The sequence below is a fragment of the Elephas maximus genome, chromosome 3 (genome assembly GCF_024166365.1).
Source record: "Elephas maximus indicus isolate mEleMax1 chromosome 3, mEleMax1 primary haplotype, whole genome shotgun sequence".
Taxonomy (NCBI): Eukaryota; Metazoa; Chordata; class Mammalia; order Proboscidea; family Elephantidae; genus Elephas; species Elephas maximus.
Window position 1 is genome coordinate 92,999,436 of NC_064821.1, and position 144,179 is coordinate 93,143,614.

The 144,179-nt window shown below is 41.3% G+C and overlaps 1 protein-coding gene across 1 annotated transcript; it reads left to right on the forward strand.

The window, feature by feature from the left end:
• Nucleotides 1–7,065: 7,065 nt before the first annotated feature.
• Nucleotides 7,066–103,300, forward strand: ELAVL4 (ELAV like RNA binding protein 4). Its single transcript, XM_049875189.1, has 7 exons — nt 7,066–7,168; nt 49,314–49,554; nt 77,902–78,005; nt 96,007–96,160; nt 97,809–98,034; nt 99,884–99,922; nt 102,891–103,300. The coding sequence occupies exons 1-7, from the start codon at nt 7,145–7,147 to the stop codon at nt 103,216–103,218; spliced, it is 1,116 nt and encodes a 371-aa protein (XP_049731146.1). The 5' UTR covers nt 7,066–7,144; the 3' UTR covers nt 103,219–103,300.
• The last annotated feature ends 40,879 nt before the right edge of the window (nt 103,301–144,179 follow it).

Here is a 144,179-nt window from a genome sequence, read left to right on the forward strand (position 1 = left end):
GGGATCTTCAGAAATCCCTGTGTGTTTTCACATTGACCCTGCTGAGTTTTCTTGGGCTGTGGGGTAGACTATATCAGTGAAAACTCCAGTAGTGACTCCACGTAAATTAGATTGCTTAGATAAATGTGCATTTACCTGTTTTAGAATTTTGTAAGTAAGGCAGTTTTCCTGTGCTTTTAATTTTCTTTCTTAGAAAGACACATTGGTGCTTTAAAAGTATGGTCACAGACATATTTGGAAAAAAAAGTATGTTGATTCTGGAAGGAAACCCAGCTGCTTTTCTAGCCTAAGGCTTAAGAGTATGGAAAGAAAATGGGAAGACCAAGTGTAAACCTACCCTTAGGTCAGTTTACCTGCACAGGTGAGCTCAGTGATTTAACTGGACTAGACATCCATTTATCACATTTTCCCCTCTACAGTAGCATTCTTCTAGCTCTTTCCCTCAATCTGTGTTACATGAAACTGCGGAAGGAGAAAGGCATCATGCAGTTGGGTCATATATCTCAAAGAGAACATCAGCAGTGAATTTCTGATCCTTCTGGTAGACTCCTTCATATCTGTCTGGTGTATCTTTCTTGTCTCTGTGGTATGTTTGCATTTTCCTGTAAAATATAATTTAATGTTTCTTTTAAAAAAAGAAAGACAAAAATCGACATAGTAATACAATAAAAGAAAATAAAACTTTACATTTTATCAAACACCTTTAAATATAAATAGACCATTGTCTGGGTGGGCTGATTGTATTTTCTCTTAAAGAAGAAATGCCAGCAGTTTATTTTTCAAGGGACAAGCGAGAGGATAAAAAGAAATTGAACCACGGGAAAATGTCAGGTCCTACTCACTGATGACGCTACTTAAATGGTGTGCCATAATCATATTAGGGCAAAGCACAAGGAATTCCTGATTTCTGCATGACAGTGAAGAAGGGCCAGCAATTATCTATGTATGTGTGTGTGGATATGTGAGTATCTTCTCACTCTACCTTTCCACCCCATTTTGCTAATTCAATTGAGGGGCGAGAAGAGGTAATCCAGACGCCCGAGATAGGAGAAAAAGGTCTGCAGCTGTGCTCGGAGGAACCGATGTAGAGAGAGAGGCTCAGTCTGACTTGGAGTTTTGTGCTGTTGCACATGAATGCTCTGGAACTGCCCTAATCGACTGAAAATGAGCCGGCTACGGTCATATGGAACAGGTCTGTTTAGCCACATCGCTGGGTAGCATGGCAGATGGTAGACCGTCAATAGGAGGTATTGATTGGCTGGATTTGCCTTAGGGTAACAAGACTATGGGTCCTTAAAACGCTCTTTTCTTGTTTTCCTTTGTGCAGCTACCTACAGCAGTAGTTTCCTCTTCTCACTGCCCCTGTCCCCCAGTATCTCTTTTTTCCCTTTTCAAATCAAAAGTCTCCCTTGGTAATCAAAATAGAGAGGTTACCTTGAGATAAACACTCTTTAAATTATCGCCAAGGCAAGAAAAAGCAAAAATATTTTATTTACTAGGCCGATTACATTTTAATGTTTGAAGAAAGTGACATTTTTTAATTAGTGTTTAAGACATATGGTGAGTGTACAAATTAGCTTATTTCTTACAACCAGAATTTGATGAGAGCAACTCCTCCTTCTCACTCCCCAGTTAGAAATTGTCACTTGAAACTTAATATATGCGAGGAGGTTAAATGGCATTAAGTGATGCAGCCTTGACTTAAAGATGAAGGAGACGGTCTCTGTTGTCTGTGGCTAAGTGTTGCCTAGATGAGCTGGAAAAATAACTCGCATCGACATCAGTGTTTGCGAGAGGATGTGGAAGTTCCAGGGCTTTGATTCTGTCCAGCCAAGGGAACAAAATCCAGGGTATCTGTGTGGGCTGGTTTCTGTTTTAGACACACGAGAACATAGAATGGTGCATGCATGCTTTGTAAGTAATAAGACTCTCCTTAAAATCAGGCCATACGGCAATATAAGTGATATATTTTATTTTTGTCCACGTGGTTCTATATCCTTTTAACACTGTCCCCACCACCCCCCCAATCATTTTCAACCTGGGGCATCTTATTTATTCCTGGCAGAGTTGCAGATTAATTGGAATAGAGTGGTACAAAGGAGACACCAAGTTAACTACACATCCCAAGTAGTATAAGAAATGTTCTGTGTCAGGGCAGGTCGTAGGGAAAAGAATAGCACTGAGTAGAGATATGTGATTGTTTGCTCTTGTGGTTGTTTATAACTATTCATATAATTGTGTTTTTTTTAAAAAAAGATGCTTAAGATTTTTTTTTAGTATTTTTACTTTAAGCTTTTTAGTTATTTCCTTCTCATGAAAGACACCAAATTAACCTAATGTTTTGCTCAGAAAAAAAAAGTTGTACTCTTAAACTCTTGCCTCCATCTTGTATATGTTACATCCATATGTGCACTTCTGAATTGGGTTTTCATCACATGTGTGTGATTATTTTTGTCTTTTTGCTAAAGGAAACCTTTTCCATGGAGTTTTTGGTTTTCCTCCTTGCACTGTGTTGATTGGATTTTCCTGTTCGTCATTCGCTGAATGAAACAAAACTTGTTTGTGTTTTATTCTTCACAGTTCTTATTAGAATTGGTTGTGGTGTTTTGTTTCCTTGCTATAAGACAGGAGGAGGAATTTTATTTATTTATTTTGACAAGCTACAGTGAGAGACAATCTTGTCTGTGAGGATGCTGGCGTTTCTCATGTCACATCCTACACCCAAAAGCAATTCCAAGGGGCTAAAAAAAAACAATCTTTTAAGATAGTACATTTGAATCTGTGCACTCTGCCCACCTGGTGGTTATGTAGTGAACTGTTACTTTAAAGAGTAGTTTAAACACCAGCCATGTTTGGGGCAGGCGGCTCTTGCGAAGAGAGCAGTGCATATAACAGGAGTCTACTGTGTGTGAGATAAGGGGAAAATTCAGCTCACTGACTAGAGGTTTTAATGTGTGAACTCTAGGGAAATAATATATTGACTGTTCTGTGGCGCGCAAGAAAATTGAAGAACCCTTTGCAGACGGAGTGCTTTGCAAAGGATTCTTTCTGTTTCTCTTAAAACAAAATCTGTGGCAAGATGTTTGAAATCAGCAGGACGCTTAATGCTGCTTTGTTAAATAATGAGGTAATATTTTGTCACTTTTTTCTGGGCAGCATCTGTTTTGTCCCCCCCCCCCTTCATTTTTTTTTCCATGTTTATGAAGGATTCATTTTTTTCCTCATGGAAGTCAAAGAAATACAGTTCACGCTTCCATTTCTGTTCTTTCCTTTCAGTGTTTTGGACAATTTGGTTGTCTCTTTTATTTGCAGTTTCAGCCGGCTGCTGTTTCTTAGCCCATTGTGCCACGTAAGGCTTCTTCCACTGCGCGGAGTAGGTAGTTATTAACGCTGAATTGGCTTCTGGTACAGTCCATCTGGACTCTGTATGGGAAAGCTGGCTGCCGGCGACTGATGCTGAGATATCTGCAACCTTTGGGATGCATGCATGGTGGCGAGGGGCTGACTGATATGAGATTACTTCTTTTAAGGGAAATTGTTATTAATGAGTCAAGAAACTGCTCATTTATGGTAAGAGGAATACAGTGGCGCTGGCAGCCCCACAGCTCTGGGATATCATTTTTAGGTTGCCTTAGCTGCTTGAGTGAAACAAGTTTCTTTCTGTGGTGGTGGAGGATTGTGGTGGAAAAAAAAAAGAAAAAAAATCATGTGTGACTGGGAGACTCGCCTGCCTGATTCTTGAGATCATATATTGAGAATCTGTTGCTTTACAAATGTCACACCGCTGATGTAGCGGTCAGCCCCTCACTCTGAAAGATGAATGGTACTATTGGAAATGCGATAATAAGGTTGACTTTTCCCAACAATAGGATTCTGCCTTTGTCTTTAGAGAAAAGGCCTCTGAGGACATTTGTGTGTTTGTTTGAGGATCCCGTTAAAAGACTTTAGAGTGGAGGTTTTTGGAGAAGTGATCAATATACTAAGTACATGGATTTTTTAGCCTAGCAAAAAACAGCTAATTATTTATACTGTAATATACAATTACTATTTCGGAAAAGGGGCCAGAATATCTTTTCATGTATCTAATGTTAATTTACAGCTCACTAAGTGTGCTGAGGTTAGGAAGGATGGAAGGAAAAAAAGGATTTTTTTTTAATTATATCTTTTATTTTTACCAACCTCCGGAGAAATACAGAGTAAACATTTTGTTCCAAGTGAGCTGTTTTATTTGTGTGTTTGTCAGCATTGTGTTAATACTTACTTTTCACAATATTTTGATATTGGTGAGATTGCACTCAAGAGTTTCTGTTGTTGACTTGGGGCACATGTACTTGCCTTGTGTACATATGTTGAGCCATTTACAACACTTAACCTGTGAATTCATCCTTAGTACACAGCACAACAGATCTATAGAACTACTGACTTATAGGACTCTGTACATTTGTTAAAAAGAAAATTATTTTAAAAGTTTACTTAATTCAGTAATGTTCCCCTTTGAAGCGGTTATATTTTTAACATTTCTACTTTTCTATTACATGTATTTTCATTTATAATAGCTGGACTTATTTTTATTGAGGTCTAATAGTTCATGCAGTGTACCCAGCACATTTCATGGTGTATCTGTATATTTTTAAGTGTGTGTATATGTGTGTGTACGTGTGTGTTCATGGAATAGTAGGTTGGAGAAAAAACAGATTTAATTTTTTTTAATTTAAAGGTTATTTTCTTTTCTAATAATTTTTCAGACCCATTTATTCTTGAACCTTGAAGCCCAGAAGTGTAGCATATTTTTCAGCCTGTATTTATTTCTACTTTACCTAATCCTGTCTCACTGCCAATTTCAGCCGAAGAGCAAATATTATATTGAATTGTGTCTTTAGTAATATTTGTTACCTCTGTATATTTTGGGAAACAAATTGATTAAACTATGAACTAAATAAATAGAGATAAGTTGTGGCCTTTTGGGTAGTTGTAAAGCATCAACTCCTTAGGTAAGCCACTTTTTAAACCCAAACCAGAACAAAACATGTCCTGTGAAGGCTTGGTAGCATAAGAGGTTATGAAATGTATAACATAGGCAGACAAACTGTATATCATCATACACTTAATAATTATGTCTTTTTGAAAGTTTTTTAAGAGGCCAAAGGGGAGGAAAAGGCATCCTTTGAAGGAGAGAAGCAGAATCACTCAGACAGTTAAGCAAGGCGAACCTTCTGTTCAGATTATGAGGCTGTTGTCAAAGTGTGCTTTACCTTTCTCTGTAGCAGTAGGATAAGTAAAGGGAAATGTATTTTAGTGGATTTTTTAAACAATCAAATCATGTCCCTATCCAAGGTGAGAAATAATTTCATTTAAATAAATCATTCATCATTCTCTGTTTTGAAAAACTAAGACAAAAGACAGAAAGGTAGAGGCTGACAGCTGACCCCCACAGCCCTACCTCCACTTTTTTTCCTTTTTGTTTACTAGGAAATAGTTTTCCAAAGCCAACTTCTGTGAATCTAGTTCACAGAGCAATTGCAAATCTCAAACTTACTTCTTTTTGAAACATTGGCTAATGTTAGCTGCAGGAGGAGCATTACTTACTAAAACCCAGCAATATTGGGAAATAAAGTTAAAATGTAGATGTATTAGAGCTTTAAAGTGCTTTTGTTGTATCTTTAAGCCTAGAGGCAGATCATTAAATATGCATTTCGCTAGAAAGCAACTGTCGAGAAAGATAAGGTGGCTGAAAATATTCTATGCTGGGAAAAGCCCTCCATCTGAGGGGTGGGATGGTGCAGCCCTCAGGACGTGGGAAAGAGAGGACACTCCCACCATTGAGGTTTGCCAGCCGCCAGTGACCTGCAGTTGTTACAGTACTTTTGAGCTGGGAAGAGGGAAAGGTAAAAATACAAGTATGGCTGTTGTTGCTTCAGCCGGGCCTTAATTACCAGACACAAGAAGCAGTTCAGAAATCTGGTCTCTGTTGTTGTAGAGGTCACCAAATCATTAACATCGTCAATCTGGCAGTAGCTAATTTAAATAGCACCTGATGTTGCAACGCCTCCCTTCGTTTTCCCAGCCAATCAGATCCTGGCTTTGGCTGACAGATGGTCCCATAAATGGATGTAAAAAGGAGAAGCTTCGAGCCAATTTCAGCAAGGCTCTGTTCAGTTGTTCTTATCTACATCCTAGAATCAGGGGTTTCAGCTCACTGCTCCTTTTCTTTCCTTTTTTTTTTTTTTCCTCTCTCCCCCGCTCCCCAAAATAATTGATTTACTTTACAATCATCCACACGGTGTTTTGTGGATCTTTAAAAATATATAACAATAGTAGTCATTTAAAAATATATTCTGAAACCTTTGCAAATTTTAAGAGAAGAGTCGAAGCTCTGCAAGACCCAATATTTGCCAATAAGAATGGTTATGGTAGGTATGACTAGATTTATAATCCGTTGTTTGTGTTGCTGGAGGGAAGAAAAGCATCTACACCTTGACCAGTCTCATGCTTGCACAAGAGTTTAGTTCTCTGCTGCTCTGTGGTTCCTACATTTACTATCTCTTTTGTGTAGAGAGTGCGGGTAGGTCCTTTTATTGAAAAGCAGTGGGGAGAGAGACTGTCATTTTTAAAAGGTCGTTGTCAATTTTCCCTTCTAAATAAAGGCAAAGGGGGGTGGGCTGAAATAATTGCTGGTTTGTTGAAAGAGGTTCTATTACATGAAACCAAAATGGCAAAAGAAGGCTTTTCTTTTTGGAAGGGAGAGGAGGTTTGTCTACGTGCCTGGGTTTTGTGGGGCTGGGGATGGATGCAGCAGGGTTAGGAATCTCTCCATTTACATGCTGGAAATTTAAACCTCAAGAGGCAGCTCCTGGATACTGAGCGTTGAGATGGGCAGTTGTGTTTCGGGGACTGCGCAGTCAAAACGGCAAAGAGAGTGATTTATTTGGGCTTCAGTAAATGCTGCATCTTGTATTTCAAAGAGTTTCCTGTCATGACCTCATAAAAAAGAGGAGGCGGCTTGTATGTGTAGCGGTGCCTGGCGTGTTGAGTTGTTGCTTCCTTCTCTGGGCAGCAGCTCTGTAAGAAGGAATGTCAGCTTTTACATAACGTTCCTTTCCGCTTTTGACACACTGTGTGAGGGTCCATCTTCTTCTAATCACAGATGGAGTGGAATGGCTTGAAGATGGTAAGTGAAAAGAGGAAGGCAGCTTGGAGGCTCCAGCCGTGGGTGGGTGGGTGGGTGTGTGTGTCTGTCTGTAAGGATGGTGGACTGTGCATCGTAAATCATTGTGCAGATCGTTTGTGTGTGTGTTTATTAGTATTTCTCTTTTCTGAAAACCAAATACATCTCCAAGTGTAATGGCACTGCATGCACACACAACATACACGCTGCCTCTTCCATCGAGCACACATTTTATCCAAGCAAGGTTGGTGTCTTTTTTGACAATCACAATGTCACCGTCACTGTTGGCTGCCGTGTCCACCGCCTCTGTGAGCCTTGAAGTGAATTACACGACTGTTAAAGTTAAAGGCACGTTTCTTTTTCAGTCTCATACTAGGAGTGATGGGGAAGGCTGGAATGAGGGGTGGAGGAGGTGAGATTCGGTACCAACAGATGCAATTGTGAAACAAGACTTTTGCATGTGGAAGGGGAAGTGGAAAACCTTTCTGACAAAGTAGTAAATCTATTTTTAGCATCATCTTTTTCTGAATAAAGAAGCAGGGAAACTCCTTGAGTACCGCTCCTGTCGCCTGATGTTGACCCTGAAGATATGGCACAAAATGGCACAATCAGATGCCATGAGTGCCCACTTTGACTTTGAATTTTCACCAGGCAATAGCTTTCACGGGGTTTCAGAGCTGGGTTATGGGGGTAGGCTGTAAATTCATATCCATCTCGCTCGTTTGTGGCTAGAAAAGCCAGGGGAGGACTTTTTGCTCTGCATAGATGTTATAACAAAGCTGTGGTCTTTTCCCCATTCTTAGAGGATTGCCTTTGTCTGGCTGCTTGTTTTGATGGGTGTAAAACAAATAAGATTAGACCGAGCAGCCCAACTGAAAGCGATAGCTGGGAGGAAAACCCAATGAAAGGTTGCCGGGGAAACGAACAGAGGAGAAGCCGAGTAGGGAGCAGGTGGCTATCATGAGAACACACTGCAAACAGTGTAAAAAAAAAAAAGGGGGGGGGGGAACAGGACCTCAATTATCTTTGCCGTTCTTTGTGGCTGGCCCAACTTTAATTATTCTTCATAAATAGGTGTTAATTACATTTCTGACTCTGGTTTACAGTGATTTTTAGAAATCCATTTTTAAGCATCTGTCTTGTCTCTCCCCTCCCCCCCAACCTTTTTTTTTTTTTTTTAGGTTTAAAAAACTGAGAGAAGGAGAGGGGGAAGGGAGGGTAGGGAATCTCGCTTTTTTTTTCTTTCCCCCTTTTCCCCGCTGTGAAATTGTACGTGGGAAAAATCGCAAGGAATCCTGTAAGGCCATCTGAAAAAAATGTAAATTATATTGAATGAAGTTGACGGAAGCATAATAGTGAACTCCCACAGCTGATAGGTTCTGCAAATCATTTCTTAGACCTTTCCAGCAAATATCCGTAGGAGAAATATAGGTAGAATAAATTTACTCTAAGCAATGATTTTGTGTTAGGTGATACTGGTATTTTTACTAAATCAGATGTTGATACTACAGTTCTGGGGAGTTCATTCTAGCCCTCATTTTATATCCAGAGTAGACATTACTTTAAGAAATAATAAATGAAGAGCTGTACTCTTGCCTTTTGCTTCACTTTCCTCCTCCCCATGCCTCCAGACACAGGATCCATCAGGATGCACCCTCGCAACCACTGCCTTCTATTCGGCACTTGGTCCTGGTTCTGATCTGGCCATACACTGAGTGAAAAGCTGGGTTTTTTTTTCCTAGTGTGCCTCAACGTCTGGAACCCATGCATTCACTGGGTGAAAGGCATCTCTCTCTTTTTCTCTGAGTGTGCTTTACTAGTAATCTCTTTTTCCCATGATGGTGGGTACCAGAAGGTCTGAAAGGTATAGTAGTACTCCGGCAAATAGGAGATAGCGTAAAAACAACTGAAACGGTGATCTGTTATGGTTTCTTCCTGGGAGACAAAATAGATGCACAATCATTTAGCTAATTTTAAGCCCCAAAATGAGAGATTTTAAAATAATATTGAAATACGTTAAAAGGAAGTATAATAGGTTTTATTGAAAGTAGTCTTAATTTTTACTGTGCCCTTTGCAACTCTCCACCCCGCTGCCCCCCCCCCCCCGCCCATTCAGTTTTCTTTGTAGATGCTTCTTTTTGCTTCGTCTTCTTATTAGGGGAATTTTTTTATTTGTTTTGATTCTTGAGATACAAATAAATAAACTTGTCTATTTTTGCTATACATTTGAACCTCGATCTCATATTTTGAATGTGAGAACGTATGTCGCCTTTGAAAATAGAACACTTTCTTTGACTAACTCTAATATAGTTTTTTTGCTTTTTTTTTTTTTTTTAATTTCCTGAGAATTTTTTTTGTAATTTTAGTTAGGGGAAAATAATTTCCAAAAGAACTGTCATTTTGGCTTGGGTTGTGAAAAAAGACACGTGGTTCTGCTGCTGACCTTTCTTGCTTCTTTGTTTTAAAAATATTAATGCCTGGTACCTGCATGTGGAGGTGTGCCTTTATGGAAGCACAAGGCTGAGCGTGCATTTATTAAGAAATGAAAATCTGATTGAAAATATTCCTGCAAAAAACAACCTGATTGATTACATCTCAGTTTTAATGACTAGAATGTCCGTATAGCGTTCAGTAATACAATGGCTGAATAATTTAATATTTAAATTTTTGAAAGTGTAAAATGAACATAGGTGGTGAAAATTGCTTTGAGAATCAGTTATTTACAAGTGCAATTTTATTATCACATTAAAAAGAAAACAAAAACCTAACAACTTAACCATTCATTTGTGATCTCAGTCCCATTCATTCCTAACTGCCATTCATTCAAGTTACTCTCCTGGCCAGGTGTAGACGGGCTTGCTTCTGATAGATAGTTTGTGCAAAGCTTTAAAACTTTTTTTCTCCCCCTATAGCCCTTCCTTGGTCCTTTGAATATTCAAGGATTTTGTTAGGAGAGGCATTGCTGTGAGGTAATAACAATCAAATACTTTAAAAAAGAGAAAATGAGGTATGGGTTGTGTTGTGGTTCTAAACTGTCTTGAAATAGGGTTTGGGACACATTAGACTTCAGATATTTTAAACTTAGCATTTCTATTGGGGATAATGTACTTGAGATTTCAAGTCTAGAAGTCATTGCCTGAATGGTGCTTTGTGTGTGTGTATAGTATCTCGAAAAGAATTGAGGATAAATTGAAGTATTTTCCCAACTTAGGGTTACTATGAACAATGAAAGTGTTTCCTTAGGGTGTTCTTTCCTTTGGGTTGATTTCCACCCTTTATACTTACCTACTTTTGTGGGTGGAATTTCCAGGTTTTCTTCCTGTATGTGGACCCAATACTGTTCCTTCCGTGAGAAGATATGCTGATTCAATCAACCCTTGGCATTTTAATGCCTTATTTAATTAAAAAAAAAAAAAAAAACGAAACAAATTATCAGTGTATACCGCAAGTAAGGAATGGAGGTCTTGATAGAGGTCATTGTAGATGGACAGGGGTACTTGGGCCTTGACAAATGTCTTCATCAGTTCCAATGATCTGTGGGCACAAGGCATTTCATTTATATGCCTGGACACTTAATATGTACATTTCTGGGTGAGCTGGCCAGCGGGTATTAGACACACGACTATGCACTGGCAAATGCTGCAATGCAGTATTTTTTTGTTTTTTCCCAATGTCATTGGGAATTTTGAGGGTAGGAAGAGACATGAACATTCTCAAGCTTTTATCTTATGATTTTCTTGTCTATGGGCCATGTTGCACGGAATTGACCAGTTCGCCTTTTGAAAGCAAAAAAAACAAAGTCAACCTTTTATTGCCCACTATGCATTTGATGCATTCCCCCATTCATTTGATAAACATATGGAAAGTTGTGTGTGTGTGTGTGTGTGTGAGAGAGAGAGAGAGAGACAAGGAGAGGGGGAGAGAAGGAGAGAGTGTGTGTAGGAGTTTAAGCGTGTTTCTGGATTTCGGCACCTGTCTTAGGCTTTCCTTACTTGGTATTACCGAATGTATATATACGCTTACTTGCAAGTGTATATGCATATACAAATGGAAAGAAAATCAAAATGGGCTGACTTTTCCATAAGAAGTCGCTTCTCTTCCTCGTGAACTCCACGAGTTCTTTTATTATTAGAAAAATATAAAACTTCAAGCATTGAGGCCGAAAAAAATATATATATATATATCCAAACCTTGCAGACTTCCATTAGAGCCAAACACTTTTCCGTTGAGAAGCTGTAATTGTTGTGCAAACCCATAACAATATTTGTGAGCCAGAAGTTGTCCTTTCAATCAGATGGTTGAATTCAAATTAAAATGTGCGTTTTTTCTTTGGGGGCATTTGAACCTACTCTTTAACCATTGGTAAAAACAAGGAGGAAGTAGGGTGGTTGTGTTAACATTATGGGCTTTGTTTTTTGAGTTTTTATGTGTGTGTTTTAGGAACATTTTTTAAATCTCGGCATATTTTAGAAATTGAAGGACTTTATAGGCCAGTGGTTTGAGGTTATCTGTGGGTGGGTGGGATTTGTCACAAGCAGTAATTGTCTTAATTTAGCTATCTAGAAATAGTAAGAAAAAAAGCTGGAGGATAAGAGTGGTGAGGGGTCCCAATATGTGGATCTCTTCCTTGTCGATATAGGAGATAAATGAGTGACAAATTTGAACTGGTGCAGTGCGGGATGCCTGATAATTTCTCAGAACCTTGACTTTGCAGGTTCATTACTTCCTTGCTTGCTTGTTCACACCTCTAATTATATCCAGTTTGGGATTCTAGCTGGGAGCACCAGAGATGATCCATTTTGTTTGTTATTTACCTCATTAAGTATTCAGGCAGTGGGTTCACAATAGCTTTGGAGCATCAGTTTTGGAAAGCAAACACTTTGGAAATGGAATTGTTACAAAAGAACAAAAAATAAGAAAGCAGTCAGCCAGCTAGCTGGCTTTGGATGTTCACATCCACTCTGTTTAATGGTTATATTTATGCTGCTTCTTGTATATTCATAAAGAAATAACTTCTGCAGTGTCAGTGCTCCTAATAGGCTGGTGCTGCATCTCTCTCTCTCTTCCTGTCTCTCTCTCTCTATCTGCTGTGAGATTCTACCTTTGTCCGGATCATTTTAACACCGATCATTTTTGCTTTGGGGAGACTTGATATTCAGATCCTTATTGCATCTAACACTAGAGATATTTCCCCCTTTCAATAAGGAAGGTAATCTGCAAGGATCAAGAAATTCCAAGAGCCATAAAGGAATCCTTTAAATAAATTTTGTTTGAGAAAGCAATGAAAATGTTGAAGAAATAAGGTCAGTGTAATTGTTGTGTTTGCAGTTTTTTTTTCAAAGCTTTATTTTTAACCACAACAGTAAAACGCAAAACTAGCATATGTGACTTAAAAGAAAAAAATTAAAAGTCATTGGTCTGTTCTGAAAATAACTTACCTTGAACTCTTAGTTTGAAAAATAGCATTTAAACTTGAGTTTAATTTTTAAAGTATTCGTTTAAAACTATAAAAATGTAATTCATAATTTTTTTTTTTTTTCTATAAGAAGTTTAGTTATTCTTGCAGGATATGGGGAAGCAGAGAAACAATTCCAGCCAAGATGGCGAATTCTGAAAAACACACCACAGGATGGTGAGAAGGAGGTTTCCTCTTGTTTTGCGCTTTGTGGCACTGAATCTTCTCCTGTTCGCTCTGTAAATCAGTTACCTTCTATTGTTGCCTACCCTCTTGTAATTACCACCCTTCGAAGTTGTTTTGCCAACTGTGTTCGTAGTAGAGGGTAGCCCATCATCTGTTTTGGATAAAGATGTATTCATTGAGGACTTACTATGTGCGTTTCTTTGGAACACGGAATTCAAGGTCACCTTTTCTTTTTCTTCTGCTGCTGATCAAAAACATAGAGGATAAGTCCCCATGATTGGGGATACAGTAGGGGTGAGGGATTTTAAGGTTGGGTGTTATACAATGAAGTTTGTTTTAAATTTTGAGAAAACATTTGCTGGAACATTCAAGTGCACAGAAATTTTTCCTTTTATATTTGTAAGAGTCTAGGTATGACTCCAAAAGATAGAAATAGACTATCTTCTGGACATTTTAGTCTATAAGGTTCCATGTATCTATGTATTTTCTCTTAGGAAGAAGTAAAATTTGGACAATTGTTAGGAACTTGTCTTTTCATCAGCTGCTTGTGGAACTTGGCTGGAACCTGTTAATTTCACAAAAATACAAATGCCTTGCTTCTGACGGAGATGACTGCTTGAATATCTTTTCCTGCGTTACCTTCCAGAGAGCACCTGAGCAGTTAGTGACCCTCTTGGCATGCCCCCGTGCAAACTGGAAGTTTGCTAGTAGAGCAGAAATCATAGAGTTGCTTTGTCATACACACCTAGATATTGCATGCAGTGTGTGCTTGTGCACTCGCTTGTGTGTGTGTGTGTGTGTGTGTACGCAAGCACGCATGCACACATATGGTATACCTAGCTATCACCCCAGGTGTGGCTGGGATGTGCCAATAATGACTTGTCAAATTGCCTTTTCATAAGCTGCCAGTTACAACACTTTAGAGCTTTGTTTTCTAATTTCTACACGGAAAAGTAACAGGCTGAGTTGAACTTTTTTCCCAAAGTGCCCCCTTTGAAGATGCAGCAGTGGTAAATACGGCTCTAATGATAAACTTTAGCTCCAAGTGCTATTTAAAGGTCTGTAGTTTTAGTGGAAGGGATGAGAACTTGGAATCTTTAGTAATGAAACTTTCCTTAGGAGAGAGCTTACTGAAAATGAAGTTAATGACTAAGTCCCTGCAATTTGTGATTTTGACTAGATTTAACTCATCCCTTCTTACGTTACTTTTTGTAATGCAGCCAACCTCATTTAAAATTCTGGATATTGTACCATGTCTTCAATATTAATTATCTCCGTTGATGCACTGGGTACAGGCAGTACAATTCCCACAAGTCCAGATTCTTACTGTAACACCAAAACAAAAGTGGTATTTATGAATAATATTGGGAAAGTTGTCCTCATAGTAACCGTTCCCCAAAGGAAGCTTTACATAAATGTGCATTTATTATTCAGGATATTAAAAGGGAATCTTTAGCTTTTACTTTTTAATTTGGGCTAAAATATGTAAATTGGTTTTATTTTGGAGTTGCTCTGTTTTAGGTGGCTTTGGGGGAGGATAACTTTCTGGCTTGATTATATTTTAATAGCTTCTGTAGTGGAAAAGGTTCCAGTCCTGATATCAACCTGGTTATTGTGATTAGGATCCAGAGGGCCAGTGTGCAGATGGAGCTAAAAACATATTACATTGACTTGTACATGTATAGGAAAATTAGATTCGTTGCTACGCAGATAGCAGTGTTATCACGTCTGTTGGAGAAGCCATCTCAGAAACTATGGAACTGCTAGTCTGCCTCGGGCCTCCGAGGACGGTCATGGTGTGCCTCTGCAGGGATGGATCACCCAGTAGGCAAGGCGCTTACTAATCTGTAGTACACATGAAACCCCTGTGAAATTGTGCACTGTAGACTAGTAAATAAGCACGAGTAAGCCCATGCTTACCTTGCTTACTGGGTGATCTGCCCCTGTCAGGGATCATAAATTGGAAGAGGCTTTGATCCTGTAGGATGGCGCTGTGGGTTTGGGAGAGAGACAGACACCAGCCATACCTAGAAGCAGAATCGTTAATGTGGTAAAAAAAAAAAAAAAAAAGGGAAATTGTTCCCTGCAGATAATATGGTAATCAAGGAATCAGGTAGACCTGGGTTAGTGTCCTGACTTTTCCAGTTAATAGTTGGGTCATTCTGGATGGCTCAACTTTCTGATCCTCAATTCCCTCATCTTTAAAAAGGGAATGGTAAAAATGCCCAGGTCACAGGGCTTCTGTGAGGATCAGATGACAAACAGTATTTGAAGGTATCAGACATACACAGGACCTGAAAACTGAGGGTACTTAGAGGACTTTAGGTTTCTTTTAGTTAGTCTTTCTGTCCCTTGGCAAAGGTCCTTCCGCAGAAGGAGGCCCATTCCCCAGATGTCCTGCGGGAGAAGTGCACTGCATGGTGCCCTCGTGGTTTCCATCGTCTCCTCGGCAATCAAATGAGGTGACACAGGGTTGTGTTGTGTTCTGTTTAACATGTACAAGCCCTTGGTTCTTCCTTGTAATTGTGTGGCTTTATTAGGTTTTCTTCGTCCGCCTGGGGTTTTGCGAGGTACATCCAGGATCTCCTTTGGAATTGTAATGAACGTGGGATTTAGTAGTTAAAAAAAGAAAAAAGTGAACATAACATTAATTTTAACTGGTGCTATTTTTTAATTTTATGAAAAGCCTTTAGGAACTTCTGAAGTGAACCAGAAAAAAAAAAATTAAATTGGCTTGAGGTTAATTGATATGGTTTCACCTTTGCTATCTGATGTATATACTGTAACCTATGTGTTATTTGATTTTTGCCCCCAAAGCAACTTATATTGTAGCTATATATTCCCCTTTACCGTGTCAGCTTTTTTGTTCTCTATTCCCAATAGACTGAATTCTGAAGTTCTATTTCTCAAGGAATAGTGAAGAGGTTAAGGCAAAAAGTGGCTTAATGAGATTTTTCTAACTTGCCATCAGTTTTCCTCCTCCTGCTTGGTGAGGCAGGATGATGGATGGCTTTGGCAGTGCAAACAGCTCTAGAAGTGATCAGATTGACTGAAGAGGTGTGCAAGATGTGAACAGAATTCTGGCCCTTAATTTATTACCCTCCGCCTTGAAGTCAGCAATGACCACAGGGAAAAAACAGGAGAGAAAGAAATTCACCATGAGGGCCTCGATGTAGTTGTTGTGGACCGCACACACTTGGGAAGGGGTAGTGGGTGGTGTCAGGACTGGTGTTAGGTTAAGCCTAATTTTATACCTTTATTCCAAGGCTCTGAAGGAGGGAATAAATAGGTACATGAAATAAATTCACAAATTGTTTTATACTGGGACCTGTTGCTGTCATCAGTGAGGACAGAGAAATAATACAAGTAGTCTCTGAAGGGGTTCAGGACTTGAACTGAATATGAAATCTTAGGACTTTTTTTTAATGACATGGGTTTTAATTCCACTTCATATGATCATGGAAAGGTTGTGAGGGGAGTCATTTTCTTTCTTTCAGTTTGATCTTTAAAACTCAGGACCAAAAACCAAAAAACAAAACCCATTGCTGTCGAGTCAATTCTGACTCATACTGACCCTATAGGACAAAGTAGAACTGCCCTGTAGAGTTTCCAAGGAGCTCCTGGTGGACTCAAACTGCTGACCTTCTGGTTTTTTAGAAGGGGCACAGTGGTTAAAGTGCTGAGCTGCTAATGAAAGGGTCAGAGGTTCGAGCCTACGAGCTGCTCCTTGGGAGAAAGATGTGGCAGTCCACTTCCGTAAAGATTACAACCTTGGACACCCTATATGGCAGTTCTCTTCTGTCCTATAGGGTCACTATCAGTTGCAATTGACTTCACAGCAATGAGTTTCGGTTTGTTTGTTTGTTTTTATACTTTAAAAAAATAATACCCTTTACTTTGCAATAGACAGAAGAACTTTTCTTTCCCATGTGAATCTATTTCAAGGCTTCTCCAAGAATTTTCTAAGGATTTTGTACACAGCTTTGTCTGTAATGTGCAAGCTTTCTGGGCAGAAATATATCTATGGAAAAAAGGGGCTTGAATTTGGAGAAAGGGTGGCGGAGAAGACACTTCTCCAATTTTAAGCCTAGAAAAATCCCTATTAACAAAGGACCAAAAAGAGATGTTTGAGTGAGTGATTTGAGCAGGGAAGGGGACATGTGGGATTTTCCTCGGACCTTCTTGCTAGATAGGTGTTTGTATTATTTAATAATTGAAAATTCATCCATAATTAAGCCAGTTCTTACTACTTTATGCATCTGGTTTAAGGTTTTCCACATGAAGAAAAAAGACTTTGAGCTTAGAAGAACTTTAGTAAAAACTCTTAAACAAGTCTCCAGTTAGTGAATTTTGGAGACTTGAGCTCACAGTTGGCATAATGTTAACAGCACTCTTCCTGAACTATCAGTTTGTGTCAGTTTTCCAAGAATAGAGAAGGAAGTTTGCATTTTAGAGTTTCAGCTGTTCCCAGCACATCTGTGACCATGGAGATCATCTCTCATATTCACTTAGCTTTGTGTAATTTTTGGCCTATGGTCTCAGTTTGATCCTTTTAATGTAGTTAGGGCAGGCACTGCTAAGAGCGCCCCCATCCCTTTTTATTGTGCTTTAGGTGGAAGTATACAGAGCAAATTAGTTTTTCATTTAACAGTTTATACACAAATTGTTTTCTGACATTGGTTGCAATCCCTATGACGTGTCAACTCTCTCCCCTTCACTCCGGTTCCCATTTCCACCCATTCATTTTTCCTGTCCCTTCCTGCCTTCTCATCATTCGCTTGCCTAAGGTTACATATCTAGCAATATCAGAAATTCTAGCTCCAGAGTGTTTGGGGATATTTTCAGCTTGGTCAACGTTTACTTCTCTAGAAAAAAAAAGATAATTCCTTTTCTTGATCAGGTTTTTCAGTGTGGAATCAGCAAATATATATTTCCTGTCTGTTGCACATAAACTGCATTCTAGGTGCCTCTGGGAATATTGCAATATCTTAAACATTCTAATATAGTGAGTAAGGACAGTGACCGACAAAATGTGAAAAGTGTCTCGGCAGAAGAGATAAGATGCACAGAAGAGGGAGGCATAAGTTCCTGTTGGGGGAACAAGACAAGGCGTCATGGAAGAAACCATTTGAGTGGATAGGCAGTAAAACTAGGAGAAGACGGAGTCTCACGTGGAGGGAATCACGTGAGTAGAGGCATGGAGATGGGAACTTACAGGGCTTGCTTATGGAGTGTTCAGTAGCCTTGTGTGAATGCAGCACAGAATGTGTAAAGATCAAGCTAGAGAGACAGGTAAAAGCTATAGTTTAGGAAGGATTTTAACGGCTCAGGTAAGATGTTTTGAAATTTATTTGAATTGATAGCCATGGAATGTCTTAGATCATCAGTTTGCATAGAATCAGTTTGTTGATTGTTTTGCAGGGTCTAAGACCTGTCTTTATTGAGTCATTTCTCAGAAGTTGAAATCACCCTAAAGATGCTTCTAAATTAGGTATTGGTTATTTAGTGGGAATCAGCATGAGAGCACTCTTCTGGTCATAATGCCATGTTTTGATGATGATGCTCATTGGTGAAGTCATATTGCAGACTGCCTTTAGGGTTCAAAGAAAAAAAAATACCAAACTCACTGCCATTAAGTCAATTCTGACTGATAGCAACTCTATAGGACAGAGTAGAACTGCCCCCATAAGGCTTTCAAGGCTGTAAATCTTTACAGAAGCAAACCACCACATCTTTCTCCCACAGAACAGCTGGTAGATTCAAACCACGGACCTTTCAGTTACCAGCTGAGTGTTTAACCACTGCACCACCAAACTCCTTGCCTTTAGGGTTACAGTACCAAAAAGCAGTAGAAGGAAAAATATCAACTTTCTCCTAAGTGTGCCATTAGAGGAGTATGCATTCTTATACTGACAGGTACTAGTGTTCATTTTGTGCATTGTGTGGTGGGAGAGAAAGTGGAGTGCTGGGGAAAAAGTTTATTTCCTCCAGTACAGAAAATTACCTGCTTCAGACTTCCAAGTGCATGTACCAAGCCATACTTGTCTGCCCTGGTAGTCTGTGAGCCTTGAGGGCAGAGATCATGTCAGATGCTCTCTTATCTAAAACATAGTAGGTACTTAATAAATGCTTATTGAATTGAATTTATCATACTGTGGTTTTTTTTTTTTTTTCTTTTAAGAGTGTGAATTATGGAGTTAGAAGACTGTGAGTCTTGGATATGTCCCAAATTTGTAGGAGCTTACTGAGTTTTTTTTTTCTACTGAGTCCAAGTCATGTAACCTTTCTGAGCCTCACTTTCTTAATATACAAATAAAGTTTATACAGTTTCATGGCTTAATAGGAGGATCAGTTGGACTATATCCTTGATACATTCTAACAGACAGGATCACAATGCTAGTAAAATACTAGGTTCTAGTCTTGCCCACGATTACTTTTACTGAGTCTTGACCATCGTTTAAAATAAATAAATAAATACAGCAATGGAATAATAGAATGGAATGAAATAGGAAAGAAATTATCAATGGATGGTACTTAGTAAGTTCATCAAACTTTCGTTTCAGTTACACATGTTCTCAGTTGTGATATGAACTCATTGTGTTAAATGTATTTCTTATTGTGGATCATGGTCGGAAAATTTGAGAAACACAATTCTAAATGATAGTGAGCTCTGGATTATCCAAAGGAAAAATAATGTGTCCCCCCGGCCCCGATCTATATAATGTAAGATCCCTAGTAGCTTCTAAATTATGAAAGAAAAGATGCCCTGAGAATTTTAGATTTAATGTGGAGCTTTGTATCCTAAATTTTTGAAAATTAATGGTGTCTGCATGGTATGTGTTCGGACTCTGTACTGATCAAAATATTTATTAACTAGTAAACCTCATTCCTTTGCTGTGCTACCTAGGAGAAACTGCAAAGTAATAATAATAACGACAAGTACTAGAGGTGACCTACCGATGGGACTAGAAATAATACAAGTAGGTTACACTTCTAGATCTCGTACTATGAGTCAGCCACTGTGCCTTATAAACATTATCTCTTTTAATAATTATTATATTATTATAATATTACATAATAATTATTATTACTGTTATCCTGTTATCTTAGAACAACTTTAAAAGTTAAATGTTAATTTTCCTAATTTTTGGATGAGCTCACCAAGATTTAAAGAGGTAGATTAAGGTTACACAACCAGGATTTGAATCCAGATCTGTCTGATTCCAGAACAAAATTTAGAAGATTTACTCAATTCCATGAAAACGCATTAAAATGTCTATTATGTATTAGCACTGTACTCAGCTCTGCTTCATGCTACAAAAATAAATGTTAGTCCGTCTCTTTACTACACATGAAGGTAAGACTTGATGTAATCGCAACAGGAGATACGACAGAGGTAGGGTTTTAAACTGTGTATTTTATTTTGAAAGTACTGAGAGTAGTGCCTGGTACATAGATAGTACACATTCCAATAAAGATTTATTGAATTGAAATGAGGCTGGATTAATTCCCACCTGGTGGCTGGGGAGGGAGAGTATTGGGAAACCTTTGTACTAGAGAACACTATAGATTTTTTGTTCTGTGTCTAGCTGCCTGGGTGTCTTTACTTGCGATATGGGCAAATCTATTCGTCCTAAAACTGTTCAATGTGTTTGAAGCACCTAAAACTGGCAGCAGAGAAAAGCCAACCAGAGCTCAAGAACTCAAATTGTAAACTTCGAGTCTCATTCAGTCAAAGAGAACCTTTTCCATCCTAGTAAGAAAAGAGCATCCTGCAGCAGAGACATCTAGAGAATGATAAATGGAGAGTGGCTTCCTTGCAATGGAAAGTAATAATAATTGTTATTATTGTTGTTACCTTGTTATTTTTGCTATCCCACTTACTAGCCTTATCACCTCAAGCAAGTCACTTCACCTCTCTGAACCTCAGTTTCCGTATTTGTAAAATGATTAATGCCTCTCAGGGTTATTGTGAGGATTAAATACGTAGACTCATTTAATAAGTACTTACTGAGTACTTCCTATTTGGTGATCGCTGAGGATTTAGTAGTAAAGGAGATGTAGCCGCCTGTCCTCAAGGAGCTGAGTGTCTGGCGAAAGTGCTGCCAGAAGTGGGATTCAGACTCCCACTGACTTGCAAAGGCCACTTCCTGAAAGATGTAACCTCCTACAGTCTGCTTTAGATATGTATATTATTGTCATGTACATGTCTCATTTGCATCTTTAGAATCTCAGATCGGTTCTGCTGCCAAGGGTGCTGTGATATTCATCTTTTTATCACTTTCTCCTACATCTGGGCCTCAGCCTTGCCTAATGGCACAATGTCATGTTAATAGTAGTTGCTCAGTGAATTCAGTCCAGTTCAACAAATGTATATCAAGTCATTCAAGGTACTGTGCTGGGGAAAGGAGAGTAGTATTTGCTGAACAGAGTTTAAAATGACTTTAGAGCAGAAAAGGGGAACAGTATCATGAGGTGGTGATAAACTATACCAGTACTAAAAATACCTGTGATCTATTTAGGGAAAGAAAAGGGCCCCAAAGAAAGTTCAGCAGCGAGCCTAAAATAAATAATGTATTCTTTTTCTCTCTCAGTATTGTTCTGTTTGTATTTCATGGGGAAATAGTGTATTTGCTACAGGCACAGAGTTAAGATGAGATCTCAGAGAAGGTATTTAATTGATTTGCAGCTCACAACCAAGCCCAGCTGCCATTCCAAGGCCCAGGAGACCCTCTGTGGCAGCCCCCTGGCCACCTCTTCAGCCTCTCATCCTGCAGCTCTCTGCTTCCATCCCTGCTCCGCTCTGGAACTGCACTTGCTGTTCCCCACATTTGCTGAAGCAGATCCCTTAGCCTCCAACACTTTTTGCTTTTTTTTCTTTCACCAGGCTTCTTGAGACAAATAGGACTAACTCACCCAGGAAGCCTTCCCTGACTCCCCAGGCTGATTTGGAGCCCCCTCTGTTCATACTGCCAGCCTTCTTCCATCTTTGGTGTATCAACTGTTGATTTGGTGTAATCCACACTGTGTAATCAGTTGTTGATTTGTCCATGTTTCATCACCTCTTCGACAATCTGGATCTTGGCTTGTCTCTGTGCCTGGCACCTAATAGGTACTCAGTAATTAACTGTTAACTATTGAGTAGTTGGATGTTGGTCAGATTGTCATAAAATGGGTTCCCGTCATATGCCCTGTTAACATCTAGCCTATGAGAGAGATGTTGAACCCAAAGCTCCTTGTCATGAAGACTGATTATGATACATATTTTTTTGTTTTTATTGCTCACCAAACACTGCTCTGTAACTTGGAGCTAAAGATCTTGAGAATGTCTATTTACATGGAAGTTTTCCTGATCACCATGACTCACCTATAATTCCTCAGTAATTTTTCTTTCTTCTAGACTCCTTTATGGCACTCGCTGTCTGTACCACACAATTAACAATGATACATCACAGTGATAGCAACCCTTTATGTAGGAGCCCTGGTGGTACAGTGGCTACACTCTTGGCTACTAACCAAAAGGTCGGTTATTCAAACCCACTGGTAGCTCTGAGGGAGAAAGATGTCGCAATCTGCTTCGGTCAAGGATTTGTTGTTGTTGTTAGGTGCCATCGAGTCAGTTCTGACTCATAGTGACCCTGTGCACAACAGGACGAAACACTGTCAAGGACTGTGCCATCCTCACAATTGTTGCTAAGCTTGAGCCCATTATTGCAGCCACTGTAAAAGATTTACAGCCTTGGAAACCCTGTGGGCCAGTTCTACTCTGTCCAATAGGGTCACTATGAGTCAGAATCAACTTGATGGCAATGAGTTTTATGGTGTATGTGTCAGGCTTTGCAAAAAGAGTTTTACTTAGGTTATCTCACTAATCCTCACAACAACCCAAAGAAGTGTGTATTTTTTATTCCTGTTTTGAAGCAAGAGCACTGTGTAGCTTAAGTAACTTGCTCAAGGTCATGTGGCTAGTAAATGTCAGACTTGGGATTCAAAGCCTAGTCCTTTTGATTCAAAAGCCCATGTTTATCTCCCATTTTGTATTACTCACCTCTTAAAAAGAGAAGGTAGGAACTAAAGAGAGGCATTAAGCCTACTGGTTATTAACAGGGAGTCTGGATCCAGATTGTCTGAGTTGGACCCTGGCTTTACCAGTTGTGATCTTGGGCAAATTACCCACCCTTCCTATGTCTTGATTTATCTGTAAACTAGGGTTGTTGTGGTGGACTATTGTAAATAAAACACTTAAAGTACTGCTTGCCATATAAAGTGATCATCATCATCATCAGTGTTACTACCATATGATACTAATTTGTGTCCCATTCTTCAAATATTTGTTGAGTCCCTGCTACGTGTCAGGCACTGTTCTGCGTGCTAGGGATACAGTAGTGACTAAAACAAGTCCCTGCCCTCCTGGAGCTTTCGTTCTAAAGGTGGAAGACAGACAAATAGAGTAAGTAAATACATAGATATTACATATTGTGTGATATTTTATAATTTCACATAGTGAAAAGTGCTATTTTAAAAATCCAGTGAGATAATGGATTGGAGAGGAGCGCTAACAAGGATTTGTTTGTGGACATGCAGTGAGACCACAATGGTTCAACCAATGTCTTGCTTCCGCTCGGCTGGAAGTCAACACCCTGCCCTGAAAAGTGGGCTTCATGTGTTAAGCTGCTAACTTTTAGGGTGATGGGCTTGCCTGACCTCCACTTGAAGTGGAATGATCATCCCTGGAGTAGCTGGGAATTGAACTATTGGGTTGAATTGTTCTGGGCCTAAGGAAAACCCAACATAGAGAATTCAGAAATAGGCCAGGGGGTCCTCAGCCTATGAGGGACAGGCACCACTCTCTTTCCTTTTGGTTGAGTCTGTGCAAATGGTATAAATGTCCCAAGAAGGACTGGAAGAGTGTTTGGCCAATTGTCCCACTGAAGACAGGGCATAGAGCATTTTTTGGCACCCCTGTCATGTAAGGCTGCAAAATCTCCTGATGGCTGCCTGTGGGAACCTGGACCTAGAAGGTGGGGTAGACATCGGCATTATCATAGGATTCTTCATTTCCGTAAGAGCAGTGGTTAAGAGCATGGGCTTTGGAGTCAAAGAAATCAGGGTTTTTTCCCCTTCTTGATTGACTTGTGGTAGGGTCTTAGTAAAGTCACTAATTTGTCTGAGCCTCAGTTTCCTTATCTATAAAATGGGACTAATAATACCTACCTTATATGCTTGTTTAGAGGAGTAAGATAACATATGTAAAAATCTGAACTCAGGGCCTCGCACATTTAGTGGCACAACAGGCATTTAATAAAGAAGAATTTTAAAAAATAGTTCAATCCTTCTAGAGTGTCCGTTTTAGATATTAGTCATTTATTGTGGAACTAATAGGGAGAGAAGCTTCAGACTGAAATATCAGAGCTACGTTCCACTGCATAATCTTCAAAAAGGAGAACAGCTGATTTCAAAACAGAATATATATTGTGAATACCGGAAGAAAACAAGATTTAATTTGCCCGAAATCGATATGATAGAGACTGGAACAGGCAGTCTCTGTCACAAAGCTGGGTTGGCTGCATCCTCCCAGACTCATAGGCCCTTAGAGGCCTAAAGTTCTGTGAAGAGAGACACTTGGTAAAAGGGCTTTGAAGTCTGACATCCTGAGTTTGATTCCTGAGTCTGGTTATAAACTAGAGTATTTACTTTTAAGTTGAAGGGAGAGATATGATATAATTATTTTCATAGGTCAAAAGTATTCAGTCAAGGGCTTGTCTACTCCCTGGAGTTGTAAATAAACCTTATTTGATGTTCCAGTGTGAGGCACTGGAAAGCATTAATTTTAGAATATAGAAACAAACCTTTACTTATTTTTACCTCCTCTCTCCATTGTGTATGTTGTTGTTGTTGCTAAGTGCAATCAAGTCAATTTCAACTCATAGTGACCCTATGTCACAGAGTAGAACTACCCCATAGGGTTTTCTTGGCTCTAATCTCTACGGGAACAGATCTCCAGGTCTTTCTCTTGTGGAGCCCTGGGTGGGTTTGAACCAGCAGCCTTTCAGTTAGCAGCTGAACACTTAACTGTCGCACCATCAGGGCACCTTCTCCATTCTGTATACTCTTACATAAAATTGCATTAAAATCTTAAGGAAGACTAAAAGTGAGAAAAAGGTATAGTTTATTCTCATCCCAAGCCTCATTTGTTTTCTTTAGCAATGTGCAGACTTAAAATTGCTTTTAAAAAAAATTTCCATCAAACCCTTTTAAGAGTAGCAATACAATTGTTTAAGCATTTGGCAGCACACGTTTTGTGCAGAACACTGAATGAAGCCCTGAATGTTTTCTTTCTCTTGTGGCCTGTGGCATGTTGGTATTGCGATTCTCCCAGAATTTTTTTGACCCTCTTGGCCACTAGTTCACATTGTTTTGGTCTTGATGCCTGCACTCATCTAAAATAATTTAAAAAATAAATAAATAAAATAATTAGAGCAGGAAAAATGAAGAAAGGCTTAAGAAAAGGATGAAAATATAGAGTCCCACGTTCTTGTGTTTTCTCAGCACACTGCCGAGCCTGGTGGATTGGGAAAAAAAGGAAGGCTCCTCCAATGTTCCTGCCCTTCAAATTCTCCTAGCTGCCTGCCTCTGGTCACTAATTCATTCACCAGGCACTGATTGAATTTCTTTTGTGTTCTAAAACAAAAAGCCTGTTACTGTAGAGTGATTCCAACTCACACCAATCTCATGGGACAGAGTAGAGCTGCTGCATAGGGCTTCCAAGGAACGGCTGGTGGATTAACTGCTGACCTTTTGGTTAGCAACTGTAGCTCTTAACCACTGTGCCACCAGGGCTCTGTGGTCTGCGTGCTGGAGGCAAAAACACAAAACCAAACCAAACTCACTGCTGTTGAGTCAATTCCAACTCATAGTGATGCTGTAGGATAGAGTAGAACTGCCATATAGGGTTTCCAAGGCTGTAAATCTTTATGGAAGCAGGCTGCCATGTCTTTTTCCCTCGGAGCAGCTGGTGGTTTGGACCACTGACCTCTTGGTTAGCAGCCGAGCACCGTTAACCACTGCGCCATCAGGGCTGGGGACAAAAAGTCAACCAAAATTCTGGCCCTTCTCTAAAGGAGCTTCCAGTCACAAGGGAGACAGGCAGGCTAATGGTAACTGAGTGAGAGCGGTGAGTGCCACCACGGAGGAGAGAGAGGAGGTGCCCAACACTGTGTAGGTCAGGAAGGCAGACTCTAGTTTTGCAAAGTGGCAGAGTTGCTTAGATGGTGGTGGAAGAAGCATTTCAGCAGAGGAGTGGCATATACAAAGACATGAAAAGGATGTGCTACAGGAGGCATTTGGTTAGGCACTTGCCTCACTGCTTTTTGGAACTTTGTTTATACTTTAGTCCACTGACCCCTTCCCCAAGACTGAATTCCTATAGGACAGGGATCAAGCGCCATGGAAGTGAGTAACCCAACAATAACCATACATTTAATCTTTGCTACATTCTGTGAGCCCCTAGTGATGCAACAGTTAAGTGCTCAGCTTCAACCAAAAGTTTGGTGGTTCAAACCTACCCAGCAGCTCTGCAGTAGAAAGACCTGGCAATCTGCTCGCATAAAGATCACAGCCTAGAAAACCGTATGGAGCAGTTCTACTTTATCACATGGGGTCATTATGAGTGGCACTTAGCAACAATAATAGCTTGAACCCTGTCGACATTACCCTATCTCTATGCCCCATGTTACACTTGAGAAAACTGACACATAAAGAAGCTAAGACACTTCTTAAATGCTAACAAGTGGCCATCTAAGATGCATCAATTGGTCTCAACCCACCTGGATCAAAGGAGAATGAAAAACACCAAGGTCACACAATAACTATGAGCCCAAGAGACAGAAAGGGCCACATGAACCAGAGACTTACATCGTCCTGAGGCTAGAAGAACTAGTTGGTGCCCGGCCACAACCGATGACTGCCCTGACAGGGAGCACAACAGAGAACCCCTGAGGGAGCAGGAGATCAGTGGGATGCAGACCCCAAATTCTCATAAAAAGACCAGACTTAATGGTCTGACTGAGACTAGAGGAATCCCAGCGGTCATGGTCCCCAAACCTTCTGTTGGCCCAGGACAGGAACCATTCCCGAAGACAACTCATCAGACATGGAAGGGACTGGACAACGGGTTTGAGAGAGATGCTGATGAAGAGTGGGCTACTTGTATCAGGTGGACACTTGAGACTGTGTTGGCATCTCCTGTCTGTAGGGGAGATGGGAGGGTAGAGAGGGTTAGAAACTGGCAAAATTGTCATGAGAGACTGGAAGGGCTGACTCATTAGGGGGAGATTAAGTGGGAGTATGGAGTAAGGTGTATATAAGCTTATATGTGACAGACTGACTTGATTTGTAAACGTTCACTTAAAGCTCAATAAAAATTATTTTAAAAAAAAAGCGGGGGGCGGGGGGCAGATGGGCCAGAATGGTGCTTAGGAAAAATCCTTCCCCTTGGAAACCAGGGGTAAGAAAATGGTGTTCCTGTATAACAGAACACAAGGGAAGTTTTCTTGAGCTTGCCTGGGCAGTGAGGTAGTTTTTTTAGAGTCATAGATAGACATCAACTTTGAGTCTGAGGCAATGAGAAAGAAGTCATTTCTTTTATTAGTTGCGACTACTTTTTTTTACGTAATATTGTATTCCTTGGGAGCAATTAATCAAATCATTCAATGTTAAGAGACAACCAGATTAGGGACTGTGTGTAGATGAGTGACTATAGTTGAAAATAAATGGATGTTTTTGTAATATGAATACATTCAAGACGTGAAGTTGTGGATAGTAGAAAAGACCAATATGTAAATCCTCCCCCTCACCAAAAAACATAACAAATTTCTCTAAAAAAAAAAAATGATTCTTTTAGGAAGAAAAGCCAGTGTCTTCCAGGGTAGATCTAAACAAAGGAATCAGAACTAAATTGGCGGGGGGGAGGGAGGCGGGGGCAGGACTTTAGTCATTCTGCTGAGTCTGTTCAGCCTATAATGAATATCCTTTAATAACTAATCAATAAGCTGTTTTTCCTATTTCTTAAACAAGAGTTGAAACATACAGAAAGGAAGAAAAGTAAATGTTTTCTAACTCTCCAGAAGAGTAAAGCCCACTTCCGATTAGTTCTGCTGCCTTCAAAAATGACGCGTCTCTTACCGGGGTAGAAGGAAGGGAAATAGGAGAGTTACTGCTTGGGGCGCACTGAGTTTCTGTTAAGGGTGATGGAAAAATGTGGAAACGGATAGTGGTGATGGGTGTACAGTATGATGAACATAACCTCACTGAGTTGTAAATGTAAAACACGTTGAAATGGCAATGTTTTGTTATATGTATATACTACTAGTACAATAAAAAAAAGCACACATCTCAGCAAAACAATTTGCTGTGAGTCAAAAAAAAAAAAGAAGAAGAAGCTAAGACACTTGCCCAAGGTCACATAGCTGAGCCAGGATTTCAACCTGGTCAGTCAGACCCTTATGCCTATTTTCTTAACTATTACGCTATGCAATCGATACTTAATAAGTGTTTGTATTGATTTGAATTGAGTGGATGTGGAAGTAATTATACAATCATTTATTCATTCATTTGTTTAAAAAAATAATAGCATACCAGGCGTGCCCAGGTCTAAGAGTTGTTGCAGCAAAACATTAGAACCCACATTGGCTTTGGTGTGTGGGTCTTTGACAAACAGAAACTCTCACAGGAGGAAATGTTCTGTAGGACCCAATCTCAAGATGATAATACAGACTTCAGCCAGAGTCAGCCCTAATGTGAAAATAAAATATAAGTTTAGGGCTAAAACAGAGATTAGAGGTGAAAGGAATGTGGGGTTGCAGGAACAGAGGCCAGAAAACACAGCCTTATCCAGAAAGTGGAAGACCCCTGGCTTTGAAAATACAGTCTTTTGGGGGCAGCTTAGAAGAAGCTGAGGGAGACAATGAGGGCAATATAGCTTAAGAAGATGAAAATGCTCCTATTTTTAGATGGATTTTGAAGAGGAGAGATGTGAGAGAGGTTTATGGTGGGAGCAGAATGGTGGGGAACAGAATGGTGAGAGCAGATTTGGCTGTGGAAAGCAGGTGAGGACCTAGAGAGTCATCCATCCAATCATTTATTCTACTAGCAAAAACTGGAACTCGGCACTGGTCCCTGGGATTACGCATATATCAAACAGTCCCTGTCCTCCAGGACCTCACAGTCCAGTGACAGGGTCAGACACGAAGCTGGAGAGTTCTGATGCTGTGCAGTAAATGTCCGAAGTGATTGGGGGATTGGGAAAAGGGTATGTTTGACTTGATGGCAGACAGAGACGAGGGCTTTCCAGGCCAAGGGGAGTACTAGTGCTGAGTATGGCACCAAGGGAGAACATGGTGTATCCTGATTTGTCATTGCTGGCTGCAGAAGGATGCTTCCCAGAATGTGCCTTCTGGGGCTTATGGAGTAAAGGTGGGTAAAGGAAGAAGATGGGAGTCAGTGACAGGAGACCACCGTTCAGCTCTGCACCATGTGAACAGAAGTTAGTCACTTCACACTTCTGTTTGCTCCTTACCCCTTAGTTTTCTCAGCTGTAAAATCCAGTTGACTGGAGGGGGAAAACCCACCCATCTCTCAGGGTCTTCATGCAGATTAAATGAGGTAATAGGTGTGACTGTTCTTACACAATGCCCCAAGTCTAACGTGATCTCATGAATTGATATGTGTTAGTCTCACTTCTTTGGAGGGACGGCACTTGCGCTGTTATCTCTGCACTCTCCACCACACCGCTCTGACTGTGCCCTGGAAAATTCTTTTGAAGCTCCTTCTGTCAGTGTAATATTCCTTGGGCTTCATGGGAAGGGGGGTGCAGTCCAAATGCTGGAGAGTGAACCAAGAACAACCCCTGCTCTTCCTGAACAGATCCATGTGGAAAGCCAGAAATGCCCTCTGCTACCAGTATACAGGAGTCCCTGGGTAGTGCAAATGGTTAAATGCTCAGCTGCTAACTGAAAGGTTGCAGGTTTGAGTCCACTCAGAGGCACCTTGAAAGAAAGGCCTGGTGATCCACTTCCGAAAAACAATGCATTGACAAGCCTGTGGAGCACAGTGCTACTCTGACACACACGAGATTGCTGTGAGTCAAAATCCACTTAGCTGCAACTGGTGTTTGGTGTTTTATCAGTATACAGAGTGCACCGTGGCAGTTTTTGAAATTTCACATAAAAACATCAGGGTTTTCCTCGAGAGGAATCAGAAACCCTAATGGCTGTGCTTATTATATTTGAAGTGTCTAACTTTAACCCATTAACAGTGGAGGATTTTTTGAAAGGGCACGGCACATCAGAAATTGTGTTTGTGTTAAAAATGATGCTTTCATTATTCATATTTAGAGTTCTTTTAACCCCTCCCACTTTGCCAGGTATTTTCCTGACTGGCATTGTTGTGAGAACTTATTAGTTAATGTTTGTGAAGCATTTTGAAGATGAAGAAAATAGCTATTGCCATAGATGATGAGTAGTAATGCTTTAAAGTGGTCTTTTCTATTTCAGAAATTAAATTCCAAGGATAAATCTTATCAGCTCTTAAAATAATCAACTTTGCCACCTGCGGCACATTTTAACGGGCACATATTTTCAAAATGTTACATTTTAGACAAGGGGAATGAACGTGTATTGAGTACTTACTGTGTGCCAGGCTCTGAGCCAAATGCCTGAAATTTGCTATCCCCACAACAACCTGCGAAGCGAATGGAATTGTTCACATTTTTCAGATGAGTAAATTTAAATTGCAGCTCTCTAAGTGGCTTAACCCAAGGTCAAGGCTGGAGCTGGTTTTTCAAATCCAGGTCATTTCAACTCCAAAACGCATAGAAGTTCCATTATACCATGTAGAATTTTGAATTAAGATCCTTCTTGTAACATCCACTTATTTGGCAGTATTCACCAAGTACTAGACAACAGATATACAGCCTGGCATGTTTTGTGTGTGTGTGTGCTTTAGGTGAAAGTTTACAGAGCAAATCAGTTTCCCATTCGATAGTTTATACATACAGCCTTCCATGATGTTGGTTGCATTCCCCTCAGTGTGTCAGCACTCTCCCCATTTCCACCCTGGGATCCCCGTTTCCTTTCATCTGGATTTTTTACCCCTTCCTGAGATGAGGCTCTTGCCTTTGGGCAAATGTTGTCCTTCTGATTTTGTATAATTGGTTATTCTAAGGAACACAGTCCTCTCTGGTGTTATTGTTTATTTTATGGGCCTATCTATCGTTTGGCTGAAACGTGGTCTCTGGGAATAGCTTCAGTTCCAGGTCAGAAGGGCTAGAATGGTTTTAATCAAATTGGATCATTTACTTTCCTTAAAACTACTGGATTTCGTTTTGTGGTGATAAGAACTCTTGCCTCAGACTTGGAGGTTTAGGAAAAGACACAGAGCCTCTGTTTTTTCTGGGGATGGAGGGGAATAAGAATACCCACTTCGTAAAGATGTGGGAGAATTAAGTGAAGTAATGTACATGAAGGCCTGTATCACCATTTATTATGCACTTACTATCATTAGTATTTGGAATCCTTGGGTGCCGCAGATGGTTAACACACTTGGCTGTTGACCAAAAGGTTGGAAGCTCCAGTCCACCTAGAGGTGCCCTGGAAGAAAGGCATGGCAATCTACTTCTGAAAAAATCAGTCATCGAAAACTCTGTGGAGCACAGTTCTACTCTGACACACATGGGGTCGCGATGGGTCAGAATCGACTTGATGGCAACTGGTACTGGTGTTATCGTTAATATTGGAAGGAGCTAATAATAATTACTTGAACTAAACATTTTTCCTGTATAACCAAAAGCACATTTTAATCATCATTATAACAGAATCTCCATTTATTGAGTCTTTGCCACAATCTGAGCAGGTAGGTATTTTTCTAGGCACTTTGTATGTACTTTTCCATTACCACATTTATGACATTATCTAGTAATTACTTATTTACTTACTTACTTAATTCCTTGAGGGCAATGACTTTGTTCTCTCCTTCATATCCCCTGCATGTAACATAATGGTTTCTGGCCCTTCGTAGGAACTCATTAATGTTACAGAACTTAGCGTGGCTTTTGTTCCCTTGCACAGCTTTTTTCTTCTTTTAAGAGCTAGCTTCAATTGGGGGGAGGTTTTATTCAAATGAAGCACTATATTTTAAAATTGTGGCTCATAACTTGCTTTAAAATATTTCCAGAACTAAAGAAATTTTGAATATTGCTAGCCTTTCACTTTCATAAAAGGTATATTTCTGGGATAAAAAGAATGTATCAAGAATGGGAAGAGTTTGCCACACAAACTTACTTTGTGATTTCAAAGGACAGGGTTATCCTCCTCAAAGAATGTGAATTCTTTTCAAATACCTTAGTGTATATACATGTATCATATCCACATTATTCTTAGAATTAACATATTAAATTCATTCCTCAAGTTCCTTGTCTGAGAGTTATAAATTATGCAGTTTGAATTATAAGTGTAATAATGTTGAAACTTCATCTTGTTTTTTAAAAAGTCTTCTGATTTCTGAATTTTATCTGTTTACGGTGATGGAAAATTTGGCAACGGATATTGGTGATGGTTACACAGCATAATTGACATAATTGATCTCACTGCATTGTACAAGTGAAAAATGTTGAATTGGCAAATCAACAAAAAAAGAAAAAACAACCAAAAAAAAGAAAATTAATTTTTTTCTTTTTGACCAATAATGGTGAGGTAATGAGATTTCAAAAGCATGTTTTGCAAAGGGCAAAAGATTGTTTGTAAGAACAGAAATTTGAATTTATTTATTCCCTGTTTCAATCCAAATTCTATTTTTAAGAGGCAGCAAGATTTTTTCAAAATAGAGCAATGAGGAAACTAAAATGAAGGAAAATTAAGAAAATAAAAAAGTGCAATAAGTTCAGAGATAAGGTTCATGTTCTTTAAAAAAAGTTTGCAATGGGGTCCCGTGCTCTTGCACATAGCAGGCTGCAGATTTAAGGCTCATTTTTCCTCGCAGCGTTTACGAAGAGGGACCCCAGTGAATTACAAGATTCAGTGTTCACAAAACAAAAGCAAACCCATCACACAGAGGACAGAGAATATAAGGTAGTGGTTCATTGTCATAATACAGCATTTGCCTCAAAGCAGTCAGAAATATTCTGATAATGGGTATTTGTGATTTTCATTTTTCCCTCTCCTTTTGCTGCTTTTTCATGATATTTTTAATAAATATGTATTAGGAGGATCTCCGTATGTAGGAGAGAGAGAAGCTTAAAAAACACAGTGCGGAATGCTGCTTGACAGTGTCATACATTCACAAGATGTCCTTGAAGATGGAGCACAGAACAGAGATCAGGGAAATTTTGGCAGCTGCAGTTGGGGAAATAAATGGCTGTTGTGTGATTGGGCAGATCCTGAAAGCAGGCTCCTGCTCAAACCATGTAATTAAGAAAAGTGGGAGCTTTTGTCCAAGTGCAGAATGTTCATAATATCAGAGTTTGTCAGCAGGAGCTTTTAGAACGGATCAGTACTTTTCACTCCCTGATCCAGGGAGCGGTTTTCTTATAAATCATCTTCTCTCCTTGCTGTCCTCGTGAAGGTTGCTGCCAGGCGATAAGGCAGACTGAGATTGTAACCTTGCTAATTCAAAGTGATTTAGGTGACGGGGAGACGGAACCAGAGACTGTTTCAAGAGATGTGATTTTTATTCCTTTGGGCTCCCTTGTGCCCTCGAATGTAGGAACAAACAGAGTGTGGCCACGGACAGGCCCTGCAGAGTGGCTCTGGGGAGGGGATGGAATCATTTTTAATACTGTGGCTCCAAACTGGTTTGAAGTATGGACATTTTCTTTCTTTTTAAAAAATAACTGCATTTCAGATTTTAAAAGTGCTATATTCTTATTGAAAAAAAACTTGGAAAATAAAGATGTGGACAAGTATAACAATCACCTATAATCCTACATCTGCTGTTAGCATTTTGGTTCTTCCCTCCTACTCTGCGTATGTTTGTATATAATTTAGAAACTCCATTTCTTATTTCACCTGTTTTCTATGATGATCATACACATTTTCCCGTTTTATAAAAACCCATTATAAACATGATTTTAACAACTGCAGAATCCTTACTGTAAAACTATATAATAATTTAACCATTTCCCTTCTTGGGTCCTTAGGTTGTTTCTTTTTATTCATTCTTCTAGATACACTCTTCCTGATATACTTCATTGTGCATATTTTTAACTGGAAAATTTTGAATTGGTTTCTGAGTTTCAGAATTGGAGTCATCGGGTCAAATGATTTGAATGTAAGGTACAGAAAGGTTGTGCCAATTTGTACTTCCACCAACAAGACTATTTCACTACACCTTCAAGCTTGATAGTGGCTAACCTTGAAATCCTATTTTTCTTTGTAAACATGTTGCCCACAAGTAATTCAGAGACAGACTTCTCCCAGTCCTTGTCCGAATTCTCACCAGTACTGATTTGGTAGAGTCCAGTTTGACTTCTAACAATTCTGATTTCGCAGAGAGTGTCCAGGGGGATTATATTGCCCAACTAGCTCTCTGAAATAGTTTGAAGGATAAAATTCTCTTATCAGGTCAAAAATATTTTTTCTAATGTTTCTCTCCCATTAAAAAAAAAAATGAAAGGCAAGGATGGGGAAAATTAACAATAAAATTTGAAGTGTGATAAAGTAATTTTCAAATTTGAAGCTACCCTATCAGAATGACATTTAAAATCTTTTCACTAATGAACACGTAATGCACATATAATATAAACGAGGCTGTGTGAATTATCTATGAGTATAATTTACCATTTAATCTGTATGCTGAACAAATAATACGAGAAGCTGGACTATACGAAGAAGAACAGGGCATCAGGATTGGAGGAAGACTCATTAACAACCTGCATTATGCAGATGACACAACCTTGCTTGCTGAAAGTGAAGAGGACTGGAAGCACTTACTGATGAAGATCAAAGACCACAGCCTTCAGTTTGGATTACACCTCAACATAAAGAAAACAAAAATCCTCACAACTGGACCAATGAGCAACATCATGATAAACGGAGAAAAGATTGAAGTTGTCAAGGATTTCATTTTACTTGGATCCACAATCAACCGCCATGGAAGCAGCAGTCAAGAAATCAAAAGACACATTGCATTGGGCAAATCTGCTGCAAAGGACCTCTTCAAAGTGTTGAAGAGCAAAGATGTCACCCTGAAGACTAAGGTGCACCTGAACCAAGCCATGGTATTTTCAATCACATCATATGCATGTGAAAGCTGGACAATGAATAAGGAAGACTGAAGAAGAGCTGACGCTTTTGAATTGTGGTGTTTGCAAAGAATATTGAATATACCACGGACTGCCAAAAGAACGAACAAATCTGTCTTGGAAGAAGTGCGGACAGAATGCTCCTTAGAGGCTAGGATGGCGAAACAAAGTCTTATATACTTTGGACATGTTGTCAGCAGGGATCAGTCCCTGGAGAAGGACATCATGCTTGGCAGAGTACAGGGTCAACGGAAAAGAGGAAGACCCTCAACGAGGTGGATTGACAGTAGCTGCAACAATGAGCTCAAGCATTACAACGATTGTAAGGATGGCGTAGGACCAGGCAGTGTTTCGTTCTGTAGTGCGTAGGGTCGCTATGAGTCGGAACCGACTCGACGGCACCTAACAACAACGACAACATAATTTACCATAGCCACTCATACATACATTGAAATGCTGAGAACCAGTTTAACTTACTCAGTACCTTTAGCTTCAGAATGCCCACAGATAATCTCTCTCCTTTGAATTGCACAATTGGAAGAGCTGTTAGCATTATATGATTCCTTTTAACAAAGAGAAGGTTGCTCTACACAGATTTTTCTAAATTTCACCCTCTCTACTCCCCTTCACTCTCCTCCCTATCCCCAACCCCAGCTTTGTTAAGAAAACAAGTATTTATTTTTCAAAATAAAATATATTTCTGTAAAGAATTTAATCTGAGTGTGCATAAAACTTAAATTGAGAGACCGAACCTAATCCTTTAGATCACAGTATACATGTAGAATAGCACATTTCTTCTTACAGCTAAGTCTCAATCTATTTCCCCACACTCTGAGCCACTAGCCAGGCATTTTATAAATATACAATACTTATGTTTACATGAATTGTGCCATTGGCTATTGTTTATGCATTTCATCAGAAGGTAAGTTGACTTAATCAGTCTGTGGGCAGTTTTTCAAATGTTTCATTAACTGTTGTTTGTATGGGAGATGAAGATAATATATTTTCCATTACAACTGGTTCCCACCTCAACACGTACCCATAGCTTAGGCATTTGGTTATTTTATCCACATTAAATATTCGGAGTTCAGAAGGGCTCAGAGGTGGGATGGGAAAGAAATTGTTTTCCAGTTGATTTTTTATTAGAGCTGCTATTTTTTGCAGGAAACCTGAGCTTGCCCATGAAGTTGTTAAGGATTTATATTAAAATGAAGTATTTGTCTTTTTCAAATATGACTGTAAAAAAAAAACAGATTATTGAAACTTAAAGATTGTATTATTTGCCAGTTTGGAAAACAGGACTGAATGGAGGGGGGTAATGAAGGGAAGATTCCATCGTCTTTATAATAGCTCACGGTGCTGGAGAGTTTGCTTAAAAAGTCTATTATAACCAAATACAAAGAGGCTTTACCAAGACTGTGTGCTGTCCAGTGGATTCTGACTCATAGTGACCCTATGTACAACAGAATGAAAATCTACCCGGTCTATACCGTCCTCACAATCGTTGCTATGCTTGAGCCCATTGTTGCAGCCACTGTGTCAATCCATCTTGTTAAGGGTCTTCCTCTTTTTCTCTGACCCTCTACCAGCATGATGTCCTTCTCCCGGGACAAGTCCCTCCTAATAACAGGTCCAAAGTATTTAAGATGAAGTCTGGCAGTCCTTGGTGTATTCAATATTCTTCACAAACACTGTAATTCAAAGGCATTGATTCTTCTTCAGTCTTCCATATTCATGGTCCAGTTTTCACATGCATAGGAGGTGATTGAAAATACCATGGCTTAGGTCACACCTTATTCCTCAAAGTGACATCTTTGCTTTTCAGCACTTTAAAGGGGTCTTTTGTAGCATACTTTCCCAATGCAGTACATTGTTGGATTTCTTGACTGCTGCTTCCATGGGCATAGATTGTGGATCCAAGTAAAATGAAATCCTTGACAACACTAATATTTTCTCCATTCATCATGATGTTGCTTATTGGTTCAGCTGTGAGGATTTTTGTTTTCTTTATGTGGAAGAGTCATCCACACCAAAGGCTGTGGTCTTTGATCTTTGCCAGAATGTGCTTCAAGTGCTCTTCATTTTCAGCTAGCAAGATTGTGCCATCTACATATCACAGGTTGTTAATGAGTCTTCCTCCAAACCTGATGCCACATTCTTCTGCCTATAGTCCAGCTTCTCAGATTATTTGCTCAGCATACAAATTGATAAGTACAGTGAAAGGATACAACCATGACGATACCTTTCCTAATTTTAAACCACACAATATCCCCTTGTTTTGTCAAACGACTGCCTCTTGATCTATGTACAGGTTCCACATGAGCACAATTAAGTGCTCTGGAATTCCTGTTCTTTGCAATGTGATCCATAATTTGTTATGATCCACACAGTCTAATGCCTTTGCATAGTCAGTAAATCAGAGGTAAACATCTTTCCGGTATTCTCTGCTTTCAGCCAAAATCCATCTGACATCAGCCATGATATCCCTGGCTCCACCTCCTCTTCTGGATTATCTTCAGTAAAATTTTAATTGTATGTGATACTAATGGTATTGTTTGATAATTTCCACATTCTGTTGGTTTTCCTTTCTTTGCAGTGGGCACAAATATGGATGGCTCTCTTTCAGTTGGTTGGCCAGGTAGCTGTCCTCTAAATTTCTTGGCATAGGCGAGTGAGTGCTTCCAGCGTTGCATCCATTTTTTGGCACATCTCAACTGGTATTCCATCAATTCCTGGAGCCTTGTTTTTTGCCAGTACCTTCTTGTTTTTTGCCAGTACCTTCAGTACAGTTTGGACCTCTTCCTTCAGTACCATTGATTCTTGATCATATGCTACTTCCTGAAATGGTTGAACATAGACCAATTCTTTTGGTACAGTGTCTCTGTGTATTCCTTCCCTCTTCTTTTGATGCTTACTTACATTCAATTTTTTGCCCATAGAATCCTTTAGTTTTGCAACTCGAGGCATGAAATTTTCCTCAGTTCTTTCAGCTTAAAAAATGCCAAGCACGTTCTTGCCTTTGGTTTTCTAACTCCAGGTCTTTGTACATTTCATTATAATACTTTACGTTTTCTCCTTGGGCTGCCCTTGATATCTTCTTTTCAGCTCTTTTACTCCATCATTTCTTCCATTCACTTTTAGCTACTCTACGTTCAAGAGCAAGTTTCTGAGTCTTTTCTGACATCTACTTTGGTCTTCTCTTTCTTTTCGTATTTTTAATGGCCTTTTGCAAGCTTCATGTATGATGTTCTTGATGTCATCTCACGACTCGCCTGGTCTTTGGTCATTAGTGTTCAATGTGTCAAATCTATAATTGAAATGGTTTCTAAATTCAGGCTGGATACACTCATGGTTGTATTTTGGCTGTGGTGGACTTGTTTTAATTTTCTTCAACTTTGACTTGAACTTGCATATGAGCAATTGGTGTCCTGTTCTGCAGTTGGCCCCAGCCTTATTCTGACTGATGATATCAAGCTTCTCCATTGTCTCCACCGATGTAGTCGATTTGCATTGTAGTCAATAATGCCTAAACCAAACCAAACCAAACACAGTGTGGGCGAGTCGATTCCGACTCATAGCAACCCTATAGGACAGAGTAGAACTGCCCCATAGAGTTTCCAAGGCGCACCTGGCGGATATGAACTGCCGACCCTTTGGTTAGCAGCTGTAGCATTTAACCACTACGCTACCAGGGTTTCCTCGATAATGCCTAGGAAAAATGAAGTTTCGATTATGCTTTTCATATTCGTGTTGGCTCTGGTATTTTAAGTATTAATGTCTCTTTTTCTCTCCAGTGGCTGCTGATTTTTTAAAAGCCCTACCTACCAGCACTGAGAATACTCTTGGTATCTCCAGTGAAGAAGATGCTGTTTCAGAGGGGGGATGCCTCAAGCCTACCTTATTGTTACAAACAGTCATTTGCTTAGGCCATAGGCATTTAGGCTGGAAGCAGGACTGTCAGTTCAATATCAAAATGGCATACGGTTACCAATACTGGCTGCCGTAGAATCGATGTCGACTCATGGCAACCCCATTTCTGACAGAGTGAAACTGTGCTCCATGGGCTTTCAATGGCTGATTTTTCAGAAGTAGCTCTCTAGGCCTTTCTTCGGAGACACCTCTGGGTGGATTCGAACTGCCAACCTTTCAATTAGCAGCCAAGCTAGTTAGCCATTTACACCACCCAGTGACTCATGGGTAGGGTTTGTCTTTGTATACAGGCAGTCTGACTTAGGGACAATTTGGACAACTCATACTTGCCCTTTAACGTTATGTGAATTTTCCCTCACTCTTAAAGGATTGAACCAACCCCTACTTGCAACAAATTCTTCATCATAACCACCTTCACTTGCTGCACACACAACTTTTAAATCATTGAAAATGCTTCGTGTCTTTTTTGCACTAAAGTAAGGCTAAATAAAAACTGTATGCACCTGTTCCAACTTACCTACAAATTTGACTTAAAGACACAGTTAAGAATGGATCTTGCTCGTAAGTGGGGAGGAAGGGGGAGACACCCTGTATTTAATTTATGTTCTTTTGGTGAGGAGGGAGTTGTTAGAGAAACTCTGGAGGGCATAATTTAAAAGAAAGGGGTATATGCAATTGATTTTATTTATTTGTTTACATACAACCTTCTTCCATCCCCCCAGCTTAAACCCTGTAAGGGCCGGGACCAAATAATCTTTGTTTCCCCAGCTCCTAAAACATCGCCTTGGTCTATAATAGCACTCAATAAACTTGTGGTGAATTGAATACACTTGTTTTAAGGATATGCTGAGAATTTTTTACCACATAACTTCCTAGAGTAAATAGGTCTTTCAGGTTATTTGTGTATCTGCCCAGAGGTATTATTAAGCTGTCAGCATGTTTTCCCCAGTTGGCATTAAGTATTTTTTCTAGAGTTTTCTAGTTAGTTTCCAGCAGATTGTGCAGAAACTTTGTATAAATGATTTTGGGGACATGAGTGCAGTCTTCAGCCAGAATCCCCTGGTCCAATGGTCTTTGTGAGTTGTTACCTATAATTTGGGTGTGTATGGTAGAGCATAAGGGGTATTTTTCCAAGTTTCCTTTTCATAGAGTGATCAGATCATCGATCTCAGCCGCTCCTCTTGGGCCGAGTTAGTATGTGGCTCCTTTGAGGCTGAATCATAACCAGGAAAGAGTAGCATTTAGAAAAAAAAAGATGAACCTAAAGGGACTTGAGTGAATTAAAGCCTCTTGGAAAGAAGGAAAGGAGGGTGTGGATTTCATGAGTTGGAGGAAGAAACTTTAAAGAAATATTAAATTGGGGGGTTGTAAGGACATTTTTAGGAGCCCTGATGGCATAGTGGTTAAAACACTAGGCTGCTAACCCAAAGGTCAACAGTTCAAACCCACCAGCCACTCCACAGGAGAAAGACGTGGTAGTCAGTTCTTGTAGAGGTTTATAGCCTTGGGAACTCTATGGGGCAGTTCTACTCTGTCCTATAGGATGGCTATGAGTTGGAATTGACTCGACGGCAGTGGGTTTGGAAGGACATTTTTAGTATCTTTCAAAGAGGAAGAAAAGAAGTGAGGAATTATTCCTAAAAATGTCTGTCTTCAGGAACACAAAGCCCGCTGTGTAGTTTTCTAACTTTGGGGATTTGTTTTTCGAATTTTTGAAAAGTGGGTGAGATGCAATAGTCTGGGCTGTTCCACCAGAGTCTAACATACTGTGTGTCAGAATTTTATAAGGGTTAAGTGGGAAATGCCTACAAAGAGAATTAGGACTTTTATTTTTGTTCTCAAGAATAATTTAAATCTATTTCTTTAATGGTTTGATTCAGTGACTGCCCTTGGTAAACATTATTCTTCATGCTCTTAGGAGGGCTTGTTCTGTTACATAAGGGTTAGCTTTTATACATAAATTTTCAAAAGTCCCTCCACCATGGTAAAACACCTTTAAATACTCATTAAAATATTTAATAAAATACACGTGTGTGTCTCAGATTATACACTTGAGACACGTTTGCCATCGGTGCCCTCATTCAGCATCTTACTCACTTCGCATGCTGGCGTTTAGGGAGGCTGAAAGCAGAGGGGGAGTACTTGGAAAAGAAACATCATATTTCTGTGCTCTTCCTTGGTTCTTTCCTCTTGACCCCTTTGCATGAATTGAGCAACGAGGCCAGACCTCCCCCAGAAAGCCAGGAGTTGAGAGCATCATGATGGGTGCCTGTCCGCCCGGCACTGGGCTCTTGGATGATGAATGTCAGCAGTGAGGAGTTCTACATCAGGGCAGCTTCCTGTAATGTAAAGCTGTAAACTTTTATTGCCTCGTGAAGTAAATCCTGAAAGTGTAAACTAGGTTAAGATACATAAATGCAAGGCTCAATATAGTTTATTGTCAGACTGAACTTTTATGGAAAATATTAGGGCAAGAACATGATACGGTGTGGCTGAGAGGATTAGTGAGAGGGCCATGGTGGCACTTCTGACGTGGCGCTCCAGGGCCCAGGGGCAATTACTGAGTCCTCAGTCATCTGGAGGAAGACCAGTCCTGTAACTGTAGCCTGACTTTGCCAAACTTGAACAAATTAAAGCATTGTTAAGAGCAGGAGATGAAAGGAGGTGTAAAGATTTCATGAGTTGATTAAACAAATATTACAGGGGGCTTTAAGTACACTTTTTTTTTTTTTTTGAGTCCCTGGGTGGTGCATACAGTTTACAAGCTCGGCTGCTAACCAAGAGGTTGGCGGTTCAAGTCTATCCAGAGGCACCTCAGAAGAAAGTCCTAGTGATCTACTTCTGAAAAATCAGCCACTGAAAACTCTACGGGGCACAGCCCTACTCTGACACACACGAGGTCGCCATGAGTTGGAGCCAACTTGATGGCAACTGGTCAAGTACATTTTTAGAATTTTAGAGTGGTCTTGCTTAATATACTTCAAAGACTTGACTGGCTACAGTACTTGCACTCTCTGACATATGGGCCCTTCAGCAATAAATATTTGTTTAATTAATGAATGAATATGTTCTGAAAACAAGAAATTACATGAAAAGACTGAAGGAAGGAAAGTGTCCACTGTTTGATTATATTGCTACTCTTAGCTTTTCTAACTCCCAGCCTAGATACTTAGGTGCTGGCATTTATCTTTCTCCCTGTTGTAAAAATATTCACAGTCCTAGCTAGCATTTGTGGGGGGATTACCATGTCCGGCGCACTACCGGGGGCTTCGCGTACATTATCTCCTTCAGTCTTTCAGGACAATTTGGTGAGGGCGGGTACCATTAGTATTCCATTTTGATACTAACAAGATCACAGGGAGGAGCCCTAGTGGTTCAGTGGTTAAAGCGCTAGGCTGCTAGCCAAAATGTTGGTGGTTCAAACCCACCAGCTGCTCCATGGGAGAACAATGTGGCAGTCTGCTTCCATAAAGATTTACAATCTTGGAAACCCTATGGGACAATTCTCCTCTGTTCCATAGGATCACTAGGAGTCGGAATCGACTTGATGACAGTGGGTTTTGGCTTAAGACCATAGGATGCTCTGAACCACCAGGCTCAGCACTCTCCCTCTGAGTGATAGTTAAATGGGGCTGAGATGAGTGTATGCAGAGGCCTGGTTAGAACAGGGGACGCTATATGCTGTCAGCCAGCATGCTCAACTAACTGGTGGTGGGTGAGTGTATATGTGTGTGTGGTGGTAGGAGAGATTCTAAACTTTCCTATCAAGAAGTAAAAAGATGGTTAGTCTACACAGAGGTAGAAATGCACCAGATGTGTCTCAGGCTTGTGTGGGAAAGATCATTTTGGGGCTCTCGATCCATAGACAATGGACTGATTTTAGTGTACATCAAATGTGTGCATGTACATTTTTCTGGGCAGAAAGGGCCAAGACATTCAACAGGTGTTCTGAGGGGTCCATGCCAGCCAAAGTCTCAACCCTCCTGCTTGAATGAATGCTTCTTAAAGCCTGGACTTCAAATAATTATCTAAATGAATGCCTAGCATATAATTGGTGCTCAATGAGTGACTGTAACAAATGAATACTGGGGGACCTTCCTTAGACTGCTTACCTGCTCTGTCCTCTTTTTTTTATCTGTAAAATGAGGGTGATGTTAATATCTGATTGCTTGGGATTCATAGGGTTGTTGGAGGGATCCATTGAGGTACTGGGCATGCAAGGACTGTCATTCATTCAACAGTCCTTCATGCAGAACCTACCACGCACCAGACCCTGTTCTACATGCAGAAGCTACCATGACACACAAAGTAGTTGTGGTTTCTGTGCCATGGAACCCAAAGTTCAGGTTGCCATTCTTTTTAAACTGTAAAGTCCTTTGTACACAGAAAGGTATGGAGATAGACACTTCTCCACACCTGTATGCAGGTACACTTCTATGGTATGGCCACACTTCCCACTCGCTCCCCCCCCACCCCCCCGCCCCGAAAAGGAGAAGTAAGTCACAAAGTATTCAAGTGTGGTAGTCTGTAGACCTGGTATCCTGACCTATCTCTGCCACTAACTAGCAGTAACCTTGGGTGGGCCATTTCTCCTTCCTGGTCCTCAGTTTCATCATCATTAAAATTAAGGGGTTGGGCTCTGTGGTCCCTGACGCTCTTTGGTATCAGTCATGCAGCCACACTGTCAAGTCTATGAGGGCTGGCTCTTTGTCTTTGCTGTCTCTGTGTCCCCGGGGCCTAGTACCCTGCCTGGCACACGGGGGCTCTATTGTTATTGATCTGACTTACCCAGATCTGGCCATAGTGGAAATAAGCTCTTTTTATATGCATATGACCTGGCATGTCCAGGAAGTAGTGAAAGGTAACAGGTATCTTGGGTGGGCAATGGCAAGAGATGTGAATGAACAGATAATTAAAGCCATTGAGAAGGACTTGATATTGTGGCAAGGGAGATGCCGTGAGGGGTAAAGAGGGCCGGCTTTTTGTTTCAGAAGCACCCTGAGAAAGAGGCTGATGCCATCCTCTGCTCCTTACTTCCTGTCTGCGGGGATAAACGACCCTGAGCCGTGATCTGTCAGCTGCATGCCTGAGGTCTTCCCTCTTGCTTTTGTTGTGTATTTTGCAGAAAAGAGTGGTGGGAGGGGTGAGGTTAATGCATTGAATGTGAGTAATTAGTCATTCAAACCATCGACAGTTACAATGACAGGATTTGAGTGCCTCTGTTATTGTGCACTGCTCTAACAGTTTATCCCTGAAATTTTCTGCCTGTATAATGTTTCTTAAAATATATCACGGGAACATAAAAGATTTAATGCGGTGCTTTGTACAACCATTAGAGTTTGAAGTCAACTGAACCTCCTCGGTGCTCTCTCTTGGATGCTGACTGTAATTCGCTTCTTAATTGCCATTCAGACAAGGAATGGGGGCAAGTCAGAGGTTTGGAACATGGTCAGCTGCAAAGTTGACTGTGAGACCCACACAGAATGTTTCATTAAAGTATCTAGGCACACTTGGTAACTGATAAATTTATTTGCAACAAAAATTGTGCTGTTAGAATATCAGAGGCCTTAGCCTGAGAAAGCAAATCTTCTGATTTTGCCTAACCAGCCTGTGTGCTTGGAGGATGTGTTTCCCACCAACATACATCTCCTCCACTTGTCCGTTTCCTGAGAAGAGAGTACAGGTGTTCTGTCCTCAAGATCTATCACGTGGCCTCACAATGCCATAGTTTTATGTTCATGGGTTCAGTATCTTTACATCTTGGCAGCTTCTCTTATTTTCCAGGTAGTGTTTTAAAATCCTCTTGGTTTACTCGTGTCAGATTTGATCCTGCCATTTTTAATTTGTGACTCTTTTTTTAAGCCTGTTGTTGCATTCTGGGAGACCCCAGTAAGACTAGTGAGGGGTCTTATTAAATGATGTGTATTAACACATTTACAAATGTTTCTCAGCTTTCAGACTGTACATTGTTACTGAGATAGCTCTGTGTGTATGTGCACATGTATGTATTTTCATCAGTTCCTTCTGAATACACAAAAGGGTAACTGTAAACATGTGTGCAGAGCAAAAAGAACTCCATCTCCTTCAGATGAAAATGATGTGACCTAATTTATAGGTGTGGTCAGTTGGAGTTGCTCAGTAGTAAGTGTTATATCTAATGGCTCCTTTTCAAAGTGGGGCCCAGTAAGGTTTTCTAATCTACAGATAGGGCTCAACTCCAGGAGTCAAAACAAATTAGGAAATCCACATAGGATGAAAGGATATCCAGAAAACTGATTGGGAAACTGAAATTACTTTTCTTCCAACTTGATACGTCCTAGCCCTTTCTTGAGCTGGGAGATCCATGAGATGTTCATGTGGGCAAGTGCATGTACCTCTGAAGCTGGCATCCAGTGAATGAAAGAGGAACACTGCTGTCAGGGTTCTCACTGGAGGTGACCTTTAACGGTCTTAGTCCCACAGAATCTCACCATGCTTAGATATGACTTACATTCCTTTACGTATTCCATCGTTAACACCCAAAAATCTGCCTTGGTTTTTCTAGGTGTTTGTGGAGAAGCCCTAAGAAGGGTAATTGAGACAACCTGAGAAAGGTGGAGAGCAGGGCAGGTGTTCTGTAGATTGGAGGAAGGATTTTTTTTTTCTGCCATTAAATGGAAATGTAGTAGTTAGGAAGCTCTGCGGTTCTGCTAGCCAGACCTCCTGAATTGGATAAATTCTGTTTTTTGAGTTTCTTATCAAGTTGGCAGTGCTCCGTGTGTTTGTTGCCTGGACGCCTGGCTTAGTGAAGCAGTCAGATGATACAGCAAATGGAGGCACCACACAGACCCAGGAGGCCAGCCAGCTTGGCAGAGCGGAAACCTGCCTCCCAGCCAGCAGTTGTGCTGTTGCTGTACAACGTCATCTCCCTTAGCATGTCCCCCTTCCACTGGGCACTTCTCTCTGGTCTTTTCCTAGACTCTCATCTCAAGGGCAGAGCAGGTGAATCAGCTTTTCTGGGTGCCGTTTCAGAACTTAAGGTTCTTCTCAAAAGTTCTTCTGCTTTCACCTTGTTGTCTCGGCCAGCCTTCCAGAACCCCATTGTTGACCTCAAACCAAGAAGAAAGTTCTGGGAATGTGATAGGTGGAGCCACTTAAATTACTTACATGATGGTAAAGAATCTTAGAAGCTCCCCACCTTCTTTAGTCTGCATTATTGCCCTGGCTCCTCTTGAGACTTCCTTTTTGTTGTTGTTGTTTAGTTTCCCGTTTGTGGTCATCAAAAGAGGAAACAGAGTAACACCTCACCTTTGTGGAACATGGGAAGGAACAATATTTATGGTGCCTTTGCCATTTGTGTTCTAGGCACTTACTAGATAGGATCTGTAATCCTGAAAGTTACTTTGCGCGGTAGGTTTTATGCTAGTTTTACAGAAGAGGAAACTGAGGTTCAGAGAATTGAAGTTATCTGCCTAAGATCACATAGCTAATAAGTGGTAAAGCCAGAATTTCAAGTCAGCTTATTGTCGGAATCGACTTGACTGCAATGGGTTTGTTTTGTTTTGTTGTCTATAAAATCATTCCTTTTTACTATATCAGTCTGAGAGGGTAAGCCAAAAAAAAAAAATTTTTGAATGTTGGTAAAGATGCGGAGCAACTAGAACTTTCATACTCTGCTGGTGGAAGTGTAATTGGTACAACCACTTTGGAAAATGTTGGCAATATCTACTAAAGCTGAACATAAATATACCCTATGGCCCAACAATATTATTCCTAGGAGTGTATCCAGCAGAATTTTGTGCACGTGTGTACCAAAAGACATGTACGTAATGTTCATAGCATCATTATTTATAGCAGTTCAAAAGTAGAAACAACCCAAATATCCATCAGCACTAGAACAGATAAATAAATTATGATATTTTCAAGTAATGGAATTCTGTACAGCAGTAGAGAACAACCTACTGCTAGGTATTTCAACATGGATGACTCTCCAGACACAATGTGTGAAAAAGACAAAAGAGTCTGTATTGTGTTGTATGTATAAAACCAAAAACTGTACACATTGCTGTCGAGTCTATTCCAACTCATAGCAACCCTGTAGGACAGAGTAGAACCCCCATAGGGTTTCCAAGGAGTGGCTGGTGGATTCAAACTACCAACCTTTTAGTTAACAGCTGTAGCTCTTAACCACTGCGCCACCAGGGCTCCATATTGTACGTATATGAAGTTCAAAAACAGATCAAACTGGTCTATAGATTTATCTGTTACCTTTGGGGTAAGGGCATGAGGAAGGCTTCTGGGATGTTAGTCACGTTCTGTACTGTGATCTGAAAGGTGATTATCCAGATATGGGTGGTGTTCACTTTGTGAAAATTAATTGAGTTGTGTCCTTAAGATTTTTACACTTTACTACATGTACGTTATATTCAACGAAAGTGTTTACTCCCCCCCCAAAAAAATTCTCTGGGCAGCCAAATAATGATAATAATGGAAGATTCAAGTTATCAAATGTTTGCTAAGCCTCAGTCTCCTCATCTATAAAATGTATAGAATATTAGATTCTACCTCCTTGCCTTCTTGTGCTGAATCAGTGAGGGAATTCTTGTCAGATGATTGGCAGAGTGAGCCAATAAACATGAATGATCATGGTCATGTTCCTATCACTGTTTCATTGCTTTACATAAATTATCTCATTGGATCCGTCTCACCAATTTGCAAGGCATGTGGCATTGTTCCCAATTTTCAACTGAGGAAAGCTAAGGCTGTAGTGGTTTAAGTTCCTTGTCCACAGTCACACAGTTACTGAATGCCAGAGCATAATGCTGTTTCCAATGAGCTGATGATCCAGCTGCAGGAATACAGATCAGTTTCAGAGGAGAAGGCAGCAATGCCATGATGAGTGGATAAAGGATGGCCATAGGCTAGAATGGAAGGGTGGAACTGATGGGCTGCGTTTGGGGCCAGGAAACCTGCGTGCAGGCCCAGACTCTACCCTGCTCTTGTGAAATGACAGAGCAGTCACCAGATGCCTCTGGACTCCGTCTCAAACATGAAAGTATTGACCTACATTTTATTCCTTTAAATGTCTTCCGAAGACGCAATTTTGTAATTGTCCGTGTTTGTCATCCTATACAGGGTATCTTCATGACCTGGCTCCTCGAGCTTAAACCCGTTTTCCATCAAAAATTCTTTTTTAGCATCATCTTGTTAGTCCCCCTAACCTATCCAAACAAACAAGCAAACAAACCCATTGCCATTGAATCAATTCTGACTCATAGCAACTCTATAGGACAGAGTAGAACTGCCCCATAGGATTTCCAACGTGCAGACAGTAAATTTGAACTGCTGGTCTTTTGATTAGCAGCCAAGCTCTTAACCACTGTGCCACAGTGCAGGTAATTGCTCTACTACATGTCGGTTGTCCTATCCTGAGCTGTTTATCTGTCCGTGTCATCTATACTGTAAGCTCCTTGACGGTATGGACTAAATCTTAGTCATCTCTTTATTTCCATGCATGCTACCTGGAACATTTCGCTCATCTGGGGAAATCTTTACATAAATATTTAAATCCAGAGAAAGTCCTTCTTGAGTGATGGTCGAGACATCAGCCTCAGGCTGTGCTGGACCTAAGGCAGAGACCTTGAGCGAACTTTCTTTCATATTTTTATTTTATTAGAGATCCAGGAGACACAGTAATGGAGTGACTGGGTAGAAAAATTATTAGATAACTTTGCAACTCCCCAGCATGTGTTTATGAAATCTGAAGTTGGATAAGTAATTAAGCATCAGTGAAAATCTAAGCCCTTCCCGTATGGAATGGCCCCACTTAATTTAATGTCATTTTATTTTATGAGATAGTTAATAAACAGGTACTGTATTTGATCTTGTGAGTGTAGCCCTCTATATTTAGCTTTTTCAGCTTTAATGGAACTATAATTTTAATCATGATTATTACTTTACATTTTAATTATAATTTGGTGTGGCTTAAGTATACATTTCTGAGAGTGATTGTATAATGAAAACAGGAATTAGCTTTTCATTAACAAAATAATGGGAGAGTTCCCACTGCATTCTAGTCTGTGTTCAGAATCTATGGGCTGGCTTAAAAATAGCAAGGGGAGTTTAACATTTTGGTTAAAAACATGCTTCTAAATCGGCTGTGTGCACAACCCGGTCTCTTTTGCTCCATCTTGCTTTATCCTGTTCTTTTGCCTTTCAAAAATAAAATAAAATCTTAAAAGGAAATTCACTTGTGTCTTTGAGATTTCAGAAGGCTTATTTTTATTGTTTTTATTTTTATTTAGATAATTAGCACCATGGAGCCTCAGGTGTCAAATGGCCCAACATCCAATACAAGCAATGGACCCTCCAGCAACAATAGAAACTGTCCTTCTCCCATGCAGACAGGGGCGGCCACAGATGACAGCAAAACCAACCTCATAGTCAACTATTTACCCCAAAATATGACCCAAGAGGAATTCAGGAGTCTCTTTGGGAGCATTGGTGAAATAGAATCCTGCAAACTCGTGAGAGACAAAATTACAGGTATGCTCTTCAGTATTCCAGGCTCGGGACTCACAGATACGTTGTTCTGTAAGATGTGCAGACCTTAGCAGAAATGCACACACACGATGATGCATCTGAGTGTCTGCATTGTGTATCCTGCTTGCCAGGGTGGTGTGGATACACAATCATAAACTCACACATGGGTGTACACGTGCATAAAGCCATATTGCGGATTGGTAGGACTGTGAAGCAGATGAAGATTTTGGAACTTCCTCAACTTTACAATGAAATGCTCCTTTGGTGTTACCCCTTTTTATCCTTAATCAGTGCCCCCTTCCCTTTGTTCTTTAGTTCTCATTTCTGTCCTCTGTCCTCCCTATACTCCACCCCAGTTTTTAATCCGTCTAGTCCTCTCCTCTCAGATTTGGTGCGTGTTCAATGTTCTTCCATGTGCCTGAGGCAAGTGTTTCAAAGTGGCCCTTGTGGCCTTGTGGAAGGGTGATACAGCTCCCATTGTCTCTGGGGCGAAATAGGCCCTACTGATAGCAGATTATTGTGGTATCAGCTACTCTGCAGTAGGAGGGAAGATGTTTATCAAAGATCTGCATATGAGGTATTTTCTTACTCTATTTGTTTGCTTTGAAGGTACTCTTAGAGAAGTTAGCCACTTTTTACTTGAAAGTAAAATAATACCCTGTATAATTTCAATACTTGACTTTTTAGGTACTGATGTTTTTTCCGAATCAACAACTGTTCATCAAGGACCTACTGTTTGCCAGACACTGACTCTATGATAGTGGGGAGGGTGAGGAGGGATGTCTCTGTAATCTTATTGGAAGTGAGAATATATTCTTGGAAAAATACTAGGCTATATAGTGATGGCAGTGAAGCTGCTGCTCTCTGATAATCCTGAAATCATTCACACTGAACTTGAAGCGTTTATCATTTTTGAGTGTTGGCCTTTGTTTCCCGTTCTCTGGAAAGTTTAATTGATGAGCAATTCATTGATATAAGAAAAGGAAATTCTGTGATTAAAACAGAGGATAGATCATCTTGGTCTTCAATCAGAGAATACAGTGTATATGTGAGCATGTAGGTATAAGTATTCTCTTATTCTTCCAGTTCTCACTTAAATCCCCACCCCCCCCACCTTATAAATTAAATGAGAATCCCTGGTGGCACAGTGTTTAAGCACTGGGCTGCTAACCAAAAGGTCAGCAGTTCAAACCTACTAGCTGCTCTGTGGGAGAAAGATATGCAGTCCTCTTCCATGAAGACTTAAAGCCTTGGAAACCTATGGGGAAGTTCTACTCTGTCCTATAGGGTCACTATGAGTCGGAATCAACTTGACAACAATGTGTTATATGGGTATAAATTCAATACTTTGCAATATCATAAAACTTAAAATAACTATACGACTTTCTAAAATATGTCACATAACCCTCCAAACGTAATTTCCTCACGTGTAAAATTGGAAAATAATGCTTATCACAAAGGGCTTATTGTGAGGATTAAACAAGAAACTGGATATATAGCAGTTAGCACAATGCCTATTACATAGTGGTCCCTCAATAAATGGGGACTTTTAACTTCTAAAAAATAATCAGCCATTGAAAACCCTATGGAGCACAACCCCATCAGTTGGAATTGACTTGATGGCAAGTGGTATACTGGTATATATTATTATAGGTACAGTTAGTATGTTTCTAGGACTGTCACTATGAGTCAGAATCCACCTGATAGCAATGAGGGGGAGGGAGAACCAGAACAGAGAAATTATATCCAGGGCTCCAAACAGGGCCAGGGTTTTAATGACCTTATCCTAGAGTGCTGGTTGTTCCATCCTTTAGTAGAATTGCCCATATTTTCAGGAAGCCAATGTTTAGATTTCTGAATAATCTTTATATAATAGGATGATAATTCAAACCAAATTAAAGCTAGTTAACCATATGATTTTTCCTCCCACTCCTGTATAGAAAATGTATTTTTGGTGTAGCCTTACCTTCTAAATAGGGACTCTGCCAGCTGTATTAGTGAATATTATTAATCACCTTTTCAGAAGCCTTCCTTTAGAACTGTAGTGAGATTTTTGAGAAGTACTGATTCATGGTGTTGTTCCTTGTTTTCTAAAGACACATGTTTAAACAAGCAGATTCCTTTACTGAAAGAATGCTAATTTGGTAGTTCACCGAGTGGATTTGAATAGGAGTGACAGCTTCGAAGACAGCCTTTAATTTGGTATACTAAACCAAAATTGTCAACTTTGGTTTGTTTAGCACCCTCTCCAGCACAAGCAGAGACATACAGTAGCATCTGAGCTTAAAGAAGAAGCTTGTGGGTTGAAAGCAGAAATACAATTCAGGCATAAATTTATAATTATGTGTTTTTTTTCTAATTCAGGCCAAAAAGAAGAATTTTATTTGCAGAGAACTTATGGGAATGAGCAGGGAAATAAAGAGAGACCAGAGATATTTGCCCTCATTTGGTAGCAGTGTTTAATAAAAGTAGAACTTGTGGTTGTAAAGAGTGCTTATTAAATTCTTCATTTACATTACCTAATTAATTCTAGCATTTTAAATTAACAGTGAAACTGGTCCCTGCTGTACCATTCCATAGTTGCAGCATATTTCCTCCATCTACCCGTTGTTGAGGTTTAATTGGCTACGCTGAAAGTCAGAGACGGGCAAGAGATAGGGCTGTGGGGAGGTGGGGAAGGGATGGGAATCACTGTTACAGAAGACCCTCCAAGGTCTACATTTGGGGTTAAGTCATAACACCAGCTGGAAGAGGTGAGGTATCACACCAGGCAAGTTGAAAGGCTGCTGCTGGTGGTTTAGAAGTCAGGGTAAATGACATCATAGGTATTTTTGTTGCCCTGATTTTTAACATCCCAGTCCCCCCTTTTCCTCCAACACCTCCTACAGATCTCAGTGCATCTCGATCCTGTGAAGTTTACAAGGAGTTCTGAATATCCAGTGGGAGGGTTGGGGGGTGGGAGGTGGCAAAGAGATAAGAATTCAAGATTTCCAGCCCTAAACTACTCCCTAAGAGATTGTTACGGCTCCCCTTGGAAGATTCTGGTTTATAAAGTTAAAATCCCTTGAGAGAGAGAGTAAGTGACTCTGTTGGTGGTGTTGCTGGCAGGCTAGATTCACCCCTGACTGTGAGTCCTCAATGAATTCTCCATTTGAGAACACGCAGAGGAAATTCAGGCACAGACTTAAGGTTTATGATAGTGAGGACATAACTGCCACCGTTTATCAAGCACTTGTTCTGTGCCAGGTACTTGTGCCAGGTACTTGATAAGCAGTGGATATACCTTATTTTATTTAACACTCAAGACAGTCTTCATTTTCTTAGATGAGGAAATTGAAGCTTACTGAGGTTAAATAACTTCACCAGGGCAGCACAGTTATGAGTAGGTGGCGGAGCTAGGATTTACCCCCCGTTTCCAAAAGCACGATTTTATGTAGAAGCACATACAGGGTACCTGTGCCTGTCTGCGATGAGTTCAGACACCTGCTGAAAGCCCATCTCCCCCATAACCCAACACAATGCTGTGCTCCTCTGAGTAGAGATTGGTGGCCATCCTCTGGAGAATCTACCATGGCTTTAAATGAGACTCCTGTGTATAAAGGCAGGCGATGATAGCAATATTGATCATATTCCTCCTGCAGAGTAGAGCCAAATTTACTGAAAGTGCCAGGATTAACCCTGGTGGCGTAGTGGTTAAGTGCTATGGCTGCTAACCAAGAGGTCGGCAGTTCAAATCCGTCAGGCGCTCCTTGGAAACTCTATGGGGCAGTTCTACTCTGTCCTATAGGGTCACTATGAGTCAGAATCGACTCGACAGCAGTGGGTTTGGTTTTTGGTGGGCCAGGATTAAGAGTCCCTTACAGAGCTTTTGAACATCTTTGTTACTTATCTTTTCAGAGATAGTAGATTTCTTTTTCCAATGCGGAAAGTGTACTTATCAGGATAATTTAGGTCCAGGTGGAGAAAACATGTGTCCTGAGTTGTTTTTGTGTGCAGCTGTGGGCACGTGATGGCACTGGAAGCCAAGTCCTTTGCTTTTCTTCTTCACCCATGTGCAGCCTCTACTGCTGTAGAGAAAGGGAAGTGTGTATGGCCCATAGGATTCATGCAACACAGAAACTCAAGGCAAAGAACATCAAACCCCTGGTAGAAATTATATTATTCTTCCCATGGACTTCAGAGATTTTAGTTCCTTGTTTCTTGTTTTGTTGCCTTTTTGGTTTTGGTTTTGCCTGCATTGCCGTTTCCTTACTAAATCTAAGTTCCTAGATGATCAGTATTTCAGGGGCGGAAACATATAGGTTGGCCAAGACAGGGTTAAGTGGCTCAAGGTATGTCTTGAACCCCGCAGAGCTGGAATGCTAAGTTGCATTTTTATAAATGTCTATCTTGTTTTCACCCCACCCCAGAAGGAATAAGAGAAAGGAAATAGAAATAGAATAAAAAAACAGTAAGGAAAAAAAAAAAGTAAGAAAGAAATCAGGCTAAGACAAAAAAAGTTTCTATCTGCCCACCCAGATTGTGTGATTATTTGCATCACGGTGATAAAAAAGAATTATATTATTACTTGAGGTCATGCTTTATGTGTGTCCATGCAGTGCAGTTTTTAGGAGTAATTTTCTATTCATTTCAGGCAAGTGAGAGGTCCAGTGGGGGATTTTTGAGGACAGGGCAGTCCAAACTGAATTCAGTCACAAAACTGAATCTATCAAGTGACCAGTGTTTGGGGCAGCCCATAAGTGCTGGGGGGGTGGGGAGGGGTGAGAAAAGGCGAGGTCTGTGTTAGCTGGAGCTACTGGGGGAGATTTGAAAGATGGGGTTAATTTTAGGCAGAGGAAAGGAAGAAAGGAATAGAGCTAAAATTCTGGTCTAAGAACAAAAGCGTTTTTACTCCTCTGCTTTGGACAAAGGAAGAAGAGCAGAAACATGCTTCTTAGGGTGCAGAGATCTAATACGAAGTATTGCCAAATGCAGTTAAACATCCCCAAAAATTAAGGTAGTGAGAACTGTACCCCAATGGAAAAAGACAACGTCCCCTAAACACCACCTCTAATCCATCTCTTCGTTTCTTTCTAACACATATCTTTGGCTTAATTAATGTTATCACTCTGAAAAAATAAATAAATAAAGTTACTTCACTGCTGTGGACATCAGCGTGAATACTTTGCTACTGCCTTTGTATCTGAAATCACATCTCTAATTAAAGGAACTAACTCAGTTTTGATGCAGTAACATTTGGGTAATATCATGGATTGAATTGTGTCCCACCCAAAATATGTGTCAACTTGGCTAGACCATGATTCCCAGTATTGTGTGGTTGTCCTCCATTTTGTGATTAATATAATTTTCCTATGTGTTGTAAATCCTAATCTCTGCCTGTGGTTAATGAGGCAAGATTAAATTATGTTCGAGAGGATTAGGGTGGGATGAAACACCCTTGCTGAGGTCACATCTTAGATCCAATATAAAGGGAATTTTCCTGGGGTGTGGTCTGCAAGAGATAAAAGGATAAAAGGAAAGGGAAACGGGCAGAGAATGGGGGAACTCATACCACCAAGAAAGTGTGGGGAGCACAGTGCATCCTTTGGACCCGGGGTTCCTGCACAGAGAAGCTCCTAGTACAGGGGAGGATTGATAACAAGGACCTTCCTTCAGAGCCGACAGAGAGAGAAATCCTTCCTCTGGAGCTGATGCCCTAAATTTGGACTTGTAGCCTACTAGACTGTGAGAGAATAAATTTCTCTTTGTTGAAGTCATCCACTGGTGGTATTTCTGATATAGCAGCACCAGATAACTAAGACAGGTAACTTCTTTTCTTTCTTGGATTTGTGAAAGTGCCAATAATCCTGTGTGTCCCTCTCAGTAGGCAAGATTTGGGACATGGACCGCAGCAGTGGTAGGAGTGTCTGCTGGAGCATAGAGGCCAGGAGGCATTACCTAGGGTACTTACAGCCTGTTGGGTTGAAGAGAGGAAGGTTAGGGTTGTGGATTGTTTTATGTTACCTCATATACGTTTAAGGATCTTGAGCTTATAGAGACTTTAGAAATTTGATTGAGTTTTATTTTGGGGATAACCTTAAAACCAGTAAAATCTCTGAAGAATACTAAAACATGAAAGTGCTTTCCAGTTACTCCTGAAATGTGAATTCAGCCCTGAGGTGAGTTTATTGACATTATTTCTTACAGCAGCCAAGATAAATAAGAATACTGGCAGCAGCTTTTTACGTTTGTACCTTTGGTGTGTTTTGCTTTAAATATAGTAGCTCGTTTAAACAGTAAATTGGAATTTCTTTCAGAATCATAATAATAGCCAAGTTTATTGAGCATTTACTGTGTACCAAGCATTGTGCTCGGATTAATATATGGATTTTCATGTAATCCTCAAGACAGCCATTTTAAAGATGAAGAAACTTAGACTGCCCAAGGTGACTTAGCTTCTAAATGGGAGAGCTGGTACTTGAACCGAGGACTAACTGACAAGTTGTGAGTTACTTAATTTATAGTTTATCTATGGCTGAACAAAAACCAAACCCATCGCCACCTAGTGGATTCCAACTTATAGTGACCCTGTAGGACAAAGTAGAACTGCCTCGTAGGGTTTCCAAGGAGCAGCTGGTAGATTCAAACTGCTAACCTTTTGGCTAGCAGCTGAGATGTTAAACTGACTTCTGCCCTTTACAGACCAACTCACCTTGTATATCTAGGGAATGGAAACTCATGGTACAGGGAAAACATAATTAGAGCTCTGAATTTTTTGTTTTGGAAAATAGCACACTATGCATTTAAAAAAAAAAAAAACAGTGGTTTTGTAATTAAACAGGTCTCTGCCTACCTGAACAAGGAAGAATAGATTTGGAGTGGTTTTCAACTTCTGATATTCTCTCTTCATGAAACACATTTCACGATCTTCAGCTTTATTTTGCAAGCACTGTGTTGAAATGAATGTTGCCTTAAATATAAGCGTAGTTAAAACCCAGCCTCAATTACGCATATTCACGAAAATCCCAAGATATTGATTAGCTGAACGAACTTTTCTACATGCACATCAGAGGGAGATCCATTAGTGGTGGGAAGGGTGGAGGAAGTAGTAGCGTTTATCAGCATATTTTGCTGCTGATTTGGAAAATGTTCTTGGTACAGTTTGATGTGTCTTCTGAATTCAGAGGAAAAGCAAGCAGATTTGCATCTGTCATTTTATTTATCACCTCTCAGCAGTCATCTTATGCATATTCCACAAAGTAGGATAAAAGAATTTTGATTTGTTGACTTGGGGTGGGGGTTGGTTAATATGGAGGGGTGAATGGAAAATTTTTAGTTATGGAGAAGATACGGGGTTAGAAAACAGCCAAATGGGGGCTGCCTTATTAACAGGGGAACTCGGAGATCAGATGTTAAGTGTAAACAGTAAACCAGGTCATCATTTTGCCTCTTATGTCCCCATCAGGGGTAATCAGAGACCCTCCATCCTCTCTAATTAGGACAGGTTGGTAAATGAATGCAGCTGTGAGATTTAGAGTTTGTACAGGTACTTCACGCGTCTTTCAACACAATTTTTTCCCAGGACGGCAATAGTCAGGATTACAGACCAGATATGGTTTTCTTTTGCCGCCGGGGTCCCTTCGCCTTCATCTTTCCTTCCAAATCGGGTGGTTCTGCCCTGCTTCCAAACTCGGGTAACCATAGGAAATTATTCACACATCCCAGGAGAGATGTCTCAAAGGATTTTTACCTAGGATGTGAATCAGGGCTGGGTATTTTAAGGATTTTCTATTTCTGTGCTTTAGCTGACTGTTTGGTTTGCAAGACCAATTCCCTGCTCAACCAACCTCCTCTCCTTCCCCCAGCACACACACACACACACACACCCACACCCACACACACACCCCTACACACTCTCTCAGTCTCTCCTGGCTTCTCTGTAGAATGACCTCGTTGATTGAGACTAGGAACTAAGCAGGAAGGTAATGTCAAACTGAAATTTCCACACATTATCTAAAAATGTAATTCATCCGCTTCAGGGTAGGAGGAAAGTGCTTTCTGAAATGTGTTAATGGGAAATTCATTTGTTTCTTGTCTTCTGTGAGGTGTGGTAGTGGTGACTTCTTTTTTCAGTCTGCCCCCACCCCCATTCCACATCTCCCTTCCTGCTTTAACTGATGAGCTCTCTGTCTCTATCTTTATTCCTTAAAAGAACTAAAGACCTTTAAGCTGCCTTTTTGTTTTTTCTTCATTCCCAAAATTGAGCTTTGATGGGAAAAGATCTTTCTAGTTTGGAGAGAAGATAAAATTCAGATAGAGGCCATACATTTGTATAAGCCTTTTACATTTATAAAACATTTTCATTCAGCCAACAGTATTTATTTAGTGTCTCTCTCTCAGACCATAGAAATATTATTCCCTTTCCTTCTCTTAAATTCTCTATCAGGGTTTGTGAGGAAACCAAAGACAATAAGACAGAATATGTGACCACAGTTTGCTTCTAGTGGGGCCAATCAGTGGGGGAAGCTAGTAGAAAGTATAGGGCCTGACAGAGGCCTGTTGGTCTGGAAGGGTTTGAGAGCCTGCTCATGATATATACTACTACAAATCCACCTTTGCTGGTTTGTGAGATTTTTGTTTGTTTTTCACTGAGGACCAGACCCATCCTTGGTGGAACTGGTTGTTAATTTCATTGAAATGAGAGCACAAAAAGACTCTTAAAAATTCAGTGTCGTTGTAGGTTTGGTTGGAATGCCTACTGTGGGTCAGCTACAGTGCTAGGGATATTATGTATGCATGATAAGTAGCATTAAACCCATTTTACAGATGAAGAAACCAAGGCCCGGGGTCAGTCAGCTGGTGAGTCGGGGTAAGTCTGTCTGACAGCAAGGCCTGTGGTCTTTCTGTCACCTCACCACTCTGTCTTTGCCAAATGAGGCCAAAGCAACATCAGCCATGAGCCTTCTAAGGAGAGAAAGATGACAGTGGGCTGGAGTTCTCAGAGCAAGTGTCTAAGAAGAATGAGTCTTGAACCTGGCCTTGAACATGGTAGAGATTTGATTGTAGGAGACCAGTCCATGCAGGTAAATCAGCATGAGCCAAGCTTCAGAGACATCTTCAAGGGATAATGAATAGAACAGTAAGGACTGCTCTGAGGGGTAAGTGTTGGTAACCACTTTGTGTTGATGAAATAACTGAAGCTCAGAAAGGTTAAGTCATTTATCCAATGTTACAGCTAATAAGTGGTGGAGCTGGAATTTGAACTCAAGTCTGTTGGACTCCAAAGCTTATGTTCCTTGTACTTGGCTAATAAATAACCTGACCTAACACAGAAGGAGGTTGATACTTTGTAGACTTCATATGTTGTCTGGAATTTGAGACTTGTTTATCTCACTGAGGTCAGGTGCATGTTTGCTCAGTAACTCTCTTTCCACCTACTTCAAATTCTTGTTGATTTATAAATTTGGTTTTCTGTTTGGTCCTTATTTCATAGTTGGATGCCCTGGTGAGAAGTGAGGTGTTGATCACAAAGCGGGTATGACTACTTAGGATAATTACTCTACTTCCTGTGGCTGCTAATGGAATTTCTCATCACAAACATCTTGGATTAGATGAAATCATTTTATTGGTGGTGTCAGCATAAGATGTGTATTTAATAATCCTTATATATGCCCTTCACATTTGTTTTCAAAGGCTTTTATATTCAGTACTTCTGTTGTCTCTGTTTAAGTATTCAATATACATTTGTCTATACTCACTGTACAGATGAGGCCCAAAGAAGACTTGAGTCAAGAGCCCTCGGTTTCTTGCTTTCCTCGTTCTTTCTTCTTCCTCTCTTTTTTCTTTACTTTGCTTGTTTCCCTTCCTTCTTCCTTTTTTTTTTTTTTTTTGCCTTCTTATTTATCTATATGCCAGCTTGGTCCCAAAAAAGGATTTGAATTCACTTATAAGGTTATATGGAAAAGAGCTAAAGTTAAAAAATAACCATAGATTTAAAAAAAAAAAAAAAAAAAAAAAACAGGTTAGAGGGAAATGGGCATTGATACGTAAAAGGAGACCAGAAGGAAAATTAGCAAATTGAAATGTGGCTAGATGACTTGTCTGAGAAGGAGCAGACCCAGGACTGACCCACCTAGCCTGGGTTTTTTTACATCAGGGAAAATTGGATGGTGGCAACCTTGGTCCCTTTCTCAGTAGTAACCAGGATCCCAGAGCCTTCCCCCACCGAGTTCTCACTACGCACACTAGCCATTTACTCTGGATTATCAGGACTCTGATTGTGGAGACAGTTGCCAGCTACACTATAGGATGGGATATGAGGCCTGAAGTCACATACACAGAATTTTCCTTTTCTTCTATAATCGCATCTTTCTTATTTAAACCTATGGTGGATTGATCAACTTTTTTTTTTATGGCCAGGGTAGGCAGTGACACAGAGCGGCTGCCTGAGTGGTGTCCCTGTTTTCACGAACATAGGGTGTAAACTATGCCAAGAGGTATTCTGAAGCAGGCCTCCTTGCTTGCTTCACTGAACTGAGAATTGTTAGCTTCTGAGTCTGCTCAGTCAGCCTGCTCACCTCAAACCCGGAAGCAGAGCATGAGGGAACTTCGATGCTCTGCTTTCATCACCTTGCCAAGGGTGCCTGCAGTGAGTTCCGGCTAGTTCTCTTTCACCCAGAGCCCTGAGCTAGACAACAAGCAGGAAACTTGAGCGTTACTCCCATTTCCTGGTCCTGGCCCTGGAAACTGAAACTGGTCCTCAACTGCGTTTTCTCTTCCTAGTGCTCCTTACCAGTCAATGGAGCTTTCCCAATGAGGCGTGCAGGCTGCCCTCTAAATACAAAGGGAGCACATCCCAAGATCTGCTATACCCCCCCAGCAAACACACACATACACATCCCCCAAATGTTTTCCTATCAAAAATACCAGACACCGTGTGTTGAACTAACCAGAATTGAGACAGACTTCGGTGAAAGTCCTGCCCACCCACAAAATAAATGTATGAATGGCCTTGCATAAGCCACTTTATCCCCTTGGACCTGCATTTCCTCAATATACGGTAGAGAAGATAAGCCCTTACCCTGCCTTCTTTGGATGGTACTTGGAATTCAAACCAGATAACACAAATGAAAGCACTTTGTAAACTGGGGGGAGGGGGAAGAAAACAGTTGCCGTGCAGTCAGTTCCAACTCATGACAACCCCATGTGTGTCAGAGATGAGCTGTGCTCCAAAAGTTTTGAAAGTTTTGGAAGTAGATCACCAAGCCTTTCTTCTGAGATGCCTCTGGGTGGATTTAAAGCTCCAAGCATGATAACCACTTCTACCATCCAGAGACTCCTTGTAAACTGACCAAAAACCAAAACCAAACCCGCTGTCATCAAGTCAGTTCTCGACGCATAGCGACTATAAATGGAAAGGACTCTCCTATTTCCTCCCTCTTCTCACAGAAGTCCTATGCCTGGGCCAACAGATAGGTGAAGAGGAGACAGCAAGTGGTTATCTGCTCTTGGTTTAGTCCTCAATTACATAATTCCAAGCAGGAAGTAGAAGGCAGCAAAATGGGAAGACAGGAGAATGGAATAGGAATTCACATTTTATTAAGCACTTGCTAGATGTACGTTGTCCCTGGTTGGTACAGACATTTAATACATTCAGATGGTAACCTAAAGGTTGTAAGTTTGGGTCCAACCAGAGGCACCTTGGAAGAAAGGACTGGCAATCTTCTTCCCAAAAATCGGCCATTGAAAACCCTATGGAGCAAAATTCTACTCTGACACACATGGGGTCACCAAGAGTCAGAATTGACTCAATGGCAATTGGTTATATAGTTAAGTGTCAGTTACTTTATATTTCTTATTTAATCCCGACCACAACCCCAAGAGGTAGATATTGGTGACCCATTCTTTAGATGATGAAACCAAGCTCATGGCTGTGGCTGACTTAGGGTACACAGCTGGTAAGTGGCTAAGTGGGCTGCCCACCTGTGTCTGTCTGACCATTCCCTGCTACCAGTCGGACAGGAAACTTTTACAGAGAGGGTTGCCGTGTTCTTGCTGTTTCATCCTGAGTCGTGAATGTGACTGTGTAGGATGTATTCTAGTAAGTCTCAGAAATAGCTGCAGTAATGATGAACACTAGTGTTGGTGGTTCTGGAAGATTGTAAATGAAAGCCTTTAGTCTGGTATTTGTAAATGTCAGGATAGTAATTTCGGAGATTATCTTAAAGATCAGGCCACTTTTATGAATGGCAACATGATAAAATGGAAGGATCCACCAACTTCTCATTCTAGCCGTAGCTGTGGGATTTTGGGACAGATCAAACCATTCTGTGCCTCCATTTGTTGTGTGTAAAAGGGGGATGCTAATACTGGTTCTTCCCACCTTACTATATGTTGTGGGATCAGATGAGCTGCTAATGTGTTGGCAAGTTGTTAAAGTCGCTCCACCCATTGAGGATATTACTGTGGTCACCTAGAAGGTAGGCCATTGTAAGCAGGGGATTTATGAGGGTAACACAAATACTAAAACCCCCAGTGATTAGCTGGCTTTGCTTTCTAGTCTGCCTTCCAGATGTTTTGTTCAGTTATCTACGTACATCTCAGCAAAAGCTGATTAACTCTCTCAGACATCAGTGTCTAACTGTTATTAATGCTCAAGCTGATCAAATTACAGTGCTACAGATCCTACTTGTGCTGTTAATATTAGATTTTGGATTCCGGTCTATAATGAATTATTTTTCCTCCATGCATTGGAAAAATTGGTTAGCAAAGTTCATAAGAAAGTTTAATTAGCAGGCTGTTTGTGAAAATAGCGGTTGTGAGTCATGGTTCAGAACGAACTAACATTTCTCAGGGTTGAATTTGTTCTTCTGTTCCTTGAGCAACCACATAGGATTCTTGTGTTTGGGAAGCTGGTGCCTGTGTGCTGCCCACTTGAACTACACCATGTAATAAACTACTGACAAAAACAGCAGATTTATAAAACCAGAGAGGAAGAGGTGTAAGGTATTTGTGTGTGTGTGTGTATATATATATATATATATATATATATATATATATAATATGTGTGTCTCCCAAGGGAATAATGTGGACCTCATGTAATCCAGCACTGTGTTAGGCAGGATACCTAGTGATTAAGAGCTAGACTGCCTGTGTTTGCATCCCAGCTTCACCACTTACTACCTGTGTAACCTTAGGTAAGTACTTAACCTCTCTGTGCCTCAGTGTTTTCATTTGTAAGATAGGGATATTGATAGGGTTATTGTAAACATTAATATATATAAAACACTTAGAACAGCACCTGGCATACAGTGGTAATATAATTCTTACAGCAGTCCTCCGAGGTGTAGGAATTATTAGCCCTATTTTATATCTGAAGAAACAGGCTCAGAAAGGTTAAATAACTTGTCCAAGGTCACACAGCATCTAAGTGGCACAGCAAAGTGGAACCCATGTTTGTTTGACTTCAAAGCGTGTGTTGTTTTTTTTTTCAGTTTTTGCCATTATTGAACTTTTTTGTGCTTTAGGTTAAAGTTTACAGTGCAAATTAGTTTCTTATTCAAAGATTTATATACAAATTTTTTTGTGATATTGGTTGTACTCCTCTCATTGTGTCAGCATTCTCCCCCTTTCCCTTTCCACCCCGGGTTCCCTGTGTCCATTCTTCCAGTCTTCCTGTCCCTTTCTGCCTTCTCATCTTTGCTTTTGGCAGGTGTTGGCCATTTGGTCTCGTATACTTGATCTAAGAAGCACATTCCTCACATGTGTTATTGTTTGTTTCATAGGCCTGTCTAATCTTTGGCTGAAAGGTGGACTTCAGGAGTGTCTTCAGTTCTGAGTTAGCAGGGTGTCCAGGGGCTATAGTCGTGGGGGTTCCTCCACTCTCTGTCAGACTAGTAAGTCTGGTTGAATTTTGTTGTGTTTTTCATCTCGCTCTGTCTGGGACCCTCTTTTGTAATCTCTATCAGAGTAGCTGGTACGCTATCTAATTCTTCTTGGCTCACGCTGATGGAGGCTGTGGTTCATGTAGTCCATTAGCCCTTTGGACTGATATTTTCTTGTGTCTTTGGTTTTCTTTATTCTCCTTTGCTCTAGATGGGAAAAGTTTGTATTTTTATCTGCTACACTATACTGCCTTCCAGGGTCATACACCTAGTTAGTTAAATATAGATGCTGTGTGTGTGTGTGTGTGTGTGTGTGCCTGCATGTGTGTACCTGTAAGTGTGTGCTACTGATTGGATGTCCATACAGCTACACACAATTGTGTTTTGTTTTTCCTTGCGCCTTTGGTTCTCCTTGTGAAACTCACTGAGCTCCTTGCATGCTGACTACTCAAACATGGTAAGCTAGAACGAAATTTGTACAACTTGTACTGACATGAAAATATATCGTTTCAGATGTCTGGCCCCACCCCACTACACGTCTCTGTCCTGTATCTAGATTTTCTCAGAAACAAGGCTGTGTGATATCTTCTGAGAAACCGAATTGTTGACAGCTGCAGTGAAAAGAGACTTCAAACATATTCTCTGGTTTGGTCTCCTGGTTTGCCCTTGGCCCTTCTGGTATCTCAGGAACTGTAGCTCAAAGCTGGGGACTAGACAGCCACTACAGTTAGGTTAATTACCTCCTAAGGTAGTATCCAATCCTTTTTAAAGGATAATGTTCATTTGAGAATCTCACTTAAAGTCTTTCTCAAAGGAGTTTATAGGTAATATATATTTTTAAGAGGGGGTCCTGTGACCAACTGAGTTTGAGAAACTAAAGTGAGCCAAGTTTAAAAAGGGTTTCTTTTTATCAGTACTTCTATGAGTCTGTTCTAACAAGCTTATGAATCTTAAAAGAGATGCTGTAATGTATAGCATTATCCAGAGAACCACCGCTCCCTCTCTGGCTTTTTGTTTACTGTACTTTCTGAGTCAGGAGGGAAAAATGGAGCTCCATCAGGGATAAGTTTGGGTGTGGAAGGAAAAGAGGTAACTTAGGAAAGATCTTACCTAATGACCTCCTTCCTTTTGTGAGAAAGCAGTAGGGTTCTCTCTTGCATGTGGGTGGGTAAGCGGAGGACTTGGAATCCTGAGAAAGTCTCACCTAAACCAAGAATAACAGAAAATGGTGCCATGGGGCACCATCTCTCTAGCATCACCACAGTCCCATCAGATAGTCAGCATTTTGGTTGAAAATCATTGGCTTCTGAGCGTGTTCTTGATCTGATTCAAATCATGGGTTTGTTTTGTTTCCTGATTGTCAGGGTGAACTTTCATTTTCCATCGCTTAGAAGTATGAGCTATCAGAGGATATTTCCATTTTTTGATTTTTACAACATTCTTGGATACGTCTTCATTTTTACCTTTACCAGGTATTTGACTCAGTGTAATAAAGCTGGTCATACTTGCTTGGTGTAGCCATTCTCCAAGAAACCATTTGCTTTCTGGAAAATCAAAGCAAATAGCCTTTCTCCTCAATTCCTACCCTATAGACCCATTTCTGCGTGAGTTTTTTTGTTCTTGGATTTCGTCTTGATGGGCGGGGAGGAGTTGTTTGCTTGTTTGCTTGCCTTATTTCTTACCCTGCAAGCTGAATGATGATGAAAACAGAAAATATACTTTTGCTTCTGGTTCTTTTCTTTGTCATGAGTGTTGGAAATTCTTCTTAACATTTATTGGGATAAGCCTAGCTGTCAGACCACTGTCATAAGATTCATGCCTGGTACAGTGAACTCCTTGACAATTGGAACTGGATTATTAGTCTCTGGATCTCACACAGTTATTAATGGTGGAATCAAGCCATTATTTCAAAAATGGCCCACTGACAAAGGTTTTCAGAGAAAGTCATTCTGAGGCTAACATTTGACATCTAACTTACGTCTGTGCAGACAAGCTATTTCATCTTTCATTGAAACTCAAGAATTGTCTTTTACTTAGAGGCAGCTACAATAGATTTATATTCAGTAAATATTATGACGCATCTACTTTGCGCCAAGCCCTCGCATATAACTTATCTCATTTAATCTAAGTCCCAGCATGATATCAGGAGTCTGCCTTTTGTAAGAATGATGTCTAATGGGGATTTGAGAAACCGTTGTTTTAGTGTTAAATAACAGCAGTCGCTTTCACCTACCAACATTTCACACACAGTCTTCTTTGGCCCAAAGGCTAATTACAGTATACGTAATTAATATTAACCTGATAATTTTTTCTACCTGTTTCTTGCTTGCTAAACCCAGATCTTTAACATCGGCTGTATTTCTGGAATCACCTGTTGGTTTGCCCTCTGAATGGAAAGTTTTACCTACCAGACATCCAGACCTTTGTTTCACATGAGAGTAAGCCGACCAAGAATAAAGAATTCTGGTCCATTTTTCTAGCTAGCTGGGAGTTTGCCAAAATCCTCCTCTTTTTGTTTCAATGCATGTTAAAAATATGTTTAAATGTGTGACTATTCCTTCCTGTCTTGTAAGAATATTCTAAACATAATTTAATTTAATGTTGCTTTTTTCAGTTAAGAATCCTTCATTGCCCCTGGGCCATCAGTCTGAATGTGGCTTCTTTTTGTATGACAAATGCCGAAGGTGAGATAGGTGTCACTGAGGTTTCTATTGTCCCTAGAACCTTAGCTAGAAGACTTTTTTTCCTTTCAGTTTGTTTTTTTTTAACTCAGTACTTGATATTAGCTTTTTATCTTATAAATTGCTTTTCTTTCCTGAGCAGACAGAAGAAAAACAGGGTTCAGCTTAGTTCAGCTTTTCTTTTATTGAGGTTTATTATTGAAATTTATATTTGAAGACCTGTCATTTTGAGCAACTTATTTTATAGGATAAACCAAAAGGAAAGCAAAAAAAAAAAAAAACTCCTTTGGTAATTGTTTTTTTTTTTTTTAATGTGTAGCTTTGTGACTGATGCTTCCTACTTTGGGGACTGCTGGAAAGCATTGTATGCATTCTGTGAACTTACATGTGCCTTGCCCCAGGAGCAGAGGCATCGTTTAACATCTACGTGAACTGCTTGGTTGGTATCCTCTCTGAAATCAGGAAACTCCATTAAAAGCCTGTGTGGGCTTTGGAGCTGGGTGGACTTGTGCCTTGGGAACTGAGTCCTCCAGGCATTGATCTCCTTGACTGCAAACAGGAATGATAGTACCTACTTTGTAGGATCATTTTAGGGTGTAGATGAGATGATAGATGTAAAGTGTTTGGTACAATGCCTGGCATATTGGAGATGCTCAAAAAATGATAACTATTTTTGTTACTATTCATTCATTTATTGAATTCATTCATTCATTCAACATAGATTTGTCTAAAGCCTACTGTGTGCCAGACATTGGTCATATCAGGATTAATAAGACCACCTCAAAGGAACTTAAAGTCCATTGAGAAATACATTCAGTTCAAGCAGCTTGTATTGAATGCCTACTATGGGTCAGGCACTTTGCTTGTTGACATCTTCATACCACATGATGAATCTTAACCTCTGGGAAATTACATCTACTTAGGAAGCCAGAATGTAGCCTCTGGAAATAACCCAGGACTGGCTCAAGGTAATTTTAAATACTTTGGGAATTCAAAATAAGAAAGGCTGGGTCCTGTCTTTTCTAATAGTCTTGTTGGCAGAGAGCAGACACACTCTGAAATTTCAGATGCCTAAAGAACATTGAGGTGGATAATAACAACCCATCTGCTAATGATTCTTGAGTCTCTGCCAAAGGTAAGAGGGAGACTTCATATATGCATCTGAGGACAGATTCAACTTAGAAACAGTATTGTTAGTCTAGGTTGATACCAAGAACCGGTGGCTTACTGGAAGTGATGGCTGTAAACTGAGTGGGTGCTCTTTCTCTTAAGGGATGCTCATGTTGTCCTCTTTTCCTAGAATGCCCTCCTCTACCTGTTGCCTTTCTTTGTCTATTGTCTAACTATCTTCTATCAATCTTTTCAAATGAGTGTCAGGCTCAGGTATCATATCCTCCAGAAAACCCTCTGTCCTTCCCTCTGTCATAACACTTACCATACTCTTATCATTGTTGATTCAGTGGACTTTCCTACTAGACTTCCCGACTAGACCATAAACTCCTTGCTTCTTCCCTGATCTTCAGTCTCCTTATCTGTCAAAGAAGGGGCTTAAAGATGATTGATCTTAAAAGTTCTTTCTAAGACTGTTATTCTGTCATGCACAAGACCCAGCTTGCCAGGCACAACCAAGTTGGGAGGTGGGAATGGGATACGTTGGAATATATATTGAAATTAAATGGAAAGAACAAGGACTTGGGAGTTAGTACTAAAAAACATAACTCTCTCAGAGCCTCATGCACACAGTACTATGTCAGGCCAAGTGTTTAGCGTGTAAATGAGCACATGTTCAGGGAACCAGGGCATAGCAGAAAGTATACATGCTCTGGAGTCAGATGGACCTGGCTACCACTCTCTAGATAAGTAACCTTGGGTAAGTTACTTCCTCTGTCTCGGCTTTAGTAAAACGGATTGAAATGCTTCCCTCAGAGGGTTGTAAACATTTAAGTAATGATGTATGTAAAGGGCTTCGCCCCCAGTAGGTGCTCAATAAATAATCCGCATCATGACAACTAACAACAACAAATTATATTTATTTTAGACCCAATGCCTACAGCTAACTTCAGTTTATTCTGTTTTCTACTGAGAAAACATAAATGATGTGGATTACCCAACTCATGCCCCCTAACTTTCTTCTGCTGCCTGATCTACTGTCTCTCCCTCTGGGTCCCCCATAGCAAGCCTACCTCTGCCTTCCCATAACAGCCTTTCAAACATTAAAAGGGCTTTGAGCACTTCTAGAATCTTCTCTAGAATCTTTCTCTCCTCCATAGCCCACAGACTATGAGGTATGTATCTCATAGAACCTGGTTCCATACCTCTGAACAACTTCCTCCAGTAGTTCACTGTTAAACAAAATTCTTCTGCTCTCTCTGGTCCCTTTCTGTTTGGTATCTGGGAGATTCAGGGTAAATATGAATGTGAATAAATAGCATTCATTCATCCACTCAATAGACATTTACTGGGTATCTAACAATATCACGGACCCTTTGGTAGGTCCTTTAGGAACAGAGATGAATAAAACATCATCTGGGCCTCAAGTTGCTCCCAATCTAATGGGGAACAGAGACACATTAAGAGATGGTTTTGAAAGAGAGTGTGTCAGTGAAAATGTGACCCTCAAGACTGAGAGGAGGAAGATGGGTGGTTTTCACATACATCTTATTCACCAGCACATTCGAATCAGCTTGAAGAAAGCAGGGGTGCCATTTCCTCTTTTCAGTCATTCAACAGGTGTGATGGCAGGTTGCTCTCGTGTTCATTTGTGCTATTGCTCCAACATGCCAAGCGTGCTCCTACCTCAGGGCTTTTCCACCTGAGATTCACTCTACCTGAAATGCTCTTCACTCAGATAGCCACGGGGCTAGCTGCCTTCTTTCCCTCGGGTCTCTGATCACATATTACCTTAGCACTGAGGCTTTACCTGACCATCCTATTTAAAACCTGCAACCCCACCACCGCCCTGCTTTTCCCCCTTCTCTGCTTTATTTTCTCCCTAGAATTCATCATCATCTCACAAACTGTACATTTCACTTATGTTTCTTGTCTGTCTCCTCTACTCCCAACCAGAAAATAAGCTCAGTGATGGCAGAAACCAAGTATGTTTTGTTTCATATTCCCAGTAAATGGAACTATGCCTAGGATATAATACATGTTCAGTAAATATCTGTGGGATAAATTAATTTCATGCTTAAATTTAGCCCTCAGGTTGGAATGTCATCCCTCTGATAGGGAAGTCCTGTGAAATTTCTGCTCTGTCTTAAGAAAAAAAAAAAAAAAAGAGCCCGGTTCAAATATCTCTACTTCCATGAAACCTGTCCTATTCTACTTAGTCAGAATCAGTCTCTACTTCCTCTCTGTTCCTATATATAGCTTTAAAAGAAAAAAAATCTCTGGTATATTTATTATTTTTGCTGGGCTGTAATTAGTTCTTATATCTGTCTTTCTCCTCTACAGAATAAGCCCCCTGAAGGCAGGAATACTTTTTGGCCATTTTTTCCCCTTCCTGCATAGCGTCTAGCACTTAGCAGTTGCCAAATATATGTAGAATTTGTGTGCCTATTGCATTTAAAATAAACTTTTAGGGAAACCCTAGTGGTGTAGTGGTTAAGTGCTATGGCTGCTAACCAAAAGGTCAGCAGTTTGAATCTGCCAGGCGCTCCTTGGAAACTCTATGGGGCAGTTCTACTCTGTCCTATAGGTTCGCTATGAGTCGGAATCAGCTCAACGGCAGTAGGTTTTTTGGGTTTGTATTGCATATTATATGCTCCAATTCTAAAAGAAAAGCATCAGAAGAAACATTCTTTGCCTTCAAGGAGGTTAGGGCCTTACTGAGGAGATACTATCCCCATAGGCAACAGTGAAGCCAGTATTTAATGGAGCACAGGAGGGGAAGGAAAAGGAACGAATATCTACTAAGCATCTATTATGTGCCAGGCATTTTATATGCATTATCTCTTTTAATATTCATAATAACCCCTTGAAACATTGTTAACACCATTTTACAGATCAGAATCATGAAGCAGAAAGAGGCAAAGTAGGAACGTAAAATTTTGGGACAAAAAGAAATAGAAATTTTGAGAGCTTTCCCATCAGAGCTTCCCTTTCCTGTTACTATGGGTTGGGTTTGTAGCTTTCCCAGAAACCAAGGCTCAAGGAGGTTAATTTAACTTGGCCAGAGTCGCACAGCAACGAGCTGAAGAACTGAGATTCAGACCCACCTCTGATCACCTCCCAAGTCCCTTCTTTCCATTGTTTCGCATTATACTTTAAACCAATGCTTCCCAACTTTAATGTGCATTTGAATCACCTAAGGATCTTGTTGAAATGCAGACTTTAATTCAGTAGGTCTGAGATGGGGCCTGAGAATCTGTATTTCTCACAAGCTCCCCGGTGATGCCAATGCTGCCGGTACCAGGACCATACTTTGAGTTACTGGTTGCTGTGGAGTCCGTTTAAACTCATGGCAACCCCATGTGTGTCAGAGCAGAGCTGTGCTCCACTGGGTTTTCAGTGGCCGATTTTTTGCAAGTAGACTGCCGGGCCTTTCTCCTGAGATACATCTGGGTGGACGTGAACCTACAACCTTTCAGTTAACAGCTGAGCACGTTAACCATTTGCACCACTCAGGGACTGCTCCATACAATTGCTGTTACGCGCTGCCATCAAGTAGACTGTTGTAGCAAGGCTTTAAACCGTACTTAGTTTGAGGCAATTCTGTGAACTACCAGACAAAAATAAATCCTCTGACTAGTTGACTCTAGTAACACTGGGTTTACCAGGGGAAAAGCCAAGACCCAGACCGACCAACACTGTGTAGTGTGGCCAACACACAGGTGGAATGGGAGGGGTAGAGCCATAGGAGCTTCAGGCCTGAAGGCATCCCCAGGCAGTGTTAAGAAGGGGAAGAGACCCCAACGCAGGGCAAGTGAGTCCTGTTGAGCTGTTGCCCTATGCCAGACACTCTGCTGGCCATTCACAGAGAGGCAAACCAGTATGGAGAGAGAGTATGAGCTGGGAAGCCACACAGTACTGGGTTCATTCAAATCATAGCCCTCAGTCCTTCTAGTTGGTGGGCTTTGGGCAGGTTATTTAACATTTCTTAGCCTCAGCCTCCTCCTCTGTAAAATGGGCCTGAGGATACCCATTTCCCACAAGGTTAAATGAGGTAACATTAGTAGGCCACTTAGCACAGTACCTGGCACTAAGTAGGTGCTGAATAAACCGGAGCTGCTGTTATTCCACTTGTTTAGGTAGTTAATCCTCACAGTGATGCTTTGATTGCAAGGATTAAGGGATTATCTGTATTTTTCCAGATAAGGAAAGAGGCTGATGAAGTTTAAATGACTTAACCAAACTTATACAGCAAGCCTGGCTTATAGACACACACACATTTATATATGCAGTAACAGCCACAGATCTCTCTGACCCTCTTTTGAGTGTGTTCAGGTAGATTCTGAGGCAGCTGACAGCAGGGAAAGGCACCTGAGGACCGGCAGGGACGAGTCCTAGGATTTAGAGTTGGCTGCAGTTGACCCAGTGTGTGGGTTACTGCGATGGAGGTGATCTTGAGAGGACTGGGGATTTTATCATGTGCTCTGAGGACAGGATTTCAGCCTGAGCTAGAGGTTCTAACATCCACAAAAATTCCTTACTCAACTCAGAAGTTTTCATCAACAGCAGCTACCCATCTGGCCACCCCCTCGGGGGCTTGGCAGATGAGGGGAGTGGCTGTTAGGTTTCTGAAGAAGGACTGTTTTTGAAGAGAGAAAGAGCAAGGTATGCAGGTTGGCAGTGCAGAAATGCTGAGGTTCCTTCCGGCCAGCCCTGTGAAGGGACAGTTTTTTGTGCTGCTGCAATTGGCCATGAGAATGTCAGGATTAGGAATAGTCCCCAGGTTCCCAAAGGCAAGGAAAAAAACACTTTTTTCTAGAATGGCTAGAAAAATGAGGGGGTATAATCAGCTGTAATCTCAACACTTTCTAGAATTTGAATACAATAAAAATATTTAGCACAAAAACCGAAAGGTCAGCAGTTAGAATCTACCAGGCACTCCTTGGAAACTCTATGGGGTAGTTCTACTCTGCCCTATAGGGTCACTATGAGTCAGAATCGACTTGATGGCAAAAGGTTTGGTTTTTTTAGTGATGATACAAGTGAAGATAATTTACTTTTTCTAAAATGACTGAAAAAAAGCCTCTTTGAGGTATTTCAGAGCCTCAGGATATTAGAACGTATTAGTTCAAATGGGGTAACTGTGGTAAAAGAAAAGGGTACTAGATTCGGAGTCAAAAGATCTACATCAGGGGTCAGCAAACTGCCTTAAGAGCCTAATCCAGCCCACTGTCCATTTTCCTGAGTAAAATTTGATTGGAACAGAGCTGCACTCATTCATTTACATACTGTGTATGGCTGTTTTCTTTCATGCTGGGATAGCAGAGTTAAGCAGTTGTGACAGAGAACTTATGACTCATCAAGCCTAAACTCTTCGTTGTCTTGCCCTTTACAGAAACTCTTTACTGACCCTTGGCTAGACTAGGCCCCATTTTCTCAGAGCTTCAGTTTCCACATCTGTAGAATGTGGAAACAGCCAGGGTTGTTGAGAGAATCAGACGGTACAGAATAGGTGGGAAAGCGCTCTGTAAACTCAAAATCTCTGTAGAAAGGTGGGCAGGGGTGGCTTTTATTGTTCATCTCATCTGTGCTGGAGGAGAGCTCACTCAGGACATTCTCTGTGTTTTGCTTTCCAGTCCCAGATGTCAGCTTGTCATTGTGTCCTCCCTTTCTTACAAGGGTAAAAGGAATTCCTCCCGTACCCCCTGCCTCCCCCAAACATCCTGGTCGCATGCTTCTAGAAGTGGAGAATTAGTACAAATGTGCACATCCATTCTTTCACCTATCAAATACTTGTTGACCACCTACTATGTGCAAGGATGCAAACTTTTATAAGCCAGCCAGTTCTTGTGGGGAGATGTTTTTGGTTTCTAAGGGGAGATGTTAGATACACAAATTATTATAACAGAATAGAAACGTTGCCTTGTCATAGCAGGAGGACATGTATGTGTGTGTGTGCCTGTGTCTGTGTTACACAAATAAAAATGTTAAGGTTCAGATTTAACAACAGCTTGTAAAAATGTTTTGTTAAAACAAGAACCTTTTTAAGTCCAAAATAAAATGAAGTGCTTTAAAATATAGCCATTGTGTATAACAATTCCCCTTAGAAACTGCGTTCTGAATTATAAGTTTCTTTCCCAAACTGCCCAGAGTGCATTTCCTGCCCATACATGGTAACCGGGAACCCCTCACCCATGCCTGCTGGATAGAGCAATGGGAACTGGTCAAATGGAAGAATTGTAGGCCACCTTGGCATCAAGGAGCCAGGTACTTACTATAGTTTCTGAATCTTGAAGACAGTCCTCATTTTGTAACATTTTATTTTTTCAATACAGATAATTAAATATAACTTCAGTTATTTAATTTTTTTTATCATTCAACTTGTGTTTTAGTCATCTAGTGCTGCTATAACAGAAATACCCCAAGTGGACAGCTTTAACAAAGAGAAGTTTATTCTCTCATAGTGTAGTAGGCTACAAGTCCAAATTCAGGGCATCAGCTCCAGTGGAAGGCTTTCTCCCTCTGCCAGCTCTGGAGGAAGGTACTTGTGATACATCCATCTTCCCTTGGTCTGGGAGCATCTCATCGCAGGAACCTCAGGTCTAAAGGACAAGCTCTGCTCCTGGCACTGCTTTCTTGGTGGTATGGGGTCCCCAACTCTCTGCTTGCTTCCCTTTCCTTGTATCTCTTGAGAGATAAAATGTGGTGCAGGCCACACCCCAGGGAAACTCCCTTTACACTAGATCAGGGATGTGACCTGTTAAGGATGTTACAATCCCACCCTAATCCCCTCTAACATAAAATTACAATCACAAAATGGAGGACAACCACAGAATACTGGGAATCATGGCCTGACCAAGTTGATATTCACATTTATGGGGGGATATAATTCAACCCATGACAACTTGTCATCAAAATAAATTCATAAATTGGGGAAAAATAAAGTTTATTTAAATTTTCCATCCTGAAAATACTGTTGCCATACCCACATGATCAAATCTTTGCTACTGCTGATGAAAGGGAAGATGCAGCTATTTGGAGGAAAAAAAGAAAAGGACCTTATTAATTTCTGGAATCCAGATACACACATATAGACTTAGCTCTGGGCTTCAGACTGGGTCCCCCGGGCCCTCCCTGCATGGCAGCTGTCTTTGTCCCCATGGAAATAGTGTTGATATTCTCATGAATGTGTTTCATCTATATTTTCTATGTACATTTAAGTGCAGAACTGCAATTCCAAAACTCATCACCAATATATAAAAAAAAAACATAGCCACCAGAATTAAAAGTCTTCCTCATTTTACTCTCCCCAACTACTAAAACAGTTTCTAAAAACATGAGACTTGGGTTTTTATATTTTCTTCCTAGGGATTTAATCCTCTAACCCTGATGGCGTAGTAGTTAAGTGCTATGGCTGCTAACCAAAGGGTCGGCAGTTCAAATCCGCCAGGTGCTGCTTGGAAACTGTGGGGCAGTTCAACTCTATTTTATAGGGTCACTATGAGTCGGAATTGACTCGACGGCACTGGGTTTGGTTTTTGGGTTTAGAGTGTTTTAATAAGGATCCCTGGTGGCACAATGGTTAAAGGCACTCGGCTGCTAACTGAAAGGTCGATGGTTCGAACCCATCAGCCACTTCGAAGGAGAAAGATGTGGCAGCAGCTTCTGTAAAGATTAATAGCCTTGAAAACCCCATGGGGCAGTTAGTACTACTCTGTCTTATAGGGTCACTATGAGTCAGCATCCACTTGACGGCAATGGATTTGGTTTGGGTTTTGGGTTTAGAGTGTTTTAAAAGAGAATGTTTAGATCCGTACAGCATTTTTTATGAGACCTAACTGGACTCCTATGGTAGCGAGAGGCACGTGAAGAAAGCCTATTCATGAAGTAGGCAAACCACGGGTAGTTTCATTGTGCTGCCAGTTTATCTCATATCTTTCAATTCACAGGCAAGTTTTTCCACCTAGCCTTCCTCTTGTTCAATGCAGTGTTCTGTGGTAGAGCTTGCAGTTCATTATTTTATATCAAGAAAAATCTCCAGTCGTTTTTTTTCCCCTTCCTTTCTGAAATGATGTTCGTCTGATTTTTAGTTTTCCCAAAAGTGCCTTCATTCTTGATATTAAATGCAGTCTCTCTCTAAACTTAGAGCAGGTGGCAACAGCACAATTATGCTAATTGCAGTCAGGTATTAAGGCGATGGTAGGTTTGGGACAGATACAGGCAGGTGGGCTGATATGACACCTCTTGCTGGCCAGGAGTCCCTTCCCTCTCTTGACCTTCAGAACCTTTCTAGGACTTAAACCATTTCTGTGGGTCTGAGTGTGTGTATTTTCCTTCCTCCAGAGGCAAAGGCCTAAAACAAAGATAAAATGTAGACTGTAGCCATCACAGGCACTCTATTTGAGATTTCAATAGATGGATGACAAATTTTAGAAAGACGGATAGTGTATCAGGGAACAGGCATTGCTGGTAAGCGTGAGAAATTCCTCCACATATATTCCAGCAAGATGATGAATCAGGAACTGTTTCATTACAAGTTAGGTCTGATGTTAGAGTTAATTGGTGAGTGTTTTATTTATATTTTTTCCTATTTTCATTTTAATTTTACACAAATTAAGGTAGACTTGATAGATTGACTGACCACTCTCCTAGTGCTCATAAAAAGCTCATACATAATGTTTATCATTAACATAACTGCTTTAAAAAATGCCCTTTAAAGCAGCTAAATTTGGCGCATGACTGTTTAAAAGAAGCAATCATAAAAATATTTTTGTACGGCAGTTTTTAGAGCTTCGCTTGTATACAAGGTAAATATGACTGAGAAATTTGCATGATGAAAATGGATTTAGTTAGATGATGAGGTGGAGTCAATGAAATTAGTCTCTTGTATTTTTGTATTTGCAAAATGGAGTTTGTCAGAACATGTGGCAGGGTCTCGGAATTCACACACACCTCACCCAGTCTCTCTCACGTAGTGTGTGAGCACACACACACGCACCACTCACATGCCACACATATACAGTGAAATGGAGAGAAGGGTCCCTGCAGCTGGAGTGTGCTCAGCGTTCTCTTCTGATTGTTCAGTTACTAATTCTGGCTGGCGGAGAGCGTATTTGGCAAAGTTTGCCCCTGTCTTTCCTAGTCTCACCCTGTTCTTTCAAAAGCACAAAGGAATATTCTAATGGAAAGTGTTGTCATTTTGGGTTTCACATTTGGGGGACAAATGTGATTGAGTTTCCTCTTGGTTCTCTTTGCTTCCACTCTGATAAAGGATAATAAAGTCACCCGTTTTCTGATCCAGAACCCAACTTGTTTTCCCAGGTTCCCTCCTACAACCAACATAAACACAGACATTTACCAGCAAAACAGAAGCTGTTGGAAAGATTTTTTGGCTCCTGCAATGGGCTCCTGTCACCAGGACATGGCAGACTTTTTGCTGTATTGTCTCCCAGCCCTGGCCCCGGTACTCCAAAGAGGGCTTTATGTAATCAGTCTTTCCTGACATGTGACGTCCTGTCATTTTCCTCCCCTTCGGCTCTGCTGCCACCCACAAATCAATAACATTGCCTGGGAAGTTCAAGCTGGTTTTTGCAGCCACCCCAAGCTCTGTGTTTCTTAAAGGGTATGTCAGAAAATGTAAAGTTTCCTAATGATATTTCTGGCTGATGACACATGGCAGAGCTGATGGACTATTTATAATCAGTGGCACGATTGCAAGCACATTATTTTTATTTCACTTAGGGGGGAGCCCTGTCACTTGCAACCTCTCTTTGCAGACAAAGTTGATGCCATCTCCACCTAAAGTAGCTAAATCCTCTTTGTAGAAGCGTTTGCACTCTCCCCTTTGTGTTAGGAGCTCCCCAGTTCTAATAGAAACCTTCTGTTTTGGGTTTTTTTTTATTATTATTATTGTTCTTTGGATGGGGGTATAATGAGGGCCTGGAAGGATTTGTAGCAACTGCTTAAAATTCTGGCCATGCCTGTATCCTTCACTATAACTGTCTCCAGTCTTTGCTCAGATCCTGCAGCTTCCCTTTGAGGTGGGTGTGGCTAGCGTGACTGAGGCAACAGACACAGCTACTCTGTCCAACACTTGCCCCAGTTTTGGTCCTGAACAGACCTTAGCTATCTTTCATTGAGTACCTCCTGTGTTCTAGGCACTGTGGGCATTTTGTAAACAATATCTCACTTAACCCTTTCAGACCTCTCTGAGGTGAGTGCTGTTATGTCCAGAGTAGAGATGTAGGGGGGAAAAAAGGGAGATTAAATGGCTTCTGTCCAAATTCACACAGCTGGTAGGGAAAGCCCAGGACTCCAGCTCAAATCTGTCCTAACAAATCACACCTGCTCTTTCCACTACCATGCCCTGCCTCCTCCCGACTATGTGCATGGACATAGTACCTGGCATGGATGTGCAGACCCACGTACCCATTCCCAGCTCAGGCAGCTCCCGGGAGTTTAGAAGCAGGATAGAATGAGATGGAAAAATTGGAAAACTCTCACCCTGGGAGTAATACCAAAATGTACTAGACTGTTTTACGTATATATGTATATACATATATATACATATATAGTATAATATATATACTAGAAGAGAATTTTGACTCTCTGCAATGGAAAGTGTTGCCTCTTGAAAAGATACTGAGTTTCTTTCTTTCTCTCTCTCTTTCTCTCTCTCTTTTAATATGTTTCTACAGGACAGAGTTTAGGGTATGGATTTGTTAACTATATTGATCCAAAGGATGCAGAGAAAGCCATCAACACTTTAAATGGACTCAGACTCCAGACCAAAACCATAAAGGTAAGGGGTGATGTGCTGGCTCTGATTTGGGAGGCAACGGTTAAATTTCTTCCCTTTGATCTGTTGAATCCAGGCTATGAGAGAGCTGGAAGTGGTGCTCTTTATTTGGTCAAAGAACATTTACTGGCCACCTGTACTAAGTAGGGACACAGACCAGTACAGGAGAGTGAGATAAGAGCTAAGTTGAAGGAAAGGACCAAGAGCTGTGGGACCTCCAATCCAGAGGGAAGATGGGTGTCAGGGATGACAATCCCACCAAGAGGGCCTGTGAACCTGAGTCTGCAAAACTGGTCAGAACTGAGGCAAAGGAAGAGGCTGAGGCAGAGAAGCCACTGCAGGCAGAGGCAATAGCACATGCAAAGGTGTGAAAATATAGAAAAACATGACAAGCCGAGGGCAGCATATAGGATCATGTGGCCTAATTTTGGATGGGAAGGTAATGAAAAGATGAGGATGGGAAAGTGGGCAGGGGCCAAGTCAGGAGGTGTGTGCCAGGCTAGCAAGCTTGGCCTTTACTTAAGAGTGGAGAGGACCCTCGTAATGAAGACTCTAAAAGGAAAAATCAGTTATAAAGGTGCTAATGTAATAGGGGTAAAATAGGGGTGGATACTATAAAATCGATGGGGACATAGTAAAGGAACAACAGAAAAAGTAACATTCCAGCAATCTGAAAATAACCAGCCCAGCAGATAATATCTCAAGAGGGTATGCTTTTAAGTTGAAAAAGCAAAACAGTTACCCAGAGCCTGGTCCTCCAGATAGAGGCTTCTGAGGCTGGATTGTCCCTCTCAGTTCAGACTTCATGTAGTGGGGATCCTTCAAGAGGTGGTGCTGTTTGCTTCAAGGGCGCCCTTGGGCAGCCTGTGGTGTTCTGGAAGAAACCTGCCTTCTCCTCAGCCCACTTCCCCTTCTTCCCCCACCTCCAGCCAGCGTCCTGTTTGAGGGCAGCTGCCAGCTGATTAACGAGTCCCATCCTTCATTATCCTTCATAGCCTATTAAACCGCGGGAAGTGTCTCCTGGGTGCTCTTATCATCACGACAGCAGGTCTGACGCAAAGTAGGACAAAAGAGAAACCTCTCCCAGAATGGAAGTCTATAGATGGCACCAGCTCTCAGCATCTGAAAACACAAAACCAGAACTTTTTAGTCCAAAGAGCTATTTTCCAACATCCAGACCAACAGAGGAAATCACTGATATAATGCTAGCAGGGAGGTAATCAAAATGAAAACAAAACAAAAACCTTTTCTTTTTGGAATATATTGTGTGAATATCTTTCATTCCTTTTTTTTTTTTTTTTTTTAAGTAGCTTTACTTTGGCAACAGAGTTTAGCTTATTTCTGAGGATGATTGCTTTCCCTGATTTCATACGAGTACACAGTACACACCAAACCCAAAGCCTGTTGCTGTCTGGTAGATTCTGACTCATAGCAACCCTATACGACAAAGTAGAACTGCCCCATAGGGTTTCCAAGGAATGGCTGGTGAATTCCCAACTGCCGACTTTTTTGGTTTGCAGCTGAGCTCTTAACTACAGCGCCACCAGGGCTCTCCATGGTACACGAAGACCCCAAAATGTGCCTGATGCAGGCTGTCTCTGCCTTGGCTTAGAATCAATTTCTGTGAGTTCTCTAAGGGGGAAATAATCAAGAGTTGTTTAATTATGGGGTAGACCTCTGAGAGGCAGGAGGATTAATTTCTTTCAAAGGAAAGCCATACCTATTTTCAAGCATTAAGTAAAGATTGGCTGCTCATGTCGCCTGATTCTTTGATGGGACCGCACCAGGGCGAGAGCTATGTTTGTGGGTTTGAATGATTTTCTGTGCTATCCAGTTCCAGTTCAGCATTCGAGTTTCAGACATTCGCTCTTCCCTTGACCTTGAACCGAGCAAGGTTTTTTTTTTCTCTCTCTCTCTCTCTCTCTCTACAGTTTCCTTAAAACCCAAACTCCTCCCCAAACGGTTTAGGATCAAGTCATCGACCATCCATTCTGTTATCTTAAGTATTCCATGAGTCCCTTGGAGTTTTCCCAAAGTCCGAGTGGACCCAGCTTCTCTAGTTTCATAATGCATCCCCTGGCCCATAATCGCATCAGAAGCAGTGCTTTGTCTAAGTGGATCTTAGAGACAAAAAAAAAAAAACATTGATCGTTTTCTTTCTGGGAAGAGTCAATCTGCTTCCTTCCCTTATCTATCTCCCTTTCCCCACCCCCTCACCCACCCTGCATCAAAATGCTGCCAACACATTTGCACCCAGCAGTAACGTGGGCTTCTGAGGCACTGTAGGATTCAAAACGCATGATGCCACGGCTGAATCAATAATTTCCATTCTCTACTACGAATGAAAATTTAATGGGCAAACCTGGGGATTTCAGGCCTTTCATTAAAGCAGTTTATTTGCCATACTAAAAATTATGTTTGAGTGATAGGTTCCTTTTATTAACTTTTCTTCCCTTTCCTAAAGGGACACAGTGTTTAAGGTAAAAATCATATTAAAGAGGGGGAGGGAGCAAACTCTTTTCGTCTGCTGTTAGTGGTCTCATCATTTATTAATTTCCTAAAATTGGTTTTTTGCCTTTCAAGCCACTGTTTACTTCTTCTGCTTCAGTTTGCTTTGATAAGTGATATGAGATGCATATCTTTGCTCTGACACCCATAAAGGAATACATAATATGCCTATCTGGAAAAAACAAGTCTCTTCTTTGGGAGCATGCATTGCAGAGATGTTCTCGGAACCATCTACTACATGTTTGCAAACTAGTTAAGTTTGTCCCTTCTTCTCACATTTCCAAAGCATTTCTGGAGTACTATACATGCAAGGAAGCCCTGGTGATGCAGTGATTAAAGTGCTCAGCTGCTAACCAGAAAGTCGGTGGTTCAAATCCACCAGGCACTCCAGGGGAGAAAGATATGGCAGTCTGCTTCTGTAAAGGTTACAGCCTTGGAAACCCAAGTTCTACTCTGTCCTACAGGGTCTCTATGAGTCAGAATCAACCCAACAGAAATGGGTTTTTTTTTTTTTTTTTAAATATGTGCAAGACACACTACTTTAAATACAATGGACAAAATAATTGCTGGCCAACCAAGAGTTAATTCCTAAACTCTGAAGGTTAATGTTTAACAGCTAGATTCCAGGATGGTTATGGAAGGCCTGAAGGAGTGGTGGAGACCGCTGAGCTGGAGAGAGCAGTAAAGAGGGCAGCTACTTTTCAGCTACTGCCGTTCGTTTAAACCCAGATTATTGCCAGAGCTTCCCATTTTTCAAGGGAAACAGAAATCTAGATTTTCTTTAATGCCAAATCTCCCAGTTTTTGAAGGTTGGCAATTCAATTCAATTGTCTATCTGGAAAAAACAAGTCTCTTCTTTGGAAGCCTGCATTACAGAGATTTTCTGGGAACCATCTAGTACATGCTTACAAACTTTAGTTAAGCTTGTCCCTCCTTCCCACATTTCTAAAGCATTTCTGGAGTGCTATACATGCTATACACGCAAAGGAGGCCTGGCGACACAGTGGTTAAAGCATAATTTTAAAAATCCTAAAGCATTATGTAGGCGGGCCAAACAAAACTTTAATAGATAACCTGTGGGCAGGCAGTTTGCAGCCTCTGAACTCAAATTTAAATGCACTCACTTCAGGGCAGGAAGCTAAAGGACAGTGCCTGCTTATAGAACCAAAAAAAAACCATTGCCATCAAGTTGATTCTGACTCTTAGCGACCCTATAGGACAGAATAGAAGTGCCCCATAGAGTTTCCAAGGAGCACCTGGTAGATTTAAACTGCCAGCCTTTTGGTTAGCAGCCATAGCACTTAACCATTATGCCACCAAGTTTTCCTGCTTATTGAAGGTGCCCCCAAATGATGGTTCCTTGTCAACCAATATTCATTTCGCCTTTATTAAGGGAGATGTAATGTGATTGTGGAAACCCTGGTGGTATAATGGTTAAGAGCTATGGCTGCTAACCAAAAGGTAGGCAGTTCAAATCCACCAGGCACTCCTTGGAAGCCCTATGGGGCAGTTCTACTCTGTCCTATAGGGTCGCTGTGAGTCAGCATCAACTCAACGGCAATGGGTTTGGTTTTTGTTTTAATGTGATCATGTGTGAATACCGAGCGCCTGAGTAAGGCAAGGCCAGCCCTCTGTCCTCAAGAAGCATAGTCTAGACGTAGGCTAGCTCTCCCAGCACCTAGGCAGAGAGGGAGCCTGTTGCATGTAATTAAGCCACAGATGGTTGGTGTGGATGGTGACTGCAGAGGAAGTGATATTTGGATTATAATTTCTTTAGCGGGACATGGCAGCACAGGTTCCCACCTCTAATCTTGGAGATCAGGTTCAGAGAAATGAAGTGATTTGTCCAAAGCACACAACTATTCAGCACTTGAGCTAAAGTTAGCATCCAAAGGTGCCGTGATGCATTCTGCCAGAAGAGGAGCTGCTCAATTGTGCTTCAAAGGAAATAATAATAACAGTAATGTTCCCTTGTATTGAGTGTTTACTCTGTGTTCAACACTCTTCTAAACTCTTTACATTCTTGATATCATTTAATCTGTGGAACATCCCTGGGGCTAGGTGCTTTACACACATAAACTCTAAAGCTTAAAATAGCCCTGTAAGTAAGTGCTATTATCTCGTTTATATAAATGCGGAAACTGAGTCTCAAAGAGGTTACCCAGGATCACACAGTAAATGAGATTTAGAGTAAGAAAAAACGAGTAAAAATAAATCCCTGGCAGTAGGTCCTAAGTGTTGGAATGTCACACTGCCTGTTTGCTCAGCTGCACGTGCATTCTGTGAGGGTGTGTAGGCGTGTATTTGGCTCTGTGCACAAGCACGCATGAACACACGCACACGGGTTATACTCCGTGGCCCAGGAAGGAGATAAAAAAAGCAAACGAGTGAATTGTTGGCCCCTCCGTGTTCTTCAGTAAGCAGGCTTGTGATTCAGGGCTTCTGCCATCAACCAGGGACACACCTCACTTCAGATTCTTTCTTCACAGCAACAGATATTTCTCAGGCCTCTGCTTTCCAGTCTTTGTGCAGGGTACTGGGGTTTAGTTGAACCGGAGATGGCAGTGTCCCGGAGATTCTCTCACCCATGTGTGTCAGAAACAGATGGAGTGTGGACTATGGGCTTACATTCTCGGGCCTGCCAGAGCAGCCTAGCTCCCTACTTGAGAAACTAGGTCATTTCTCAGCATTTCAGCCCTGAGCCCAGTAGGCATGATTTGCCCCATTTAGGGCTTCAGGGTGCTGTTTTTTGTTTGTTTCTAGTTGTCTCCAACAGAGATCACTTTCAACTCTGCGAAGCTGTGGATGAAATGGCTATGGATTCTGGGAAATGAGTCCTGGTAGTCTTTGACCCCACCCCTGATGCTGTACAGTCCCGAGCTTCTCCAAGGGGTCTAATAGAGCAGCCCCTGAATTTACACTGTAGCTTACTAAGGAGCACTCAGTGGAATCCAGTTGCATTTGTCCCAGTTCCATTAATTAGGAACAAAGAAAATGAGATGGTTTTGTAGTACCTTCAAAAGAGGACTCTGTCTACCAAAAGTTTGGATAGATGTTCAAGTTACACTGATAGCCTTCAGTAAAAAGTGATCTAAAATGAAATTTGAGGGTGTGGTACCACTCCCACTAAACCTTTCAGGTTTTAACCTAAGTTTGAGAAGCAGAATTAGAGAAACATTCACTGCTCTCCCTCAGAAGCTCCTGTCTGATGGGAGACAGAGCCATGCAAAGGATCAGGATGAATGCAGTGGGGTGGGGTGCTCATGGGGCTGGAGGGGTTCCCGTTTGATATTGGGGGAAATAGGGAGCAGTGCAAGGTTTGAGAGGGAGAGAGATCTGGTCAAAGTTAAACTCTAAGAAGGTTCACCTGGCAATGGTATGCCACTTAGGAGTTTTGGCAAAGGAAACTAGCTGCCGTGGTAGATTTTTTATCAGCCTTAGATGTTGGTGTTCAGTCTATTTGGAGCTTTTTTGCTCATTTGAGAAACAAGACGTGCTTATTTGTAGATAATTTGGAAAATACAGAATCATATCATGAAAACAATACAGCCATTTCCAACCCAATACTGTTAACATTTTTGTTTCCTTCCTTTTCTCATTGCATTACATATATACAAATGATTTTGTGTCTCCTCTTTTCCTAATAATTGCATTAAGCTATTACTCAAATTATAAAAAATACGACTTTAAGTAAAGCATTTTCAGAACACAGCTTCATGCAAACTAAGGGTGCAAGTGATTTCAGGACTAGGTCTGGGATGAAGGGGCAAAAGGGCTGCTTCTGCCACACTGAGTGAACCCAGGAGGGTTGACACTCAGTTGGCAGATGGAGTGAGAGATTAAGAAAACGCTTTATCATGAGGCAGCAGCCCAGTTCCGGAGAGAGCAGGACCAGAGAAGGGAAAGGTGTGTGAGTGAAGCCTTTTCAGAAGGAAAAACCTCCCTGCTCTGGGAAGGAAGAGAGCCACCTTCTTTATGCCGGCTTCTCTGTGTTGAGGTGCTGCTTAGCCATTTCTCCATTTTCTCTTTATTCCCTAATAGCAGTAGCAGTGCCTCCAGGAGATCTTTCCACACTTCAGTTTTGCAGGTTCCACTTTGCCCCTCCAGCTTCTTTCTCTTGCCAGGGGTCATCAAGGAGTCTAGCCTCCCTCCCTCCTTCCTTCCTTCCTCCCTCCCGCAATCCACCTGCCTTACTAAAGGCCTCCATTCCGCTGAGGCATCTTTTCTTTGCACTTGGCATAAGCAGTCATTTCTCCTATCACTGCTCTTAATGCTTCCCAGAGAGTTAGCAGATCATTTTTTGCTGACGGATATCACCCCACCCAGAAATGATGGTCTGCCTCCTTCAGTCTTGTTAATAATAAAAAGGCACTTTCTCTCATCCCCCACCACAGCTATAGTCAGAGCACGGTGTGGGAGCACTTCCTGCCAAGGTCAGCGGGGGTGGCTGGATCACTGACTCCCCAAGGAGCCAAGAGAGGGCACATGGCAACACCAATGGAAACTGGAGACCCAATTACCCTAGGTGTACCAGGCTACCCTTTCTTGTGGGACATTCTATTTGGCTGCTCTGCTTAACCTCCTTTGAGTGCATCATTTCAAATATAGGAAGAGGAGTTTGAGAGACAGAAGTAGAGTTCTCCTGCTTTTTCAGCTTAGTGAAGTTGATATAATCCCACTGTCTTAAAGGTCCTTGGTTCCCAGTGTCCTGGGTCTAGACACCTACAGGTTGGGAGGACACTTAGGTTTTCAGAAGTGCATAGAATGAGGCCTGGGGACTTAAGTGGTCTACAAGTGTAAAAGGAGCCAACAGTGTGATGTGAGCTATTTAAAGAAAATCAGCACACTCTTGGCTACATTAGGAGAATTGTGGATTCCAGATCACAGGAAATAGTAGTCCCTTCTTGTCCTTGCTGGTCAGCTCATACCTGGTGTCTTGTGTCCCATTCTCAGGTCCACATTTTAATAAGACCTGGCACTAAAAGTTGTCCAGAGGCAAGTGACCAAGATGGCAAAGAGGCCACTGCACCCAGTTCAGCCCACAATGGTTGCTGCTCCGCTTTCTAGGAAGAAAATTCTGCAATGACTAAGGCATTATTAGCTCAGTCCTATATTTCCAGTGTCTGAGAAAAGAATCTGTGAATCCATCAGAGTAGAATATTTGCCTTGGGTGGCAGTGAGTCTCTTATCTTCAGAGATATTCAAATGGAATCATTAGGTGTGATGCAGAAGGGATTCCTGTACCAGACTGGGGTCTGACTAAATGGCCCTAAAGGACTCTTCCAGGCCTTAGATGTTGTAACTTTGTGTTGTTTCTGGGCCTAGAACTGCTCTGTCCATTCCCATAGACACTAGTCACGTCTGGTTAGTTATATTGAAATTAAAATTAGTTAAGATTAAGAGTTCAGTTCCTCAGCTATACTAGACACATCTCAAGTGCTGTTGCCAGATGTAGCTACTGGATACCATATTGGGCAGTACAGATATAGAACATTTTCATGATCCCAGAAAATTCTGTTGATCATTGCTGGTCCGGAACATCACTGGCCCTGAGGATTAAAGAATCACATTTCCATGGCGATCATGCTGCCCCAGGGCAGTACAGCTGGCCTGTCAAAGGCCATAGAGCACCCTCTCCCTCCTCCCTTCCCTGACGTCCATTCAAAGGAGCTCTGAGATAAGATGCAGAGTTAAGTCCCAGCTCTATCATAAACTACTAGGGTGACCTTAGGCAACTTACTTTACTTCTCTGGGCTTATTTCCTCATCCAAAGAATGGTCCCTTCTAGCTCTAACAGTCCCACCAATAAAATATTATAGCATGACCTTTCCAGCTTAGTAACTTTCCAGAGCAAGTAGCAGTTTATGCCAAGCACACAACTTTTATTTCACTGTCCGAGTTAGCGTGGTATATCTGGGTTTGTCTCTTAGTTCAGCTAACTGTGTGAACTTGGACCAGTACTTGACATCACTGAAACTGAGTTTGTCATCTGGAAAATGGAACTAATTATACCTCCCTTGCAGGTAATCATAGCTTACAAGGGGTACTCAAAAAATACTCCCCACAATGAAGATTATGGTCGTACTGTCACTCGTAAGGTGAAAATTACGTGAGGAGAGGGGGAAGACTGGTTTTCTATCTACAGTCTTCAGGGATAGATAAGAAAGTAAAGAATGAGTCTGAGTCTTACTAAGATCCAGGCAACATATACAAAGGGCCTTGTATAGTGGAAAGTGTTACACAGCTCCCAGGTTCCACAGTAATCTTATCAGTCTTTGATAAAGCAGGAGTCAGGGGTTGCAGTTCAGGCTGGAGCCCTGAGTTCGAGACTAGCTCTTCCACTAACTAGGCCATGGAACAGTTAACACATCTCTCCCTTTTGCAAGCTGCTGGTCAGACAGCAAGATCCTCATACCAAACCCCCTTGATAATTTTGATGGACTCTTTAAAAGAAGTTATTAGGTACACGAATCCATTACCACATCATTTAAAAAATTTTTTAAATATTAATCCAGCCTACTGTGTGCCAGATACTCTCATGATATTTTTAGATATTCTTCAACTCCGTGATTCTCTCTAGCTCCTTCTCCACATCAAAGTCAGGCCTTCGGAAAGGAGTTAAAATCCACTGCATACGCGTTATAAATTTTTTTGCCATTCAGAGATCATTTCCTAAGCTCCTGCCCTACATAAGGCTTTAAGACCAGATGCCACAGCGGGGAGAATAGAGGAGGGGGCTGCAGAGACCACCAAAATGCTGAAACTAATAGGGCAGGTGAGTTCTCACAGATGGCTTTGATGGGAGGCAGGGTCTGATGGCTGCAGCCATTGAAGTGTTTGTCATCAGTAGAAGCCAAGGAGAGAGCAGACATTTTTCCTGGACCTCCTGGAGGAGGTGCCATTCAGAATGGGCCTTGACAAACCGGCAGGATTTGACTTTGCTGGGAGAAGATGGGAGGATGGGCCGGATCCCAGAGAGCCTTGAATGCTCAGATCAAGGGTTTGGACTTCCATCACAAGGCACTGGTGAACCATTTAAGGTTTTTGACCAGAGAAGTGGCGTGATCAGCACTCATTAGAAATATTACCATTAGGGTTTGCCCCTGATGGAAGAATATCATGTATCAAGTGGCAGGTGGGGGAAGTATGAGGAGGGGGCCTTCTGGCCTTTCTGCGCTGGGGTTGTAGAAGAGGTCACCTGTCCTGTCTGTGGGTGGGGCTGCAGTTGCAGGCACGGGGAGAAAGATGATCCTCAGAATAAAACAGTTGTTTCCAGGAGCCAGCTGGCTTCTTTCTTCACTCCTTGCTTCTGGAGGTGGGACCGGAGGTCTCTGGGTAGGTTTGTTCCTAGAAGGCCCTGATGACACCAGAGGCTGTTCACTGCTGCCACTCTTCTGGTCTCTTTGGAATGAGTGTCCCCCAAGGATCTGTCTGCTCTGGGGAGTTTGTGCTCACTGAGAGAGCAAAATGTTAGAACAGATTGGAGAAAATCTGCAGCCTGATATTCTGAAATGATGGGTGCGAGTGTGTCTCCTCTGCTAGACTAATAGTTCTACATGTCGGGGACTGTGTTGTATTCATCTCTGCACCCCCAGTGTCTAGCACAAGGCTTGATACATAGCAATTGTATCAAAGCCGTTGTTTATTGAGCACTTACTGTGTGCCAGACATTGTGCCTAAACATCTTACATGCATTAGCTTGTTTAACCCTCACACAGCTCTGTTAGAAATCTCCTACACTCTGTATCTGTTATGTAAGTGATGAAGCTAAGAAAATTGAAGTGACTTACCCCAAGGTCACACAGCAAGTAGGTGTCAGAATTCGAATCCATCTCTCCGACCCCAAAGCCCTTGCTCTTACTCTGTCTCCTTTCCATTCCAAAGTAGGTGCTCAACTTCAGTAGCATAAATGAGAACTTCCTTGGAGTAGCCTGCCTCAGGGCATAGTTACTTGATATTATAACTAACTTGTGTCTGTGAGACCCACAGGATAAGGGGTGGGGAGGACAGGAAGAATGCTGCTCGTGTGTGAAGCTAGAGGAGAAATAAGAGAAGGATGGGAAATACAGAGAAGACAGATTTGAACTCTGTGGAAGAACTTTCCCAGCAATGGTGCAGAATGCCCATGAGGTAGTGGGTGAGCTTCCTGTCCTTGGACATATGTAAGGTGAATGGCCAACTGTCAGATCCTGCCTGAACATCTGAGGCTGGTTCCAGCACTGACTTTCTGTGAAGCAGATTTCAAGGGCAGCACTTACTGCCGGGATCATCAGCATCACCCCTGTCACCTTTATCTCCACTTACTCTGAACCTGGTTGTGGAGATTAACAGCTTTGTGGAACACTGCTGGTGACCATCTGCAGAGGCACTGTCCTCATGTGCCACCCTGGTGGGGTCTGGGTCATCCTTTCCCACTTCACTACCATCAATTTCCCACCCTGCCTAGGTCTAGCCCTGGCTGTGAGCAGGTATGGCAATCTGTGGGTGCTAGGCAAGAAGAGCACAGTGGATCTGGGAAGTAGTCCCAAGCCCTTATCCTGTGGGTCTCACTGACACAAGCTAGTTATAATATCAAGTAACTGTGCCCTGAGGCAGGCTACTCCAAGGAAGTGCTCATTTATGCCCCTGAAATTGAGCACCTACTTTGGAATGGAAAGGAAACAGAGTAAGAGCAAGGGCTTTGGGGTCAGAGAGATGGATTCGAATGCCTCACTCATAAAAGTATCTGTTCTGTGATAGAGGTCACTATTGGGATTGAAAGGAGCCAAAAAGTGACACCCCTGTTTTCCACATCCAAGTTCGAAACCAATTAAGAGGTAAGACAAAATAGAAAAAAGGATGGAATCCAAAAATCACCTTTATTACTGATTAAGGCTTGGATTGATTACAAAGCCACAGTGGACTTACTAACACTGGATCCCATACTTAGAAGGACTGATGCACCCTATCACGCTTGCTTTGGACCCCACAGGCCTTTCCATATGAGAGCAGAACCCGCCCCATAGAACTTAGGGCCTAGAGCTGAACGAGTGCTTCCTGTGGGCACCAGACTCCCAGAAGAGAGGAGGTGGCATCTGAGTCTCACATGCCCAGTTCTTCTATTGAACCCTCCATTCAGGGCAATTACTCCAACTGCCCTGGAGAAGAGTAGAAAGAGGCCTAGAGTGTTACTCCAGGAGCTCCCTCCACATGGAGGAAACACCAGGAGTGAGAAAAGAAGCCTCCTATCAGGAACAGCCCACTGTATTACATGTCTTTGTTTGCTTACCTCCTTCACCAGACTGTGGGATCCTTGAAGCAGAGACACCCCCAGCACCCAGCACAGGGCCTGACACAGAGTAGGTGTTCATGCAGGAAGGAGTGAACCAAGTTTCATCTTCTGATGCCAGGGTTTTCTTAAAGGAGCACCTCTCCACGGGTGAGAAGGATCCATGTTTTCCACATCCTCTCCCTTTCCCATATCGTGCAGGTCAGAGAAACAAGGGTAGGATGTTGCTGGTGATTCAGGAAACGTTTTTCCCCAGAATGTGCTGTTCTCCCGCCCTGCCCAGGTCTAGCCCTGGCTGTGAGCAGGTATGGCAATCTGTGGGTGCTAGGCAGGAAGAGCACAGTGGACCTGGGAAGTAGTCCTGAGCCTCAGTCATGTTGCCTTACACTGGAGGGCTTCCCTCATCCGTCATCTGTGATGAGCGACAATGCTTGCCTTACTCACCTTGGTGAGAATCGCTGAGAGCAGTGTTGTGAAGTCACTTTGGAAAATAGAAAGTACTTCCTGAATGTGAGGCAGTAGGGTCTGTGGGAATGTGTTAAAAGAAACTGGTGGTAGTGAAGTAGGAAAGGATGACCCAGACCCCACCAGGGTGGCAGATGAGGACAGTGCCTCTGCAGATGGTCACTAGCAGTGTTCCAGATGCTTGTTTGCTTGATTGGTAAAACTGGAAGATGTGTCCCAATGGAGGATGGATTCTACTATTTACTGTTGTTGTTAGGTGCCGTCAAGTCGCTTCCGACTCATACCGACCCTATGCACAACAGAACGAAACACTGCCCAGTCCTGCGCCATCCTTACAATCATTGTTATGCTTGAGCTCATTGTTGCAGCCACTGTGTCAATCCACCTCATTGAGGGTCTTCCTCTTTTCCGCTGACCCTGTACTCTGCCAAGCATGATGTCCTTCTCCAGGGACTGATCCCTGCTGACAACATGTCCAAAGTATGTAAGATGCAGTTTCGCCATCCTTGCCTCAAAGGAGCATTCTGGCCACACTTCTTCCAAGACAGATTTGTTCATTCTTTTGGCAGTCTGTGGTATATTCAATGTTCTTTGCCAACACCACAATTCAAAGGTGTCAACTCTTCTTCAGTCTTCCTTATTCATTGTCCAGCTTTCACATACATATGATGTGATTGAAAATACCATGGCTTGGGTCAGGCACACCTTAGTCTTCAGGGTGACATCTTTGCTCTTCAACACTTTGAAGAGGTCCTTTGCAGCAGATTTACCCAATGCAATGCGTCTTTTGATTTCTTGACTGCTGCTTCCATGGCTGTTGATTGTGGATCCAAGTAAAATGAAATACTTGACAACTTCAGTCTTTTCTCCCTTTATCATGATGTTGCTCATCGGTCCAGTTGTGAGGGTTTTTGTTTTCTTTATGTTGAGGTGTAATCCATACTGAAGGCTGTGGACTGAGTACCTACTAAATTCCAGGTAGACGCTTGCCACATTAAATACATTATCTCAATTCTTTACAATAATCCATCCAAGGAGAATTGTCTCCCTTTTTACCAATAAAGAAACTGGGGCCTACTGAGATCAACTCAGTTGCCCGTGGTCACACAGCTAGTGAGTACTGGAACCGGCTCATAAGCAGGAAAGTACTTTTATTAGAATAGCTTTTGCAGGGAGTTTCAAGGGGCTGCAAGCCAACAGGGATGGGGAGGGCCTGGGGATTTGGAGGGACTGCAAATCTTCTGTCGAGGTCATCTGTAGAGTTGGCCGTTCCCAATCACCCACCTTTGGACTACCATTACTCAGTGGGAGAGGAGCGGCCTCCCTGCCTTTGGCTCTCTCTGAGCTCCAGCATGAGATCAGTGCCGACCTAGACATGCCAGTCTTGTCTTCAGAGATTCTGGATGAATGAAGTGAGCAGGGTCCTGACTGTCTGAGGCAAGGGAGATTCTCTAGGGCGCTTTGTCCAGTGTTGGAAACCCCAGGCTCTGGGACACTGGCTCAGTGGGAATAACACTCCAGCAATGCTTGACCCTCTGCAGGGGCTGAAAGCCAGAGATTTTTTTAGAAATGTTTCGGCCTAACAAAGGGCCTTACACTCAGGGTCACTCAGTTAGGATTTAACAAATGTATGAGGAAACGTAAATAGTTTAGGTACTGGGGTGAGCATTTGGAAATCAAACGCAGGAAGATCCTTATTCTGTCCTTTTTGCCCACCACTCTTACTTCTGTAGGTTTTCTGGACAGAGGACTAGCAAAACTAAGAGACTTAAGTTTCCAAATAGAAGACAAAAACCAAGAAAGAGTTAGGCTAGGTAGAGAATGATCAAGGTGCTATTTACCTTTGGGATTTGTTGCTGCTCTGTGGCTGGGGTCTGTCTCTATCTGTCTCAGTAATTCTCCCTTGCTGAGACTCTGCCTCTGCCAGAATCATCTTTTGGGAAAATGGTTCTGGTTGTGTCATCCACTTTCTAGTGCCAGCTCCTTTTTCTTAACAGGGTCTGTTCCCAGCCTGCTCTCCTCTGTACTCCAGCTCTGGCTGCCCAGAACTAACGGGAATCAAGGATGTTACTATTCATTATGAATTTATTGTGTGCCAGGCACTGTACTAAGCTCTTGACCTTCATCTCCTGATTTGTTCTTACCGCAAAAAAAAAAAAAAAAAAAAAAGTTGCCCTCAAATCGATTACAACTCAGGGTGACCCTATTTGTTCCAGAGTAGAACAGCACTTCATAGGGTTTTAAGGCTGTGACCTTTCAGAAGCAGACCTCCAGGCTTTTCTTTTGAGGTGCCTGTGGGTGGGTTCAAACCTCCAGCCTTTCGGTTAATAATCAAGAGTTTAACTGTTAGCACCACCACCTACCATTCCCTGACCCCGCCACACACCCTCACACCACCTGCCTCACCACCAGTCTCACCTCAGCTCTGCCTCTGTCTTGGCCCTCTTAATCCCTGATTAGTTTCCCCTTCTCTGTGTTCCAGTTGTACCTATACATAGCCCTGGTAATGCACATGTCTTGCGGCATTGTGGTAGTCTATTTTTTTGTTTACTCATTCATTCTTCCATTTAACTAATGTCTATTGAATAATTCCTTTGGATTGTCTTTTTCCCGCATTGGACTTGGAGGTCCTTTAGGGCAAGAGACCATGCCTTATTCTTACTGTATCTCCAGTACCCAACGTTGTGCCTGGCTCATAGTGAGTCCTCAGGAAATGTTTGCCAAGAGAAGGCCTCAAGATGATGTGTATCCTAGAACAATATCTTTTCAGTCCTTCTGACCCTATAGGACAGAATAGAACTTCCCCATAGAGTTTCCAAGGAGTGCCTGGCGGATTCGAACTGCCGACCTTTTAGTTAGTAGCCATAGCACTTAACTACTACGCCACCAGGATTTCCATTTTCTGACCCTAGACACTAGGGAATGGGAAACTTGGCCCTTAGCTCTTAGCTTATCGGGGAAACACAGCTGTGATTCTGGGTATTTGACTCTTAGTGACCACCCCCAAGTGGAGGAATCCAAGTTGCAGTTAACCCCAAAGAGCCATGAATGGCAGCATCATTCATCATAAGCTGTGATCAAGCTTTGTTCTGGAAGTCAGAGCCACAGAGATGAATAAGATACATACCCCCCACGACCTCAAGGAGATCAACAGACTAGATAGGGAGAGGGTGAGCCAAAGTCAGAAGGGGTTAAGTACCATGGGTCAGTTCAGATAGAACACTAGATGAGGAGATGGTGAATCAAGTCAGAAGAGGGTAAGTACTGTGGGTATGGTTCAGTTAGAGCACAATCGAGAGGCAATTTTCAGGAGGAGGTAAAATCAGGGAAGGCTGTCTAGAGGGGGTGGCCTTTGAGCTGAGATCTTTGGAGGTGGGTAGGAAATTTTTCCTCATGAGCAAAGCCATAGAGGTGAGAGAGCATGTTTTGAGAGAGCACAAAGGTCTCTGAGATAATTAGAATTGTCAGGGGTTAAATAAGCGTCACCCTCATTACCAAGGACATGCCGCTGTAATGTTTTCATTTCCTTCTCCCTGGTGGCATCGTGGTTAAGAGCCCAGGCTGCTAACCAAAAAGGTCGACAGTTCGAATCCACCAGCCGTTCCTTAGAAGCTCTATGGGGCAGTTCTCCTCAGCCCTGTAGGGTTACTACGAGTCAGAATTGACTCGATGGCAAGTGGGTTTGGTTTTTGGTTTCACCGTTTCCTCCTCCTGTCTGAAAAACAGTTCTGCTAGGTTTATAACCCACAAGACTTCTACTTTCAGGTAATAGGAGGGGAAAGAGAACTTTCTGTGGAGAAAAGTCCTCTCTAGGCAATTGCACAGGATTCTTGGTCCTTCATTCCCCCTCCCTTTAGTTTTGCATGAACTCAGTTCCAATATTGCTCTTCAATATCCCCAACTCCCCCACACCTCAAATGCACACAGGTCCCTCCATGTAAAGGCCCCTCTGCCTCTCACCCATGGCTGAGAAGGAGCCTACAGATGCTTCCCAGCCAGCCCATGAGTTTCTAGAAGAAGTAGACATTGCAGGCTGGCTGCTTCGCTCCGTCGGCAAGAGGAGGCAAGCAGGGCAGATTAGTCACTCACATCACTATCTGTTGAGTCAGCATCTATTTTTAGGTATGGAGACCATAAAGAGACCTGGCATCTCTGTCACTGGAGGGGAGTGGTGGCATGGGTGAGGGGTCTGCTGATCCTTCAGTCCTCTCTGCTAAACCTCCTGCTACAGCCACCGTCTCCCCTTCAGGCCTCCGAAGTAAGGTCTGCTTTGCTGGATGGAAGTTTAGTCTTTAATGCCAAAGGTCCAGTTGAACATGTGTAATTCCTTCCCCACTACCTGTCTGTCAGTTTGTTGTTCTGTGATGGCTTGCATGCTGCTGTGATGCTGGAAGCTGTGCCACTGGTATGTAACAATGGACTCTAATATGCCAACCATCATGAAGATGGTGCAGGGCAGATTCATTCTGTTATACATAAGGCGCCATGAGTTGGAGCCAATGCGATGGCAACTGACGACAATTCCTTTTGCGCACATGCTTTTGTGTGTGCACACACACATGCACAAGCTCACTCTTACAGCCTTAGCATGTCTTCGGAACCAACTATGTGGATTAAATTAAACTCCCAGCTGAAAAACCGTAAGGCTTTCAGGCCCCTTGCTGTCCAACGTTGTCAGATGTGCTCCGAAATGACTGTTTTTATCATCTATTCTGAGCCATAACCACCCCAGAAATAGCTTTAGTAGGAAAGCGCTTTTGTTAGACGAGCTGTAAATTATATTTCAAATGTCTGATGTTGTTTTCTTAAAAAATAAATAAATAAGTAAATGAAAGTCTAAAATTAATGACTGCTGGGGTTTGCTTTGCTTATGTGTACTGCTACAGATTTGGCTTCTTACAGATGGAATTTCAGATCTGTTTACATTTCTGTGTTAGCTTTTTGGGGAAGAAAAAAAAACCAGTTGAGAGATCTGGGAGGACAAATTTACAAAGTCAAACTTATTATAACCATCACTGAGGATCTCTTTTCGCTTTCACTGCCCTGTCCCTCTCACTCCCCCCTTCTTCTGTGCCCCCATTTTGTTTATTGTGGTTTTGTCTGCTGTGACTCAAAGTAGAAGGCCACTGGTCCTTGCAGATGTGATGACAAGGTCACATATCCAGTTTCGCAGGCAGATGTTCATTCAGCCCCATTTCACCAGCACTTTCTCATTCAGCGAGAGCAGACCTTGTGGGGACAGATTGGAACAACAAAAAGGATGGGACATAAAAAGTCTTGCAGAGAACCTGATCGATTTTATGTGTTCAAGAAGGAGCGGGTGGGGAGGGTGCCAAGGAGAGAAATGTGCAGAACAGAATTTCATGGGTTTTTTGTTTTTTGGTTTATTCGAGGATTATTATGTGTTGGATACAGTAAATCGTCTATACACCCACATCCAGGAGGTAAATCTTCAGAACTCCATGCGTGGGTAGTTCTGCATTTAACAGCTGCCATACAGTAGCTATTTTGTTCTGCACTTAGAGACCCTTATCTGTGCATTTGTTTTAAGTTTTCGTCGACTCTCCTTTTGTTCCTCTATGGGTGTTATCCTGGTTCTCGTTACTATTACAAGAAGAGCTAAAAATCTGAACTACTGAGTTATTTAAACTGACACCATGAGTTGTAACTATAGACAAGGTGCTGTCATCTTGGTTGTTGACTCAGTCTCTATTCTGAGGGTGATTGCCTGTAATGGATTCAGCTCCTCTTGCCTTTTTCTAGGTCTCATATGCCCGTCCAAGCTCTGCCTCAATCAGGGATGCTAACCTCTATGTTAGCGGCCTTCCCAAAACCATGACCCAGAAGGAACTGGAGCAACTTTTCTCGCAATACGGCCGTATTATCACCTCACGAATCCTGGTCGATCAAGTCACAGGTTAAATATTTCTTTGTAATTTCTTTACTTGTGTTTCAGTGTCACCAGCCAAGTGACTTGTTACCCATAAGAGCAGAGGTGTAATGGTAGGTTAAGGTTGGAGGCATGGGTTTTTTTTTGTTTGTTTGTTTTTAATGGGTCATGAATAGATGTAATTTTGACTTGGGAGAGAAACTTCGTATCAGTCAACTGCTCAAATTTAAATGGGCCACCTTTGGAGGTAGTTAAGTTTGCCATTATGGGAATTGTTCCAGCAGCAGCTGAGCCACTTGGCAGGGTTGTAAAGAGGATTCAGGTATCAGGAATGGGACTGTATGACCTTCAAAGTCTCTTTCCCTCAACCGGGTAATATTATTTTGTATGTGAAAAGAATGTGTGTATATAGTTGTAGCTCCAAATCATAGCATTAGAGATTTAGAGAGAACCTCAAACTGCCTCATTTCACAAGTGAGGAAGCAGAAGTCCAAAGTGGGGGACCAGCTAGTTAAGAGCAGTGCAGGGATAGGAACCCAGGATCTGGTACTGTGATACTTTGTCCATAACAAAGAATTGCAACCACCACCTCTCAGTAAGAAATATAAGTCACCTGGGGTTACATTTTTAATGACACAGTGTTTTCACCTACCCCTAATTTGGTATCAGTTTAAAAACTCACCACCGATTGTAGTTTAGCATGTCATTCTTTGACTCATGCAACAAGCCCTCCCTGAAGCTGCTCTGACCCAGTCACTGCACAGAGGGCCCAGAGCAGGGATGAATGCAGCACAGTCCGCCCCATCATAGGACACCGGTGTGACGTGTACCTACTAGGGGCCTTTCCAGAGCACTGTGTGAGCTCAGGAGAAGGTGTGCTATGCCTGGTGAAGGCACGCTATGCCTGGTGGGGGTTGTTGGGAGGGCTCCATTGAGAAAGCAATGTTTAACCATGGCTTTGGGAGTTACCTGGCAGGAAAAAGGGATAGAGCATTCTAGGTCGAGAGGACAGCATATGCCAGGCCTGGAGTCAAGGAAGCACACAACCTGTTTAAGGAATGGCAGGTGGTTCAAGGTGGCTGGCATGAGGCTCAGCAGGGAATTTCAGGCTAGATCATGAGAGGCTTTGAATGCTGTACCAAGATCTCTGGACTTTATCTGTATGCAGCATAGAGCCATGGAAGGGTTTTTTTTGTGGGTTTTGTTTTTCTGTTTGGAGAGGGAGGTAGTGAGGAATAGCTACCACACATAAGGTACAAAATGCAAAAAGTACGAAAAAGATGCAGAAGATTTTGTTAAAGGGTACGATATGGTCAGAGTTTGCTTTTCAAATAAGTGACTTAGTGGCTAGGTGTGAGAACACATTGGAAGACTAGAAACTGGACAGTGGGTGACCAGTTACAGCAACTTAAGGGAGATGAGAACTAAACAGGGCAGTAGTAGACAGCTGAAGGGGAGAGATGGGAGAGATTCCCCGATTCTGTGGGTGCAAGTCAGAAACACAGACAGATGTGCTTTGATTGGTAAGAGTGATCGGAGGAGCCCAGCTTGGCTCTAGCCCTACAGGTGAGCTGACACCCCACAGAATGTCCGTGGGGCACAGCCCATCTCTTCCCAGAGATTTTTACTGGTTTGGTTTGTTCTGTCTTTATGGAACCTCTTCCTCTTTCTCCAGGAGTATCCAGAGGGGTGGGATTCATCCGCTTTGATAAGAGGATTGAGGCAGAAGAAGCCATCAAAGGGCTGAATGGCCAGAAGCCCAGTGGTGCTACAGAACCGATTACTGTGAAGTTTGCCAACAATCCCAGCCAGAAGTCCAGCCAGGCCCTACTCTCCCAGCTCTACCAGTCCCCCAACCGGCGCTACCCCGGCCCACTTCACCACCAGGCTCAGAGGTTCAGGTAGGTATGCCCACAGGGGAAGGGGCCCTGCTGCAGGGGTACAGGGTCAGGCAAAGGCCAGGAAAGCCCTCGGCCCTAAAGGATGGGGCAAGGGTAAGCATCTCCACCACCAGGAATTACTGTGCAAAATTCCTTTCTGAGCCTTGGTTTCCACTCGTGTAAAATGAGCTGATTGGGCCAGATGCCCTTCAAGCCCCCTGCCTACTCACCGTTGTGACCATGTGGCTAAATTTTAGATTTCTTAGTAGAAACAAAACTACCGTTTTTAACCAAAAAGAAGGTTCTGTTTCAACAAGAGCTACTCACAGATAAGTGACCATATCCGGCAGCTCAGACTTAAGGCCGGATGGGGGCTTTTAATAAAGTCAAAGCAAAGGGTAGAGAGAAGGTATACCAGGAGGCAGATCCTTGCCAGAGGAAGTCATTTTGCTGTCCTCTTTTTCCCTCAGCAGGTAATGCTGTTGAGAGGAGGGGAGAAACTCTCTTTGGATGTTCCCTTTTTCTGTCTGTTAAGTCATCAAACACTGGGAAGACAAGGAAGAGGATTTTGTCCAGGCCTTTTTATCATTTCATACTTATGGCACCCAGCTCCCGGGAAGCTCCTGGTGCAGTGGGGGATTTCCCTTCTCCTGGAACATTTCTTAGAGACATTTCTCTGGTAGCATAGTGGTTCAGAGCTATGGCTGATAACTAAAAGGTTGGCAGTTCAAATCCACCAGGCACTCCTTGGAAACCCTATGGGGCAGTTCTACTCTGTCCTTTAGGGTCACTATGAGTCAGAATCAACCTGATGGCAGCGGGTTTGGTTTGGGGTTTTTTTTGGAACATTTCTAAAGGCCGATTGCTGTCCACAAAGGCAGCCCCACCTTGAACAGCCTCTATTATGCAAGGCAGTTGGGGACAAGAGATAAGGATATTTTGGGCCTACCCGTAGTATATTCTAAAATAGCTATTTTATTCCACCTGTGTCCCAACCTCCCTTTAATAAAACAGTTTTTCTCATTGTCAGATATCACATGGGAAGATAGCGGGCCCTTCCGCCTGGCCACAAGAGGAGAAAAGATCAGCCTTTTTATGCCCTCCCATTCCTTGTGAATTCAAAATGGTTAATGATTTATGAAGACTCCAAGTCATCTAATTTTTATTTTGTGTGAGAGCACATGCAGTATTTATGTAAAAAGCCTCTCCAGCAGGCGTCTAATGGCGGAAACTATGGTTACTACTGCCCCATGGTGTGAATAGCTTGTCCCCAACTAAGGTACCGAACGTGAGGAAGATTATACCATAATGGCCGCGTGCCAGGAGGTGTTTTCGGGTTCTGAATATTAAGCTAATTTTTAAAAATATTAACCCCCAAAACAAACAAAAAAGCATGTGTGGTAAGAAGGTTTAGTTACTGTAGCTAGGCTAAGAGAAAAAATCAGTCCTGATGCATGTGGTGTGCTTGTGCGTTGTCAATATGCAACAGAGACCTTGATTCACAAGTTTAATTACACGAAAAGGTGAACGATTTAAGAAGCCCCTCTCCCTTTTTAAAACAGTTTCACATACAATATAAAATAAAATCCACACAAATATTCTGAGAGGCGAAGGGAGTGGGATTAATTCAGACTTTGAAAGAAGGGAAGATTCATTAGACATTTTCTTTAAACACGAGCATTGACCTAAACATGAATTACTTACAGTTGGAGGCAAGTAAGAGGGAAACTACTGGTGGATAAACTCTTAGGCGTTGGGGAAAGTTGTGGAGCTTTTCTTCTTTGAAAATGGAGCATTCTTATTAATAGTTCCATTGAGCGATCTTGCCATCTGTGAGGCATTAACCCAGAGACCCTCCTTCTCTTTGCAGGCTGGACAATTTGCTTAATATGGCCTATGGCGTAAAGAGGTAATTAAAACTCCACAGATTGCCAGATGTCCGTGTTGGCACAGACTGGGGCTAGAATTTTTTTTTTTTAATTCACTAACTTTACATTTTTTTTTTTTTAATTCTTCCTTTTTCTTCCACCAGCATGTCAAATTCCTAATTTTAATTTTAGACCTCAGTTGGTTTTATTTCTTTTAGGGTACAAAAAGTGTGTTTGTGTGTTTCACTTTTTCTTTTATTTGCAGGTGGGCTTCTCTCTCCTATGGTTCAGGTGCCACAGCTACCAAGCCCGTGATAATCGGGTCCTCTGAATGGCTCCCCTAAAGGGGAAGTCTCCTCGACTCTTTGCTGGCTGATTTTGCAAACTTGCAGAGCAACTGTTTTGCATTAGCAGTGCCAAGATTCAGTTAAGAGGGCAGATTCCCGCAAATCAAAATTAGAACATTTTGCTAATCATGGTTGACAATCTTCTGATTGTCAGTAGAAAAATTAGATTTTGGACTACCAGCCCTGGGCAAAGCATGAATAAAAGCGTGGATGACTTTGACTCCTGCCCCCACCTCAGTGCACATTTCACGGCGGATCCTGAGAATGAAGTGTATCTGTGTGCACCTCAACCAGAGGTTTCTTTTGTTATTACAGGTTTTAACAGTTGTTGTAAATCCTTCCTTGGTTATATATGTATGTGTGTTTTAAACTTGCTATTTCTTTCATTTAAAGCCTTTTTGTGGGGTTGGGCTCATATAGAATCAAGGCTCTTGGGCTCTTTGAATACAGTCATAAGGGTGTTCCATACCCAGTCTAAAAGCTGAATCATGGGAAGTTGGGTGTGTTATGTCACTGTGTCCGTGAGATTCCCATGTGTGCTTTTGATAAGCTCCACTGAACTGCTAGGGATGTAGCATCTTCATCATCTTGCTCAGTAGAGCTGCAAACTTTAATTCCCCTTCCTACCATCAAGGGAAAGAGATGTGTTCTTTAACAGTCTGCGTCACACTCCCCGTGCTAGGCAGTTCTTTCACCACTCGGCCATGCGTGGTAAGTAACCCTGACCCTAGAAACTGGTGCACAGTGAAGGAAGTCACTTGACTGCAAACTTCACTACCAGATTGCCAGTTTTTCCCAGCTTCTAGCGTCTCAGTCCCAGCATAGTGAGGATAACTGTGAATTATCTCCATGTGTCTAGCATACTGCTTACCTGTTCCCAGGCATTTTACATCTTTCTTAGCTTGATCTCAGACCTCCTCCCCTTCCTGACTTTAGTGCTGTGAAAAAAGTGATGCTTATAACACAGCTGCAGCATACATGCTGCCCCCTCCTCCAAGCCCCCACCCGTAGTACATATTGCTAGTTGATAACACCATTCTTTTTTTCCTGCTGAACCCGGATTTGGATCCAGAATCCTTCCTCCAAAGTGCTCCAGATAGTCATTACCAACTGGAGTTGACGCTCTAGTTGAAACCTCTTTGCTGGCCCTGAGTTTGGCCTTATATAAAATACTTACCTGTTTTCTACCTAGAAACTGAACGGGGTCAATTCACCTAGTTGGAGGAGAGAAGGTTGTGAAAACAGTCTTCAGAAATAATTCAAGTAGCAGTTAGACAGTGAAGTTGCCCTTCTAAGAATGTGTTCCATGGTGGTTTTTTGTTTTGTTTTTGTTTTTAAGCAACAGGGAAGATTAACTTGGTGAATAATAGCAAACACAATGCTTATTGAGTTGTTCTTATGTTTAGCATACCTTCAGCTGCCATTTGATTACCTAAATTCTAGTTAGATACAGCACTGTTCTTTAAAATCAGACTTTCAGATCCCCAAGAATATTTTCTTATTCCTAGATCACACTTCACCCTGTACTCTTCCCCAGTTTTTTCTTCCCTCCATCTCTCACCACCTCCCCTAAACTCCCCCCCAAAAAAACCCAACAATGAAAAAGCAAGCTAATAGTCAATGAAATAAAAAGTGAACAAAATTTTTTTTCTGCTGTAGGTGCAGGTAAACTAATTGTTTCATCTCATGCATCTATCACAAATTACACATGGATTTATTTTATCAGACTGTGAATAGAATCTGAAGGGTTGTTTTTAAGATTATATGAAAACTTAGAAGTATTTGTAACAGGGCAAATAACAGTTTTCTGATTTCCTAATGTACTGTGATTCAAGATATATAAATGCACAAACCACTTGAAATCTTGTTCCTGTGATACTTCGAAATGAATCCTAGATAATATAGCATCAAAAGTGATATGCCTTTATTACTACTGTTGGGATTTTTTGAGGGGGAACCCTTTCAAATAAAGGTGAGAACATGAGCCACTGATCCAATTAATAACAAGACATGCCTGATCATTCTCACATATCTCTGTCCTCAATAGTACTAAGAGATCTTTGACAACCAGAGGTTGAGGGACTGCAAAGATGGTAGACTTGAGCACTTCTAGGCCCAGCCCCTAATCTGCCTAAAAATATAAAATACGGTTTCCCAAGCATTAAGGTCAAACAAATTTATTCACTTAATCAATAAATATTTATTGGGTGTTTTCTATGTGTCAGTGTGTCTGTGAGACTTCCATATGTGCACCACTCAATAAATAAATAGAGCAAGAGAACGAATCAAATAGAGCCCCTTGCCCTGAGAGCTCACCGTCTATTGTGGGAGGAACAGGGTCAGGGTGGGATACCCCATGAGCATATACTGTGACAGAACTATGTTACAGCCTTGGTCTGGTAGCTCTGAGAGTCCCCCATGGGTTTTTAGGAATTGACCTAGGTTTTTTTCTCTTGGCATATAGGTGCCTTGACCAGTGTAGCTATTTCCAGCAAAAGAACTGCCACAGGCATCAGTTTTTATGTTTTGGTTTTTAAACCCTGTAGACTCTCCTGCAAACACTCACTCAGCCCTCTGCCCCGTGTCTGTGTCTGTGCATCTGTGTGTTATCCATGGTCAGACTGATGTCTGGACCAGTCCCCCCTTCTGCTTGTCCCCCCAGGTTCTCCCCAATCACCATTGATGGGATGACAAGCCTTGTGGGAATGAACATCCCTGGTCACACAGGAACAGGCTGGTGTATCTTCGTCTACAACCTATCCCCTGACTCCGATGAAAGTGTCCTCTGGCAGCTCTTTGGTCCCTTCGGCGCAGTGAACAATGTCAAGGTCATCCGTGACTTCAATACCAACAAGTGCAAGGGATTCGGCTTCGTCACCATGACCAACTATGATGAGGCAGCCATGGCCATCGCCAGCCTCAACGGGTACCGCCTGGGAGACAGAGTGTTGCAAGTTTCCTTTAAAACCAACAAAGCTCACAAGTCCTGAATTTCCCATCCTTACTTATTAAAATATATATATAAATATATACGAACAAAACACATGCGTGCACACACACACATACACAAAAGAGAGAGAAGCAAACTTTTCAAGGCTTATATTCAACCATGGACTTTATAAGCCAGTGTTGCCTAAGTATTAAAACATTGGATTATCCTGAGGTGTACCAGGAACGGATTTTATAATGCTTAGAAAAAAAGAAAAACAAACAAACAAAAAAAATACCTTTGATGCATTGAATGTTCTTTCATAGCTGTCGTTGTTGAATATACTATACATAGATAGCGATGTGCAGGGATTTTTACCCAGCCAGCTAACTTTACTACCTTCCTTGAAGGTGGGTCTTTTTAAGATGACCATTCGCTCATTTGAAGAAGAAAAACAAAAAACAAAAAAAAAAAAAAAAAAACAATTTTTACAAAGTAATGGGATTCAAAGAAAGAAAAAAAAAGATTTTTCTTTTTTGTCAAAATGTTGATCCAATCAGATTGGTAAAAACCCCCACACAAATTAAAGAGGAATAATAAAAATTGCAAAAATTAAAAAAAAAAAACTTTTGCAAATTTTTTTATTTTTCCTTTTTTCTTTTATATCATGTGAACTAAAACAGTCTTCTGTTAGGGGATGGGGGCCAGGGGGATACCTGATGACATTAACAATTTAATAACATTAACATTGTTGCCAAAGAGGTGGTCTCTTTGCTGAAAATGGGTTTCAAGAAAAATCTATTTTTATAAAATATAAAGAATTTTTACAAGAGAATCTGGATTTGAGAAAAAAAATATTTTGACTGGCTAATTTAGGGGAAATTGACAACTTTGTCACGTTCATACTGCACTGGTAACTTTTTAGAGATCAAGATGTGTGTTTTAAACTGGATTCGTAGACTGTTTTTTGAAGGATGGGCTATAAACAGATGATCTTCATATCTTTTCATAGCATGTAATAATTAAAAAAAAAAAAAAACAATTATTAATTACTAGGGGAAAGGAGTGTTCGTTCTACCCAGGGTACCACAGTTCCCCACAGTCAAAACCCAAAAGCAAGGAGATGAGTTGAAAGACAGTTTTTCTTTAAGTCATCAGTATGGGATGTCAGCAGAACAAAAAGTTAAAAAGATTAATTTTTCCTTTTGATCTAAAACTTCCTTAGTTTGAGCAGTAGGTGCTACGAAATTATTTACATATCTTAGTATCATAGTTAAATGTAATGTGTTTAGGAGAGGAAAACAAAAGATACATTTGCTTTAAATTCATTAAGGAATTTTCCAATTCACTTTGTAGCCCATGCTGATAGAATTGGGCTGTGTTGGTACATTGAAAACACTGTTTTTGTTGCTTGAGACACTTATTTATTTACTCGCCGACGTGATGATGCCTATGGCCGAGATCAAATATAGCTAGATTGGCTAGACTACTTATTTGTTTACTTAAACTACGGGAAGAAGCATATTATTGTGTCATTCTGTTGTGTGTGTATGTGTATATATACAATATAAATATATATATATATAAAGTTATTTTTTCTTTTGGTTAATTTATTATAAGTTGTAACACTTGGCTAGTTTTGTTTGTATATGTCCTAAAATGTTTTCTTATGATATTTAAGTGACCGTTCAAGAGGTATCAAGGTAACTTGTGTAGAACTATTGTTTGATATATTGTCATGTTTGTTGTGAATATTTTTTCTTACTGCACAGTAGAAAAATAAAAACAATTGGGTCTTTATTTTAATGTAATTCAGATTGGGGAAAACAAAACAGAGCTAAGGGAACAAAATGACTGAGGGAGCACTCTCCCACGTCCAGTGCACTGATCATTTTAGTATGTTTGTGCTTTGTACGGTTATATATTTAAAACAAAAACAAAACAAACAAAAAAAAAATACAAGGGTTCATGCTCTTCCCTGGGTAATAGACACAGTTACTCGCTATGCATAATCTAGTTGATAGTTAAATTTGCTATTGCTTTTCTTGTCTTGTTATATAAAATCTTTTCAATACAAGTTTAGTCTTAATGGTAATAAAACGTTATGGTTATTTATAACTTGTGCTTATTTTGTGCATTTTTTCCCATGCTGAACCCCCTAAGTGCATGTAGACAGGACTGTTGTTTTCACACTGAAGAGGCAAACTTGGTAGTAGTCGTCATAGTGGTAGACAGATAACTGAAACCAAGGCTGCATCATAGACTCCTCCTTTACATTTTTTTTTCTGTTTTTTTTTTTTTTCCTCTTTTCAGTTTTGAAGAAACAAAACAAAACACTGGATTTCAGTTCAGAGAACACTTGTTCAATATTCAGGGAAACCTTTTACGTCACCTGCTGTGAATGAACGCAGTTTGCTGGCAAAGTTTTGATGCGTTTGCTAAGCATTAATGGGAATGGCATGCCAAAATCTTCTCTATAACGTGTTAACTCGTGGGGGAAAAAAAATCTTAGGGCCAGGCAGTTGTATACTTTAGTTATAATGAATGACTTCATGTTAACCTTGGTAGTTTAGATGATTTCTGAGGGAAAGTATTGTGAATTTTTTTTTCTTTTTTCATAATCTTGTTGTGTTTGAATTATTTGTACTTTACTGTCCAGACAATAAATGAAAGTGTGTAGAATGGATTTGAGCTTCCCAGATTTTTAAATGTGTTCATTCACACTTTTTTCTTTAGCATCTTCAGATTTCCCCCAATATTTTTATCATTAAATAAAAAAAGTAGAGTAAAATGCCATTGTGGAACTTAGCCCTCACAAAGCCAACTCAGTATTCAAAAGCCATTGCCCTAGCTCTGTGCTACTGAAAAGTGTGGTTCCCAACCACGCAGTATTAGCATCACCTGGAAACTTGTTAGAAATGCAGATTCTCAGGCTGGATGCAAATCTGTATTTAACCAGAACCCCAGGTAAATTGCTGATACTTTAAAGTTTGAAGAGCACGGCCCTGGTTGATAACAAGCCAGAACATTTGGCATTCTCTTTGACGTTATGGTATGTTAGTATCTGTTATTCATTTGCAATTATATCTGTTGTGACTTGTTCAGAGGGCAGGAAGTCACCATTTGCAGGCACCTGCTATGTGTCAGGCAGGCTGTGTGGTGTCCTCTACATTCTCTCACTTTTTCCTCCCAGCAGCCTGTGAGGAGTAGATCTTGTTACCCCCATTTTACAGATGATAAAACTGAGGCTCAAGGAGGTTAGGTAACTTGCCAAGGTCACACAGCTATCAAGTTTCAAGCTGGGTTATGAATCCTAGTCTGATTCTACCACACAACCGCTCAGCATTGAGACTGCAGAGCTTGAGCAATACTAAAAGAACAGTCCGTTTGTATTGGAAAGTGACAGCTAAACAAAAAAAGGTTGCCTTTTTATTTTTGTGCTCATTTTGGCCTAGAAGAAGTTGCAAGTATTTGACTTCCTTATCCTTGAATAAAAACCCTAAACGAGAATTTAGTCATACAGTGTATAAATAACATGATTTAAACTCAACCTAGGAGGGAAAGTGGAAACCCTGGTGACATGGTGGCTAAGTGCTATGGCTGCCAACCAACCGAAAGTCCAGCAATTTGAATCCACCAGGGTCTCTTTGGAAACTCTGAGGCAGTTATACTCTGTCCGGTAGGGTTGCTATGAGTCAGAATTGGCTTGACAGCAACGGGTTTGGGTTGTTTTTGGCTTTAGGAGGGAAAAAAAAACAACTCTTGCCTAAGCTATCATGAAGTCAGGTTAAAATGTGCCGTGAACTTTACAGATGAATTTTAAGTTATTTCCTGATACAGTCACTCATTAGTGATCTTCTGTCTTTCACTGAAAATTCATACATACCCTATAAACCATCAACATCCATAAACTGACACTTCAGGAGGAAATGCCCCTACTGAACCAGATTAACAAATACATTCTCTTCCATTTCTCATTAGGCTCTTTTTTTATTATGATATTGAATTACCACATTGGTTAGGATAATTAAATTCAGGGCAAAGAATGGGATTTAATTAACCAAGCTAATATTAAACCTCTAAGTCAGCCCGAACCTCAAACAGTTGAACTTAAAGGTTCTTATTCTAGTTATATCTTGAAGACAAGACCCTATGTTTCTTTTCTGAAGGGAAAATGGGCATTCAAGCTAACAGTTGACCCCAAGAATATCAGAGCCTCACAAACATGTTTACAGGATCTAACAATGTTTTGTCAAACCTATGATAGTTGCCAGTCCTTAAAGGTGTAATTTTAGAGCACCTTAAAGGAATGGATACATTATTTTGGAATACTGGAAATCAGCAGAATTGTACCAGTTCATTCTCCAGCCTCCGGAAAGATCTATCCTAAAAGTTTTACGAATAGATGTAGATCTTTAAATAGGTCTTGAAAATATCCATAGAAGGACAATCTACATACACTCTCTCGGCAACACTACCCAACATCAGTGCAATGCATCTACCTAACATCTAATAAAAAATTCATCTTGTTGTGAGTGCAAGCCTGTTGCCTTAAATCTTCAGGTAAATATTATATAGTTTCTGTAGGTGTTTGTGGGAAAGGCCTGACACATCACAGGAATGCAGAGATTATTAAATTTCTTTTAGGTCCCGGGTATATTATATTTTGTTTGGTTGAAAAATTGCATCTCATAGAAGGCTGACAGCATTTACTTAGTGTTATTTCTGTCAAAATGATAGCAAGGGAAGGAAGCAAAAAATATGTATCTGTGTCTATAACCATCCCACACCATCACCACCAGCATGAAAACTTTACTCACATCCATTACCAAAGATCAAACATTGAGTAAATGATGGCTACAACCAGAAAGGGCTGTTAAAATTTTTATCGACTTGTGTCCAGTTTAAATTTCTTTTATCAAGATCAGTCCTTATTTGTTCATTTATAAATAAGACATTTAACCCCCAAAGAACAACTTTTTAAAGTACATTTGGAACTCAGAAAGTCTTGTTGGGGCTCATACTTAGCGAATATTTGTGTCTAGAGATCTTAACCTTGTCAGAATTCGGGACATAATTGCCTTTTGCCACAGATGATTCCATGAACTCCCAATTCTTGAAATTGTTTCATCCTTACTTCCTGTAGGGACTATTCATTTGTTCTTTAACAAACACATGCAAATACACAGAAGGAAGTATTTGTACAACTGAATAGAAAACAGAGTTTTTTACTTTCACCTGTGAATTTAAAAATCATACCTGACAAGATAGGATTAGCAGCAAAAGTTTTTTTTTTTTTTTTAAGTGGCAGAGTCATTAAAATCTTCATTTGAGGCCATTCCACCTGGATCCCTTCCACAGCCTTAACGAGAGCTCACAGAACAGAGCTGTGTAATGTCCTTACACCCTTCACTGCCTTTGTTCTACCTGGAGAAGAGGATAATAAAAGGAAATTACATTTTATTTCCATGAGCTAAAATCAAGTTTTAATATTGTCCAAAAATGACTCGTACTGTTCCTTTATCTTATTAGCTTTTTGGCATATTAGGTAATAAGATAATTTCTCATGGTTCAGTATTTATGTAAGAATCATATTTCTCTCTGTGCAGATCACTTACAGAAGTGTCTGTTAACAGGAGAGAATGATGCATAATCGGCACTTAAGATTAAAATAGACCTGAGAACATGAACGTGTTCCTTCAATTAAAGGAATAGCATTTCTCCAGGCTCACCTTTTTTTTTTTTTTTTTGCTACAGCAGAATGAAAACTGGCTAAAACTCACCCAATCCCAGGTTAGTTACCAGAAGGCTTTCCTATGCAAGTCCAGCTTACTGTACCAGTGCTTCAAAGGCCCAGTGAATCATACTTCACAGTGTATGCCAGGCAATAATTTCATACTGTTTCTAGTTAAGTACTTGAAGTTTAAGAAATTGTTTCTAGAAAGAGCACTAACATTAGTGTTTACTTAATCTTTCCAAAAGACCAGGCACTATGATTGCGTTTAATGCTTTTGCCAGTTCAGTGAGGGGTAAGTATCATCCCCATTTTACATTCAGTAAAAACAGACTCAGAGAGATTGGGTATCTTGCACAAATAACTAGATGGAGAAGCCAGAACTCAAACCCAGGGCAGTCTGACCCCCCAAAACACTAGCTATATCATTCTGGCTATAAGCCAATTCTGTCATAATTAGAGCCAAAATAATTACCAAGTGGTCCACGCTTCAATTAAAAGTGGAGTCGAGCCCTGTTATGTAAGGAACAAAGGAAATTATGTTAATGCAACTGTGCATGGGGCTAACTCCCTCCCCAAATCTTTCCTGGAAAAACAAATCCATAATATTGGTTTGCAAGCAAATTGACAAAGAAAAACTAAAAGTGATAGTTATTAAACACTGTTGCTGAGCAATGTCTAAAAATCAAATTAGGTTGTTGACATCTATTTTAACCACCAAAAGTCATTGAAGAAGAAAGGACTCAGGACAGAACAGGAAGGAAAGAATGTTAATAAGCCAATTTAGCTGCCCTCAGAGTTGGCCCATGCATCTCCAAGCAGGGCTTCCAACCAGTTCATTCTGGTTCGAACTCCTACTGAGAATTTGCATTTCCACCCCCAGATATACTGAATCAGAATCTACATTTTAACAAGATCCCCATAAGAATCGCCTGAGGATCTTGTTAAAATATGGGTTCTGATTGAGTATATCTGGGGGTGGAAATGCAAATTCTTACTGGGGTTTGAAGTGGAATGAATCAGTTCGAAATCCTGTTGAACACCCAATTAGGTGGGAGGTATGCTGGGGATGAGGGCCCCTAAGCTATGTCTACACTAGAATTCTTACTCTGAACACTTGCCATATGCCAGGTACTGAGCTGGGAGCACACGTTAAGCTTTTTAAATTTATTTTATTTCACCCATTTCATGCATGGCACTCTGCAGTGAGTTATGACAGAAAATAAACAAGCAAACAAAAAACCAATCAAACAAAAAAACAGAATGAAAATTAGAGTTTTGTTACAAAAAGACATATGAAACAATTATTTAGCCATGCCAGATACTTGGCGTGCTGGAAGGCGAATTACAGGAAAATTCGAAAATCTATGAGTAGTGAAAGGAGAATTTGGAACCCAAGAAAGAGAATTGTGTGGCCTGGTGGAAAATGACAAGCTCTGGTGAAAGAAAATTCAGGGCTTGGGTCCCTGGACAAATCACTTAACATCTCCAAGATTCCTTATCAGAGAAGAGAGGATCAGACAAATATAACAGGTTCCTGGCATTCACTGAAGAGCAGCAGGAATTAAACAGTAGCCAGAGTTCCCAGAGGAAGAGACCTTGGGCTGGACCCTCTGGCAAGGGGAAGTGGGTTTGGTGGGTGACCCTTGAAGTAAAGAACTAAGAGACTCTCAGGTCCCCTCAAGTAATGAACCAACCAACCAGTCACCATCAAGTCAACTCCAACTCATGGTGACCCCATGTGTGTCAGAATAGAACTGCGCTCCATAGGGTTTTCACTGACTGAATTTTCAGAAGTAGATTGCCAGGCCTTTCTTACAAGGGAGTTATGGGTGGACTCAAACCTCCAGCCTTTCAAATAGCAGTAGAGCACATTAACTGTTTGCACCACCCTCAAGTAAACCCTGCCCCCAAAAAATCCCATTGCCATCAAGTTGATTCCGACTCATAGCAACCCTATAGGACTAAGTAGAACTGCCCCATAGGGTTTCCAAGGAGTGCCTGGTGGATTTGAACTGCCAGCTTTTTGGGTAGCAGCTGTGGCTCTTAACCACTACACCACTAGGGTTTCTACCCTCAAGTAACAGAGGGAGGAACTAGTAGGGGTACCTGTGGGAATAAGCTGCTTGGGAATATCACATGATCTTATGGAGCTTGAGATGCTTTTGAAATATAGCAGTAACTCCAGCCACACTTGAACAAAGGCTCTGATTGCCCTTCAGAAACCATTGTTCCTTCCTCTGGTGCCTGGTCACTTAGGTGACCTGGCAGTTGCACTTCCACTCCTCCCTGTGACTCTTCCATAATGCTCCCCCTACCAGCTGCTAACTCTCCCTGAAACAACGTTCAAATTTCAAAGAAACTACCACCTTGGCCCTGGTTGGTGGTGTTTACAGGCTGCTGTTGTTGTTGTTGTTAGGTGCCTTCAAGTCGGTTCCGACTCATAGCGACCCTATATGCACAACAGAACGAAACACTCCCCAGTCCTACGCCATCCTTACAATCATTGTTATGCTTGAGCTTATTGTTGCAGCCACTGTGTCAATCCACCTCATTGAGGGTCTTCCTCTTTTCCGCTGACCCTGTACTCTGCCAAGCATTATGTCCTTCTCCAGGGACTGATCCCTCCTGATAACATGTCCAAAGTATGTAAGACGCAGCCTCACAATCCTTGTCTCTCAGGAGCATTCTGGCCACACTTCTTCCAAGACAGATTTGTTCATTCTTTTGGCAGTCTGTGGTATATTCAATGTTCTTTGCTAACACCACAATTCAAAGGTGTCAACTCTTCTTCGGTCTTCCTTATTCATTGTCCAGCTTTCACATACATATGATGTGATTGAAAATACCATGGCTTCGGTCAGGCGCACCTTAGTCTTCAGGGTGACAACTTTGCTCTTCAACACTTTGAAGAGGTCTTTTGCAGCAGATTTCCCCAATGCGATGCGTCTTTTGATTTCTTGACTGCTGCTTCCATGGCTGTTGATTGTGGATCCAAGGAAAATGAAATCCTTGACAACTTCATTCTTTTCTCTGTTTATCATGATGTTGCTCATCGGTCCAGTTGTGAGGGTTTTTGTTTTCTTTATGTTGAGGTGTAATCCATACGGAAGGCTGTGGTCTTTGATCTTCGTTAGTAAGTGCTTCAGGTCCTCTTCACTTTCAGCAAGCAAGGTTGTGTCATCTGCATAATGCAGGTTGTTAATGAGTCTTCCTCCAATCCTGATGCCCCGTTCTTCTTCATATAGTCCAGCTTCTCGGATTATTTGTTCAGCATACAGATTAAATAGGTATGGCGAAAGAATACAACCCTGACGCACACCTTTCCTGACTTTAAACCAATCAGTATCCCCTTGTTCTTTCTGAACAACTGCCTCTTGATCTATGTAAAGGTTCCTCATGAGCACAATGAAGTGTTTTGGAATTCCCATTCTTCGCAATGTTATCCATAGTTTGTTATGATCCACACAGCCGAACGCCTTTGCGTAGTCAATAAAACACAGGTAAACATCCTTCTGGTATTCTCTGCTTTCAGCCAGGATCCATATGACATCAGCAATGATATCCCTGGTTCCACATCCTCTTCTGAAACCAGACTGAATTTCTGGCAGTTCCCTGTCAATATACTGCTGCAGCCGTTTTTGAATGATCTTCAGCAAAATTTTGCTTGCGTGTGATATTAATGATATTGTTCTATAATTTCCACATTTGGTTGGATCACCTTTCTTGGGAATAGGCATAAATATGAATCTCTTCCAGTCAGTTGGCCAGGAAGCTGTCTTCCATATTTCTTGGCATAAATGAGTGAGCACCTCCAGTGCTGCATCCGCTTGTTGAAACATCTCAATTGATATTCCATCAATTCCTGGAGCCTTGTTTTTCGCCAATGCCTTCAGAGCAGCCTGGACTTCTTCCTTCAGTACCATCGGTTCCTGATCATATGCCACCCCTTGAAATGGTTGGATATCAACTAATTCTTTTTGGTATAATGACTCTGTGTATTCCTTCCATCTTCTTTTAATGCTTCCTGCATCGTTTAATATTTTCCCCATGGAATCCTTCACTATCGCAACTAGAGCCTTGAATTTTTTCTTCAGTTCTTTCAGCTTGAGAAATCCCGAGTGTGTTCTTCCCTTTTGGCTTTCCACCTCCAGCTCTTTGCACATGTCATTATAATACTTTACTTTGTCTTCTCGAGAGGCCCTTTGAAATCTTCTGTTCAGTTCTTTTACTTCATCAATTCTTCCTTTTGCTTTAGCTGGCTGACACTCAAGAGCAAGTTTCAGAGTCTCCTCTGACATCCATCTTGGTCTTTTCTTTCTTTCCTGTGTTTTCAATGACCTCTTGCTTTCTTCATGGATGATGTCCTTGATGGCATTGCACAACTCGCCTGGTCTTCGGTCAATAATGTTCAATGCATCAAATCTATCCTTCAGATGGCCTCTAAATTCAGGTGGGACATACTCAAGGTCATATTTTGGCTCTCATGGACTTGCTCTAATTTTCTTCAGTTTCAGCTTGAACTTGCATATGAGCAATTGAGGGTCTGTTCCACAGTCAGCCCCTGGCCTTGTTCTGACTGATGATATTGAACTTTTCCATCGTCTTTTTCCACAGATGTAGTCAATTTGATTTCTGTGTCTTCCATCTGGCGAGGTCCATGTGTATATAAAAAAAAAAAATGTGTATAGTCACCATTTATGTTGGTGAAAGAAGGTATTTGCAATGAAGAAATCAATGGTCTTGCAAAATTCTATCATTCGATCTCCGGCTTTGTTTCTATCGCCAAGGCCATATTTTCCAACTACTGATCCTTCTTCTTTGTTTCCAACTTTTGCATTCCAATGGCCAGTAATTATCAATGCATCTTGATTGCATGTTCGATCAATTTCAGACTGCAGCAGCTGATAAAAATCTTCTATTTCTTCGTCTTTGGCCCTAGTGGTTGGTGCATAAATTTGAATAATAGTCGTATTAACTGGTCTTCCTTGTAGGCGTATGGATATTATCCTATCACTGACAGAGTTGTACTTCAGGATAGATCTTGAAATGTTCTTTTTGACAATGAATGCAACACCATCCCTCTTCGAGTTGTCATTCCCAGCATAGTAGACTATATGATTGTCCGATTCAAAATGGCCAATACCAGTCCATTTCAGCTCACTAATGCCTAGGATATCGACGTTTATGCGTTCCATTTCATATTGGATGATTTCCAATTTTCCTAGATTCATACTTCGTACATTCCAGGTTCCAATTATTAATGGATGTTTGCAGCTGTTTCTTCTCATTTTGAGTCATGACACATCAGCAGATGAAGGTCCTGAAAGTTTTACTCCATCCACGTCATTAAGGTTGACTCTACTTTGAGGAGGCAGCTCTTCCCCAGTCATCTTTTGAGTGCCTTCCAAGCTGAGGGGCTCATCTTCCAGCACTATATCAGACAATGTTCCACTGCTGTTCATAAGGTTTTCACTGGCTAATGCTTTTCAGAAGTAGACTGCTGGGTCCTTCTTCCTAGCCTGTCTTAGTCTGGAAGCTCGCTGAAACTTGTCCTCCATGGGTGACCCTGCTGGTATCTGAATACCGGTGGCATAGCTTCCAGCATCACAGCAACACACAAGCCCCCACAATACTACAAACCGACAGACATGTGGGGGACAGGCTGCTGGCATTGTTAATTCTCCTTCACATACACCAACCTGGTCCAAAGAGCTGAAACCAGTGCTGGAGTCACATGATGAGGGCAGGATTAAAGCAGTCGAGGACCATAAACACTAATAATCTCTGGTCCCCCCACCTCTGTTTACTCCTGCATTTGAATGGATTATGTGAGTTATATATACATTGGTGTTATTTGGGGCTCTCAAGTCGGTTCTGACTCATACTGACCCTAAGTACAAGAATGAAACACTGCCTGGTCCTGCAACATCCTCACAATTGTTGCTGTGTTAGAACCCATGGTTGCAGACGCTGTGTCAATGCAGTTCATTAAGGGTTGTTCTCTTTTTCGCTGACCCTCTACTTTACCAAGCATGATGTCCTTTTCCAGAGACTGATCCCTCCTGACAACATGTCCAAAGTAAGTGAGACAAAGTCTTGCCATCATTGCATCTAAGGAGCATGCTGGCTGTACTTCTTTCAAGACAGATTTGTTTGTTCTTCTGGTAGTCCATGGCATATTCAATATTCTTTGCCAACACCATAATTCAAAGGCATCAGTTCTTGGTCTTCCTTATTCAGCATCCAGCCTTTGCATATATATGAGGCAATTGAAAATACCATGGCTTGGGTTAGGCCCACCTCAGTCCTCAAAGTGACATCTTTGCTTTGCAACATTTTAAAGAGGTCTTCTGCAGCAGATTTTCCCAATGCAATACGTTGTTTGACTTCTTGTCTGCTGCTTCCAAGAGTGTTGATTGTGGATATAAGTAAAATGAAATTCTTGACAACTTCAATCTTTTTTCTATTTATCATGGTGTTGCGTATTGGTCCAGTTGTGAGGACTTTTGTTTCCTTTATGTTGAGGTGCAATCCATACTGAACGCTGTAGTCATCAGTGAGAGCTTCAAGTCTTCTTCTCTTTCAGCAAGCAAGATTGCATCATCTTCATATTGCAGGTTTTTGATAAGTCTTCCTCCAATCCTGATGCCGTGCTCTTTTTCCTGTTGTGCAGTTTCTTGGATTATTTGCTCAGACTACAGATTGAATAAGTATGGTAGAAGGATACAACCCTGGCACACACATTTCTTGACTTTAAATCACACCATATCCCCTTGTTCTATTCGAATCACTGCCTCTTGGTGTATTAACAGGTTCCTCATGAGCACAATTAAGTGTTCTGGAATTCCTTTTCTTCAAAATGTTACCCTTAATTTGTTATGATCCACACAGTTGAATGCCTATTCGTAGTCAATAAAACACAGGCAAACATCTTTCTGATATTGTCTGCTTTCAGCTAGGATCCATCTGACACCAGCAATGAATGATATACCTCCTTCCATGTCTTCTTTTAAAACTGGCTTGAATTTCTGGATCTCTTCTACCTGGTTGACCAGGTAGCAGTCTTTCAAATTTCTTGGCATAGATGAGTGAGCACTTCTAGCTTGCATCCGTTTGTTGAAACTTCTCAATTGGTATTCCGTCAATTCCTAGAGATTTGTTTTCCTGGAGCATTGTTTTTGCCAGTGCCTTCAGCGTGGCTTGGACTTCTTCCTTATGCTACTGGTCCTTGATCATATGCTACCTTCCAAAAATGTTGAACTTTGTTCAATTCTTTCTGGAACAGTAACTCTGTGTATTGTTTCCCATCTTATTTTGATGATTCTTGCATAGTTTAATATTTTTCCCATAGACTCATACATATAGCAACTCAAGGCTTGATTTTTTTCTTCAGTTCTTTTAGCTTAAGAAATGCCGAGTGTGTTCTTCCCTTTCATTTTCTAACTCCTGGTCTTTGCACATATTATTATAATACTTTACTTTGCCTTCTCGAGCCACCCTTTTGTCAGCTCTTTTACTTCTTCCATTCATTTTAGCTACTCTATGTTCAAGAGCAAGTTTCAGAGTCTCTTCTCATATCCATTTTGGTCCTTTCTTTCTTTCCCGTCTTTTTAATGACCTCTTGCTTACTTCATGTATGATGTTCTTGATGTCATTCCACAACTTGTCTGATCTTTGGTCATTTGTGTTCAGTGCGTCAAATCCATTCTTGAGATGATCTCTAAATTCAGGTGGTATATACTAAAGGGCATATTTTTGCTCTGGTGGACTTATTTTAATTTTCTTCAGCTTCATCTTGAAATTGCGTATGAGCTACTGATGGTCTGTTCCACAGCTGGCCCCTCATCTTGTTCTGACTGATGAAATGGAGCTTCTCCATCATCTATTCCCACAGATGTAGTTGATTTGATTCCTGTGTATTCTATCTGGCGAGGTCCACATATATAGTCGCTGTTTATGCTGTTGGAAAAAGGTATTTGGAATTAATACATTGTGGGTCTTGCAAAATTCTATCATGCAATCTCCAGCATCGTTTCTTTCACCAAGGCCATATTTTCCCACTACTGATTCTTCTTTGTTTCCAACTTTCTCTTTCCAATCACCAGTTAACTATCAATGCATCTTGGTTGCATGTTTGATCAGTTTCAGACTACAGAAGTTGGTAAAAAAAATCTTCAATGTCTTCATCTTTAGAATTAGTGGATGGTGCTTAAATAATAGTCTTATTAACTCTTCTTGCTTGTAGGCCTATCCTATCACTGACAGTGTTGTACTTCAGAATAGATCTTGAAATGTTCTTTTTGACAATGAATGCAATTCCATTCCTCTTCAGTTTGTCATTCCCAGCATAGTAGACCATATGATTGTCCAATTCAAGATGGACAATACCATCCATTTCAGCTCACTAATGCCTAGAATATTTTCAAGCATTCCATCTCATTTTTGACAACTTCCGATTTTCCTAGATTCATACTTCGTACATTCCACACTCTGATTATTAATAGATATTTGCAGCTGTTTCTTCTCATTTGGGGGCCATGCCACATCAGCAAATGAAGGTCCCAAAAGCTTTATTCCATCCACATCATAAAAGTTGACTCTGCTTTGAGGAGAGTCCCTGGTGGTACAGTGGTTAAGAGTTCAGGCTGTTAACCAAAAGGTCGGCAGTACAAATCTACTAGCCGCTCTTTGGAAACCCTATGGAACAGTTCTACTCTGTCCTATAGGGTAACTATAAGTCAAAATCCACTTGACTGCAATGGGTTTTTGTTTTTTGGTTTTTTTTTTTTCTGGTTCTACTTTGAGGAGGCAGCTCTTCCCCCAGTCGTATTTTGAGTGCCTTCTAACCTGAGGGGCTCATCTTCAGGCACTATATCAGACAATGCTGCTACCCTTAAGGTTTTCACCAGCCAACTTTTCCAGAAGTAGATTGTCAGGTGCCTCTTCCCAGTCTGTCTTAGTCTGAAAGATTCACTGAAATCTGTTTATCATGAGTGACCCTGCTGGTGTTTGAAATACTGGTGGCATAGCTTCCAGTATCACAGCAACACTTAAGCCACCACAGTAGGACAAACTGACAGGTGAGTGGTGAAGTTTTATATATATGTATAACATATGTATATATATATGTGTCATATATATGTGTGTGTGTATATACACACACATATATATATACATATGTATATATATGTAAATGTGTGTGTGTCTTAGCTACCTATGATGTAACTCCTTTTTAAAGGAGACTATAATGTTAGCGAATGAATGCAAAAGTAGTGTATGCCATTTTAATGGAATGAGATGAACTGGACTGTAAAGTTTCTAGTGGAAGTGGAGTACTAAGATTTTTTACCATATATCACACTTCTACAAAGAGAAGATTCCACATATTCTGCAACAAAGAAAATGAGTCAGTGAACTTAGTTTTTTCAACAATCAATGTAAAATTCTGTTAATCTCCCACAATGAAAAATTGACTTTCGCCAATTTTGCTTTAAACAACTCATGCTTCAGTTTTGATGCTTGTTTCATAATAAATGCTATAATTATAAATGAGCAAATGAAAAGATGCCATAAAAGAAAATTTAATGATCAGAAAACAAATATTACATCAAATTACTATATTTTATTTTTAGATCTTTCATCTTTAACATGTTATAATTAAAAACATTTCTATTTTTTGCTCTCACAATTTCTTTAATGATTTTGTCACAATTAGCCTGCAGAACAATATCTACTTCCGTACCAAATAAGGATAATGAATAGAGTCTTTCTTGAATCATTGCTGTACACTGGGGCTTTTGAGTCTCTTTAGGGACAAAAATGAGCATTCTGTTGTGTGGTTTGTGATGATTAAAGTTAGGAATATGCATAATGGAATTTCAACATTGGGAAATGTGCATTGTATTTTATCTTCTATCATGGAATCATACATGCCTACATGAGTAAATTTTGCCTTTCCTGAATCTGTAAACCTGGTTGTTGTGTAAGAATGAAATTGTCACACTTCTCTGTAAAGGTTTGTATTTAAGTCATCAGGATAAGCCTGCCTAATTTCTTGGATGCCTTCAGGCATTCTTCATCAGGTATGTCCATGTTGTTTAAGAAGAAAAATGTATTTGAAAGAATTTCATGCCCTTCACCCTTCTTTTCGTGCAAGATTCAAGTGTGCAATGATGGTGTAGTATGTGGTTATGCGAAATTGATCTCTGGCACTCAATACTTCTGGAGCACTTCCGTCATTTTTTTGTTTCCTTCTAATGCTTCTTCGATGCTGAACTGCTTGATAATCAGTATTGACAGCATTCGTTTTGTTGTGTTTTCAGATTTTCAAAATATTTTCTTAAATTATGTAAATACTCTGTTAATGAGTGTTAGAGATCTGTGTGTGTCTTAAATTTACTTCTGAAATTTTGGAGAGCTTGACTCTTCCAGTCAAAATGCTAGAATACATTATTCCACATAACCAACATAAATACATACTGTAGTGTTTACACTTTGTTGGCAATGTTTTCAGCTTCTCTTTTGGTGTCTCCTTTTCGTGTCTGGCCTTAAGCAATATTTTCTAAAGCATCTAGAACCTAAGCACCCAGGATTGCACTTGTTGCTACAACATGCGCTTCTGAACATGTATTAGAAAGACATTTTACTACCCAATCATTGCCTAAATGTGTTTTAAGAACTGCCCATTGGTGAGTAGAGGTGGTAAAAAATGTGTAGAGTAACCTAACAGTACAAAAAAAAAAAAAATCAACTGCTTCTGGTCCACAATCTACTATGCTATGTTCTACAAGAGTAAGTGATTGTGCAGCACATGGTATGAAAATGGCATATTTATTAGGTTCTAAAACTTTCTGTTGCATGCCTTTATAATGCCCTGACCTGTTGGCAGCATTGTCATAGGACTGGCATCTACACTTAGAAAAATCAATTTTGCAAACTTCACAGAGCTAGTGAAGTACTTGGTTTGCAAGTCCTTCACTGAGATGACTTTTTAAGCCAGTATATGTGATAAAATTACTTGACAGGTTTTCCATCTGTTGGAAATACATATCTTAAAACAATACTTAGCTATTCTGTATGAGAAAGATCAGGAGTGGAATCTACGAACCAAAATATCAAACTGTACTTATTTCCCTGAAAATAGTTGATCAAACTTTATCACTTGTTAAGTTTATTAATTCTTCACACGTCATTTTAGACATATACGATGGGTTGCTCTTTCCTGTGTTACTGTATTTTGAGATGTGATCTGCTAGAAATGGATCAAACTGAGCAACAAGTTCAAGTAAACTCCCCAAAATTTCCATTTTGTGGGGATCCAAACACATCATTTCGTCTTCAAAAAAAATAGTCCACATTCAGCAATCGTTATAATGACATTAACAACACATTGCAAAACAGCTTTCCAATACTGACTTTCTTCATTAATTTGTACTTCCAGTTCATGAATTAAGCGAAAACCATGTCTTCAGTTTAAATATAAAAACATACAGTTTCTATGAATTGAACTGTTTTCATATTTATCAATCATATTCAAATTGTGCCAATGGCTATATCCATCTGTATCAAATTGAGAAATAAATGACTTAGGACTTAATAGTTTGCAAGTGAAACAATATACAGAGCCAACTAACAGAGAATACAGTAGCCTCTCCCTCTTGTAATTTTTACCATTAGCTTTACACCCTAGAAATATTTTCTGGCTACAGAAACTTGTTTACCACCTGGAAATTTTCAACTTAAATTCTCAAATGGTCCACTGTAATGTTGACAATCTCTTGGCCGTCTTTTGATCCAATAATTTACATCATTAGAAGAAAAATTATTCCACAAAGCAAGATCTGTATTTCTGTTATTTATGGGGTCTGCAGATGTGACAATTTGAGATTCTAAAATAGTTTCACTTTCTACACCATTGTTAATTTTTTTTTTTTTTTTACTACAGCAAAGAATGGATGCAGAATTTGGAACAAATTCCGTTATATTCGTATTGTTATTTGTAATTTCAGTACTAGCAGTACTAGTACAACTATTTCCATCCATTTAGATTGAGTGTTCAATGGAAGAAGTCTCTTCTGATTCATTAAGTTTTAAAAAGGAAGTTAATTTTTGGAATTGTCTTTAGGGATTCACAAATACTTTTTATCTTCTGCGAGCTTTCATTTTTGTGCTCCACTTAGTTGTTGCTACCACTTAGTTGTTGCTGTTTCATTTTAACTGGATATAAAATTACATTGCTTTTTAAATTTCATTCTACTACACATGGCAAATAAATTTGAATAGTTGAAAGTAAATATAATTTATATTCAAATTTGGATGTTAACACAAAAATTTATACTTGAAGATTAGTAAATAAAATAAATTGATTTGGAACATGTAACTTTGTTCTTCAGGTCTGAGATAGTCAAAAGAAACAGTACTTACAAGGCAGTGGGAAATAATTTCATTTATCTGTCATGATATTTGTTGGCAGGCCCTTCACTGATCTCTACAAGTGTTTTTCATCTTGGAAATAATACTTTTTAAAAACTTTCACACTCTCCTTCCTTTGATGCTGCATCTTCACAGTTTATTGGACTACTCCTACCCGATAGGGGTGAGAGTAATCACAAAGAGCATGATACAAATACAAGCGTATTTACGCTCAACCTGAAGACGCGTTTTGGTTCACTTTGTGCAGGACAGGACCAGATACATCACGAGTCATGTGATTATAATGCCACAGGCTCGTTCTTGTGTGGTCAACAAGAGAGACCTGAATGTGTGGTTATACCCGATCAGTCCAAAATGAAAAGGAAAATATAATTGTTATCATATACAAAATTTATAAAATGTACATTTTATTTCTTTGTGGAAATTTTCAGCTCCCATATTTGGAGATATGTACATAATCGATGTAACAATAGCACCACTTCTTGACAAGGAAGTTTGTTTTGCAAGTCATAACAATATCAATCAATTTCTTAAAAGAAAGTCAGTCTGAAGGGAAATGGAAAATAAAACACATTTATATGATTTTTATTATCTAAATATTCATTTAATTTATTTCCTCAAGGAATTGTTCAATTTTTTTTACATAGAGATATGTAAATATTCTGATAAAATATAAGTGCAATGTTCTGATAAACACCCTTTGTTGCTTTCTTGGAAGATGAATTTAGAAACACACTCACTATTGCAAAACAGAAACACATTTTGCACTAGAAATAAATGTTGAATTTTACATCCCTTAATGTGCCTAATACCTCATCTATTAGCATTTACAGAGCAATATCAAGTGCTGTGTCCTGTACAACACACAATAAAAATGAAACTTACTAGATACATAAAACTTTTTGTTAGATAAATACTAATATTTCCAGGAATTTTGGATTTTTGCTATGTTAGTATTATATTAAATTAATACCTATGTTAGTATTAAATGTATACTAGATTGTATCCATCTGTATATCGAACACATTTTAGAGTTAAAGTTATAAATATTATTGTTTACAAAACTTAGGACATCTCTGTACATAAATGCTAAAAATAAATAAATAAATGCTATACAGTTAAAAACTAACTTGATCGAATTCATTGCAACCGGGGCAGATTATTTAATAAGCGAGGTAAGCATGGACTTACTTGTGCTTACGCACTAATCTGTAGTGAACAATCTCATGACGATGACCCATGTGAAATTGTTGACTGCAGATTAGTACGTAAGCACAAGTAAACCCGTGCTTGCTTTGCTTACTGAGTTATCTGACCCTGTCAAGAATTGTAAATTTGAAAACAGGCTTTAATTCTACAGGAAGGTGCTGTGAGGCTGCAAGGGAGACAGATGACAGCCATACCTAGAAGCAGAATCTTTGATGTGGTGAAAAATGTGAAATTGTTCACTACGGACAATCTAGTCCTTCCCTTGCCATCTGGATAATCCACCCCCGATGCAACAGTCGACTTATTTGAGTTTCCTTGCCGTTGCACATCATCTGGAACATGTTCCCATTCATTGTTTACAAGGACATGCTCAAGAGCATACCCTTGTGTTTGTATCATGGCAAAGAGCATTGCTGGCCCTTCTGGCTGGAGTGGCTGGATCAGCAGACGTGGATTGTCATGGATTGAATTGTATCATCGAAAAATATCTGTCAACTTAGCTGGGCCTTGATTCTCAGTATTGTGTGATTTTCCACCATTTTATGTGATTGTCCATCATTTTACGTGATTTTCCTATATGTTTTAAATACTATTACTGTTATGTAATAAGATGGATTAGCAGCAGTTATATTGATGAGGTCTACAACATTAGGTAATGTCTTAAGCCAATCTCTTTTGAGATATAAAAGACAGAAGCGAACAGAGGGACATGCAGACCTCATACCACAAAAAATGAATGACAGGAGTGAGAATCCTTTGGATCTGAGATCCCTGCGCTGAGAAGCTCCTCAACCAGGGGAAGACTGATGACAAGGACCTTCCTCCAGAGCCGAGGAGAGAAGGCCTTCCCCAGGAGCCGATGCCCTGAATTTGGACTTGTAGCTTATTGGACTGTGAGAGAATAAATTTCTGTTTGTTGAAGCCATCCACTTGTGGTGTTTCCATTACAGCAGCACTAGATGCCTAAGACATGGATGTACAAGATGGTTCTCTCAGAATTGATGAGAGACCTGTTACTTATTAACATAATCTGTCCTTGCCCAGTAACCACGCATGTTGGATCCAGTTGCAAAATGGGTGAATGTAGCAAGAGCTAGACTTGAGACCCCAGTCCCACACCTTGTTTATTAGAAATAGTATACTCCCAAGAGACCCACCCACTGAGATAAGGAGTTTCAGTTACATGGGAGAGGACTGTAGGAGACAGATGTCAATGAAGTTGTTAAAGGGATAGGGACCTCATAGCTTAAAAAATCCTTTCTCGTGGGTGCCCTCATGACCCTGTGTGAACTTTATTTTCAGCGGGCACATTCTCATGCACTGGAGCTGGTACTGATTTCGTTTAGTGCCCTGACAGTTCCCTTCCACTGCAGCACTTGCTTTTCCTTGTGTCTTATCTGCTTGACACCTGTGGCTTTTGCTTTGGACAACTAGTACCCCTGTTTTGTGCTTACCTTGCTTATTGGGTATCTGTCCCTGCACATAATACACAACATGGTGACTGGTAAAGAATGGCTTGGGAGTGTTTCCCTGAGAAGGGGGCTTGGGGCAGGGCAGCTTTAATAGCCCATGCAGTACATTAAGGATTGGCTAGGCAACATGGATCTGAAGAAGGCCTTACAGGGGGTGGTGAACGGATGGGGGCCAGGGCAAAGGAACTGAAGTATGTATCAGTGATAGGGGAGAGCAGGGGGGATGAGGAAGAGGGTTGAACTCTCTGGTTGAGGCAAGGGGACTTCTTTAGAAAGGCAAGGTACCAGGAAGGCTTTTGAGCAGGGTAATGAGGCCCCTTCATTCATAAGCAAAGACCTGGATAAAGGTTGATATCCTCAAACCCTAATCCTCCTGGCTACAGTCACAAGAGTCAAAAGTTCTATCTCACCCAAGATGGAAAACAGATCCAACTAGACCATTTGTAAAAGGCAGCCATACTACGTCTGCTACATGATCGGCCCTGTCATTGCCTGCTTAACTAGCTATGGGAAATCCCTTGGAAGTCAGTTCCACCACCTTGGGAGAAAAAGGGTTTTGGGTTTCCACCACCCCATGTGATTATCTCATCATTCCATTCCACATACACATTTGAGTTCCTCTCTTTAGAACACCTCTTCCTCCACCACCAGCCCTACATGGCCCTTCTCCAGCCCCCACCAGTCTGCATTTGACTCAAAGCACGCAGAAAGCATGATCTAACTTGCTAATCCTGATTGTTCAGCTCCAGATTCACTGCCTCCTGGGAACCTTGCCTGACCCCAGGCTGAGTTAGGAATTCCTCGACAACCCCACATCTCTCTAGCTTTCCTGTATTTCAGCACATTTCACACACCGTATTTGTACCGTTGCATGTATACATCCCCTGGGGACAGAGGAATCAGACGCAGTGCCTGCCTCAGAAGAGCTCAAATGTAAGCAGAGTATCAAAGGAAAAGAGCAAAGCTAGAGGGTGCAGGGAGAAAAAAGCAGTAATTTCCAACTTTGGAGAGGAGGCTGGAGTGAGGTTGATATTAGAAAGGCATCCTAGAAATGTTTAGGAGTCAGCTGTATCTTGAAGGATGAATCAGACTCGGACAGCCAGGGGTTGGGACAGGGTAAAGATCATCACACAGGGAGCCATGGAAGGGGCCCAAGCCCAGGAGTCAGAATCCTCAGCTCTGCCCTTGACTTGCTGTGTGACATTGGGCAAGTCATTGCCCCCTTGCTGGGCTACAATTTCCCAGAAGTTAATGGAAGATGTTGGACTAGATTGTCTCTGATGGTATGTCTCCTGCTTACTCCTATAGCTTCTCATTTCTCTAGATTATTTCATTGGTTCGGTAGGTATTTAATGACTATTATGGGCACTGAGGATAAAATGAGGGTACAAAAGAGACGTTTGTATACAGCTTGGCTGAGTGCTGTTAAGGTCAAGTGCATGCTGCTGTGACAGTGAGTAACAAGGAGACCTGCCTGGCTGAGGATGAGGAATATTCTCTCTGAGACCATGGCGTTGAGCTGAGATCTAAAGGATGAGAAGGGTGTGTCCTATCCCTGGCAGAGGGAGCAGCATATGCAAAGGGCCAGAGCAGGAGGGAAGTGAGACTCAGCTGAGGGGCTGGAAGGAGTCCAGTGCATAATGGGCTGAGACTGGTGTGGTAGCAGAGACTGGATCACCAAGGACCTTGTATGTCATGGAAAGGACTTTGATCTTTATCTTAAGAGTAAGAGGAAGGGTGCACATCCCAGGCAATGCATCATCTTCTCTCAGTCTCAGTTTCCTCATCTATAAAATAGAGATAATAATAGTATCCACTTTATACAATATTCAGAGGATCAAATGCCTAAAAATGTGTTAAGTGCTTAAACAGGAACCCTGGTGGTGTGATGGGTAAATGCTCAGCTGCTAACCAAAAAGTTGGTGATTTGAATCTACCCACAGGCTGTATGAGAGAAAGACCTGGCAATCTGCTCCTAGAAAACCCTATGAGGCAGTTCTCTGTCACGTGGGGTCACTATGAGTCAAAATTGCACAATCTCCTCCTCTGGAACTCCTTCCCTGACCCCAAAGACCAGGTAATGTACCACTACTCTGAGCTCCCAAGGTCCCTGTGCTTCCTCTGTCATCCTATAGCATAATTTCTGTTTACCTCACTTTTTTTCTCTCTAAACTGTGAACTCCTTAGGGCAAGGACTATGCCCTATTCATCAGCACAGAACCAGGCACAAAAGAAGTTGGTGAATATGCCCAGCTGTGGTAGGCAGAATAAAGGCACTGCAAAGAGGTCCTTGTCCTAATCTCCGGAACCTGTGAATATGTTACCTTGCATGGTAAAAGGGGCTTTGCAAATATGAGTAAATTAAGAATTTTGAGATGGGGAGATTATTCTGGATTACCAATGTAATCACAAGAGCCCTTATAAGAGGGAGGCAGGAAGGTCAGAGTAACTAGTGAGAGATGTGACCTTAAAAGCAAAAGGTTGGAGAGATGGGAGGAAGGGCCCACAAGCCACGGAATGCAGGTGGCCTGTAGGAGCTGAAAAAGGCAAGGAAACAGGTTCTCCCCTGAAGCCTTCAGGAGGAATGCAGTCCTGCCAACAACTTGATTTCATACTTCCGACCTCCAGAAGTGTATGGAGAGTAAATTTGTGTTGCTTTAAGCCACTAAGTTGGTGGGAATTTGTTACAGTGGCAGTAGGAAACTAATATACCAGCCAAGCACGAAGCAGACATTCAAGAAATAACAGTGGGGGGACAAGTCAATGCTCATCCCTGATTCTCCCCAGCCTCTTGGCAGCAGTGAGAACAGGAGCAATGTTGATGGTGGTCCCCCTGCCCACCTTCTTAGCATACCCTTATCACCCTGGGATCCTCCAGAAGAAGCAAGATGTCACCACCTGCTTCATACCTGAGTTCTCATAACTTGGAGGATAGATAAGGGAGAGAAGAATCAGTGCATTCAGAGGCATCGAGTGGAGTGGAATTCTGGCTCCAGAGGAGAAAGGTTGGCATGCAGAGTAGGGTAATGGGAAGGACACAGGCCCACAAGACCTGAGTTTAAATCCCAGCTCTACCATCAATTTCCTGTGTTATTTTGAACAAATTATATACTCCAGACCTATTCCTCCTCTTGTGCTCCACGTCTCAGTTAATGGTGGGAAGTCCAGGAGTTCTCCTAAACTCCCTCCCTTCTTTCCCCCAACCATCTGATCAATTACCAAATCCTGTCAATTTTACCTTCTGAAAATTTCTCAAATTCCTTCCCTCCTTCCCTTCCTCACTGCCACTATCTCAGCTTAAGTCTTATCATTGCATTCAGAGACAATTACTTGATACCTTCTATGTACCTGAATTCTGGCACCAACCTCAAAGAAGACCTTCTGCTCCTCACCACCTGCCCTTACCCCACCCACATGTCAGTCAGAACGGTCTGTCTAAAGCATGAGTCTGACCATATCACGCCCTTTCTGTCTTAGGGTTCTCTAGAGAAACAGAGCCAGTGAGATATATACACAGAGAGAGAGTTGGCTTCTGGGCCCTTCCTTGCAACACTCCAACCTTTTGCTTCCATTGTCACATCTCCTGCTACTCACTCTGATCCTGAGTCATTTATCTCTGGACCCAAACAGCCTGTCCCTCCACCCTGTGGAGCCATACCAATATTTTTGTTTTCCACAATGTGAAAAACATCAGACAACCCTGCCTGACTAGTTTAAGACCCTCTCTTCTAGGTTTCTTACAGCCAAGTAAAATCCTAACCAGCAAACTGCTTCCTACTTCTTCATATTTGCTCATGTCTTTCCTCCTGCCTTGAGCATGTTTCCTTTCTTGCTTTTCCTTGTTAGTCATTTGTCTAACAGCTAGTCATCCTTAGGGCATCGCTGAAGCATCACCTCCAAGGAGTCTGCCCACAGTTAGGCTTGGGGTGTTCTCTGAGTTCCCACAGCTCCTCTGCAGTGCTGCAATTGTCTCTCCTGATAGACTGTGAGCACCTTGAGGGCAGGGACTGGATTTTATTCCTCCCTATGTTCCCAGAAACCCCACACAGGGCCCAGCCCAAAGTAACTGTTGGTAACCATTTAAAAAAAAAAAAACCCATTCCAATCAGATTGATTCTGACTCATAGCAACCCTATTAGACAGAGTAGAACTGCCCCATAGTGTTTCCAAGGAGTAGCTGGTGGATTAAAACTGCTGACCTTTTGTTTAGCAGTCAAATGCTTAACCACTGTGCCACCAGGGCCCAAGTAACCATTAGTGAATTATATTCTACATGTCCTCTAGAAGCCCCTCACCACCACCATCACTACTTTGTAGATTCTTGGTAATGTCAGCATATCCTCATGACCTCAGATATGTTTATATATATGTCTGAACCTCAATTATGAACAAGTCCAAGTTCTCACCCATGGAGTCTATGTTAATCCTAGGCAGCAGAAAGCCATAGAACATATGTAGAGTCCTGAGCCCCCTGCTATAGGATGAATGATTAAATTTTCTAGGCTTCAGTTTCCCTATCAGCAAATGTAGGAGCCAGACTAGCTGGTTTCAGCCTTACAGGTCTGACACCAGGAGGAATCCCACCAGCAGGCTTGAGGGCCCAGAGTACACTAGAACCAGTACAGCAGCCAGAAGAGGAGGGATGAGGGGGAGAGGAAGTTTTCAATCAGGTGCTGAGATTTCTCTGCCAAAAAATTTCCCACAAACAAACCCACCCCAGCAAAGGAAGCTACAGTCGGCTGGCACAATGCAAAAAGCGGCTGCGCTAGAAGGCGGGCACGAGGCCTCATTAATCCGGCGGCTGTGGGATTAGTTGCAGATACCCCCAGTACGCCCACTTCTCGCCATCTGCTGCTGGCACTGAGCAGAAGGCATTCAGCTCTGGTGGGAGCCCAGCCTGAAGCCCGCAGAACAGCCTGGACCCTAGACTACATGGCAGCCTCAGCAAGGGCCCCAGCACACTCTCTTGAGGCCATGTTCATGCCCAAGTCCCAATCCCACCCCCACCCTCAATGCAACGCCATAACACTCCAAGAGGTCACTGCGTTGGAAGCAAGTGAGGAAGAAGCCCCAGGGCCCTGAATAAATATTAGACGAATAAATTGATTGAGAACCCACTGCATGCCAGGCACACACCTTATCTCCCAGAAATAACCACACTAAGACACTCTCCAGAACTGCAACTGACTTAGAACCCACCCAGTGGCTCCACGGGAGAAAGACCTGGTGGTCTGCTTCCATAAACATTACAGCCAAGAAAATTCTATGGGGCCGCTCTACTCTGTCACATGGGGTCACTATGAGCCAAAAACTGCCTCAACAGTACCCAGAACGACAGCTATTTTCCAGCCCTAGAGAAAAGCAAAAACAGAGACCGAATCTCAAAACTACACCTGCCATAATTCTTAATGATTTTGGTATCCACATAGATTATCCTTCCAATATCAATATCCTTTCTATACCTTGCCAATATCAATTCCTCAACCTCCACTCTTTCTTCCACTTCATACCTTAGACCTTAGTACCTTGATTTCAATTTCAAGCATCCTATTTGTCACTGCCTACTTCCTGTCTCACTCCCTTTAGCATCCTGACTCAACCCTTCAACCCCACTGGGACCTTCAAAGCACTTTTTACTGCCCCTTCCTGCCCACACCCACTTGCCTTATGTCCTCACTTCCTAACCCCAAAACCAAGCCAGTTGCCATCAAGTCAGTTCCAACTCATGGCAACCCCATATGTTGCAGAGTAGAACTGTGCTCCACAGGGTTTTCATGACTGTGACATTTTGGAAGCAGATCACCAGGCCTTTCTTCCAAGGCACCTCTGGGTGGGTTTGAATCACCAATTTTTTGGTTCATAGATGAACATTTAACCATTTGCACCAATCAGGGACTCCCAATTTCCTTCCTATCCAGTTTAAATTCTACAGTCAAAAGTATAACCACTCTTTTGCATACATCATCAATTTCTTTACCCTTCTCTCACTTCACTGTACCCTTTTGGCTCAACCAAAGCTCTCCAACTACTCTGTTCCTGCACTTCCATAGCTGAACATAGCAGGAAAACACACACATACATATTCTTGCTGATGGAGCCTTGGTGGCACAATGGTTTAAGAACTTGGCTGCTAAGCAAAAGATCAGCAGTTCAAATCCATCAGATGTTCTTTGGAAACCCTATGGGGCAGTTTTACTCTGTCGGAATGGACTCAAGGGCAACAGGTTTTTGATTCATGCTCATTGGGGTCCCTTTACATTAGTGACCAGCAGCCTCACATGGGCCCTAAAGCTGCCTGAAGGTCACACTTTCTTTAGTTCCTTGCTCTCCCTTTCTCTTCGATGACGTCTTCTTACATTCTCTTCTTTCTTCAAACCTCCAGTGCCTATTCCCACACCTTCATTCTCAACTTAAAGCCCTGCTTCTTATTTCACAAAAAAGGAAGAAAGAAAGAAAACCAAAGCAATCAGAAGAGAACTCCCACCCGAGCCACCTCTACCTCTACTCACCCACCTTCACCTTGTCTGCTGTTACTGCGGATGAGTTGCCTATGGTCAACACTTCCACTTGTACATTAGCTCCCATCCCTCACACCCACCCAAAGACACTGATACAGCAGCCCAACCCTCTTGTCCTGTCTGCATCATCAGATTTTCCATCTCTACTGCACCATCCCCGTAAGCATTCAAAAGTACTACTAATTCTTCCATCTTAAAAAAAAATTATCTTACTATTCCATTTCTCTCCTTCTGTCAACAAGAAAAATTCCTAGGTGTGTAGCGATATTCACTGCTCATTGTCTCTTTTCCCATTCTTCCTTAAACTGATTCTAGTGAGATTTTCTCCCCTACTACTCTTCCCAAGGAGCTCCAGTGGCGCGGTGGCTACAGGCTCGGCTGCTAATCAAAAGGTTGGCAGTTTGAATCCACCTGCTACTTCTGGAAAACCCTACAGGGCAGTTCTACTCTGTCCTATAAGGACAGCAACAGGTTTTCTAAATTTTTTTTTAACTCTTCCCAAACTGCTGTTGTCGAGGTCACCAGTAATTTCCCCATTGTTTTAACAATGGGCAAGTCTCAGTCAGTACTCAATCTTGCAGCAGCATTAGACTCAGCCAATCACTCTCCTCCTCAAACACCTCCTTCACTTGCCTTCCAGTATTAGTTTCCTATGGCTACCTTAACAAATTACCATAAAACGGGTGACTTAAAACAACAGAAATGTGTTCTCTCATAGCTCTGGGTGCTAGTAATCTGAATTCAGGGTGTTGGCAGGACCATGTTCTCTCTTAAAAGTCAGAGAAGAGCCTTCCTTGCTTCTTTTAGCTCCTGGTAGTTCCAGACATTTCTAGGTTTGTGGCAGCATAACTCCAATCTCTGTCTCCGTCTTCACATGGCCATCTTTCCTCTGCTTCAATCTGCTTCTATCACATGGCTTTCTTCTCTTCTGCCTCTCTATGTCTCTTCTGTTCTTATAATAACACCAGTCATACTGGATTAGAGCCCACCCTATTTCAGAATAACTGTATGTTAACTAATTACATTTGCAAAGACATTATTTTCAATAAGTTACACATTCACAGGTACCAAGTGTTAGGACTTCAGTATATCTTTGCTGTTGTTGTTATTAGGTGCCGTGAAGTTAGTTCTGACACACGACAGAACAAAACGTTGCCTAGTCCTGCAGCATCCTCAAAATCATTGACAAGCTTGAGCCCATTGTTGCAGCCACTGTGTCAATCCATCTCCTTGAGGGCCTTCCTCTTTTTCGCCGACCCTCTACTTTACCAAGCATTATGTCCTTCTCCAGGGACTGGTCCCCCTTGATAACATGTCCAAAGTTGTTGTTAGGTGCCGTCGTGTTGGTTCCAACTCATAGCGACCGTATGCACAACAGAACAAAACACTGCCCAGTCCTGCACGATCCTTACAATCGTTGTTATGCTTCAGCTCGTTGCCCCCACTGTGTCAATCCAGCTCATTGAAGGTCTTCCTCTTTTCTGCTGACCGTGTACTTTGCCAAGCATGATGCCCTTCTCCAGGGATTGATCCCTCCTGACAGCATGTCCAAATTATGTAAGACGCACTCTCGCCATCCTTGCTTCTAAGGAGCGTTCTGGTTGTACTTCTTCCAAGACAGATCTGTTCATTCTTTTGGCAGTCCATGGTGTATTCAACATTCTTCACCAACAACACAATTCAAAGACATCAATTCCTCTTCAGTCTTCCCTACTCATTGTTCAGATTTCACATGCATATGGTGTGATTGAAAATACCATGGCTTGGGTCAGGCGCACCTTAGCCTTCAATGAGACATCTTTGCTTTTCAATACTTTAAAGAGGTCTTTTACAGCAGATTTGCCCAATGCAATGCATCTTTTGATTTCTTGACTACTGCTTCCTGTTGATTGTGGATCCAAGTAAAATTAAATCCTTGACAACTTCATCTTATCTCTTTTTATCATGATGTTGCTTATTGGTCCAGTTGTGAGGACTTTTGTTTTCTGAAGGCTGTGATCTTTGGTCTTCGTTAGTAAGTGCTTCAAGTCCTTTTCACTTTCAGCAAGGAAGGTTGTGTCTTCTGCATAATGCAGATTGTTAATGAGTCTTCCTCCAATCCTGATGTCCCATTCTTCTTCATATAATCCAGCTTCTCAAATTACTTGCTCAGCATACAGATTGAATAAGTAAGGTGAAAGTATAAAACCCTGACGCACACCTTTCCTGATTTTAAACCATGCAATATCCACTTGTTCTGTTTGAACGACTGCCTCTTGGTCTATGTATAGGTTCCTTGTGAGCACAATTAAATGTTTTGGAAATCTCATTCTTCAAAATGTTATCCATAATTTGTTATGATTCACACAGTTGAGTGCCTATGCATAGTCAATAAAACACAGGTAAACATCCTTCTGGTATTCTCTGCTTTCAGCCAGGATCCATCTGACATCAGCAATGATATCCCTGGCTCCACATCCTCTTCGGAATCTGGCTTACATTTCTGGCAATTCCCTGTTGATGTACTGCTGCAGCCATTTCAGAATGATTTTCAGCAAAATTTTACTTACTTGTGATATTAATGATAAAATTTGATAATTTATGCATTCAGTTGGATCACCTTTCTTGGGAATAGGCATAAATATGGATCTCTTCCAGTCTGGTGGCCAGGTAACTGTCTTCCAAATTTCTTGGCATAGAGGAGTACTTTCAGTGCTGCATCCATTTGTTGAAACATCTCAACTGGTATTCTGTCAATTCCTGGAGTCTTGTTTTTTGCCAATGACTTCAGTGCAGCTTGGACCTCTTCCTTGAGTACCATCGGTTCCTGATCATATGTTACCTCCTGAAATGCTACCATGACTCTGTGTATTTCTTCTGTCTTCTTTCAATGCTTCCTGTGTCATTTCATATTTTCCCCACAGAATCCTTCAATATTACAGCTCAAGACTTGAATTCTTTCTTCGGTTCTTTCAGCTTGATAAATGTCAGGCATGTTGTTCCCTTTCGGTTTTCTAACTTCAAGTCTTTGCACATGTCATTATAATACTTTACTTTGTCTTCTCGAGCCACCCTTTGAAATCCTCTGTTCAGCTCTTTGACTTCATCACTTCTTCCTTTGCTTTAGCTACTCAACATTCAAGAGCAAATTTCAGTCTCTTCTGACATTCATTTTAGCCCTTTCTTTCTTCTTTCCTGTCTTTTTAATGACCTCTTGCTTTCTTCATGTGTGATGTCCTTGACGTCATTTCATGACTCATCTGGACTTCCATCATTAGCATTCAATGTGTCAACTCTATTCTTGAGAAGGTCTCTAAATTCAGGTGGGATATACTCAAGGTTGTACTTTGGCTGGCATGGATTTGTTCTAATTTTCTTCAGTTTCAATTCGAACTTGCATATGACCAATTGATGGTCCAGCCTTGTTCTGACTGATGATATTGAGCTTTTACATCATCTCTTTCCACAGATGTAGTCAATTTGATTCCTGTGTTTTTCATCTGTGGAGGTTCACATGTACAGTCACTGTTTATGTTGTTGAAAAAAAGGTATTTGGAATGAAGAAGTTGTTGGTCTTTCAAAATTCTCATATGAGATCTCCAGCATGGTTTCTATCACCAAAGCCATGTTTTACAACTGCCAACCCTTCTTTGTTTCCAACTTTTGCATTCCAATCACCAGTAATTATTAGTGCATCCTGATTGCAATTTCAGACTGCAGAAGTTCCTAAAAATCTTCAATTTCTTCATCTTTGGCCTTAGTGGCTGGTGTGTAAATTTGAATAATAGTCTTATTACCTAGTCTTCCTTGTAGGCATATGGATATTATCCTATCACTGACAGCATTGTACTTCAGGGCAGATCTTGAAATATTCTTTTCGATGATGAATGTAACACCATTTCTCTTCAATTTGTCATTCCTGGCATAGTAGACCATATGATTGTCCCATTCAAAATGGTAAATACCAGTCCATTTCAGCTCACTAATGCTTAAGATATCGATGTTTATGTGCTCCATTTCATTTTTGGTGATTTCCAATTTTCCTAGATTCATACTTCATACATTCCACTTTCCAATGGTTAATGGATGTTTGCAGCTATTTCTTCTTGTTTTGAGTCATGCCACTTTGGCAAATGAAGATTCCAAAAGCTTGACTTTATCCACATCATTAAGGTTGACTCTACTTTGAGGAGGCATCTCTTCCCCAGTCGTATCTTGAGTTCCTTCCAACCTGAGGGGCTCATCTGCTGGCACTGTATCAGACAATGGTCAGTGTCTATTCATAAGGTTTTCAGTGGCTAATTCTTTTCAGAAATAGACCACTGGATCCTTCTTCCTAGTCTGTCTTAGTCTGGAAGCTCAGCTGAAACCCGCCTGCCATGGGTAAACCTGCTGGTATTTGAATACCGGTGGCATAGCTTACAGCATCACAGCAACACGGAAGCCCCCACAGCATGACAAACACACAGATGAATTAGGGATCCATGATACCCTACTTGAAAGATTTCCTTTCTATCTTTCTGGCCATCCCTCAGTTTTCTTTCCTGTTTTCTCTTCATCTCTTTGATCTTTAAATGTTGGAGGCTAAGTTCTTAGACCTCTTCTCTAACTTCTTACTCCCAGGTTAACTCATGAATGAGTTAACCTGGCTTTTAATATCATGTATGTTCTAATGACTTCCAAATTTATATCTCCAGCCCAGACCTCTCCCCCTGAACTCCAGAGACATATATCCTATCACCTAGTTGACATCTTTTACCTGGCCATCTAAAGGACATCTCAAACTTAACATATCTAAAAAAAAAAAATCATTTTTGCCCTACCATCCACCCAACCCACTCCACCCACACTCCTTTCCCCAGCTCAGTAAATAGAAACACCACCCTTTCAAATACTCAAGCCAAAAATCTTGGCGTTACACTTAAGTCCATTTTTTTCTTCTGTTTCCTGAAACGTTCCCTATCACGCAGAGATTTTTATCTGGGCTTTTTTTTTTTTTTTTTTTTTCCCACTACTCCAACCTCAGCTCATGAAAGAGTATCTGCCCCTTAGTGGGTACTCAGTAAATGAATAATTAAATGACTTCTGAATACCAAATGATTCATCCAGCCATGTTTGAAATAAATAAAATTACAGATTGTGATAAGTCCTAAGAAGGAAGTGGCTATGGAAGAAAATACTACTTAGACAGGATAGAGGTCTCCTCTCTGAGGAAATGACATTGAACTGAGACTTGAAGGATGTGAAGGAGTCATTGTAGAAATAACCAGGGAAAAAACATGCAAAGGGCTGGAGTTAGGTAAGAACTTCATAGGTCCTAGGAAACAAGAGATGCCCAGAGGGGCAGAAACACAGTAAGGAAAGGGAGAAAAGTACCAGTAGACATTGGAGAGCTGGGTAGGGGCCAGATCATGCATGCTTTTGCAGACCCAGGTAAAGAGTGCAGATTTTGTTCTAAGGCCACTGACTTCATTTGTCTTGTTGACTTTCTAAAGACAGTAGAGTGTAGAATAATGTTAAGAGCTGTGGATTTGAGCCCCAGTTCCTATTCTCCCAGGCTTAAGCTATGCAACCTTTAGCAAGTATCTCCTTCTCTGAGCTTCATGCATATAATCTAGGGATAACCATTTCTGACTTGCTTACCTTGTACCATTTTCTTGAGGTTCAAATGAGATTAGTCAGGGATTTTCAGAGGTATCATTACCAGAGCATGAAGGATGTTTTAGCCAGATTATTAAAAACAAGGAACAAGCAAAAAGGAAAGCTAAAAAAGGCTTGCATTTAAACTGATTAAAATAGTTAAAATAGGAGTCCTGGTGGCATAGTGGTTAAGAGCTCAGCTGCTAACCAAAAGGTCGGCAGTTCAAATTCACCAGCTGCTCCTTGGAACCCTATGGGGGCAGTTCTACTCTGTCCTATAGGGTCGATATGAGTCAGAATCAACTCAACAGCACCTAGCAGCAACAATAACAACATTTCGCTATGGTGCAAGCTAAAAGGCATTTCCAAATGATGCCTAAGGGCTTTCAGTCAAGATTCTAGCTATGATTCTGGCATTCGAGAAGATAGGTAGAGAAGGAACCAGCTGACGGGGATGTACCTGGAGCCCAGAGTTCTGGCCTGTTAAGGCCACAGATTCAGAGCTCACTTTACCTACTCCAATCCCTCCCTTAGCCATCAACCTGGACCTCATCTCTGTGCTCAGGGAAAGCCAAGTATAAACCTTCATGAAACTGTAGCCACCGCTGCCCCAAGGTCAGGACAGCCTCAAGAAGGGTTACAAAAGGAATAGAGAATCTGAACCAGGCCAGCCAGGCCTGTGCACCTTGAAGACCTAGAGAGTCAAGTTGGAGTTCCAGTTGGGCAGGGTAGTGGACACAGGGGAGTTGCTCAGGGATAGATGAGGCAGCTCAGGGAAAAGGAGTAGATCTCCACACACCAATACGGTCAGGCCTGGCTCAGGGACAGGCCCTGGGAACTTACATAGATAGACAGATAGATAGATAGCTGCCATCAAGTTGGCTCTGACTCACAGCAACCTTATATACAACTGAACGAAAACCTCGCCCAGCTTGTATCATTCTCACAATTGCCGGTATGTTCCAGTCCATTGCTGCAGATATTGTGCCAATCCATCTCACTGACGATCTCCTTCGCCACCACTGGTCCTCTACTTCACCAAACATGATGTTTTCCATCAGTAATTGATACCTCCTAAGGATATGATATGTTCAAAGCAAGCAAGCTGGACAATGTTCTGCTGTGATCCATAATGTTTTCATTGGCTAATGTTCAGAAGTAGATCATCAGGCCTTTCTTCCTAGTCTGCTTTAGTCTGGAAACTCTGATGAAATTTGTTCACCATGGGTGATTCTGCTGGTGTGTGAAAAACCAGCGGCATAACTTATAGCATCATAGCAACATGCAAGCCACCACACCTGACTAACTGACAGCTAAGTGGTGAAGAGCTCACAGCAGAGATAATGGTAATGGCTGCTTTCTTGTGAGTACAGGTCAGGAGCCAGGGCCTCAACACTTTCTCCATAATTCTCCTAACGCCCCTTTGAACTATGTAGTAGTTTTCCCACTTTACAGGTAAAGAATCTGAGATGCAGATTCCCAGCATCTACAGCTTGTCAGTGGGGAATTTGAAATCCTAGCCCAGTCTGTCTGACTCCAAAGCCGTATGTATCATTTCCACTAAGACTCGCTGCCTTTTCCAGGGATATTTACTTTTATTCTTCTCTTAGGGAGCCTGTTAGAGGGGACAACTAAGTTTTCTTAGATGCTAGAGAGATTTCCCCTCAAAGGTCATGATCTACGTATGCTCAACTCACCCAGCTGTTGGGAGCATTCAGTAACTTAGAACACAGGGTAGCATGTAGTGAGTGCCTAATAAATGTTGATTCCAGTTGTCGTTATTGTTGTTATCATCATCATCATCATTTAATCAAGGTACCTTCCTATGCTACTTGTGCTTCAACCCTCAGGAGACCCAGGGTTGTTCCTCTCTAGTTGGGGTAAAATCCTTTAGCCTGGTTTAAGAATTGAGACAGTGATTCTCAAAGTGTGGTCCCAGGACTAGCAGCATCAGCATCACCTGGGAACTTGCTAGAAATGCACATTTTCAGGCACCATCCCAGACCTACTGAGTCAGACACTCAAGACGGAACCCAGCAATCTGTGTTTTAACAAGCCCTGCTAGTGATTCTGGTGCATTCTGAAGTTTGAGAAACACTGAATTAATGTATCTGATAACTGCTGTAACAGATAAACTCACACAGAAACTCAATGACTTAAAGCAATATAAGTTTCTTTCTCGCTCACCCAAAGTCCTAGTGAGCATTCCTGAGAAGTGGGAAGCTCTCCTCCAAGTGGTGATTTGTGCACCCAGGCTCCTTCCATCTGTAGCTTCACTACCCTCTGAGGCCCTGGAGTCCTCTGCTTGTAGCCAACAGACAGAGGAAAAGAAAGAGGATCACGTGTTGGAGGTTATCATGGGGCCACACTAACTGCAAGAGAGTCTTGAAATACAGTTGTCATGGATTGAATTGTGTCCCCGAAAAATATGTTTATCAGTTTGGCTAGGCCATGATTCTCAGTATTATGTGATTGTCCACCATTTTATTATCTGATGTGATTTTCCTATGTGTTGATAGATATATTGCAGAAATATTTCCTATGTGTTGTAAATCCTATCTCTATTATGTTGATGAGATGGGATTAGTGGCAGTTATGTTAATGAGGTAAGACTCAATCTACAAGATTGAATTGTGTCTTGAGCCAATCTCTTTTGAGATATAAAAGAGAGAAGTGAGCAGAAAGACATGAGGACCTCATGCCACCAAGAAAGCAGCGCCGGGAGCAGAGCAAGTCCTTTGGACCTGGGGTTCCTGCACAGAGAAGCTCTGAGACCAGGGAAGATTGATGACAAGGACCTTCCTTCAAAACAAACAAAGAAAGCCTTCCCCTGGAGCTATCGCCCTGAATTTAGACTTCTAGACTACTAGACTGTTAGAGAACAAACTTCTGTTTGTTGAAGCCATCCACTTGCAGTATTTCTGTTTTAGCAGCACTAGATGACTAAGACAACAGTCAAGCTATATGTTCTAGAAGAAGAAGAACCATGCAGAGATTTTAGTGAACACAGCAAGGAGTGCACCTAGCATTCAAGGCCTTTCATGATCTTGCCCCTGCTTACCTCTCCAGTTTTATCTCCTGCCTTGGCCCTTTTTGAGTGAATCCCAAAGCTCTCAGTCTTATGACACTCCAGGCTTTCTATGTCTTTGTGCATACTGTTCTCCCTGACTGGGATGCCCCTTCCTCACTGCCCCCCATATGTCATTTTCAGTCTTATCTGCTAGTGAATCTCTACGCATTCTTCAAAACCTGCTCAGGAAAATTTCTCCCATAAAGGCTACTCTGGTCCCCCCTTACTCTTGGCCCTGGGAGAGGTGCCAGTGACAGCTCTCCTTCCCTCACCTTCTCCTCCACCCCACCCACCATCATACCAGACAGTCATGCCTGCCTCCTCACTTCAATGTTAGCTCCTGGAGGGGAGGGACACAGCCTTATACAGTGTGTGTCCACAAAGCCAAGCCCCAGTCTGACACACAGTTAGCCTCAGTAAATGCTTGCTAAATGAATGGATGAGGAAATGACTGGCTGAGAAAAACCCTGGGCCAGATAGGGCTAGGGCGTAATATCAGCAGCAGATTGTAGGAAGTGTTCATGGAAATACTGGATAAGAAAAACGTTTCCATTTATAAGTTGCATATTTTCTTATCTCACTAGAGGGAGTAGCTGGAATCAGCAGCTAGACTTGCCATCGTCAGGTGTTGGGGAGATGTAGGCTGGGGCGACACCAGTAACAGAAGCTGAACTATCCTTAGGGCCTTTCCCAGGGGCCAAGGAGGATGAAAGAGGTAGGTCAGTGGAAGGTGGTCAGGAATGTGATGTGTAACTAGTGAGAGAGGTGAGGAAATCTCCCACGGTGAAATCTGGGAACCTGGGAAGACAGACAGCTGGAAACAGGACCCCAAACCTTGGGTTGAGGATCAGGATGGGAGTCTAGAAGGAGAGTAAAAGAACAAGGTAGAACCCAAGCCTGTGAAGGTACTGGTGCATCAGGCTGGTCACTAAACAAGATTGGGCAAACAAGGTCCAAGGCTGAAGACTTGTTACCAGAGCATTCTGGGCATTGAGTTCAGGGCACCCCTCCCAGCAAGGGGAAATTGATGCTTATCCCAGAATATGTGGGCCTAGGACAACCATCATGGAGGGCCCATCACACAGGCGGTGTTTGTTAAGCCTCTGTCTTCTCTGAACTCTAAGCTCTGTGAAGGCAGGAGAAATGCCTACCTTCTTCATCACTAGAGCTCAAGGAATGTGCTAGGCACATAGTAGGTGCTCAAAAAATATTTTGTGAATGGATGGATGAATGAACTGAATGGATGGGTGGATGGATGGATGGACAGATGGATGGACAGACGGACGGACAGACGGGTGGGTGGTGGGTGGGTGGATGGATGGGTGGGTGGATGACTGAATGAATCAGAGAGACTGTTTATGATATGGGAGTGAGTTCGTTTGAGACTTGAATTTTCGATCAGTCTGAATAAGCTAGGTTGTGCTGTAGTAACAAACAACTCCAAAGTCTCAATGATTTAAAAAATAAAGATTTATTTTACATTAGATGTCTATTGTGCATCACCAGGGAGACCTTGCTTATTATAGTTACTCAGAGACTCAGGACTCTAGAGGCTTTATCTTGACACAGGCTTTCACCACTGTAGGGAAAAGAGAACATGGTGAATCCTGACTAGCTCTTAAAGTTTCCACATGTGTTACTTCCACTCATGTTACTAGCTAATGTAATTCATACGTCCATGCCTAAATACAAACCAAACCGTTTGCTGTCGAGTCAATTTCAACTCATAGTGACCTATAGGACAGAGTAGAACTGCCCTACAGGGTTTCCAAGGAGCGCCTGGTGGATTTGAACTGCCAACCTTTTGGTTAGCAGCCATAGCTCTTAACCACTGAGCCACCAGGGTTTCCCCTAAATACGAGGGAGTAGGCAAATGCCTGAAAGGTAGACACAACTGGAATCTTTGTAGACAACATAATGACTACCACAGAGTGAATGGAAAGGTATGTGTATGATATGCAGTCAGTGTCAGTGACACTAGAATGAATCTGGAGGAGGCGGAGCCAACATGGTGCTCTAGACAGATGCACCACACTGCAGCAAAGATCTGTAAAATAGATACAGATATCAAACCTGGAACCCTGAGCATCACATGAAGGAATAAAGAACTAGATCAAACACTGAATGGGAGGAATGAATCTGTGTACACCTCTATTGGAAAATGCTTTCAGGGATATGTGAGTGAGTCCTTGTTTATTTTTTCTCTCCCTATTGCCTGACCCTTGCCTGGCATCTGGTCTAATTCCCCAAGGTGTTCCCTGGGTCATTCTCATTTTCAGAGCACTCTGTACTGGGGACAGATGACCTGGGGCTCCACTGCACCTCAGTACCAACACCTACCTCTCCTGAAAGGACCCCTAGAATATTGAGCCTTGCTTTGATTAAAATAGAGGTCTCTAGACCCCTGAGACTTAGTGATTTTCCCACCTCTGTAGCAGACCAGCAATTCCAACCCTTTTAATTTCCCCATTTCCCAACCTGGCCAGCTTCCATTTGCTCCTTAATCTAAGACTTACTGACATGTTGCCTGACTGCCCACCTCCCAGCTCCACCCTACAGCGTGTATACTAGCTCTTTTCTAAGGTAAGACGCAGTTACTGTGGAAAGAGCATGGGTTTGGAATCAGACCTAAGTTTCCATGCTGATTCTGCCAATTACTGACTATGCAACGATCAGGTTTCTCGTCTTATAAAACTGAGAGAAAAATATCAACCTCATAGGGTTGCTGTGAGAGTTAAAAGAGAAAATATATCTAAATCACATTTAGTAGATAAAGACAGCTGTGGTGGTGGTAGTTATATTATGACCATGCATCAAATTTTCCATACTAGACTGAAGGTCCTTGATGGCAAGGATGAAACTTCTTTTGAATACTGTCTCCCTGACCCCAGCATCTAAGGCAGTGTCTGGAACCTAGCAGGTGCTTCATAAATATTTCTCAGTGAATACAAAGAATTTTGTTAATAACAAAGGAGACCCTAGCACAAGACAGGTAGCTCAAACTCATCAAACCCATCTTCTCTGAAACTGATATCCATTTGGCATCATCTTTATACACATCAAGAATTGGACACATTATTAAAATCTCTCAAAGACTCCCCTCTCAGCTGGCCTTCAGGCTCCGATGAGACAACAAAAATCTGACATTTTTATCACACAAGTACTAAAACATCCTTCTTGAATTGTCATTTTAAAATATTTGCCTAATTTAGCTGGAGTTGGGGTTTAATTACAAGAAGAATATGGGCTTGAGTTGGGTTTAATTGCATTGCAGAATGAGAAGAGCAGATAACTGGGTCCATTTCACTCACTGAAAGTCTTTTGCTAGCCAGAGAATTTTCAGGTAAGACTAGCTTGTCAAACAAAGCAAGAGACACAAAAGAAACTTGGAAGCCTCATTGGAGAGAAAGAGAAGATCATGGAGCAAGAGTCTGAGCAGCCTCCCTCCAGCTAAAAATCCTTCAGGGTCTCTCTAGGGCACAGGAAACAGGCCAGAATGGTTGACTGGGCATTCAAGCCTTTCAGGATCTAGCCACCCCTCCAATCTCTAAAACTTTGTCCCGTCCTTCTCCCCACTGCCACCACCACCACTCTGTGCCCCCACTGACCTTAGAGGCTTCTAGAGCTCTTCTGCCTTCTCTCTTCAATAGGGCTCATTTTATTCCTTCTCCTGTGGGGTGGCCTAGGCACAGTCAACAAATATTTACTGGGGACTTACTGTTTACTGAACATGATTCTAGATACTGGGAATAAAGCAATTAACAAAACAGATATAATTCTGTGGACTTAAAGAAGAGACAGACAACAAAGATAAAATAAACACATAAATAGACTATGGAGTCTTTTAGATGGTGATAATTGCTTACTGTATTTGTTCCCTTTTCCCATTATCCTGGGACTGGTGAGTGAAGGGAGTGGAGCAAAATTTGTGCTTGTTTCAATCTATAGTTTTTTGCAACATCTTTCCTTGGTATCTTAGACTCAGGGAAGCACCCTGTACCTTCCCCTATCATTGCATTGAGACTCATTAACTGATATTTAGAGCAGTTATAATGTCCTTCCAGGTAGATAGGGGGCAACTTGAGGGCAAGGGCTGAGTATGATTCAAATGAAAACACTAATGACTATCTGCTGAATGAATGAAGGAAGAATTGTGCCAATTCTGGGCTATCTGTCTCCTGAATCCTAGTTGTAAAACCTTTCTCAGTACTTTGAAATCCTTCAACTCTTTTCTGCCCTACTGAATTTCTGCAGCTCTTGCGGTGGGCATTTCCTGGTGCCTAATGGGGTCTATTAATGGGGTCTATTGAGAATAAAATCTCTTTCCAGACAATTTAGATCCCTGATGACATTATACCAGCCCCTAAAAAAAAAAAAAAAACCCATTGCTGTTAAGTCGATTCTGATTCACAGCGACCCTATAGAACAGAGTAGAACTGCCCCATAGAGTTCCTGAAGAGTGCCTGGTGGATTTGAACTGCCGACCTTTTGGTTAACTGCCGTAGGTCTTAACCACTACACGCACCACCAGGGTTTCCAACATTATACCAAAGGGGGGAAAAAACTAATGACGAGAAAAAAACTAAATAACAAAATAAACCTGTTGCCATTTAGTTGATTCTGACTCATGGTGACCCCATGTGTTACAGAGCAGAACTGTGTCATAGGTTTTTCTTGGCTGTAATCTTATGGAAGCAGATAGCCAGTTTTTTCTTCCATGACACCACTGGGTGGATTCGAACCACCACCCTTTTGGTTAGTTGTGGAGCAAAAACCATTTGTGCCACCCAGGGACCTAAAATAAGCACAGCTATTTTCCAGCCCAACTGTATGACTGCAAAAGATACCATCCAGTGAGCATCTTCTATTATCAGGCACCATGCTAGGCTGTTGATGTAGAATGTCTCTTCTAATAAGTAAAAAGTTCTTCTTAGTAATCCTCACAGCACCAAGACAGTGAGAAAT

Bases quoted from the DNA above. Each gene is read 5' to 3' on its own strand.
- ELAVL4 (XM_049875189.1), top strand. From the start codon at position 7,145: ATGGAGTGGAATGGCTTGAAGATG. The intron at 49,555-77,901 runs GTATGCTCTTCA...ATGTTTCTACAG, and splicing joins CGTGAGAGACAAAATTACAG to GACAGAGTTTAGGGTATGGA. The intron at 96,161-97,808 runs GTTAAATATTTC...CTCTTTCTCCAG, and splicing joins CCTGGTCGATCAAGTCACAG to GAGTATCCAGAGGGGTGGGA.